The sequence below is a fragment of the Salmo salar genome, chromosome 01, assembly GCF_965601325.2.
Source record: "Salmo salar chromosome 01, fSalSal1, whole genome shotgun sequence".
NCBI classification, from domain to species: domain Eukaryota; kingdom Metazoa; phylum Chordata; class Actinopteri; order Salmoniformes; family Salmonidae; genus Salmo; species Salmo salar.
The window spans coordinates 87192022-87336200 of NC_138291.1; the positions used below are offsets into that span (position 1 = coordinate 87192022).

Sequence of the window (144179 nt, forward strand, 5' to 3'; positions counted from 1 at the left end):
GAATAGGGCATGACAATGCCTCTTCACCCTCGGAGGCTGAAAAGATTTGGCATGGGCCCTCAGATCCTGAAAAAGTTATACAGCTGCACCATTGAGAGCATCTTGACTGGCTGCATCACCACTTGGTATGGCAACTCCTCGGCATCTGACCGCAAGGCGCTAGAGGTTAGTGCGTACGGCCCAGTACATCACTGGGGCCAAGCTTCCTGCCATCCAGGACCTCTATACTAGGCAGTGTCAGAGGAAGGCCCTAAAAATTGTCTAAGACTCCAGCCACCTAAGTCATGGACTGTTCTCGCTGCTACCGTACGACAAGCGATACCGGAGTGCCAAGTCTGGGACCAAAAGGCTCCTGAACAGCTTCTACCCGAAAGTCATGACTGCTGAACAGATAATCAAATGGCTACCCGGGATTATTGACCACAGTTTTTTTTTTTTTTTTTAATTGCACTGACTCTCTTGCACTGGCTCTATGCACATTCACACCTACTACACTGACACTAACAGACACACACACACGCACGCACGCATATTGACGCCACATACACACAGCTGCTACTCTGTTTATTATACAGTACCGGTCAAAAGTTTGGACACACCTACTCATTCAAGGGTTTTTATTAATTTGTACTATTTTCTACATTGTAGAATAATAATAGTGAAGACATAAAAACTATGCAATAACACATATGGAATCATTGAGTAACCAAAAAACTGTTAAACAAATCAAAATATATTTTATATTTGAGTTTATTCAAAGTAGCCAACCTTTGCCTTGACAACAGCTTTGCAAACTCTTGGCATTCTCTCAACTAGCTTCATGAGGTAGTCACCTGGAATGCATTTCAATTAACAGGTGTGCCATGTTAAAAGTAAATCTGTGGAATTTTTTTCCTACTTAATGCATTTGAGCCAACCAGTTGTGTAAAGGTAGGGTTGGTATACAGAAGATAGCCCTATTTGGTAAAAGACCAAGTCCATATTATGGCAAGAACAGCTCAAATAAGTAAAGAAAACAACAGTCCATCATTACTTTAAGACATGAAGTTCAGTCAATTCGGAAAATGTCAAGAATTTTTTACGTTTCTTCAAGTGCAGTCGCAAAAACCATCAAGCGCTATGATGAAACTGGCTATCATGAGGACCGCCACAGGAAAGGAAGACCCAGAGTTACCTCTACTGCAGAGGATATGTTGATTATAGTTAATTGCACCTCAGATTGTTACTTGACGCATTTATTTGGGAAGCAGACACATCTCAACATCAACTGTTCAGAGGAGACTGTGTGAATTAGGCCTTCATGGTCGAATTGCTGCAAAGAAACCACTAATAAAGGACAACAATAAGAAGAGACTTGCTTGTGCCAAGAAACACGAGCAATGAACATTAGACCGGTGGAAATCTGTCCTTTGGTCTGATAAGTCCAAATATGAGATTTCTGGTTCCAACCGCTGTCTCTTTGTGAGACGCAGAGTAGGTGAACGGATGATCTCCGCATGTGTGGTTCCAAGCGTGAAGCATGGAGGAGGAGGTGTGATGGTGCTTTTCTGGTGACACTGTCTGTGATTCATTTAGAATTTAAGGCACACTTAACAAGCATGGCTACCACAGCATTCTGCAGCAATATACCATCCTATCTGGTTTGCACTTAGTGAGACATCATTTGTTTTTCAACAGGACAATGACCCAAAACACCTCCAGGCTGTGTAAGGGCTATTTGACCAAGGAGAGTGATGGAGTGCTACATCAGATGACCTGGCCTCCACAATCACCCGACCTCAACCCAATTGAGATGGTTTGGGATAAGTTGGACCGCAGAGTGAAGGAAAAGCAGCCAACAAGTGCTCAGCATATGTGGGAACTCCTTCAAGCCTGTTGGAAAAGAATTCCTTATGTAGCTGGTTGAGAGAATACCAAGAGTATGCAAAGCTGTCATCAAGGCAAAAGGTGAAGAATCACAAATATAAAAATATATATACAGTTGAAGTCGGAAGTTTACATACACCTTAGCCAAATACATTTAAACTCAGTTTTTCACAATTCCTGACATTTAATCCGAGTAAACATTCCCTGTCTTAGGTCAGTTAGGATCACCACTTTATTTTAAGAATGTGAAGTGTCAGAATAATAGTAGAGAGAATGATTTATTTCAGCTTTTATTTCTTTCATCACATTCCCAGTGGGTCAGAAGTTTACATACACTCAATTAGTATTTGGTGGCATTGCCTTTAAACTGTTTAACTTGGGTCAAATGTTTTGGGTAGCCTTCCACAAGCTTCCCACAATAAGTTGGGTGAATTTTGGCCCATTCCTCTATGGTAGAGCTGGTGTAACTGAGTCAGGTTTGTAGGCCTCCTTGCTCACACAAGCTTTTTCAGTTCTGCCCACAAATTTTCTACAGGATTGAGGTCAGGGCTTTGTGATGGCCACTCCAATACCTTGACATTGTTGTCCTTAAGACATTTTGCCACAACTTTGGAAGTATGCTTGGGGTCATTGTCCATTTGGAAGACCCATTTGCGACCAAGTTTTAACTTCCTGACTGATGTCTTGAGATGTTGCTTCAATATATCCACATAATTTCCCTCCCTCATGATGCCATCTATTTTGTGAAGTGCACCAGTCCCTCCTGCAGCAAAGCACCCCCACAACATGAAGCTGCCACCCCCGTGCTTCACGGTTGGGATGGTGTTCTTCGGCTTGCAAGCCTCACCCCTTTTTCCTCCAAACATAACAATGGTCATTATGGCCAAACAGTTCTATTTTTGTTTCACCAGACCAGAGGACATTTCTCCAAAAGGCACAGTCAACTTAGTGTATGTAAACTTCTGACCCACTGGAATTGTGATACAGTGAATTATAAGTGAAATAATCTGTCTGTAAACAATTGTTGGAAAAATTACTTGTGTCATGCACAAAGTAGATGTCCTAACCGACTTGCCAAAACTATAGTTTGTTAACAAGACATTTGTTGAGTGGTTGAAAAACAAGTTTTAATGACTCCAACCTAAGTGTATGTAAACTTCCAACTTCAACTGTAAATACCGTTTTTGTTACTATATGATTCCATGTGTTATTTCATAGTTTTGATGTCTTCACTATTATTGTACATTGTAGAAAAATAGTAAAAATAAAGAAAAACCCTGGAATGAGTAGGTGTGTCCAAACTTTTGACTGGTACTGTATATCCCCTGATTGCCTCATCACTTTTACCCCTACCTACATCTACATACTGTATTACATCGTACCCTTTCACATTGACTGTACTGATACCCCTTGTATTTTGCCTTGTTGTATTACCATTTCCTTTTATATTTAGAACGTATGTCTAACTTTGTAACTCTGTAATGTTGGGAATAGGCTTGTAATTCAGCACTTCATGGTAAAGTCTACATCGGTTGTATTATGCGACCAATAAAATGTTATTCTGAATTATAGGACTCCTTCAGCTATCATCTTTTTATTTTAAATGATTTGTTCAAATATTGAATTTGGCTTTTACTACAGCCCATAGAAACGCATTGAATAGCATTCTTAAATGGCAAAAAATACATTTAAAAAAAATACGCTTTTGAAGTGTCCCTCCTGTATTTAGGAGATATAAGAACGCTCGGGAAATATTGTAGTTTTTTTGGACACATTTAACCGCTTACATTTGTTAGCATAAAACTACCTCCATAGTTCAGTGACACTTCAGGAGGATGAAGAGCAAATAGGAGAATACTATTATGTCTGCGAGAGTTATCTTTCCATATAGTGGTCATATTACCATTCGGACACTATCAGACGTTTTCGTGAGAAGACCGATATTCAGGATGTCTCATGGTCTGACCAACACCGCTGTAGCTCGTCCACCTTCCACTGCAGGTGCAGAAAGCTGACATAGGCAGATGGGATGGATTGAGAGTTTAAATTTCCAGATTTTGATGGGGATATTTTTGTTACTTTGCACTGGTGCATCAATAGACTTAAGGACTGTAGCCCCTGACATTTTATTTAACTAGGCAAGTCAATGACGGCTTACCACAGCCAAACCCTCCCGATGCTGGGCCAATTGCGCCCTATGGGACTCCAGACCACAGCTGGTTGTGATACAGTTCGGGATCGAACCAGGTTCTGTAGTGACACCTCTTGCACTGAGATACAATGCCTTAGACTGCTGTGCCACTCAGGGGCCCAAAATGCGGCATTTTAGTCTGTGTAATAGGATTCTACCTTGTTCCTATATCGTCCTTGCTTGTTTGATGGCTCTGCAGAGGTTGTAGCGGGATTTATTCTACTTGTTTGTGTCCTCAGCTATAGCTTCGGGGTTGGCTGCGATACATAGCCCTGTGTGCAGTAGCCCTGTCCTTTATTTTAGCGCCAACCTCGGTGTTATTCCGGGGCTTTTGATCGAGGAAACAGCGAGCATTCACTTTGGCAACAACGTCGGTGATGCATTTCTTAATGAAGCCTGTGATGGAGGTTAGCTCGTCGATGCTATCGGCGGAGTCCTGGAACATATACCTGTCAGTGCTCGCAAATAAGTCCTGTAGCCTCTGATAGTGTGACCGTTATGTGGCAGTTTATCCAAATTAGGTGGATGTTTATCAATATTAGATGGCTAATGTAACAATCCTGCTTTCTGGAACAGCCACAAGGTTTCTTTCATCAATCCTTTGTTTAAATGTCAACAACAACAGGTTCAAGCAGGACTGAGTCACAACACATAGCTACATTGTAGTTTATTCTTTATCAAATTCATTCATGTGTGTTGGCAGCCAGCTACTGCACACACAGTACTGAAGGAGGCACTCACTGTATTGCATTCGCCCATCATCCATTGTGGGTACCATAAAATCTACCCGCCATTCAACCAACCTCTTAGAAAAGACACACACAAAAGGTGTGTCCGAAAGTGGCACCATATTTATTCCCTATATAGTTCACTTCTTTTGATCAAGGGCCCATTGCGTTTCGTCGAGGGCCCTGGTCAAAAGTAGTGGGCTATATAGGGAATAGGGTGCCATTTTGGATACAAAGTAATTGCACAGGTTGATGTACGCGTTAACGCACAATTGTTTTCCCTTTTAACACTGGACTCTGGTTTGGGGGGGGGGGGGGGGTCATTATGAATATAAGGCAGAGTAGGTAATAGGTTAACTCTGGTCCAGGGCGTTAATCGATAGCGATACAGGGCGTAGTGGAGGAACGTGCACGAATGCCCTGGACCAAAGCTAGTATTAGGTATAACTCCTGACATAGCCAGAATCGTAGATGGAATGGAGGTTTTTCTTCAACAAAGTTTTGTTTGCAGCATAGTCTTTTTTTCCTCATCACAGATCATACAATGAAATGGTCATAGCAATAGCTAAACATCTTGGTCCGATTTCACAGACACAGATTAAGCCTAGTCCTGGACTAAAAAGTTATTTTAAATGGAGATTCTCCATTGAGCATGCATCTGTGTCCGGGAAACTGGTCCTTTGATTCTTACAGGAGTTGCAGAAATCAACTACTACAGTACAAAGAAATAAGAATGGTTTTGGAATGCATAACTGTGGTAATAGTAATCATATGAAGGCCTTTTTGGAATGTTTTAATGTCTTGTCTTCAGTCTCTTAAACAGATGTTCCTTCCTTCAGCACTGTACTCTGAAAGTCAGACACAAAAATACACATTTACAACCACACGCAAACAATAAATACATGAATCAATCAAAACAATCATTGATGGACATTACAAAAAAATATAGAAAAGACATGACATAACCACACTCATGCAGCAGTTCAAAACAGTATTACTGTAGTCATTCAGGCTAAGTATACAATAATAAAAAAATATATATTTAACTCTGTATTCCACTAAGCAGATGCAGATATCCAAAACAACTGTCAGTACAGTGAGTGGATACATTTTTAGTTTGGGTATGTGATCCCTGTGGGAATTGAACCCACAACCTTAGCATAATAAATTAGTAATAGATTGTAATAGCCACCTTGGTCTCATCAGAGTGGTCCTGTAGTGTGCGGTGTTTGTTCCTCTCTTTGGCGAGCTGCTCCTGAGTGTACTTTAAGAGCTGCTGGAGTTTGGTGGCTGCTTGGCCAAGATCTTTGATTAGTTTTCTCTCTTTCTGTAGGCGCTCCTGAGGAGAAAAGAAGAGGGACAGACGATGATCCTTCGGACCTCACACAACCTCATCGGCTTCAGTACTGACCAGGGCGTGTATTCATAAAGTGTCTCAGAGTAGGAGTGCTGATCTGGGATCAGTTTTTCCTTTTAGACTATAGTGAATGGACAGGGGTGACCCATAGAGATGTATAACGATCACAACGTTGAATAGGCTACTGTACATCCCATTATAGCATTTGTGACAGCATGGGCAGCGCTATTCAGGCACCATTTTAAATTAGTCAATTTGTTCTTATACTACTTCTATGAGCTGGTAAACTAACTTTAAGGGTGCATACTGCCACTTGGAGTGTGTTGTTTGAACAGGTATAAAGCCAAGGTTGGTGATTTATTGCCACCTACAGTTATGGAATGTTAGCTCAAGAGTATGATTAATTGGCTGATTCCTCCTGATGACCTGGATGGAATCATGTGATCCTTCCTTGACCCATAATAAGTTGACTACTTTAAAATTGTAAAAGTCCTCAATGGCAGTGCCCATGCTAAAACAGGCATTTGGGCACTAGAGTCCTCACCCCAGATAGATGTATAAATCCTAGATCAGCACTCCTATTCAGAGACACTTGATGAATACTGGCCCTGGTCCACATTTAGTAGGCAAACGTTGTCCAATGTTGCAGGGTTAGGGTTAGAAATGTAATGAATAGAGCCTACATGATTACTATTTTTATTCTACATGTCAAAGAGACATGTTTGTTCTACATAACATATTTCTATCCGAAAGTTCCACAGCATTGTGTCCTGATGAACACAGCCAAGGGTCATGTTCAGTGCTATGTGGGTACCTTTAGTTGAGCTACGTCCTCTGTGTTGGCCTGTGGGGAGTCTCCTGCCTCTTTCAGCAGGTCCAGCTGAGCCTGGAGCTCTGCAACTGTCTTCTGAGCCTGGGGATCAAGACAAAACAGTCAGAGAAACAGTTGATCCGACAAATCACTGTGTCTAACTAAGCAGTTTTGTTGTTAGCCAATGTCAAACTTGCTAGCAAGAGCTACCCTCTTCCGATTGGTATGTAGTGAGGGGTGGGCGAGGGTAGTACCTGTTCAAACTCCTCTGTGGTCTGATTCAACTGGGACTGGACCTTGAGATGGACAAAATATAGTATAAGATGAATATCTGTACTAGAGGTCGACCGATTAATCGGAATGGACGATTAATTAGGGTCGATTTCAAGTTTTCATAACAATCGGTAATCGGCATTTTTGGATGCCGATTACATTGCGCTCCACGAGGAGACTGCGTGGCAGGCTGACCACCTGCTACACGAGTGCAGCAAGGAGCCAAGGTACATTTCTAGCTAGCATTAAACTTCTTATAAAAAACAAATCAATCTTAACATAATCACTAGTTAACTACACGTGGTTGATGATATTACTAGTTTATCTAGCTTGTCCTGCGTTGCATATAATCAATGCGGTGCCTGTTAATTTATCATCAAATCACAGCCTACTTCGCCAAACGGGTGATGATTTAACAAGCACATGCACGAAAAAAAGCACAATCGTTGCACCAATGTGTACCTAACCATAAACATCAATGCCTTTCTTTAAAAATCAATACACAAGTAAAACATTTTAAACCTGCATATTTAGTTAATATTGCCTGCTAACATGAATTTCTTTAAACTAGGGAAATTGTGTCACTTCTCTTGCGTTCTGTGCAAGCAGAGTCAGGGTATATGCAGCAGTTTGGGCAACCTGGCTCGTTGCGAACTGTGTGAAGACCATTTCTTCCTAACAAAGACTAATTAATTTGCCAGAATTTTACATAATTATAACATAACATTGCAGGTTGTGCAATGTAACAGCAATATTTAGACTTAGGGTTACCGCCTGTTCGATACAATATGGAACGGTTCCGTATTTCACTGAATGAATAAACGTTTTGTTTTTTCGAAATTATAGTTTCCGGATTTGACCATATTAATAACCTAAGGCTCGTATTTCTGTGTGTTATTATAATTAAGTCTATGATTTGATTGAGCAGTCTGACTGAGCGATGGTAGGCAGCAGCACGCTCGTAAGCATTCATTCAAACAGCACTTTCCTGCGTTTTCCAGCAGCTCTTCGCTGTGCTTCAAGCGTTGCGCTGTTTATGACTTCAAGCCTATCAACTCCCGAGATTAGGCTGGCAGTACTAAAGTGCCTATAAGAACATCCAATAGTCAAAGGTATATGAAATACAAATGGTATAGAGAGAAATAGTCCTATAATAACTACAAACTAAAACTTCTTAACTGGGAATATTGAAGACTCATGTTAAAAGGAACCACCAGCTTTCATATGTTCTGAGCAAGGAACTTAAACGTTAGCTTTTTTACATGGCACATATTGCACTTTTACTTTCTTCTCCAACACTTTGTTTTTGCATTATTTAAACCAAATTGAACATGTTTCATTATTTATTTGAGACTAAATTGATTTTATTTATGTATTATATTAAGTTAAAATAAGTGTTCATTGTTCATTCAGTATTGTTGTAAATTGTCTTCATTACAAATAAATAAATAAATAAATATAAATCGGCTGATTAATCGGTATCAGCATTTTTTGGTCCTCCAATAATCGGTATCGGTGTTGAAAAATCATAATCGGTCGACCTCTAATCTGTACGGACACTAGAGATGTTGTGTGTTCCTCCTTGCTACAGACAAAAATAGATAAAAGCATGTAAAAGCACTATAAAATGTTTTGATTTGCGCACCCACACCACCCTGTGTCATGTTAGTGCCCACTTCACTCCACACCAGGCAAGAAGCAGCGTCAAGACCAAAACAGTGTGGTTCTTCAGTGAAAAATCTAAAATCAGTGGGAAACTGAACCCAAGGAGTGAGTGATCATGCTAAGATGAGATTGATAGAAGCCGTGGTTAGAGTAGCTGCAGTTGGTAGTCAACACACACTGGCTGGTTAAACACACACCATGGTTAGAGTAGCTGCAGCTGGTAGTCAACACACACTGGCTGGTTAAACACACACCATGGTTAGAGTAGCTGCAGTTGGTAGTCAACACACACTGGCTGGTTAAACACACACCATGGTTAGAGTAGCTGCAGCTGGTAGTCAACACACACTGGCTGGTTAAACACACACCATGGTTAGAGTAGCTGCAGCTGGTAGTCAACACACACACTGGCTGGTTAAACACACACCATGGTTAGAGTAGCTGCAGCTGGTAGTCAACACACACTGGCTGGTTAAACACACACCATGGTTAGAGTAGCTGCAGCTGGTAGTCAACACACACTGGCTGGTTAAACACACACCATGGTTAGAGTAGCTGCAGCTGGTAGTCAACACACACTGGCTGGTTAAACACACACCATGGTTAGAGTAGCTGCAGCTGGTAGTCAACACACACACTGGCTGGTTAAACACACACCATGGTTAGAGTAGCTGTGAATGGAGAGGACTGGACAGACTAGACAAACAGTCGGGCTCAGAGGAAGCAACGTTCTGGAGCTAGTGACGACCCCCGTCTGAAGCACAGGCATACCAGATTGCCCTTCTGTTTCTTTTATTTCTGTAATGTTTTTATCAATCAAAATGTGTCAGTTAAAGAACACTTTTCTACTGCGATCAAATGGTTCCTAACTCCACAGATACATGGTTTAACAGCAGGAGAGATACTCATTTAGAATTTAGTCCATAGAAATAAAATCTAGTCATTTTATTTATGAGTTAGTCCCTATACATGACATGCCAAGATGGCTGCCATTACTAGAACATTTTAAAACCTCTGGCTGCTGTCTATGGTCATGACATCAGCCAGTAGTATTTGTATATCTCTCTATTCCCTGGTTGTGGTAACCATTGCTGTCCAGTGACCAGTTTCCAGAAAGTCTAGTACCCCCCATTAGAACAGACAAGCAGTGAAGGGTGCCCCATGACCTATAACCTCCGGTGCACTCTGACCTCAGGCTCTGATTGGCTGTTCTGTGCCCTGGTTTCAGGGACTGCCTCCTGGCTCTGAGCACACATCATCGCCTCGCTCAGCTGACCTCTGACCTGGAAAAGGAAGCTCCAAGGGTTAGGGACAAGAGGGGAGGGGAAGAATTGTGATACATACCAAGTAGACCTCAACAGGCAGCCCACTGCGTTTCCTGTCAGGACCACAGGAGACAGGGGCGTGCACACACAGTCTTGTTTAACTAACCTTGTGGGGATTGATTCCATTCCCTATTTTCCCTAGTCCCAAAACCTAACCTTAAACCCCTAACCTTTTTCCTTGTGGGGACTAACAAAATGTGGTCACATTTTTGTTTGTTTACTATTCTAGTGGGGACTTCTCTTTCTCCTACCGTAGCCAGCACTTCCTTGTGCGTCTGGGCTTCCGTCTGGGCTGACTCCAGCGGACTCTGAGACTCTGACAGTAGCTGCTTCAACTGGAGAAGACAGACCAGAACAATTTTACTTAACCTTTATTTGACAGGGAGTCATATTGAGACCAAGGTCTCTTTTGCAAATGAGCCCTGCAATTACAAAGATGCAAAAAAGGAATAGAAAACCCAATCATTCTTCAGTAAATATATCCTCAATCAGCAGTGTGAATTGCCCTAGAGGCACCAAACAAGAGTCTCAGCAATGTACTAGATTATTTGGTCAGCCATGTGATTTAGTGAGACAAGAGCACAAACCAGCTGGTGATATGGGATGATGTCTTTACTAGTCAGTGTATCGGTGTCATCAATCCCCTGTGTCTGGACGGTCTCTGACTGTTTCTACTACATGAATGCTGGTGTGTATAGCTAGTGTACCTATGGTGTACTGTATGGATGTAGATGTGTATAGCTAGTGTACTGTATGGATGTAGATGTGTATAGCTAGTGTACCTATGGTGTACTGTATGGATGTAGATGTGTATAGCTAGTGTACTGTATGGATGTAGATGTGTATAGCTAGTGTACTGTATGGATGTAGATGTGTATAGCTAGTGTACCTATGGTGTACTGTATGGATGTAGATGTGTGTAGCTAGTGTACCTATGGTGTACTGTATGGATGTAGATGTGTATAGCTAGTGTACCTATGGTGTACTGTATGGATGTAGATGTGTACCGGTGCCATTTCCTCCTCTGTCGGGGCGGTCTCGGACTGTTTCTCCAATTGGGCTTCCAACAACATCAACTGCTCCTTCAGCTGGAGGAAGAGGAGGTTAAGGAGTCCATTAGTGAAGTACAATTCAGTACAGACAGTACCAGTCCAGCACTACACACCTACTGGACCGTAGTTGAAATCAGCCTGATATTATGATAAACCCATTCAGGTGGAAATTAATGAACAGATTATTTTATAAAATGTCGATATATTTATTATACCTGTTCTATGCTTTGGTTCTCTGCCTTCAAGCTCTCTGCAGTCTCCTTCAGAGTGTGCACTTGTTCCAGGGCCTAGTGTGAGTAGAGAGGGTGTGCTTTAGAACATGGCAGTGTTTCCCCAATAATCATTGAACAGTGGCGGGGTGATTTTTAAAAATACATTTGTGGTAATTTTCGGGATGTAAATGTTTTCAGTGTAAACTTAAACGACTATGTAGAGAATATATTTCTACATACTTTATATCTGGTTTTGGTATATAGAGCTATATTTTTTTTTTAATAAGATCATCTTTGAGAAGTAACAATCACCAATAAAAACTAGACAGTCAGAGAATTTAAAATCACAGCACAAGAACACAGCATAAGCCATGGCAAAATGTGAAGAATTTCAGGAAATGTGCTTTAAAACAGCAAAATTTTGTCTCTGTGGCCAAGAAAAGGGCCTTTAAAATGTTGGGTCGGAGACGGCAACATTGGCCACGCCCACTAATACACTGCAGGGCCACACAGAGAGAGTACTGTATTACAGTTGGAGAGAAAACACTGCTTCTTCACCTTCTTCAACTGGTCCTCAGAGTCAGCAATCTTGGATTTCCACACCAGCTCCTCCTGCTCAACACTCTTCTGAAGGCACTTCAGCATTCCTTCCTGTGTAGAGACAGATACATGATTGTGTGAGTATTTCTTTATTTGAAATTTTGCAGGATGAAATCTTGTAGACCACAACTCGCTCTCTCGCCCACTCACACACACACACTTGTATTTTTAAGCAAGAAAACGTTTTGCTTGAGGTCAAATTTCACATCTTTATAGATGCAGGTTTTGGGTGATAAATTCGGTAGATCTATCCCCCATTTACACCCGTCTCTCACTCACACAAACATGTAATTGTCTTATGTTGTAGGCCCATTTTTAAGTTAATCTAGAGCAGGGGTATTCAAATCTTACACTACGAGGTCCAAAGTACTGCTGGTTTTCTGTTCTACCAGAATTAATTGCACCCACCTGGTGTCCCAGATCTAAATCAGTCCCTAATTAGAGGGAATAATGAAAAAAGCAGTGGAACTGGTTTCAAGATCCACATTTTAATTTGAGGGATCTAGATATGCCGATGTGTAAACGAACTGGGCGTGTTGTGTTGTTGTAGGTACTCACTGTTTCAGCGAGGACTGTTCTGTACTGGTCACACTCTGCCTGCAGTGTCCCGTGGCTGTCCTCTGCTTCCTTCAGTTTCTCCAACAGCTCCTGGAATCAAAACACCACAGTCAGTCAGAACAAATGAGAAAACATTAATGTCCATTACATTTTCTACAAATGTGATATTTTTCTGTGGTGCTCTGGCTTACAGGTAAAAGCAGATAAACGATATACAGTAGCAGTCAAAGTTTGGACACACCTACTCATTCCAGGTTTTTGCGTAATTTTTTACTATTCTCTACATTGTAGAATAATAGTGAAGATATCAAAACTATCAAATAACACATTTGGAATAATGTAGAAACCAAAAAGTGTTAAACAAATCAAAATATATTTTATATTGGAGATTCTTCAAAGTAGCCACCCGTTGCCTTGTTGACAGCTTTGCACACTCTTGGCATTCTCTCAACCAGCTTCATGAGGTAGTCACCTGGAATGCATTTCAATTAACAGGTGTGCCTTGTTAAAAGTGAATTTGTGTAATTTAATGCGTTTGTGCCAATCAGTTGTATTGTGACAAGGTAGGGGTGGTATACAGAAGATAGCTCTATTAGGTAAAAGACCAAGTCCATTTTATTGCAAGAACAGCTCAAATAAGCAAAGAGAAATGACAATCCAGCTTTACTTTAAGACATGAAGGTCAGTCAATGGGAAAAATGTCAAGAACTTTGAAAGTTTCTTCAAGTGCAGTCGCAAAAACCATCAAAGCACTATGATGAAACTTGCTCTCATGAGGACCGCCACAGTAAAGGAAGACCCCGAGTCAACTCTGCTGTAGAGGATAAGTTCATTAGAGTTACCAGCCTCAGAAATTGCAGCCCAAATAAAGGGGGGTTCAAGTAACAGAAACATCTCAACATCAACTATTCAGAGGAGACTGTGTGAATCAGGCCTTCATGGTCGAATTGCTGCAAAGAAACCACTACTAAAGGACACCAATAATAAGAAGAGACTTGCTTGGGCCAAGAAACACGAGCAATGGACATTAGACCGGTGACATTAGATCTGATGAGTCCAAATTTGCGATTTTTGGTTCCAACCGCCGTGTCTTTGTGAGATGCAGAGTAGGTGAACGGATGATCTCCACGTGTGGTTCCCACCGTGAAGAATAGAGGTGGCGGTGTGATGGTGCTTTGCTGGTGACACCATCTTTGATGCATTTAGAATTGAAGGCACACTTAACCAGCATTGCTACGACAGCATTCTGCACCGATACGCCATCCAATCTGGTTTGCGCTTAGTGGGACTATCATTTGTTTTTCAACAGGACAATGACCCAACACACCTCCAGGCTGTGTAAGGGCTATTTGACCAAGAAGGAGAGTGATGAGTGCTGCATCAGATGACCTGGCCTCCACAATCACCCAACCTCAACCCAATTGAGATGGTTTGGGATGAGTTGGACCGCAGAGTGAAGGAAAAGCAGCCAACAAGTGCTCAGCATATGTGGGAACTCCAAGACTGTTGGAAAAGCATATGTTCGGTAGCCAAAAGCATATGTTCGGTAGCCAATCTTTGTCGAACATTGCATATAGAACTGCCGTGAATAGAGCAGACGTGATTCCTTATTCTACATGTCAGAGAGGCACGTTTGTTCGACAAAACCTATTTCTATCTAAACGTTTCATAAACGGGCCACATGACTTCTGTCAGACCAGACCAAACCACTCAAGTTATGATCATGGCTCAGTCAGATTTGTACATCATGTCTTACCGGCAGCTCTGTGCTCAGCTCTGATTCCTGGCTCTGCTGGACCTGAGCGAGGGTCTCCTGTACCTTCCGCGATTGGTCCCTGGCTTCCCTTAGCTCCACCTGTAGTGATGCCATCATAGCGTCCCTCTCTGCCAGACTAATAAACAACCAGAGGGCCAGAAACACAGTTTACTTTAGTATCCTTTTTATATAGAAGCGCCAAAAGCAAATATTCCATATAGCTTTTAATCAACATTTGTATTGTTTTACTGTAAAATGTGTTGCGATTTTAAAGACACTTTAAATACAGTTTGATTTGATATTCCACAAGGGAAAAACCAAGTTAAAATCAATGGGTTTGGTGATGAACAAGGCTTTTTGTACCTGGTTTGTAGCGCCGCCAGTTCTGCGGTGTTGTCGGACTGCTGAAACATAAAGCAGGAATTCAGATAACTATATCCTACGGTAGTACAATTCAAGTTGATACACAAGAAGGGCAACTATAGCCTGGTCCCAAAGCTGTTTGTGCGGTCTTGCCAACTCCTACGGTTGTTGTCATACCAAACGACCGTAGGAGATTGGTAAAACAGCACAAATGGGCCTGGGACCAGACTAGGGTAACTGTAGGTGACTGTAGGAGAGGAATGGCACACTTACAGCAGGGCTGCTCTGGGCCTGCTCTGATGTTTCTTTGAGTTGCTTCACGTCTTCTGTTGATGCGTCTTGGCTCGTTCTCTCCTTCAGACTGGAATGAAGGACCACATGGTTAACCAGCATTAGGCAATGGTGTGTTGTAATGAAGTTGTATTGAAACATATATTTTTTTGTTTGTTGTTGATCCAAGTGAGCACAAGGCATAGAACTATAATTACTAGAACTAACAATCCCATTCAAGACAATGTTCTGTCCCTTCTAGTAAGTATATTCTTCTGAAACTAGGTTTCAGTAAAACCATAACTCACCTGTTGAGTAGCTGTTCCGTCTCTCCAGTGACATCAGCCTGACAAAAAAGCAGTCAACTATGAGAAAACATGTCAATATTCATAATGGAAAAGCTGTCGTGTAAATATAGAAATGTACCACTTTTAGCTCAAAGAAACTTACGGGAGAGTTTTTAAGTTGCTCCATCTCTTCTTTAAGCTGCTTCAGTTCTTCCTGAAGTGATGCCACCAGGCTTGCTTCCTCACTGAAATTAAGAGAGATTCATATGAGGATGTTCAGGTACATAATAGCAGAATTGAACAAAGTTGGTGACATAGTTTCAGCTTCAAATGGGTGATTTAAACTGAAATAGCAGTGGACTTGCTCCAGACATACCTTTTAGGTGCCCACTCTGTCTCGGCTGTAGCGACTGCCTGCCGGGACAGAGTAAGAAGATAATGAAAGATAAAAAGACAACATTATGGTTCTCAATACCCCCCTTTGGAAACCAAATGTCTCTTCCCAATGGATACAATTCTGCCTAGAAATGTCCAAATACATTCAGTTAGGAAATCAATAGAGAACTAACTGATTCAGTTAGGAAATCAATGAAATAAATGTATTTATAAAGCCCTGTACAGAAACCCAGCCTAAAACCCCAAACAGCAAGCAATGGAGGATGTAGAAGCACGGTGTCTAGGAAAAACTCCCTGGAAAGGCCAGAACCTAGGAAGAAACCTAGAGAGGAAATCAATAGAGAAATAACTGATTCAGTTAGTCAAAGTGCATGGCCATCCAATTAGCAAGCACAATGAATACAGAATAGACTACTTACAGAACTTACAGTAGCCTCCTGTTTCATTTCTTGGAGCTGCTTCAGCTCCTGTTGGAGTGATGCCAACTGACTGTCTCTGTCCTGAAGACTGGAAGATAAATGATTGGTGTTGTTGAGAAAAGACCAACTCCACATCTATAAAGAGAATTATGAGGGACAGATTATCAAAACCATACCTGCTCTTTAGCTGTTCCAACTCAGTGGAGTTACCCTGTAAAACATAAATAAACATGAATTTCAGAAGTGGACCCCAAAAAAACATTGATAGCATGGTTTTCACCACCACAACATCTCCGGACAAGCCATTGCTCATTAGCACCAGAGAGGTTTGAAACAGACACTCAATTTGTGATTACCTCCTGCAAATACTTTGAACAAATTTGCCATTGACAGTGCTCTGAAACTTCATCATTGGTATTTACAGAAAGTCATCGCATTTTGAGTCTCTCAGTTAACAACCTCTCTGGCACTAGTAAGCACTGGCTCACGCAGAGTGTGCAAGTGCTGGTTGGGAGCAGTCTAGGCGCTTACCCTAACCCTGATCTGATAACTCACCTCCGTGTCCTCGTCCACGTCTCTGTTGTGGCTGGCCTCCAGCAGCACGTTGATGGATTCTACCTGATCCTCCAGTTGTCCCTTCTCCAGCTTGGTCTGCTCCAGCTGGGCTGTTAGGGCCTCCACCTGGGCACTACGCTCTTTCAGATCAGCCTCTATCCTGCCCAGATGGACCTGGATGTCTGGAGGGATGGCAGACAACACTCACTACAAACTATATATTTATAGAGCACCAGCTGTTCTGGACGACTGTGATCACGCTCTCTGTAGCCGATGTGAGCAAGACCATTAAACAGGTCAACATTCAAAGTCGCGGGGCCAGACGGATTACCAGGACGTGTACTCAAAGCATGCGCGGACCAACTAGCAAGTGTCTTCACTGACATTTTCAACCTCTCCCTGACCGAGTCTGTAATACCTACATGTTTCAAGCAGACCACCATAGTCCCTGTGCCCAAGAAAGCGAAGGTAACCTGCCTAAATGATTACTGCCCCGTAGCACTCACGTCGGTAGCCATGAAAGGCTCACGTCAACACCATCATGCCGGGAAACACAAGATCCACTCCAATTTGCATACCGCCCCAACAGATCCACAGATGACGCAATCTCAATCGCACTCCACACTGCCCTTTCCCACCTGGACAAAAGGAACACCTACGTGAGAATGCTGTTCATTGACTACAGCTCAGCATTCAAACACCACAGTGCCCACAAAGCTCATCACTAAGCTAAGGACCATGGGACTAAACACCTCCCTCTGCAACTGGATCCTGCACTTCCTGACAGACAGACCCCAGGTGGTAAGGGTAGGCAACAATACATCTGCCACTCTGATCCTCAACACTGGGGCCTCTCAGGGGTGCGTGCTTAGTTCCCTCCTGTATTCCCTGTTCACCCACGACTGCATGGCCAAGCATGACTCCAACACCATCATTAAGTTTGCTGACAACAGTGGTAGGCCTGATCACCGACAACGATGAGACAGTCTATAGGGAGGAGGTCAGACACTTGGCAGCATGGTTGCCAGGACAACAACCTCTCCCTCAATGTGAGCAAGACAAAAGGAGCTGATCGTGGACTACAGGAAAAGGCGGGCCGAACAGGCCCCCATTAACATCGACGGGGTTGTAGTGGAGCGGGTCGAGAGTTTCAAGTTCCTTGGTGTCCACATCACCTACGAACGATCATGGTCCAAACACACCAAAACAGTCGTGAAGAGGGCATGACAACACCTTTTCCCCTCAGGAGAAAAGATTTGGCATGGGCCCCAGATCCTCAAAAACTTCTACAGCTGCACCATCGAGAGCATCCTGACCGGTTGCGTCACCGCCTGGTATGGCAACTGCTCTGCATCTGACCGTAAGGCGCTACAGAGGGTAGAGTGTACGGCCCAGTACATCACTGGGGCCAAGCTTCCTGACATCCAGGACCTATATGCACTAGGCAGTGTCAGAGGAAAGCCCCAAAAAATTGTCAAAGACTCCAGTCGCCCAAGTCATAGACTGTTCTCTCTGCTACCGCACGGCAAGCGGTACCAGAGCATCAAGTCTAGGACCAAAAGGCTCCTTAACAGCTTCTACCCCCAAGCCATAAGACTGCTGAACAATTAATCAAATGGCCACCCGGACTATTTACATTGACTGACGCCCCCCTTTGTTTTTACACTGCTGCTACATGCTGTTCATTATCTATGCAGTGTCGATTTACAAATGACCTATACTAACCTGTACCCCCGCACATTGACTATGTACCGGTACCCCCTGTATATAGCCTCGTTATTGTTATGCAATTTTCTTGTTTTACTTTAAGATTATATATATAAAAAAATATATAATAATCACTTTAGTTTATTTAGTAAATATTGTCTTAACTATTTCTTGAACTGCATTGTTGGTTAAGGGCTTGTAAGTAAGCATTTCACGGTAAGGTCTACACCTGTTGTATTCGGCGCATGTGACAAATAAAATTTGATTAACGCTGTTGAATCAATAGATCTTATTTAGTGCAATTTTGAAGAATAAAATACAATTGGTTAAGGTTGGCAGTCAAATAACGTGACTATAGCTAATCCGATTTCTTATTTTGGTCGGTTTATTAAATCTGACGGTTCAATTTAATGGTCAAATTTGAGGAAAGTTTGACATTGACTTCAATTGAGCATTTTCACTTCATACCCCGTTAGTGGAATTGGAATTCTGGAATTCGAACAAACATGGCCGAAACGTGAATAATGTCTTACCTGAGAGGGTGGTAGCGTCCTGCTGGGCTTTCTCCAGGGTGCTCTGTGAACTCCTCAACTCCTCACTAACCTCCTCCAGCCTCCTCCGCAGCACCTGCTCACTCTCTACACGGCTGGCCTGAGGTAGAGTTAGACATATTTTAATATTCTGTAATACTACAGTAAGCATTGTAACAGCATGCGCAGGGTAAGATATGACCACAACTAGAATGAGATTGTATTTCTATGATTATAACAGTATGACATTATTCCCAGGGTCTGGCCTGAGGATGAAGGGTGGGGGCGCATTGTATGTTACTAACCACCAGAGGGCAGCAGAGGCTAAATACAAAATATATCTACTACATTATTATCCAGCTACAGAGTTAGTAATAGGTATACAACTGGTGTGTGTGAGAGAGAGAGAGCGAAAGAGAGAGACTAGAATCTGGAGGGCTAAGGATAGTGACGTGTATATTCACTAATAGGCACGTAACATTCTGTTGATAAACCTCGGGACGGTCCAGGAGGACATGATAATTAAATGATTAAATAAAATGAACTCTTGACTGCCAGGAAGTAAAACATTGACTCACTCACTTCACACATCCCATAATAGTACACACACACACACACACACACACCATTCCATTAGGATTTACCGAATGGACTAAACACAGCTGGTGTGTAGTAGTGTTTTAAACTTTGCTTGGGCACATAGCACACATTCCATCTTGTGCCAGCCAGCCAGCCAATTAGTCAGCCCGTGAGCCAGCCAACCAGTCAGCAACCAACCAGCCAGCCAGCTAGTCATTCAGCCCCATTATTGTGTGGCTGCATTCCATATCAACACACAGCTCTATGATTTCAAGGCCATCAGAGACCCCAGCCGCATCACAGGCGCATTAGACGGGTGGGGTACCAGCCGGTAGCTAAGGCTTTAGAGGGGTAGGGGACCAGCCGAGGGTAAGGCTTTAGAGGGGAGGGGGACCAGCCGGAGGGTAAGGCTTTAGAGGGGTGGGGGACCAGCCGGTGGGTAAGGCTTTAGAGGGGTGGGGGACCAGCCGGTGGGTAAGGCGAAGGCTCACAGCAAACTGCCAGTTCTAGAACTAGGGTACAGCCTTGCAGTTCAACCTACCCTTGGATATATTGGAATTCCTAATTTTCCTTGATCACACAACAGACTAGCTAAATCTGGTGCGATACCACTTACAGTATGTAACATTTTCCTACATCACACAACAGACTAGCTAAATCTAGTGCAATACTATGTCATGACTGTCCTGTGAGCATCCAGATGGGTCAGATCAGCTTTGCAGCAGATGACTTCAGCCAGACTGGTGGTGGGTTGACAGTTCACACCCTGTTGTAAATCAGGGATTAGAACGTTCAGCTTTCTCCCTCTCCAAATTCACACAGGAATGTGCCTTTGTTTCATAGACGTTTCTCGCTGAAACTCTAACACGTTCTAAAGCGAATACTGGAACAATATTTCTAACATAGAACGTGTGGAATGGTCAGAAGTGATCTAAAGAAGAATGTCATTTTGGTTATTTTGTGATGTCATTAAAAATATGTTATAAAGGAAATACTGTAACTTGAAAAGTATATACACACTACATGTACGAAGTCTCCATCCTTTACGTTGTGTATGAAAAATGATGTGTTTTTGTTAACCTTTTCATACGTGAGTTCCAAATATCTCTAACGGTCGACCCCAGTGTGAGTTGTTTTATGCACATGTCAGAATGCACTCACTGTTCCAAAATGTGATTATTACGCAACAGGACAGTTAACACGCGCTGCCTGCTAATTATCTATAGGCTGGGTTTCAACTTGTCAAAATTATTTTCTAACAGTTAGAATTGAGGTGTGTTCCGCCTCTTCATTAATTTACATAGAAGTAGCCCTTTTCAGCGTTGTGGACAATTTATGTTCGAGGCTTTACTGAGCCAGACAAACTTCTCTTCGAGGAGAGCCCACGCATTTCACCAATGTTTGCGCAGATCAAGTATGTAGATATTTGCGCAATCTTGCACGAATTGAAACATTTTCTGGCTGGCAAATAATAACTTTGGACACGTGTGCGTTCCAATCAAAGTTGCTTATTTTCTGTATATCGTGTTGTTGTTTCTACTGTATGTATGTATGTATGTATGTATGTATGTATGTATGTATGTATGCATGCATGTACGTACGTATGTACGTACGTACAGTTGAAGTTTACATACACCTTAGCCAAATACATTTAAACTCAGTTTCACAATTCCTGATATTTAATCCTAGTAAAAATTCCCTGTCTTAGGTCAGTTAGGGTCACCACTTTATTTTAAGAATGTGAAATGTCAGAATAATAGTATAGAGAATTATTCATTTCAGCTTTTATTTCTTTCATCACATTCCTAGTGGGTCAGAAGTTTATACACTCAATTAGAATTTGGTAACATTGCCTAAATTGTTTAACTTGGGTCAAACGTTTTGTGTAGCCTTCCACAAGCTTCCCACAATAGGTTAGGTGAATTTTGGCCCATTCCTTCTGACAGAGCAGGTGTAACTGAGTCAGGTTTGTAGGCCTTCTTGCTCACACACGCTTTTTCCGTTCTGCCAACAAATTTTCAATTGGATTGAGGTCAGGGCTTTGTGCTGGCCACTCCAATACCTTGACATTGTTGTCCTTAAGCCATTTTGCCACAACTTTGGAAGTATGCTTGGGGTCATTGTCCATTTGGAAGACACATTTGCAACCAAGCTTTAAATTCCTGACTGATGTCTTGAGATGTTGCTTCAATATATCCACCTAATTTTCCTACCTCATGATGCCATCTATTTTGTGAAGTGCACCAGTCCCTCCTGCAGCAAAGCACCCCTACAACATGATGCTGCCACCCCCATGCTTCACGGTATTCTTCGGCACGCAAGCTTTCCCCATTTTTCTCAAAATAACAATGGTCATTATTCTTCTTAAAAAAAATGTTTTAACCTTTATTTAACTAGGCAAGTCAGTTAAGAACAAATTCTTATTTTCAATGACGGCCTAGGAACAGTGGGTTAACTGCCTTGTTCAGAGGCAGAACAACATATTTTTACCTTGTCAGCTCGGAGATTCGATCTTGCAAACTTTCGGTTACAAGTCCATCGCTCTAACCAGTAGGCTACCTGCCGCCCAATTATGGCCAAACAGTTCTATTTTTGTTTCATCAGACCAGAGGACATTTCTCCAAAAAGTACAATCTTTGACCCCATGTGCAGTTGCAAATCTGCTTTGAGAGGGACTGAAACGCCTTACAATGAAACTAACGGTGTCAGTCCCACCACTGACCCGGTGACTCCAACTGGTGAAACACTGTGCGATATCGCCGAAAGATATCCTCCTCTCAGTTTGCAGGTACTGGAACGGTTACCCACGACAGCCACTGAGCTTTTTGAAGCACAAACACCAGGAGATATGGTTGAAAGGTTACAGCCAATCTACTAACAACGTGACTACTGACAACTCGTACAAAGGGTCTGACATTTTCGTTCAAAAGGGTCGAGACTACGTGCAACACTGTACGAGGCCACCCGATCAGCCAACAAATCAAGTTGTAAACTTCCCCATGAGAACAGAGAGGAGCGGACAAGCCCCTCGACAGGGATAAACTCATAGAATACATCTGTGACATCACGGAGGTGTCACACTGGTAGTAAAAGAAGTCCAGTGGACTTTCTACCTCCAAAAACAAATGGCAACAATAATCATTTATTGCCATGTGTAGTCTCAACTACAATGCTACTAGTAAAATGCTCTAGTCATGTGTTCCGGTACGATAACATTTTGGGATAAATTGGTAGGGTAGCTGGTCCCCTTGGGTACCAATGTCAGCAACAGTCATTAAGAAGGTTAGAGACCTAACAATTCGAATTGCCATTGATAACAGCGGTAGTAGTCACTCAGATTGCAACACGTGTAAGGGAATCTCCAAAACACTCTTCTGATGGTTAACACAGATGCCACTAATAAATAGAACCCTTCATTCAGGAGGAAAGTTAGAAGTCATGAACCATGATCACACCGCATACAACTGGTTCAGTACTTATAGAGTACTTCCGTCATGAGGTTAGCTCCTCCATGGATAATATAGCTTTGAAATAGACTCCTTCATATCTATCGCGACTACAATGGTGTAAGACACTTAGTAAAACCACTAAAGGTCCCCTTGACATATGGCTTGAGGTTGGCACCGATTCTTACAAACACACGGTCATTGACATGGAAATTATCTGATGACGTCAGACTCATTCTACCCAGATTGCAGCCTACCAGGATACTTAGTTTTCTTGCCCTTGACATGTGCGCTTGTGCAAGCATAAACGCACATGCACCACAAAAGATTTTTATGTGGATTTATACTAGGATCACTTAAGGGTCCGAGCAAAATACCAGTCTTGGTAAAGTTGAAAATAGACCCTGAAGCCCTTTGACTCTAAAGCTACATTAATCACCAGTTTCTCCCCAGAGGTCCATAGGTCATCCCTGTAGACGGTCCAAATCTAGTGCCTTACAGATGTAGACTTATCATGTAGTTATCAACTTAGGATAGTGCACTAAGAAACACACCACTATGTAGGATCGCCCTCATTTAGCCAAGACCATGGACCAGTGGCTACACAGAGTGTTTTAGATGTAATTTGTGGTTTAGTACGGTACCATGCGTCACTGCTCCAGTCCAGCATCCAGGGACACAAAAGCTCTAACTGACAATGAATGGGCGACATAAACCAAATAGAAACTGATCATTTTGTTTCTACTCGTCAGTATTATTTACTAAAACTGTTGTTACACAAAGGTTTTTATTCTAAGAGAAACAAAATGCTCAATTATATTCCATGATATTCTTAAGATATATGTGTTGACTGAATATAAGCAAGTGATGTCTGCTAAATAATCAAGTTGATGGTGCAGTCATATAGCCTCGGCACCTACATAAAGCTGAGTGACTCACTCATTCATGGATTTGGATCAAAATAAATAAGTACCAACATTCTTTCTGATAGTCTTTAATAAAGAAATGTTTTTGTTTTCCTGACCTGGACACCATGTAAACTCAGCAAAAGAAGAAACGTCTTTCAAAGATAATTCATAAAAATCCAAATAACTTCACAGATCTTCATTGTAAAGGGTTTAAACACTGTTTCCCATGCTTGTTCAATGAACCATAAATAATTAATGAACATGTACCTGTGGAACGGTCGTTAAGACACTAGCAGCTTACAGACGGTAGGCAATTAAGGTCACAATTATGAAAACGTAGGACACCAGAGGCCTTTCTACTGACTCTGAAAAACACCAAAAGATGCCCAGGGTCCCTGCTCATTTGCGTGAATGTGCCTTAGGCATGCTGCAAGGAGGCATGAAGACTGCAGATGTGGCCAGGGCAATAAATTGCAATGTCCCTACTGTGAGACGCCTAAGACAGAGCTACAGGGAGACAGGACGGACAGCTGATCGTCCTCGCAGTGGCAGACCACATGTAACAACACCTGCACAGGATCAGTACATCTGAACATCACACCTGCGGGACAGGTATAGGATGGCAACAACAACTGCCCGAGTTACACCAGGAACGCACAATCCCTCCATCAGTGCTCAGACTGTCCGCAATAGGCTGAGAGAGGCTGGACTGAGGGCTTGTTGGCCTGTTGTAAGACAGGTCCTCACCCGGCAACAACGTCGCCTATGGGCACAAATCCACCGTCGCTGAACCAGACAGGACTGGCAAAAAGTGCTCTTCACTGACGAGTCACGGTTTTGTCTCACCAGGGGTGATGGTTGGATTCGCGTTTATCATTGAAGGAATGAGCGTTACACCGAGGCCTGTACTCTGGAGTGGGATCAATTTGGAGGTGGAGGGTCCGTCATGGTCTGGGGCGGTGTGTCACAGCATCATCGGACTGAGCTTGTTGGAGGTTACGACTGTTACGAATGATAATATGATACAAGGTTATGATTAATACATTGACTATTTTATGGATGTGATAGGTAAAGACCTTTAGAGTTTCATTCGGGACATGGTAACTCTTTAAACAACCGCTCTCGTGGTGCCCCAAATTCCTAATTAGTTAATTGTTACATGATTAACTTAAAAATCGGATAACAATTAAACAGTTAGTTGATTAGATAAATAACAGTCATCAGATTAATGAAAGTAAAGTCACGACAACTACTTACAGTATGTTACATTTTCCTGGGTCACAGAACAGACTAGCTAAATCTGGTGCGATACTACTTATAGCAGCAGGGCCAGTACCTCCAGCCCTCTCCAGATGTTGTCATTAGTCTGAACGTGTGTGTGTCCATGTGCGTCTGTGTCCGTCTGTGTGCGTCTGTGTTTTCCAGTCCTACCTGCAGTAGAGTAAGTTGTTTCTCTACAGAAGACACCTTAGTCTCCAGCCCTCTTTTGACCTTCTCATCAGCTTGAAGGCTCTCACTCCTCTCCCCCAGCTCCTTGGTCAGTCTGGCACAGTCCTGTCTCAGCTTGGCAAGCTCTGCATTCTGTCTGAGGAGAGAAGAGAGAGGGAGGCCAGGTCAGTCAGGAAAATACACTACATGGCTAAAAGTATGTGGACACCTGCTCGTCAAACAGCTCATTCCAAAATCATGGGTATTAATATGGAGTTGGTCCTGCCTTTGCTGTTATAACAGACTCCACTCTTCTGGGAAGGCTTTCCACTAGATGTTGGAACACTGCTGCGGGGACTTGCTCACATTCAGCCACAAGAGCATTAGTGAGGTCGGCCACTGTTGTTTGGCAATTAGACATGACTCGCAGTCGGTGTTCCAATTCATCCCAAAGGTGTTCGATGGGATTGAGGTCAGGGCTCTGTGCAGGCCAGTCAAGTTCTTCCACACCGATCTCGATAAACCTTTTCTGTATGGACTTTACTTTGTGCACAGGGGCATTGTCATGCTGAAACAAAGTTGAAAGCACAGAATAGTCTAGAATGTCATTGTATTCTGTAGCGTTAAGATCACCCTTTACTGGAACTATGAAAAACAGCCGCAGACCATTATTCCTCTTCCACCAAACTTAACAGTTGGCACTATGCACTTGGGCAGGTAGCGTTCTCCTGGCATCCGCCAAACGCAGATTCATCCGTTTGACTGAGAGTTGTTGAAGCGTGATTCATCACTCCAGAGAACGCGTTTACCCTGCTCCAGTCCAATGGCAGCAAGCTTTACACCACTCCAGCACAAGCTTGGCATTGCACATGGTGATCTTAGGCTTGTGTGAGGCTGCTCGGCCATGAAAACCCACTTCATGACTTTGCTTCCAGAAGCAGTTTGGAACTTGATAGTGAGTGTTGCAACTGAGGACAGACGATTTTTACTTGTTACTTGTTACGCTCACAGAACGGCAGTCCCGTTCTGTGAGCTTGTGTGGCCTACCACTTCGCAGCTGAGCCGTTGTCGCTCCTAGACATTTCCACTTCACAATAACAGCACTTACAGTTGACTGGGACAGCTCTAGCAGGACAGAAATTTGACAAACTGACTTGTTGGAAAGGTGCCCGCCTATGACGGTGCCACGTTGAAAGTCCCTGAGCTCTTCAGTAAGGCCATTCTACTGACAATGTTTATCTATGGGGATTGCATGGCCTCATGCTCGATTGTATACACCTGTCAGAAACGGGTGTGGCTGAAAAAGCAGAATCCACTAATTTGAAGGGGTGTCCACATACTTTTGGCCATGTAGTGTACCTCAGAGCAGGCTTCAGTCTCTTAGTCAGACACACTAATCCTAGACCTAGTAATCCTAATTTACTGTGTTCCATACAAATTTACATCTGCATTCTCAAAACAAAACGTATTCTTCGTAGTGGCAAATACTAAAACGTTTTGGGACAGGGGCCAGGAACAGACACCTACTTGCTCTCTGCCTGGCTGGTGGCCTGGTTCAGGGTTAGGGGTTTAGGTTAGGAACAGACACCTACTTGCTCTCTGCCTGGCTGGTGGCCTGGTTCAGGGTTAGGGGTTAGGTTAGGAACAGACACCTACTTGCTCTCTGCCTGGCTGGTGGCCTGGTTCAGGGTTAGGGGTTAGGTTAGGAACAGACACCTACTTGCTCTCTGCCTGGCTGGTGGCCTGGTTCAGGGTTAGGGTTTAGGTTAGGAACAGACACCTACTTGCTCTCTGCCTGGCTGGTGGCCTGGTTCAGGGTTAGGGGTTAGGTTAGGAACAGACACCTACTTGCTCTCTGCCTGGCTGGTGGCCTGGTTCAGGGTTAGGGGTTAGGTTAGGAACAGACACCTACTTGCTCTCTGCCTGGCTGGTGGCCTGGTTCAGGGTTAGGGGTTAGGTTAGGAACAGACACCTACTTGCTCTCTGCCTGGCTGGTGGCCTGGTTCAGGGTTAGGGTTTAGGTTAGGAACAGACACCTACTTGCTCTCTGCCTGGCTGGTGGCCTGGTTCAGGGTTAGGATTTAGGTTAGGAACAGACACCTACTTGCTCTCTGCCTGGCTGGTGGCCTGGTTCAGGGTTAGGGGTTAGGTTAGGAACAGACACCTACTTGCTCTCTGCCTGGCTGGTGGCCTGGTTCAGGGTTAGGGGTTAGGTTAGGAACAGACACCTACTTGCTCTCTGCCTGGCTGGTGGCCTGGTTCAGGGCATCTCTGAGGATGGAGTTCTCTTGCTGCAGACAAGCCAGCTGGGCAGTGGGACCTGACTCCAACTGCTCCTGAAGACTGATGACCTTAGAGTAGGGAGGGACATTTGACTTCAAGTTTTGGAATGCTTTGGAAATCTTTACATAACTAATTTAAATCCAATAAAGTATACTGAATTCTAATGAGAAAAAGACAGCAGCTGACAGACAGAGATAGACCTGCATTCTATTCTATATACACTACCTTGGCGGTGAGTTTCTGTGTCTGTGCTACGTGGTCCTGGTAGGAGGCCTGCATCCGAGCCTGCAGAGCGATCATCTCTTGCTCCCTGGACGAGAGCTGCGAACTCAGCCTGGTTTCCACACTGGCCACCTTGGACTTCTCAGCAAACAGCTCCTACAGAAGGAGGAGAGATACAGACTGTCAGACAGCTCCTAGAAGGACTGGGGTCAATTCAGGAAGTAATTCAATGATTTTTTTTTTTTTTTTTTTAAATGTCATATTAATTTTAAACATTTTCATTTATTTTTTTTAATATTTCATGTGAAATTCCAAATCCCTTCCTGAATTGACCCCAACCCTGGCTCCTACACACAGACAACAGTGGTAAACAATTGTTCAACTCGTCCATGGGAGGGGTTCTAGTTATGTGGTTATCTAGTTATAAGTCGTATTTTCAGAGATATTCTCAATGTGTGAGAATGTGTGTTTTACCCCGGTGAGTTCTCCGAGTCTGTTCTTGGTTGCGGTGACACACTCCTGCGCATTGTTTGTGTATGTGTGTGTGTGTGTTACCTTGGTGAGTTCCCTCAGTCTGTTCTTGGTTGCGGTGGCACACTCCTGCGCATTGTTTGTGTATGTGTGTGTGTGTGTGTTACCTTGGTGAGTTCCCTCAGTCTGTTCTTGGTTGCGGTGGCGTCCTCTTGCTGAGTTGCCAGCTGTTTCTGATTCTCCTCTAACTGTTTCTTCATCACAGCCACCGGGTCGCCCTTCTGAGTAGCCTGAGTAGCACGCGCACACACAGGAAGTTAGTCACAATCAATATCAAAATCAACAACTGTAGTGTATTTGTGAGTGTCTGACCAATCACCCATCCTCCTCATGCATGACGTGTGTCAGTGTCACCACCCCTCCCAGTGGTTTCTCCCGTCCCATGCAGTACCACCCCCCCACCACACACAAACACTCCCAGTCCAACCCCCTCAAATGACATTTCCCATCCAGTCCTGACCAGATTGTATTATATGCCCTGCCGGATTCCCTACCCTCCAACTCAAGCCTTACATTTGTCAACCCCCCTTCAACTCCACAATGGTATCTCCCATTCCGGGTCATACCACAATGTCATGCATGATGTCCTCCCCCAACCCCCAGAGTGATTTCATATCACCCCTCTCCACCCCCAGACTGACATATCTCCCATCCCACGCCACGGGTCGTACCATGTGCCAGGTGTCTTGTTTGATGCCAGCCTTGTCAGACAGGATCTCTATGAGGCGCTGGGCCTCTCCCTGACTGATCACCATACTGCTAACGGTAGAGGCCAGGGCCCTGTAGGGCAGGTACAGGGGGGAATCCAGACCAGAGTCCACTGCTACGGCTAAACAGAGAGCACAACAGGGAGAGAGATGTTATTACACATTATTACAAGCATCCAGAGAGTCAGCTGCTACAGGTAAGGAGAGGAAATCATAGATATTAATAAAACATCCTTCCCTACTGAGAAAAGCACTCATCAAAAGGACAGTTACTGTGCACAGGAATACAATGTTGGCAGAACTTGGGAAGTTAAGGGGTAAAAAGCCATGTGGAATATTCCTACTGTCTGGTACAGTATGCCTGCCATCGTAAGATTGTGGGTTCTCACACTGCCACCAGGCTAGGGCCTGGTCAGTAACAGGGGAGGGAACTGGGCACTGCGGGCAGCCTAGGGCCTGGTCAGTAACAGGGGAGGGAACTGGGCACTGCGGGCAGCCTAGGGCCTGGTCAGTAACAGGGGAGGGAACTGGGCACTGCGGGCAGCCTAGGGCCTGGTCAGTAACAGGGGAGGGAACTGGGCACTGCGGGCAGCCTAGGGCCTGGTCAGTAACAGGGGAGGGAACTGGGCACTACCACCAGCCTAGGGCCTGGTCAGTAACAGGGGAGGGAACTGGGCACTGCCACCAGCCTAGGGCCTGGTCAGTAACAGGGGAGGGAACTGGGTACCACCAGCCTAGGGCCTGGTCAGTAACAGGGGAGGGAACTGGGTACCACCAGCCTAGGGCCTGGTCAGTAACAGGGGAGGGAACTGGGCACTACCACCAGCCTAGGGCCTGGTCAGTAACAGGGGAGGGAACTGGGCACTACCACCAGCCTAGGGCCTGGTCAGTAACAGGGGAGGGAACTGGGCACTACCACCAGCCTAGGGCCTGGTCAGTAACAGGGGAGGGAACTGGGCACTACCACCAGCCTAGGGCCTGGTCAGTAACAGGGGAGGGAACTGGGCACTGCCACCAGCCTAGGGCCTGGTCAGTAACAGGGGAGGGAACTGGGCACTGCCACCAGGCTAGGGCCTGGTCAGTAACAGGGGAGGGAACTGGGCACTACCACCAGGCTAGGGCCTGGTCAGTAACAGGGGAGGGAACTGGGCACTGCCACCAGGCTAGGGCCTGGTCAGTAACAGGGGAGGGAACTGGGCACTACCACCAGCCTAGGGCCTGGTCAGTAACAGGGGAGGGAACTGGGCACTGCCACCAGCCTAGGGCCTGGTCAGTAACAGGGGAGGGAACTGGGCACTGCCACCAGGCTAGGGCCTGGTCAGTAACAGGGGAGGGAACTGGGCACTACCACCAGCCTAGGGCCTGGTCAGTAACAGGGGAGGGAACTGGGTACCACCAGCCTAGGGCCTGGTCAGTAACAGGGGAGGGAACTGGGTACCACCAGCCTAGGGCCTGGTCAGTAACAGGGGAGGGAACTGGGCACTACCACCAGCCTAGGGCATTCTATTCTATTAGGTTTGACTGATATTTGGCAGAAATCAGTTGTCTTCGTGGGGAGTTTGTGGGGTAAAAGGCAATAAATGAAGGCTAAATACAGTTGAAGTTGGAAGTTTACATACACCTTAGTCAAATACATTTAAACTCCGTTTTTAAACATTCCTGATATTATATCCTAGTAGAAAATCCGTCTTAGGTCAGTTAGGATTAACCACTTTATTTTAAGAATGTGAAATGTCAGAATAATAGTAGAGAGAATTATTTATTTCAGCTTTTCTTTATTTTATCACATTCTCAGTGGGTCAGAAGTTTACATACACTCAATTAGTATTTGGTAGCATTGCTTTTAAATTGTTTAACTTGGGTCAAAGGTTTCGGGTAGCCTTCCACAAGCTTCCCACAATAAGTTGGGTGAATTTTGGCCCATTCCTCCTGACAGAGCTGGTGTAACTGAGCCAGGTTTGTAGGCCTCCTTACTCACACACGCTTTTTCAGTTCTGCCCAAAGATTTTCTACAGGATTGAGGTCAGGGCTTTGTGATGGCCACTCCAATACCTTGACTTTGCTGTCCTTAAGCCATTATGCCACAACTTTGGAAGTGTGCTTGGGGTCATTGTCCATTTGGAAGACCCATTTGCGACCAAGTTTTAACTTCCTGACTTATGTCTTGAGATGTTGCTTCAATATATCCACATAAATTTCCTACCTCATGATGCCATCTATTTTGTGAAGTGCACCAGTCCCTCCTGCAGCAAAGCACCCCCACAACATGATGCTGCCACCCCCGTGCTTCACGGTTGGGATGGTGTTCTTCAGCATGCAAGCCTCCCCCCTTTTCTCTCCAAACATAACGATGGTCATTAAGGCCAACAGTTCTATTTTTGTTTCATCAGACCAGAGGACATTTCTCCAAAAAGTACCATCTTTGTCCCCATGTGCAGTTGCAAACCGTAGTCTGGCTTTTTTGGAGCAGTGGCTTCTTTCTTGCCGAGTGGCCTTTCAGGTTATGTCGATATAGGACTCGTTTTACTGTGGATATAGATACTTTTGTACCTGTTTCCTCCAGCATCTTCACAAGGTCCTTTTCTGTTGTTCTGGGATTGATTTGCACTTTTCGCAACAAAGTACGTTCATCTCTAGGAGACAGAACACGCCTCCTTCCTGAGTGGTATGACGGCTGCATGGTCCCATGGTGTTTATACTTGCGTACTATTGTTTGAACATGGTTCCTTCAGGCATTTAGAAATTGCTCCCAAGGATGAACCAGACTTGTGGAGGTCTACAATCTTTGGCTGATTTCTTTTGATTTACCCATGATGTCAAGCAAAGAGGCACAGAGTTGTTTGAAGGTAGGCCTTGAAATACATCCACAGGTACACCTCCAATTGACTCAAATTATGTCAATTAGCCTATCAGAAGCTTCTAAAGCCATGACATCCTTTTCGGGAATTTTTCAAGCTGTTTAAAAGGCACAGTCAACTTAGTGAATGTAAACTTCTGAACCACTGGAATTGTGATACAGTGAATTATAAATAATCTGTCTGTAAACAATTGTTGGAAAAATTACTTGTGTCATGCACAAAGTAGATGTCCTAACCGACTTGCCAAAACAATAGTTTGTTAACAAGAAATTTGTGGAGTGGTTGAAAAACGAGTTTTAATGACTCCAACCTAAGTGTATTTAAACTTCCGACATCAACTGTATGTCTATTATGCTTAATATGTCTGTCATCACAAGACTGAGTAAATTCCCATGGCTCAGGACAGAGTGGGTGGGAACTGGGCAGCTGAACCCCTGGCTGAGAGGGCAGAGTGGTACCAGGCAAACACAGCCCCTGTGGCACCAGAGAAACTCCCTATTGTCTGGGTTACTGAGAGGCTTTGTCAGCTAGCACAACAGGGCCAAAGCTGTGCACACATACACATGCACACACTGAGCAGGAGGGCGCCACTGCAGCCAAGAACAGACTGAGAATTGAACCGGGTACCACACACCCACACGTTGTCATTGTTGTAGTAAGAGTGTTACAGTAGTGCTTGTGTTTTGGCTAAAGTAGTTCCTGCGTAGACTACCATTTCCACTCATTAAAAACAGAAAGATATGTTTTTAACAGCCTACCTAGCAGTTACCTCACTTCCTGTGTTGGTCTGTCTGTCAGTCACAAAAACACAACCCATATAAGGAAGAATGACATCTACAGACAGACAACATACTTCCCTGGTTTTCCAGAAATCCTGGTTGGAGGATTCCAGATTTCCTGCTTATTCACTCCTGATAGCAGGATTCCTCCAACAGGGATTTCGGGAAAACCATGGAATGTATTGAAAGTTCCTGGAATTTTACAACCCTAGGATAAACTACTGTACTTGTGATCCTGTACTTGTGGTCCTGTTGTTCTTGTGCAGCTGGCACACAGAATGAGGGAAGCTTTTCTTTGAAGACCTACTCTGTTTGGTGGCGCGCACACACACACACACACACACACACACACACACACACACACACAGGCCTTGGCCATGTCCTGCATAATGTGTGCAGTAGTAGTCTTTCGACCAGACCACACCCAGTTAGACTGGCTGAGATCAGAGTCCACCACGGCAGCCTTCGTCAGATGCCGCCGAAACGCATCCGTTTTGCTCTGACCTATGCTGCTAAAAAAAAAAAGACATGAAAACTTAAAGAATATTTCAGTGAGTGCAGGTTTTTCTTTCTTCCATGTATACCTTTTGAACCCGGCACCCAAACACTGTTACGACAAACTTCTCAGCTGAGCACACCAATTCCTCATTCTAATCAGTCCACCACAGAGAAAACAGCTAAGCTTTGTTCTGCAGTGTAGGAGCACAAGTCTCTCTGTAGATATTATATAGTCCGGACTATTATATAATTAAGCAATAAGGCCCGAGGAGGTGTGGTATATTGGCCATATACCACAAACCCTTGACGTGCCTTATTGCTACTATAAACTGGTTAACAACGTAATTAGAACAGTAAACAAGTAATTTTGCGTCATACCCATGGTATATTGTCTGATATGAAACTGTGTGGTTCGAGCCCTGAATGCTGATTGGCTGAAAGCCAATACCACGGGTATGAGAAAACATTTATTTTTACTGCTCTAATTGCGTAGGTAACCAGTTTATATTAGCAGTAAGTCACCTCGGGGGTTTGTGATATATGGCTAATATACCACGGCTAAGGGCTGTGTCCAGGCACTGCGTGTTGCGTCAATCAGCATCCAGGAGCCGTTTCTCTAAATCAAATAGCCTACTAGTTAGAAATGGAACTGGAAGAGCTGCTGTTCATTGATATCTCTTAGACAATGTAAACTAAGCTTTGTCCCTATTATTGCTAAAACAATTTCTATTTTCTGCAAAATTGAAAAAATATGCAACTAGGAAACTAAAAGGCATGCCCACACGCCAATATTTATCAATAATGCCTTGCGATCAGGAGGACGGCCTTTCACATCGACCCAATGCAGTATCCGTACCCTTGGCGATATCATGGATAGTAATGATTTGAGGTCATTCCAAGATCTGAAGGAAGCATTTTTTTTATTTTTTTTACTTAAGTCAGCTATGCTGGCCTATGGAGTTCCATGGGAAACCCAGCTGTCGACCCATCCAATGATGGAATTTTTAAACAGACTATCTGGTCTCCCGAAAGGACTAATCTCTGTAACATATAAACTATTGGAAAGCCCATACTCTGAGCTAGCCATTAAAAAGTATGGCCCACAGATCTAAATGTAACTGAATCATCCTTTAACTGGACCAGAATACAGAAAAACATTACCCTGGAATCCTGACCATCAATTTATTCATTTCAACTTTGTTCACAGATTAACACCCAATAAATGTTTTATAATGAAATTGGCCTCAAATCTTTGTGTGCATTGCTCTGTTCTTTTTTATTTTGAGTGGCAGCCAACAGTTACTAGGAAATATCAAATGGAAATATGATAACTGAATATATGAATATGACTGAATGTTATACCTGTAACCCCCTTCTAATGTTATACCTGTAACCCCCTTCTAATGTTATACCTGTAACCGAAAAAATGACAAACTAAATAAAAAGTTGGTCATAAAAAATACATGCATATTATCAACAGTTGTGTTGCTCTCCAGTTATGTGAAATAATACATATGTAAAATGATTGAAATACAATGAAAATAGACAAAGCTTCCTTACCAGATTCTGCTTTTTTCTTGGAAGATGCCTTCTTCTTAGAAGGGTTCTGAGCCTTGGCTTCCTGAGCCTTGGCCTCCTGAGCCTTGGCCTCCTGAGCCTTGGCCTCCTGAGCCTTGGCCTCCTGAGCCTTGGCCTCCTGAGCCTTGGCCTCCTGAGCCTTGGCCTCCTGAGCCTTGGCCTCCTGAGCCTTGGCCTCCTGAGCCTTGGCTGCAGTCTGCTGGGAGCCAACTGGGGGCACTGCCATCACGGGGACCTCCTTGGTGACAGCCTCCAGGACTGGTGCAGGCTTGGAGGGGGCAACGGGTGTGGTGGTTGCCTGAGCTGGCTCTACCTTGGCCACCTTCTTCTCCTTCTTCTTCTTTGGTGCAGGGGCAGGTGGGGCCTCTACGGCAGTGGGAACTGGGTGAGTGGTTGGTTCAGGGGCAGGGGCAGGAGCAGTGACTCTTTCTGGGGCTGGGGTTGGTTCAGGTTCAGGCTCGGCCACTGGGACCTCCTCTGGTTCCGATTCTGGCAGCTTCCCATTGGGCTTGTCTTCCTTCTTCTTACCACGGTTCTTCTTCTCAGATGCCTTAATGATTAGAATAATACATTTCATTTAGAACACACTTTTACATTATATGACAATCAAAATGCGCTACAGTATGTGCATTAAAATGCAAGCAGACACACACAGCTAGAATAATTCTACAAAAAGGCATTTGAGTAGAGGTGTGTTTTGTCTCGTTTTACCTTGTCCTTCTTCTTGTCCTTCTTGGTCAGTTGGCTGGGAGGTGCCATTTTGCCCAGCTCTCTACGCTGCTGGGCCAGAGCCTCCTCATACGAGGTCTCCTTCATGGAGAAGAATGAGAAAACATAACAGTTAAATGTAATACATGCTCACCACGACGACAACAACTGTGTATCTCAGTAGGTAGAGCATGGTGCTTGCAATACCAGTGTTGTGGGTTTGAGTGCTGCTGGGGCTACCCATAAGAAAAATGCACGCATGCATGACTAAGTCGCTTTGGATCTGCTAAATGGTATACATTATGATTATTATATTAACAACAGTTAGGCTACCTTCATGGAGAAGGTGGAGACCAGGACGATGCCGAGGGCTGAGATGACCATGAAGCCTCCAAATACCATGATGCCTAGCGTCTGAGGGTCATACAGCTCCATGATGACCACTATGACGGGTTAGCTGTCCTGTTGGACGGGGAGAAAAAAAAACAGAAATTATTAGAATTGTATTTCACCTTTAAGGACCAATGGAATGGCCTAAAAAAGGTGCAGACTTAGCCCACCCGGGGCACCGGGCCATGCAAAACGAACTCGCCCAGTGAAAGAGATGGGGTGTGGGAGGGCGGGAGTGTGAAAGCCTGTGTAAAGTAATCAGTACAGATGGTTAGTGTTTTTAATAACAGTGTTCAAATCAAATTTTCACATGCGCCGAATACAACAGGTGTAAACCTTACAGTGAAATGCTTACAAGCCCTTAACCAACAAGAAAATCACCCCCCCCAAAAAAGATAAGAATAACAGATAATTAAAGAGCAGCAATAGCGGGGCTATATACAGGTGATACCAATACAGAGTCAATGTTGGGGGGGTGGGGGCAATGCAAATAGTCTGCATAGCCATTTGATTAGCCATTCAGGAGTCTTATGGCTTGGGGGTAGAAGCTATTTAGAAGCTTCTTGGACCTAGACTTGGCGCTCCGGTACTGCTTGACGTGCGGTAGCAGAGAGAACAGTCTATGAGTAGGCTGGCTGGAGTCTGACAATTTTTAGGGCCTTCCTCTGACACCGCCTGGTACAGAGGTCCTGGATGGCAGGAAACTTGGCCCCGGTGATGTACTGGGCCGTACGCACTACCCTCTGTAGTGCCTTGCGGTTGCCATACCAGGCAGTGATGCAACCAGTCAGGATGCTCTTGATGGTGCAGCTGTAAAATCTTTTGAGGATCTGAGAACCCATCCAAAATCTTTTCAGTCTCCTGAGGGGGAATAGGTTTTGTCGTGCCCTCTTCACAATTGTCGTGGTGTGCTTGGACCATGTTAGTTTGTTGGTGATGTGGACGCCAAGGAACTTGAAGCTCTCAACCTGCTCCACTACAACCCCATCGATGAGAATGGGGGTGTGCTCGGTCCTCCTTTTCCTGTAGTCCACAATCATCTCCATTGTCTTGATCACCTTGCGGGAGAGGTTGTTGTCCTTGCGCCACACGGTCAGGTCTTTGACCTCCTCCCTATAGGCTGTCTCATCGTTGTTGGTGATCAGATGTGTTGCTACCTACCCTCACCACCTGGGTGTGGCCTGTCAGGAAGTCCAGGATCCAGTTGCAGAGGGAGGTGTTTAGTCCCAGGATCCTTAGCTTAGTGATGAGCTTTGTCGGCACTATGGTGTTGAACGCTGAGCTGTAGTCAATGAACAGCATTCTCACATAGGTGTTCCTTTTGTACAGGTGGGAAAGGGCAGTGTGCAGTACAATAGAGATTACATCATCTGTGGATCTGTTGGTGTGGTATGCAAATTGGAGTGGGTCTAGGGTTTCTGGGATAATGGTGTTGATGTGAGCCATGACCAGCCTTTCAAAGCATTTCATGTCTACAGACGTGAGTGCTACGGGTTGGTAGTCACTTAGGCAGGTTACCGTAGTGTTCTTGGGCACAAGGACTATGGTGGTCTGCTTTAAACATGTTGGTATTAGACTCAGACAGGGAGAGGTTGAAAATGTCAGTGAAGACACTTGCCAGTTGGTCAGCGCATACTCGGAGTACACGTCCTGGTAATTGTTGGACAAGTTTAAAAGCTCTTTGTTCTATTGTATACATAGAGACAGTTTATTTTTCCTACAGTTACACACATTTAAAATGCTTCAAGCTTTAACAGTACTTATGGATGTGTGTCGCCATTAATAATATATGCCATTTAGCAGATGCTTTTATCCAAAAGCGACTTCTAGTCATGCGCATACATTTTACACATGGATGGTCCCGGGAATTTAACCCACTACCCTGGGGTTACAAACACCATGCTCTACCAACTGAGCTACAAGACCACAAAATACATTTACTCGATTCATTATTTTAATCGTTTGACAGCCCTAGAAATAAATAATCAGAAATTAAAATTGGCCCGTTGATGCAGCTGAATTTTAAATGACATTGGAGGCCCTTTGGCCTAGAGACATTTTCGCATTTAAGCCAATTTCCTGCAATTCTACAAATTTCTCCATGGAGCTGAGAAAATATTGCAGTTTTAAAGCCAATTTCCTGCAATTCTATGCATTTGCCATGGCTAATGCTGTGTTGAGTAAAACAAACATAATAATAATAATAATAATATCAATACTGCTAAATTCATTGTTTTGTGAATTTTCAATTCTCGACTGTCTAGCTGTCATTTTGGTGATTGAGAACTAACAAAGCTTATATTATTTTAAAATATATAGGTCCATTATCTTTTCTACATGCTTTATATCTGGTTTTAGTAATTTAAGCTTACACTGAAAGCATTTTTCCATCCAGAATTTGTATTTTATTTATTATACTGTTTGGACTTAGGCGACCCAGAAAGAAATGCTTAGGCGGCACACCCAAGCACTTCAATAGCAGAAAAATCCCTGTATATCAAAAGGGCACTTCATTTCATATCACAGGCTTTTAAAATCCAATATTGGAGCACAATTTCTACTTAAAATATCAAAGTGACGCAAAAGGGACTCGTTAAACACACAGGGAAATGGATAGTTAGGTCTAGCCTAATTAAAAGGGCATTTGGTCTAACTCCAAGTTGTCTTCAGCTCTCTCATCTAGATCTTAGACAACCTTTGCCTTCAAGATCAAAGTACAAAGTTTGCACCTCTAGCACAGTATCTGGGATTCCCTACATAAGAGGACCTACACCTCGCATTTTCTTTCAACTGCAATGGCAAATTGTGTTAGACTACAACATGTTTAATAAAAGGGTGAAACCATTTGAAAATCAATCACATTATGACAGCATCCCCTTTGATTTTCATTCATGTTTCCATTGGAAGAAGTGGTCAGAAAGTGATCTTTCGGACCTGAATGACAAAACTTTCAGGAGATAAAAGTTTACCCATTTTACATACCCCACCATACCATGAGACATTTAAAAGCTTACAAACAGGGTTGCGAAACTATTTTATAATTTTTGGATTGACGTTTAAAGAACTTTTCCCACCTACAAAACACACCCACAAGAGACACCCACATCAAACCATACCCCCAAAACCCAACTCAAGTTGGAATTCAGTCATGGTCGCTAGCATTTCTTAATGAACCAAATCTAAAAACGAGGCCAAATCAAGAAGTGCAGTCGCCCTTTAAGGTTAAAAATGACATTAAAAAACATTTTAAAATTGTTTGACAAGCTTTTAAATTACATCAAATCTCAACCGTTGATCTTTGCAGTGATGAAGCCATGGAATGCAAAATAGGTCAACTTTGAGCAGCCTTATCTCTTGAATGTTTTGGTATTCAGGTACAAAGTCACTTTCTGAGCACTTCTTCAATGGGCAAACCTGTAATCAGCCCAGGTGACAGACCCAGGTCTATAGTGGTCAAGGTCCTAAGGTTCAAGGACAAGATGGCTGTTCTGGAGAGAGCCAAGAACTTGAGAGGAATCAACATCTTCCTCAATGAGAACTTCTCTGAAGCTGTGCGTCAGAGGCAGATAGAACTTATCCCAGCTATGAAAGCTGCCACAGAGCGTGGGGACATTGCTTACATCTGCTACGACAAGCTCATTGTCCACCCTCCCAAAAGTCTGGGAGGAGTGAGAGCTTCAGGCCAACGTCACACACAAGTGCCTGATTGTTTGGCTAATATATTGTAGTCAATGTTTTTATTTTACAAAAACATTTCTCCATATGTCTATCGGTGATAGGCTACCCAGGAAAGGGCTAAGAATAGCCAATATTAATGAAGCCTTAGAAATAAAGTTAATGAAATCAATAACTTGCTATCATTCATACATTTATTTATATAACTAGGCAAGTCAGTTAAGAACAAATTCTTATTTACAATGACGACCTACCGAGGAACAGTGGATTAACTGCCTTGTTCAGGGGTAGAAGGACAGATTTTTACCTTGTCAGCTCAGGGATTCGATCCAGCAACCTTTCGGTTACTGGCCCAACGCTCTAACCACTAGGCTTCCTGCTGCACGCGCACACACCTTTGGGGTCACTTAGAAATGTCCCTGTTTTTTTTCAATTAAAGCACATCATTTTGTCCATTAAAATAGCATCAAATTGATCAGAAATGCAGTGTAGACCTTGTTCATGTTGTAAATGACTATTGTAGCTAGAAAGGGCAGATTTTTAATGGAATACCTACATAGGCGTACAGAGGCCCATTATCAGCAACCATCACCCCTGTGTTCCAATGGCACGTTGTTTTAGCTAATACAAGTTTATCATTTTAAAAGGCTAATTGATCAAAGGTCAAAAGACCTTTCTTCTGAAACTCGTCAGTCTATTCTTGTTCTGAGAAATGAAAGCTATTCCATGTGAGAAATTGGCAAGAAACTGAAGATCTTGAATAACACTGTGTACTACTCCCTTCACAGAACAGCGCAAATTGGCTCGAACCAGAATAGAAAGAGTGGGAGGCCCTGGTGCACAACTGAGCAAGAGGACAAGTACATTAGAGTGTCTAGTTTGAGAAACAGACGCCGCACAAGTCCTCAACTGGTAGCTTCATTAAATAGTACCCGCAAAACACCAGTCTCAGCGTCAACAGTGAAGAGGCGACTCCAGGATGCTGGCCTTCTAGGCAGAGTTGCAAAAAAAAAGCCATCTGGCCACCAGATTTTCTATGGGTTTTAAGGTCTGGAGACTGGCTAGGCCACTCCAGGACCTTAATGTGCTTCTTCTTGAGACACTTCTTTGTTGCCTTGGCCGTGTGTTTTGGGTCATTGTCATGCTGGAATACCCATCCACAACCCATTTTCAATGCCCTGGCTAAGGAAAGGAGGCTCTCACCCAAGACTTGACGGTACATGGCCCCGTCCATCGTCCCTTTGATGCGGTGAAGTTGTCCTGTCTCCTTAGCAGAAAAACACCCCCAAAACATAATGTTTCCACCTCCATGTTTGACGGTGGGGATGGTGTTCTTGGGGTCATAGGCAGCATTCCTCCTCCTCCAAACACGATGAGTTGAGTTGATGCCAAAGAGCTCCATTTTGGTCTCATCTGACCACAACACTTTCACCCAGTTGTCCTCTGAATCATTCAGATGTTCATTGGCAAACTTCAGACGGGCATGTATATGTGCTTTCTTGAGCAGGGGGACCTTGCAGGTGCTGCAGGATTTCAGTCCTTCACGGTGTAGTGTGTTACCAATTGTTTTCTTGGTGACTATGGTCCCAGCTGCCTTGAGATCATTGACAAGATCCTCCCGTGTAGTTCTGGGGTGATTCCTCACCGTTCTCATGATCATTGCAACTCCACGAGGTGAGATCTTGCATGGAGCACCAGGCCGAGGTAGATTGACAGTTCGTGTTTCTTCCATTTGCGAATAATCGCACCAACTGTTGTCACCTCACCAAGCTGCTTGGCGATGGTCTTGTAGCCCATTCCAGCCTTGTGTAGGTCTACAATCTTGTACCTGACATCCTTGGAGAGCTCTTTGTTCTTGGCCATGGTGGAGAGTTTGGAATCTGATTGATTGATTGCTTCTGTGGACAGGTGTCTTTTATACAGGTAACAAGCTGCAGTTAGGAGCACTCCCTTTAACCTCTTGGGGCTAGGTGGGACGCTAGCGTGCCACCCGTGGTGCACTCCATCAACAGCAGGTGCATTTCAAGAGCGGCAAATTTGAATCCAAATAAATGTCAAAATTCAAATTTTTCAAAAATACAACTATGTTACACCATTTGAAAGATAAACATCTCCTTAATCTAACCACGTTTTACGATTTCAAAAAGGTTTTACGGCGAAAGCATAAATTTAGAGTATGTTAGGACAGTACATTTACAAGAGTTGTGTGTAATGTTTTGTCAAGTCAAAGACAGGGTCACCAAAACCATAAAACCAGCTAAAATGATACACTAACCTTTTACAATCTCCATCAGATGACACTCCTAGGACATTATGTTAGACAATGCATGCATTTTTAGTTCTATCAAGTTGATATTTATATCCAAAAACAGCGTTTTACTATGGCATTGATGTTGAGGAAATCGTTTCCCTCCAATAACCGGCAGTCAAGTCAGCGTCACAAATTAAATAATTAAAATTAGAAAACATTGGTAAAATATTATATTGTCATTTAAAGAATTATAGATTTACATCTTTTGAACGCAATCAACTTGCCAGATTTAAAAATAACCTTACTGGGAAATCACACTTTGCAATAATCTGAGCACTGTGCCCAGAAAAATACGCGTTGCGATACAGACTAGACGTCATGTTGGGGAGATCTAAAATCGAAAATACTATGTAAATAATCCATTACCTTTGATTCTCTTCATCAGATGTCACTTCCAGGTATCACAGGTCCATAACGAATGTAGTTTTGTTCAAAAAAGCTCATCATTTATGTCCAAAAATCTCCGTCTCGTTAGCACATGATGTAAGCCAGCCGGACTTCTCGTCATGAACGAGGGGAAAAAATATATTTCCGTTCGTTCAAACATGTCAAACGTTGTATAGCATAAATCATTAGGGCCTTTTTTAACCAGAACATGAATAATATTCAAGGTGGACGAATGCATAGTCTTTTATAACATATTGGAACGAGGGTACCCAACATGAAGTAGCGCGCCAGGTGTCTAATGGGACATCACCGTTCCATGGCTCTTGTTCGGTCAGATCTCCCTCCAGAAGACTCAAAACACTTTGTAAAGGCTGGTGACATCTAGTGGAAGCAATAGGAAGTGCCAAAATATTCCTAAACCCCTGTGTTTTTCAATGGGATAGGTTTAAAGTCAATACAACACATCAGGTATCCACTTCCTGTCAGAAAATGTCTCAGGGTTTTGCCTGCCAAATGAGTTCTGTTATACTCACAGACACCATTCAAACAGTTTTGGAAACTTTAGAGTGTTTTCTATCCATATATAATAAGTATATGCATATTCTAGTTACTGGGTAGGATTAGTAACCAGATTAAATCGGGTACATTTTTTTTATCCAGACGTGCAAATGCTGCCCCCTAGACCCAACAGGTTAAGAGTGTGCTCCTAATCTCAGCTCGTTACCTGTATAAAAGACACCTGGGAGCCAGAAATCTTTCTGATTGAGAGGGGGTCAAATACTTATTTCCTTCATTAAAATGCAAATCTATTTATAACATTTTTGACATGCGTTTTTCTGGATTTTTTTGTTGTTATTCTGTCTCTCACTGTTCAAATAAACCTACCATTAAAATTATGGACGGATCATTTCTTTGTCAGTGGGCAAATGTACAAAATCAGCAGGTGATGAAATACTTTTTTCCCCTCACTGTATGTATATACACACATACACTGGCCATCTCTGAAACTCACTTAATTCCTTTGATGATACAGCAGCAGCAAGATAAGGATATAACATCTACAGAAAAGACAGGAAAGCATATGGGGAGGTGTTGCTGTACACTGAATGTACAAAAACATTAGGAACACCTTCCTAATATTGAGTTGCACCACCTTTTGCCCTCAGAACAGCCTCACTTCATCAGGGCACGGACCCGAAAGTTGTCGAAAGCGGATGCTGGCCCATGTTGACTTCAATGCTTCATACAAAATGTTTCTCAGGAATCCTTTGGTGAAGATGTATGTTGGTCTGATATGTATGAGGAAGTGAATCCAGATGCAGAACTGGAAGTATTTGTAAAATTATTCATGACAATTGTCGACAAGCATGCACCTGTTTTTTTATTTATTTAACCTCTTACATCTAGACGTTCCGCTAGCGGAACACCTGCTCCAATATCCAATGATAGGCGAGCGCGAAATCCGAAAACTTCAATTTTTCAAACATGACTATTTTACACCATTTTAAAAAGACTCTCCTTTATCTAACCACACTGTCCGATTTCAAAAAGGCTTTACAGCGAAAGCAAAACATTAGATTATGTCAGCAGAGTACCCAGCCAGAAATAATCAGACACCCATTTTTCAAGCTAGCATATGTCACAAAAAACAAAACCACAGCTAAATGCAGCACTAACCTTTGATGATCTTCATCAGATGACACTCCTAGGACATTATGTTATACAATACATGTATGTTTTGTTCAATCAAGTTCATATTTATATCAAAAACCAGCTTTTTACATTAGCATGTGACGTTCAGAACTAGCATTCCCACCGAAACCTTCCAGTGAATTTACTAAATTACTCACGATAAACGTTTACAAAAAACATAACAATTATTTTAAGAATTATAGATACAGAACTCCTTTATGCAATCGCGGTGTCCGATTTTAAAATAGCTTTTCGGTGAAAGCACATTTTGCAATATTCTGAGTAGATAGCCCGGCCATCACAGGCTAGCTATTTTGACACCCACCAAGTTTGGTACTCACCAAACTCAGATTTACTATAAGAAATATTGGATTACCTTTGCTGTTCTTCGTCAGAATGCACTCCCAGGACTTCTACTTCAATAACAAAATGTTGGTTTGGTTCCAAATAATCCATAGTTATATCCAAATAGCGGCGTTTTGTTGTGCGTTCAAGACACTATCCGAAGGGTAAAGAAGGGTGACGCGCCTGGCGCGTTTCGTGACAAAAAAAATTCAAAATATTCCATTACCGTGCATGTCAAACGAAGCATGTCAAACGCTGTTTAAAAATCAATTTTTATGCGATTTTTCTCGTAAAAAAGCGATAATATTCCGACCGGGAAACCCTGTTTTAGTTCAAAGACTGAAAATAAAAACATGGAGTCGTCTCGTGCACGCGCGCACCAGTCTCATTGTTCTCAGATCGACCACTTACCAAATGCTCTACTGTTTTTCAGCCATGGCCTGCAAAGTCATCATTCAACGTTCTGGTGCCTTCTGTGAGCCTATGGGAGCGTTAGAAAATGTCACGTTACAGCAGAGATCCCCTGTTTTGGATAGAGATGATCAAGAAGGCCAAGAAATGGTCAGAGAGGGCGCTTCCTGTTTGGAATCTTCTCAGGTTTTGGCCTGCCAAATGAGTTCTGTTATACTCACAGACACCATTCAAACAGTTTTAGAAACTTTGGAGTGTTTTCTATCCAAAGCTAATAATTATATGCATATTCTAGTTTCTGGGCAGGAGTAATAATCAGATTAAATCGGGTACGTTTTTTATCCGGCCGTGAAAATACTGCCCCCTATCCATAACAAGTTAACCTTTTTAACTAGGCAAGTCAGTCAAGAACAAATTCTTATTTACAATGACGGCCTATGAAAAGGCATCCTGAAGGGACGGGGGCTGGGATAAAAAAATATAGGACAAAAACGCACATCACGACGAGAGAACACTACATAAAGAGAGACCTAAGACAACAACACAGCAAGGCAGCAACACATGACAACACAGCATGGTAGCAACACAACAACATGGTACAAACATTATGGGGCACAGACAACAGCACAAAGGGCAAGAAGGTAGAGACAACAATACATCCCACAAAGCAGCCACAACTGTCAGTAAGAGTGTCCATGATTGAGTCTTTGAATGAAGAGATTTATATAAAACGATCCAGTTTGAGTGTTTGTTGCAGCTCGTTCCAGTCGCTAGCTGCAGCGAACTGAAAAGTGGAGCGACCCACGGATGTGTGTGCTTTGGGGACCTTTAACAGAATGTGACTGGCAGAACGGGTGTTGTATGTGGAGGATGAGGGCTGTAGTAGGTATCTCAGATAGGGGGGAGTGAGGCCTAAGAGAGATTTATAAATAAGCATCAACCAGTGGGTCTTGCGACAGGTATACAGAGATGACCAGTTTACAGAGGAGTATAGAGTGCAGCGATGTGTCCTATAAGGAGCATTGGTGGCAAATCTGATGACCGAATGGTAAAGAACATCCGTTACAAAAATAATTTTGAGCCCCCTGGCTGATGATGAAAAAGAAAAACTGTATGGTTCAAATAAATTATGCAAAAGTTGTGGCAAACAAGTCAGGCTGCTCAGCTGATTGTCTAAATTTACAGTATGTCAACCATTTTGTGACAACTTAAAAATAATAAATTATATTACCAAACCAAGATAAATGACAAAAAACACACAAAGGAAAAAGACTTGAGTACCGTAGCCCTTTACACTCGTACATGGATAGTAGCTGTACAGTAACATGCTATACATGATGGGTAGTAGCTGTACAGTAACATGCTATACATGACGTCAGAGCTTTGGCTAGGCGCTTCACAGCGCTGTATGGGTTTTGACTGACAGCGGTTCTGAACTTGAGCACTGCGCATGACAAGAAGTTGCCCCCATCCCTCCGGCTAATTGGGCAACTTTTGCTAATATTTTGTCTGAGTGACGGAAATGCTGTAAATTAAGATCATTCAATGTATTTTGAAAGATGAGACATTGAGGATTATAATAAATACCGTTTTGTTATCATACAAGCAAACCAAACACCTGTGAGTCCAAATGTGCACTTCACATTTCCAAATCATAAAACTCAAGTCATATACAGTGTCAACGTTTATGATCACTATGTTTGATGTACAAGATGACATGGCGATATATTCTGTTGAGAACAACCCAGGGTATGACCATTTTTCTTTATTGTGAGCCCCCGAATGCACTCATGACTCATTTCTATGAGCACCAAAATTACAATATGTTTCTCTGAATTGCCATGTGAAAACCTAACACTAAGATCATATTTTATAACTTAGCTAGTCACGTTGGCAATAGAACAAGCTTTCAAATTATGCCCACCTGACCCAGATTGCGATTTACAATGGACCGTTTTTGGATAGCGTAAACAGTAATTTTGTGATGGCGGAGATGCAGGGCTGTGTTCCAAATGAAACAACTACAAGTAAGCTTGCCCTAGTTCCTGAACAGCAAAGCTAGGGGAGAACAAAAAAAAAGTACCTTATAGTTGAAGACTCTTCAAGTCATAAAAGCGCATTAAAATTGCTTAGGAACTGTTCACACATTGGAGAGGTGTGTGACCACTTGGAGACACTGGATAGTCCTCTTACTCAAACACCTTGTACTTACCCCACATTTTCCACGAATAGTCTTATGATACTGAATATATCCAGAGTATTTTCAGATTTCATTATCAACAAATGATGCAAAAAGTAAAAAAAATAATAATAATAATAAAAAGTCACAAACCAACAGTGTAATGTCTGGATTCAGTCATGGGTCAGGTGAACTGTTGTGTATTCACCTTTATGATGTATTCACCTTTAACATCTCTAAAACTTTTCCCATTATATCAAAACTGTTCCCTTTCAATTGCTACCATGGTTATGCATATGCTTTTCATATTTCTTCTGTAAGAAAGATTTCAATTCAGCCCTATTCATACAAGCTAATTCCCACATGTAAAGGGTCAAGTTAGTATGGGAGAGGTGGAAAAACTATTGTTATCCATCAATAATAAGCCACCAGGTATTGACAACCTAGATGGGAAACTATTGGGAATGGTAGCAGACTGTATTGCCACCCCTATTTGCTAGATATTTAACCAAAGCCTGAAGGAGTGTGTCCACCAATGGCGTAAAGTATTTCAGTAAAAACACTTTAAAGAACTACTTAAGCATTTTTTCCCCCTGTACCTTACTATTTATATTTGACTACTTTTAAAGAAAAGAAAGAAGAATGTAGTTTTTACTCCATACATTTTCTCTGACACCCAAAAGTACTTGTTACATTTTGACAGGAAAATAGTCACCCCTAGTGCGTCTGAACCGGCGGACTCACTAAACACAAATGCTTCGTTTGTAAATTATGTCTAAGTATTGGAGTGTGCCCCTGGCTATCCATCAATAAAAATAACATTTAAGTGGTGCCGTCTGGTTTGCTTAATATAAGGAATTTTAAATGGTTTACAATTTTACTTTTGATACTTAAGTACATTTGAGCATGTCCATTTACTTTTGATACTTAAGTATATTTAAAACCAAATACTTTTAGACTTTTACTCAAGTAGTATTTTACTGAGTGACTTTCACTTGAGTCATTTTCTATTAAGGTATCTTAACTTTTACTCTAGTAGGACAATTGAGTACTTTTTCCACCACTGCTGTCCACAGGCGTGGGAGGAAGCTAAAGTAATTCCACTACCTAAAAATAGTAAAGCACCCTTTGCTGGCTTGAACAGCCACCCAAATCAATTTGCTGCCTGGTCTTAGTAGATTGGATGGCGAGAATTGTGTTTGACTACTGACTTTCAGCATTCCTATAGAGAAGGGCACTCAGCTTGTACTGCACTGACTCAGATGACTGATGATTGCCTAAAATAAATGGATAATAAGATGATAGTTGGAGCTGTATTGTTAGATTTCAGAGCAGCCTTTGATGTTATTAATCCTAAAGCTTCTCTAACATCAGATATGTACAGTGCGGTGTCCTTCAGGGCAGCTGCCTTGGGCCGTTACTGTTCTCTATTTTTACAAATGGTTTGCCACTAGTCTTACACAAAGCTACAATACTAGGTATGCAAATTACTTCACAGTCTACAGGTCAGCATCCAAAGCCAGTGAGCTCACTGAAATTCAAAATAAGGAGTTGCGGTCAGTATCAGAATGGGTGATTAATAATAAACTGGTCTTAAATACATATAAAACCAAAAAAATTGTATTTGGTTCAAAGCATTCTCTAAGACCTAAACCGCAACTGGAGTTGTGCATAGAGGGTCTTAACATTGAGCAAGTCAAGGAAACTAAACTCCTAGGGATATTGTCATTGCCAAGTCATATTGACAAATTTGTTGTGAAGATGGGGAGGGATGTGTCTGTTATAAAAAGATGATCTGCGTTTGACACAAAATCAACTGTACTAGTTGTTCAGGGTCTTGTCCCATGTGACCTAACCACCTCGATTCGGTCTTACGTAGCAAAATGTTAAATTGTTTTTTACATTAGATAAAAATTAGAGCTAGAAAATTGTATATCATACACTGCAGTTGAGGAACAACGGGAAAGTCATTCTGCTTTGAAAGTTGATAAACTTGTAGCCCCACTTTTGAGTAAATGGTCCTTGAATATTTTGATACACCTACTGGAGAGCCCTTCTTTGTCAGTCATTCAGCATCATTCACACCCTCTCTTAAGCCTTAGCCACACCCATCTCTTTAAGGATTCACATGTGAGGCCATGTGGTAAACACACGCTATATCAAATAAAATGTGTCTATTTGTCACATGCACAGGATACAGAATGTGTAAACTGTATAGGGACAGTACTTGCATACCAGCAATATCAAAAACTGAAAGTGTTCAAATAAAAATATTTTATCGTTATTAGATTACCCGACACACTTGTCTAAATGTATGGATCGTGTGAAGGAAATGCTATAACCAGCCTCCACCCACATCTAGCTAAGCAGATGGATCACTATTGTCTACACATGTTCATGAAATACAATCGATGGCCTTAATCACCTCCAGACACACCCAATTTGATAGGTTGTGTAATAATCTGGCCGAAGTGGAGTCTTTTGATTAGACATGTAGCTAGCTAGCTAAACAATGAACCTGCATAACCCAACTCATACTACTACCAATACAAACACTGTCATAGCTATAGTATGAATCTGCAGGTAAAGCTAACAAACTAGGTTCAATGTTAACTAGCAATGCAAATCGATTTCTGATTCAAATAATATTACTACACAGATCATAAATGTAAGGTTAGCTAGCGAGCCAGCAAGCTAACATTTGCTAACTAACAGTATGCTTTAACTTGCAATAAAAATAACTTTGACAAAATTATAAAGTGTATCTGGAAAATGTAGCTAGACTCCTGCCCGTATACATGGATGAATGCTTCATGGCAGACTGGAACCATTTAACTCTGTTTTGTTTGTAGCTACAGCTTGTTTGGCCAGCTTTGTGTCAAGTCACACCGGTTCACACTGACCGTGTGTGACGTGTGCAGAAAGTAGCCCATCACTTTTTCCTACCGATCTGCCGATAGCGTCTGCTAAATTCTGGGCATCAATGTTGTGGAGAAAAGTAGCAAACTTTTGTAGTTCGATGGTTAACGTTATATCTTTCAAAAACAGCACGGTAGAAAGGACTGTCAACACATACTGAACAGCTCACGTTAAAGACTGGTCTGCCATGTAGCACGCTTCTATCTAAACTCATTTCCCGGCATGTCCAGCCCATAGATTATCTCAGCCAATCATGGCTAGTGGGAAGGTTCCTGTGTTTTTCCATGGCTAAACCAACCAGGCTTGTAATTTAACAATTTTAATCGTATTTATGGATGGAATACAAGTTTGTTATTAAGGCACGTGAAAATTGACGTTCCAGAAGGCATTTCTGACAAAAAAACGCATTTTGATAAAAAATGTCATGTTTACGTTCAAATGCTGCTCCTGTGAAGTACAGTAGAGACGTTGACATATGCATAGTTTCCTGAAACGAGTCACATGTGGTCAAGTGCAGCAAAGCAAGACCTAGCAAAGCTGCAGCTGGCTCAAAACAGAGCAGCACACCTTGCCCTTAACTACACATACAAAACTAACATCAACAACATGCATGCCAGTCTTTCCTGGTTGACAATTGAGAGACTTACTGCTTCTCTTTTAGTTATGAGAAATGTTACTGTCATAAATTCCAGATTGTTTGCATAATCAAATAACATTCAACTCAGGCACCCATACATACCTCACAAGACATGCCACCAGGAGTTTCTTCAGTCCCCAGATCCAAAACGAATTCACGGCAACGCAAAGTATTATACAGAGCATTGATCGCATGGAACTAACATCTCTAATTACTCAAGCAAACAGCAAAACTACCTTTAAAATCAGATTAAGCAACATCTCACGGAACGGTGGGGACTGTGAGGGGACACACAGACAATCATTTTGTTGTATTGTTTGTATTATAATTTTTGCATATCGTTGTATTTAAAATTTGTGTGACTGTCCTTGTCTATCAGTGTTCTGTTACTTGTCATGTTTTGTGCTTTTTGTGGACCCCAGGAAGAATAGCCTAGCTGCTACTTCTGCAAAAGCTAATTGGGATCCCAATAAACAAATAATTATGGAAGGTTTCATTCAAATCAAAAGGGGTGCTGTCAAAAAGTGATTGAATTCAAATGGATTAACCCTAAACTAAACCCATTTTGGCAAATCAAAAGAAAGAAGTATGCTTGAATTGAAAGCTCTTTCTGCCACCCAAACGCAGCATAGCCTACCTGCTCAGTGTTTTTATAGGCCTAATTATGGCTTGGTGGAATTAACCATTCGGCAAATTATGCAAAGGGAGGAGGAAATATAAGCAGTGAGTCATGCCAAGAGCTCAGCCTCTCCATTTGGTTAGGAAGTAAGGTCAAGCTAGACAGAGCAAACAGAGTGTGCCTGCCTCTAACTTGCACACCAAGCTTAAAAAACATATGTGTAGAAAGAAAAGGCAACACAAAGCTAGCCATATGCCACCTACTGTACCTCTGAAGAAATGTCCCTTTCATGCAGAGAGAAATGCAAATCTCAGTCATTTAGGAAAATCATATAGCCTATTAGGCAACATCATTTTCCATCCTTCCCATTCTCTCTAATATCAGTATACTCCATCAGAAGCTCTCCATGACAGTCAATAGAATTTAGCCTATTAGGGTTGCCACATGTCCCGGATTGTATAGGACAGTACCACATTTTGGCACTTTGTCACGCATCCCACACCCAAACAATCACGTCCTGCATTTTATCAACAAATTAAAACCAGTCATTTACAAAAAAAAGGTTGATTTGTCCTATATTTCAGTCAGGTGAGAACTGACAGTCCAACCTGTCTCTATTGCAGTCACGTTGCACTTATGACAAGATATTATATGATAAAGATGTGCTGCTGGTAATGTTATACACTTCTCCAATCGTTGTTGAGATCTGATAATCACGGTACTCCATCTTGTTTATTTTTTTGTTTATCTGTCAGCCCTAGCCCCAAACTCAGGCCCTGTGTGTAGTTAACTGACCCTCTCTGCCCATTCATCACCATTTTACCTGTTGTTGTTGTTGTCTTAGCTGATTAGCTGTTGTTGTCTTACCCGTTGTTGTCTTAGCTAGCTCTCCCAATCAATACCTGTGATTGCTTTATGCCTCGCTTTGTCTCTCTCTCATGTCAATATGCCTTGTATACTGTTGTTTAGGATAGTTATCATTGTTTTAATTTACTGCGGAGCCCCTAGTCCCACTCAACATGCCTCAGATACCTCCTTTGTCCCACCTCCCACGCATGCGGTGACGTCACCCAGCATAACTAGTATGTCCAGAGATGCAACCTCTCTTATCGTCACAAAATGCCTGGGTTTACCTCCACTGTACCCGAGCCCCACCATACCCGTCTGTACATTGTGCCCTGAATCTATCCTACCACGCCCAGAAATCTGCTCCTTTTATTCTCTGTCCCCAACGCACTAGACGACCAGTTTTGATAGCCTTTAGCCGTACCCTCAGCCTACTCCTCCTCTGTTCCTCGGGTGATGTGGAGGTTAACTCAGGCTCTGCGTGTCCCCAGGCACTCTCATTTGTTGACTTCTGCAACCAAAAAAGCATTGGTTTCATGCATGTTAACATCAGAAGCCTCCTCCCTAAGTTTGTTTTACTCACTGCTTTAGCACACTCCGCCAACCCTGATGTCCTTGACGTGTCTGAATACTGGCTTAGGAAGGCCACCAAATATTCGGAGGTTTCCATCCCCAACTACAACATTTTCCGTCAAGATAGAACTGCCAAAGTGGGATGAGTTGCAATCTACTGCAGAGATAGCCTGCAAAGTTCTGTCATACTTTTCAAGTCTATGCCCAAACAGTTCTAGCTCCTAATTTTAAAAATTGATCTCCCCAGAAACAAATCTCTCACTGTTGCCGCCTGTTTTAGACCCCCCTCAGCTCCCAGCTGTGCTCTGGACACCATATGTGAATTGATTGCCCCTCATCTATCATCAGAGTTCGTTCTGTAAGGTGACCTAAAGTGGGATATGCTTAACACCCCGGCAGTCCTATAATCTAAACTAGATGCCCTGTATCTCACACAAATTATCAAGAAACCCACAAGGTACAATCCAAAAACCGTAAACATGGGCACCCTCATAGATATCATCCTGACCAACTTGCCCTCCAAATACACCTCTGCTGTTTTCAATCAGGATCTCAGCGATCACTGCCTCATTGCCTGCGTCCGCTATGGGTCCAAGGTCAAACGACCACCCCTCATCACTGTCAAACACTCCCTAAAACACTTCTGCAAGCAGGCCTTTCTAATCGACCTGGCCCGGGTATCCTGGAAGGATATTGACCTCATCCCGTCAGTAGAGGATGCCTGGTTACACTTTAAAAAGTACTTTCCTCACCATCTTAAATAAGCATGCCCCGTAAAAAAAAAATTGAACTAGGAATAGATATAGCACTTGGTTCACTCCAGACCTGACTGCCCTCAACCAGCACAAAAACATCCTGTGGCGGACTGCAATAACATTGAATAGTCCCTGTGATATGCAACTGTTCAGGGAAGTCAGGAACCAATACACACAGTCAGTCAGGAAAGCTAAGGCTAGCTTATCCAAACAGAAATTGACATCCTGTTGCTCTAACTCCAAAATGTTCTGGGACACTGTAAAGTCCATGGAGAACAAGAGCACCTCCTCACAGCTGCCCACTGCACTGAGGCTAGGTAACAGTGTCACCACCGATAAATCCACGATAATCGAGAATTTCAATAAGCATTTCTATACAGCTGCTTTCCTCCTGGCTACCCCAACCCCGGCCAACAGCTCCACAACCCCCGCAGCTACTTGCCCAAGCCTCCCCAGCTTCTCCTTCACCCAAATCCAGATAACAGATGTTCTGAAAGAGCTGCAAAACCTGGACCCGTACAAATCAGCTGGGCTAGACAATCTGGACCCTCTCTTTCTAAAACTATCCGCCGCCATTGCTGCAACCACTATTACCAGTCTGTTCACCTCTCTTTCATATCGTCCGAGATCCCTAAAGATTGGAAAGCTGCCGCGGTCATCCCCCTCTTCAAAGGGGGTGACACTCTAGACCCAAACTGTTATAGACCTATATCCATCCTGCCCTGCCTTTCTAAAGTCTTCGAAAGCCAAGTTAATAAACAGATCACTGACCATTTCGAATCCCACCGTACCGTCTCCGTTGTGCAATCCAGTTTCTGAGCTGGTCACGGGTGCATCTCAGCCACGCTCAAGGTACTAAACGATATCATAACCGCCATCTATAAAAGATTGTACTGTGCAGCCGTCTTCATCGACCTGGACAAGGCTTTCGACTTTGTCAATCACCACATTCTTATCGGCAGACTCAATAGCCTTGGTTTCTCAAACGACTGCCTCGCCTGACTCACCAACTACTTCTCAGACAGAGTTCAATGTGTCAAATTGGAGGGCCTGTTGTCTGGACCGCTGGCAGTCTGGATGGGGAAACCACAGGGTTCAATTCTCGGGCCGACTCTTTTCTCTGTATATATCAATGATGTCGCTCTTGCTGCGGGTGATTCCCTGATCCACCTCTACGCAGACGACACCATTCTATATTCATCTGGCCCTTCCTTGGACACTGTGTTAACAAACCTCCAAACGAGCTTCAATGCCATACAACACTCCTTCCGTGGCCTCCAACTGCTATTAAACGCTAGTAAAACTAAATGCATGCTTTTCAACCGTTCGCTGCCTGCACCCGCCGAGCATCACTACTCTGGACGGTTCTAACTTAGGTATTTGTAGTTGCCCACATATTCTAGGTGTCTGGCTAGACTGTAAACTCTCCTTCCAGACTCATATTAAACATCTCCTATCCAAAATTAAATCTAGAATCGTCTTTCTATTCCGCAACAAAGCCTCCTTCACTCATGCAACCAAACACACCATCATAAAACTGACTATCCTACCGATCCTCGACTTCGGCGATGTCATTTACAAAATAGCCTCCAACACTCTACTCAGCAAACTGGATGCAGTCTATCACAGTGCCATCCGTTTTGTCACTAAAGCCCCATATACCACCCACCACTGCGCCCAGTATGCTCTCGTCGGCTGGCCCTCGCTACACATTCGTCGCCAGACCCACTGGCTCCAGGTCATCTATAAGTCTTTGCTAGGTAAAGCGCCGCCTTATCTCAGCTCACTGATAACAATAACAACACCCACCCGTAGCACGCGCTCCAGCAGTATATCTCACTGGTCATCCCCAAAGCCAACACCTCCTTTGGCCGCCTTTCCTTCCAGTTCTCTGCTGCCAATGACTGGAACGAATTGCAAAAAAAATAAAAAATAAAAATAAATAAATAAAATTAAAATCGCTGAAGCTGGAGACTTATATCTCCCTCACTAACTTTAAACATCAGCTTTCCGAGCAGCTAACCGAACGCTGCAGCTGTACATAGCCCATCCAATCTACCTACCTCATCCCCATATTGTTTTTATTTACTTTTCTGCTCTTTTGCACTCCAGTATTTCTACTAGCACATCATCATCTGCACATCTATCACTCCAGTGTTCATTTTGCTAAATTGTAATTACTTGCTACTATGGCCTATTTATTGCCTTACCTCCTCATGCCATTTTCACACACTGTATATAGACTTTTTTTATTAAATGTATTGTGTTATTGACCGTACGTTTGTTTATTCCATGTATAACTGTGTTGTTGTTTGTGTCGCACTGCTTTGCTTTATCTTGGCCAGGTTGCAGTTGTAAATGAGAACTTGTTCTCAACTAGCCTACCTGGTTAAATAAAGGTGAAATTAAAAAATAAATTATAATAATTCTGCGCAGTCCAAGAAGAGGCGTTGGCCAATTTCATATCGTCAACCAAATACATTTGTCAACTCCTTTCGGGCTACATTCCAGCTAAACTAGGAGTGGACAGTTAACTACCGGTACTTACAAAAAGCGTGCATCTAACAAAGAGTTACGAAAGTAAATAGCCATATTAGACTTCAAGACATAAGGTAATTTTGTCAAACTCTCAATGCCCATTCAACATATTTGCTGCTACTTTATTCAATCCTGTTTTAAAAGTCTCCCTAACAGTTTAGATTCCCTGACACAAACCAGAAATGTTTCCTTGGCCAAATATTCCCAGAATTTCATAAAACAGACACATAAATGTTCTCGTTTTTCTGGATCACCAAAAGAGTCGGCTACGTACACTTCAATTAGCTCACTCAGTGCAGTTGGGGTAGATGTGTGTGTGCTTGGCATTATAGTGCCAAGCATGATATGTATCATTATAACAAGTGCTTGGCATAATGCCAACAGCCCAATGCTCCGTCCAAGTTTGTCTGGACATTCCAAAGGGATTATTTTACTCCCCGGCCAGAGAAGTAACTTCCCCCCGCCCCGCCTCTGACTCCCATCCAAATCAAATCCAATTTTATTGGTCAAAAACACATGTTTAGCAGATGTTATTGCGGGTGTAGCGAAATGCTTGTGTTTTTATACATACATATATATTTTTTATCCTTATGATACATGATGCTGTATTCGTCCAGGGGCCCCCGACCTCCCAGATAGCATATGAATACCCCATAAGCGCCAGCAAGAAATTTGCTTTAAAACCGCTAAATGTACCACATCTGGCAAAATGTGAAGAATAGCATGAGATTAGCTATAAAATAGCACATTTTATCTCTGTCCCATGACAAAGTGTTGAAATGCAGGAAGTTCGTTTTTTGGGGGGAAAAACTGCTAAAACAAATTCATACTGCCCCCCCCCCCAAAAAAAAAAGTGGCGGTAGGTGCCCTGGTGCCCCAAATGCGGTGGTCTGTCAGGCCCTGTATTCAGCATGTTTATCATAAAAACGCTGTCATGTAATTTCGAAATATTTTATCATGGCATGAAATGGAAATTAAGTTGTGTCATTACTAACTGGCATCTTGTGGGAAACTGTCGTAACTTGCAAAGCTAACGCGTTAGCAAGAAAGTCGAGATAACCAGCTGAGAATTCGCAACTCCACAAATCTATGTAACTACCGTTACACAGAGTTTATCTTGCTATGTAGCGACATCACATCTCGAGTTGAGAATGATCAGCTAGGAGCTGGCTAGCTAACGTTAGCTAGGATAGTAGGCTACTACACGTTAGCTAGCTGGCTTTTTAGCCATTTAACTTAGTTTCATTGCTAGTTTATTATTATAAAATTGCGAAGTTGTCAGCTTCTGCCTAGTAAGAATCACATGGTAAATAGTTACAGTCATCATTAGCCAACCAGCGTAGTTAGTTAGTTAGTCTGACTTCCATCCATATGAAATATGGAATAAGGTTCTGATTTTTCAGAATAGTATTCTAGAGCTCTTCAGAATTCATACCTTATTTTTTATATATATCTGCTGATGTAGCTACTGTAGACCGCTTCTGGAGGCGGTTGAAGAAGCACGGATTTTGTCGTTGAATTCCTTTCAATCTGAAGTCAAATATGCAACTATTTTCACAAATTATCTCTCTCAGGCAGTCCGTCTGGGAATCCTCTTCCTTTAAATGGAGTCGTGGCACTTTGAGCTGGCTCACACCGGGCCAGTGAGGGGGTTCGATTAATCTCGCCCGGGCGCCCATGTACAACATTCAAACATTTATTTTATGTTGACAAAATGACTGAGCCGCGCACAGATTAGAGAATGGTGCTCCTCCCTCCCCGCTTTCGCACGATGTTTGACGGCATTTGCTTAAACACCGACTCCGATCTTGTGCCCTGGGCTCATGTCCCTGTTGGATATTGGGCGGATTCGATTCCATGGCCCGTGACGTGACAGGCAAAAGCGGTGAGGGAGGAGCGCCTTTCTCAAATCGGACAGTAATCTGCGCAGTTCAGTTATGTTGTCATCAAGGCAGCATGGTGCATCGTCCACAAACAAATAACATATATTTTCCATAAAATATATTTTTCATTGAGAAGAAAGATAAAGCGTTTTCATCAAAATCCTTAATTACTTCTCGTGCTTAATTACGTCACTGTTGTTTTGAGCCGATTTCGCCGTGGACTTTGAATGGGGCACCTGGCTCACATCCCGGAGGCAGCCCGGTCCCAAAACTAATGCAATCAAATTGTGCTAAACACGGCCACACCGCCACTAGTAAACATGAATCCCCTCATTAATCCACAAGATTCCTAATTGGCTAAATCTACTCACAATGGAAAGTGTTTCTGGGAGTTGTTGTTTAAATACTCGTTGGAATTACTTGGCTTGAACGGTGAAAGCTCGTTAAAACTACAACAGATGAGGAGAGGGACACACTGGCAAGAACGTGAGCATCACATATTATTTTCATGCTCCCTTTGTGGACACGATTTTATTCGAGAATATTCAAGGTAGCTATGCACATCTGTTTCTGGCACACGAGGTTGGTGGCACCTTCATTGGGAAGGATGGGCTCTTGGTAATGGCCAAGATAAAGCATAGCAATTCGATACATACAACAACACAGAGTTACACATGGAATAAACAAAACATTCAGTCAATAATACAGTAGAAAAAAAGAAAAAATTCTATATACAGTGAGTGCAAATGAGGTAAGATAAGGGAGTTAAGGCAATAAATAGGCCATTGTGGCGAAGTAATTACAAATAAGCAATTAAACACTGGAATGGTAGATGTGCAGGAGATGAATGTGCAAGTAGAGATACTGGGGTGCAAAGGAGCAAGATAAATAAATAAATACAGTATGGGGATGAGGTAGATAGATGGGCTGTTTACAGATAGGCTATGTACAGGTGCAGTGATCTGTTAGCTGCTCTGACAGCTGGTGCTTAAAGCTAGTGAGGGAGATATGAGTCTCCAGCTTCAGAGATTTTTGCAGTTCGTTCCAGTCATTGGCAGCAGAGAACTGGAAGGAAAGGCGACCAAAGGACAAATTGGCTTTGGGGGTGACCAGTGAGATATACCTGCTGGATCACGTGCTACGAGTGGGTGCTGCTATGGTGACCAGTGAGCTGAGATAAGGTGGGGCTTTACCTAGCAGGGACTTGTAGATGACCTGGAGCCAGTGGGTTTGGCGACGAGTATGAAGCGAGGGCCAACCAACGAGAGCATACAGGTCTTTGGTGACAAAATGGATGGCACTGTGATAGACTGCATCCAATTTGTTGAGTAAAGTGTTGGAGGCTACTTTATAGATGACATCGCCGAAGTCGAGGATCGGGAGGATGGTCAGTTTTACAAGGGTATGTTTGGCAGCATGAGTGAAGGATGCTTTGTTGCGATATAGGAAGCCGATTCTAGATTTAATTTTGGATTGGAGATGCTTAATGTGAGTCTGGAAGGAGAGTTTACAGTCTAACCAGACACCTAGGTATTTGTTGAACCCTGTGGCATCCCCATAGAGACTGCCAGAGGTCCGGACAACAGGCCCTCTGATTTGACACACTTAACTCTATCAGAGAAGTAGTTGGTGAACCAGGCGAGGCAATCATTTGAGAAACCAAAGCTGTCGAGTCTGCCAATAAGAATGTGGTGATTGACAGAGTCGAAAGCCTTGGCCAGGTCGATGAATACGGCTGCAAAGTAATGTCTCTTATCGATGGCGGTTATGATGTCGTTTAGGACCTTGAGCGTGGCTGAGGTGCACCCATGACCAGCTCTGAAACCAGATTGCATAGCGGAGAAGGTATGGTGGGATTCGAAATGGTCGGTAATCTGTTTGTTAACTTGGCTTTCGAAGACCTTAGAAAGACAGGGTAGGATAGGTCTGTAGCAGTTTGGGTCGAGTGTGTCCCCCTTTGAAGAGGGGGATGACCGCTGCAGCTTTCCAATCTTTGGGAATCTCAGACGATACAAAAGAGAGGTTGAACAGGCTAGTGATAGGGGTTGCAACAATTTTGGCAGATAATTTTAGAAAGAAAGGGTCCAGATTGTCTAGCCCGGCTGATTTGTAGGGGTCCAGATTTTGCAGCTCTTTCAGAACATCAGCTATCTGGATGTGGGTGAAGGAGAAATGGTGGGGGCTTTGGCGGGTTGCTGTGGAGGGTGCCGGGCAGTTGACCGGGGTAGGGGTAGCCAGGTGGAAAGCATGGCCAGCCGTAGAGAAATGCTTATTGATATTCTCAATTATAGTGGATTTATCGGTGGTAAGTGTTTCCTAGCCTCAGAGCAGTGGGCAGCTGGGAAGAGGTGCTCTTATTCTCCATGGACTTTACAGGGTCCCAGAACTTTTTTGAGTTTGTACTACAGGATGCAAATTTCTGTTTGAAAAAACTAGCCTTAGCTTTCCTAACTACCTGTGTATATTTGTTCCTAACTTCCTTCAAAAGTTGCATATCACGGGGGCGATTCGATGCTAATGTAGAATGCCACAGGATGTTTTTGTGCTGGTCAAGGGCAGACAGGTCTGGAGTGAACCAAGGACTATATCTATTCCTAGCTCTACATTTTTTGAATGGGGCATGCTTATTTAAGATTGTGAGGAAGGCACTTTTAAAGAATAACCAGGCATCATCTACTGACGGGATGAGGTCAATGTCATTCCAGGATACCCCTGCCAGGTAGATTAGAAAGGCCTGCTCGCAGAAGTGTTTTAGGGAGCGTTCGACAGTGATGAGGGGTGGTCGTTTGGTTGCAAACCCATTACGGATGCAGGCAATGAGCCAGTGATCGCTGAGATCTTGGTTGAAAACAGCAGAGGTGTATTCGGAGGATGAGTTAGTTAGGATGATATCTATGAGGGTGCCGTGTTTACGGATTTGGGGTTGTACCTGGTAGGTTCATTGATTATTTGTGTGAGATTGAGGGCATCAAGCTTAGATTGTAGGATGGCCAGGGTGTTAAGCATGTCCCAGTTTAGGTCACCTAGTAGCACTAGCTCAGAAGATAGATGGGGGCAATCAATTCACATATGGTGTCGAGGGCACAGCTAGAGGCAGAGGGTGGTCTATAGCAAGCGGCAACAGTGGGAGACTTGTTTCTGGAAAGGTGAATTTTTAGAAGTAGAAGCTCGAATTGTTTGGGTACAGACTTGGATAGTAATACACAACTCTGCAGGCTATCTTTGCAGTAGATTGCAACACCGCCCCATTTGGTAGTTCTATCTTGGTGGAAAATGTTATAGTTAGGGATGGAGATTTGAGGGTTTTTGATGGTTTTCCTAAACCAGGATTCAGACACGGCTAAGACATCCGGGTTGGCAGAGTGTGCTAAAGCAGTGAGTAAAACAAACTTAGGCAGTAGGCTTCTAATGTTGACATGCATGAAACTAAGGCTTTTATGGTTACAGAAGTCAACAAATGAGAGAACCTGGGGAGTGGGAGTGGAGCTAGGCACGGCAGGACATGGATTAACCTCTACATCACCAGAGGAACAGAGGAGAAGTAGGATAAGGGTACGGCTAAAGGCTATACGAACTGGCCGTCTAGCACGTTCGGAACAGAGAGTAAAAGGAGCAGGTTTCTGGGCACGATAGCATAGATTCAAGGCATAGTGTACAGACAAAGATAAGGTAGGATGTGAGTACATTGGAGGTAAACCTAGGCATTGAGTAATGATGAGATAGATATAGTCTTTAGAGATGTTTAAACCAGGTGATGTCATCGCATATGTAGGAGGTGGAACAACATGGTTGGTTAAGGCATATTGAGCAGGGCTAGAGGCTCTTCAGTGAAATAAGACAGTAATCACTAACCAGGACAGTAATGGACGAGGCATATTGATATTAGAGAGAGGCATGCATAGCCAAGTGAACATATGCGTCCAGTGAGTGGTTGGGCTGGCTGGGGACACAGCGATTCAGACAGTTAGCAGGCCGGTGCTAACAAGCTAACAGTTAGTAGGCCGGGGCTAAACAAACTAGCAGTTAGCAGGCCGGGGCTAAACAAGCTAGCAGTTAGTAGGCCGGGGCTAAACAAACTAGCAGTTAGCAGGCCGGGGCTAAACAAGCTAGCAGTTAGCAGACTGGGGCTAGCAAGCAAGCAGTTAGCAGACCGGGTTAGCAAGCATGCAGTTAGCAGACCAGGGCAAGCAAGCAGTTAGCAGACCGGGGCAAGCAAGCTAGCAGTTAGCGGACCGGGGCAAGCAATAGAGAAGGATAGAGAATTCCAAGATCAGATATTGAATTCCATAGAGAATAGGAATATGAGACAGTCCTCTGTCTCTTTGAGTAGCCTATATCTAATCAGATTAGGTCATTTTGGAGTTTGTGGTGAGTACGATAGAATAGAACTGATTAGAATAACTTTGTTTTCAGAGTGAATTGCCCATGATGGTCGCCATCCCTTTTCCCAGGCAACCATGTGAAGAAAAACCGAGATCACGCAGACAGTCATCCAGACTTACACAAGAAGTGACCATCAATCAATGAAATTTATTTATAAAGCCCTTTTTACATTAGCAGATGTCACAAAGTGCTATACAGAAACCCAGCCTAAAACCCCAAACAGCAAGCAATGCAGATGTAGAAGCACGGTGTCTAGGAAAAACTCCCTAGAAAGGCCAGAACCTAGGAAGAAACCTAGAGAGGAACCAGGCTCAGAGGGGGTGGCCTGCCCTCTTCTGCCTGTACTGAGTAGATAACGGGTGGGGTGGTGGGGCTCTATCAGCCGGGGTCCGGGAGAAGGTAGCACGCCCTGTGAAGTCAGGTTAGGTCAAGGGTCTACAGCTGCAGTCATAACAGCAACATGACAAGGTGGATTGGGGACAGGAACAGCCGGGAGTTCTGGAAAAATTACACATACCGGTATTCAAGGAGGAGTCTGTCATTTGTTTTCTAATGATCTTTTCGTTAAAGAAAGTTCAATGTGACAATTTGATCCAAACTTTAGGTCACATAAAGATAAGATAGAAACAGATCCCTATGCTGTCAAATATGTCACTTCAGCACCACAGCCTCTGTTCAGCCATCACCTTATAATGCCATCACAACCACACCTATCACACAAAGAAAATGGATGGAAATAGATCTCTGTGCTGTGAAGTGATGGCAGCAACCTGTGCATTCAACAGAGCTCTTCCATTCCCTTTAGGGAATACAGTGTCCTCTACCTTCACCACTGACAGTGCTGTTCCAAACCATCCACTCCAGGGCCATCACAACTGCACCTGTTGGATGTGCTGAAAAGTCACTGGTCACTGTAGACTACACACACACACTTCCTGACGTGTGCCAAAAGGTAATTTTCTTACACTGCTAGCTGCAGGCACCAGGATAACACTGTAGGCTACACACACTTCCTGACGTGAGCCAAAATGTAATTTTTTCACACTGCTAGCTGCAGGCAGGCACCAGGATAACACTGTCAGAAACACTGTTAGCACCGCAGTGACGTCTTTGTTTTTCGTACGTCTGCTGCTGTTAGTGAGTGTGTGTTACCTTGTCAGCCTTATCTGTTGGCGAAAGACACGCACACCTGTTAAGATGCAATAATTGATTAACCTAATAACCAACGTTTCGACAGACAAGTTGTCTTCATCAGGGTATAATAACCTTGTCAGCCTTGCTTGTACTCAAAAGCTGACAGAGTAAAAGCTTCACACCTCACCTTCTCTTTCTCCTTTCCGTCCTTTCTACTGAACACAAAAGACTGCTTCTCTCGGGCGTCTATGACATATCAGCTCCTATGAATGAAAGGTCATATTTTGGTTATGCTGTAGCCATATTCAACTCCATGTATTGCAATGCTGTTGAAGCTTACGTACAGGGCCGGTCCTGGACGTTCTACCGCCCTAGGCAAGGCAAAAATCAAGACAATAAAATGTATAACCAATAGAAGTCCTTCCCTAAAAGCTGCCTGGGTTTAAACAAACATATTCTCGTTTCAAAAAGAGAAAAGCTCAATTAATAGGAACAGAATAGCAAAGTCATTTTTTTTGTATCCCCTCGAATATTATAGGCTGCAGTTTAGCTTCAGATTGTCATAGAGAGGAATCAATATATTCCCATATGGATCAGAGTCATGTCTTTGCCGGCATTTTAGAGCTTGTCTCTACCATAAGGCGCCAGAGTTAAGCATTGTTATAGAACGCTTGATATAATCTGGATACATTTTATGTATTTATTTCAAAATATAAATCAAACAATAGATATCCTTTTTCCCTTTTCTTTAACAAAGGGTATATGATACCCTCACTCAATTCGAGACCTGGTTTTAGTCAAACACACCAAGCCCTTCCCAGACACGGAGGTATTTAATCAGTGCATGCGACAGTATTGGAGTATTTGGCTATACCAACATCTATGGATAGGATAATTGTGTCTGTCAAACAGGTAGGCTTACCACTTCTTTTTTGGAAGATAAAGAAATAAACTCCAATTATCTATGCCCATAAACATGTTTGGTGGACGCGTGCACATATAGGAGGTCCCTTACCAGGCAGAGGGGAATTTTACTATAACCCCTGCATCGGGGAGGTACATTGTTGCGATCACTATGCAACCTACTACCTATAGTAGGAAAACAAGTTTCTTATTAATAATATCCCACCTGTTATCACACATGGCACGACCCCATAATTGTTACAATTACAATAAAAATAACACTTTTATTTAACATATTTAACATATATTTTAATATTCCTGTAGAACTGTAAAACAGAGTAAGATCATTTGAACTTTGGAAACAAGTGCTTTTATAAATGCATGACGGGTCTCGTTTCGCTGGAGCAGTGTAAAATAAGCTTTATGTCAATGACCCAGCCTTAACGAATTTCGTTGATTTACATATTGAATTGATTGTCCAACATTAGCATTAATTTATTTCGTCTCCACCTAGAGCGGCCTCTTTCCTCTGCTGTGGCGCTGCATTGCAGTCAGCGATGTTTTCTCTCGGTAGCTGTCCATGGTCATGAAATCAAATCGTCTGAGTTTGATTGGACACCAGCCTGATCTCCAGCTCCTTCCACCTCTGGAAACCATCTAGGTGGTCATGTGACTTCTCATGCGAGCTGAGGAGGTGGCACTGATTCTTCCAGTCACTGGTTTCATCCCTGACCAGGGCAGATTTGCACTCGCACTTCGCCATCCTCCTATTGTAGTGGGCCACCGAAAACGTTCGCTGCCCCTCATCACTTGGTAAATTCCCCTCCTTATCCTGATGTGGCCCAGCCTGCACTAACATCCCGTAAAGATCAATTTATATATCTTGGCCACTCACCGGATCTTTTATGTTTTTTGTCTGGGAGTCGGATTTAGCAGCAGCACCACCACTGTCATCTGGGACGGGGAGCGACAAATCTGGGTTCAAGATAGTAGGGTCTTCGCCGGCATTGTTTGTAGGTGTGGCTAGACCTGGTGCGACCACCTGTTCTTGTCCAGCCAGAGAGCTGTCATCATTGGTGGAAGTGCATGGCTCGGACTTCTTCGGTTTGCCCTCTTCGCTGCTGGAATCAGCGAACCGGGGCTCGTCGTTCTCGGCGAATGAATGGCCTGTCCTCGTAGGCTTGTCATTCTCCACACCGGCTGATGGACATTGCTGCACACTGATACATTTCACCAGCGAATTTCTTTGGTTTAGAGATTGTGCCTCTTTTCTCATTGTTTGGCATTAACATGGTAACAAATTGTTTCAAATCTCTATAGATTAGTTTTAGCTAAAAGTATATCCACTATTAGTAGCTAGCTAAAGTCACTAATCGTCTTCGTCACACACACTTTTTTTTTTAATGCAATCATTTATTTGAAATATTCATTTTTATTAATGTTTCACAATTGGATAATCCCATATAAACACACACATCACCATAGCACCACTAGGATAGTGGGAGTGAACTTCGGGAGAAGCGGGAATGGGGTGGGGGCGGGAACTGCAGCAACGCTATGAGCTGGTGGTTGGGGTGCCGCGGGCGGTGTAAATCAGGGGCGACGGAGGGCGGCAGCCAATTGTCAAAATACAGCCTCAAATTCAAGTGCCGCCATAGGCGATGGCCTAATCTTTCCTAATGGGAGGGCCGGCCCTGCTTACATACACAGCCGGGGGAAGGTGTTGGCGGGGGTTGTGGTGCTGGGATGCATTGTTGCTATATACACAAAGTCATAAAGCAAAGAACGGAATCCGGTCAATCCTCCAATGGTGACAAATGAATTGTTCTTGTGCACACAAAAATATTTGTTTTCCAATGACACAGTAAAAACTATAACTGCATACATAACCTAAAAAAAGGAAACGCTGAATTAATGAAAGGAAATGCTAAAAGTACTGCTTAGAATGTATTAATTTGATCCATGATTAGTGAACATACTCAACATACTGTGCCCTGTGTAAACATGTTTACACAGGGCCAGCAGTAAAAGAGATCCAGGTCTCAGTCTGTTTTCCCTGTTAAAATAAAGATTAAAAAAATAAATAAAAAATACTGTATAATGATGTTGAACATTTTGATGCATGTTGGGCCCAACACCAGCCTAATACAGCATTTACAATACAGCCTACCACAGTATGTTGCTATGCAATCTGGTTTCCGAGCAAGTTATGGGTGCACCTCAAGGTCCTAAATGATATCATAACCGCCATTGATAAAAGACAATACTGTGCAGCTGTATTCATCGACCTGGCCAAGGCTTTCGACTCTGTCAATCACCGCATTCTTATCGGCAGACTCAATAGCCTTGGTTTCTAAAATGACTGCCTCGTCTGGTTCACCAACTACTACTCAGATAGAGTTCAGTGTGTCAAATCGGAGGGCCTGTTGTCCGGACCTCTGGCAGTCTCTATGGGGGTGCCACAGGGTTCAATTCTCAGGCCAACTCTTTTCTCTGTATACATCAATGATGTCGCTTTTGCTGCTGGTGATTCTCTGATCCACCTCTACGCAGACGACACAATTCTGTATACTTCTGGCCCTTCTTTGGACACTGTGTTAACAAACCTCCAGACGAGCTTCAATGCCATACAACTCTCCTTCCGTGGCCCCCAACTGCTCTTAAATGCAAGTAAAACTAAATGCATGCTCTTCAACCGATCGTTGCCCACACCTGCCCGCCCGTCACGCATCACTACTCTGGACGGTTCTGACTTAGAATATGTGGACAACTACAAATACCTAGGTGCCTGGTTAGACTGTAAACTCTCCTTCCAGACTCACATTAAGCATCTCCAATCCAAAATTAAATCTAGAATCGGCTTCCTATTTCGCAACAAAGCATACTTCACTCATGCTGCCAAACATACCATCGTAAAACTGACTATCCTACCGATCCTCGACTTCGGCGATGTCATTTACAAAATAGCCTCCAACACTCTACTCAGCAAATTGGATGCAGTCTATCACAGTGCCATCCGTTTTATCACCAAAGCCCCATATACTACCTGTATGCGACCTGTATGCTCTCGTTGGCTGGCCCCCACTTCATATTCGTCGCCAAACCCACTGGCTCCAGGTCATCTATAAGTCTTTGCTAGGTAAAAATAAATAAAAAAATATATAATAGCTATAATATATGGGTCAATCTATTTTAATTCAATAACTTCTTGACAGCATCCATTTGGATTTAAACAACTTTCCATACATGTATGCCCATGGAAGAAGTGGTCGGAAAGTGACTTTTTGGACCTGAATCCCAAAACATTCATGAGATAAAGGTGCTCAAAGTTGGTCCATTTTGAATACCCCACCATACCATGAGACATCGATGTCTTCGTCACTGGGAAAGATAAAAGGTTGAGTTTGATATAATTTAAAAGCTTACAAACACTCTTCTCAAACTATTTTATTATTTCTTGAAATAAATATTTTAAATTAACATTGTAATTTAAAAAAAAAACTTTAATGTCAATTATCTATCCGCATAGGTTGTAATGTAGCTTAGACCCTATTTCACATCGTCTGAGGATTTCGTGTTGTGCCCACATCGGTTGAGACACAACATGCTCTTGAATAAAGCGGGGGATTTCAATCATAGAAATAACATTTATAGAATGGACCTATCCCTTCAGACCACAGACCATTAGCTGGCACACCATTGAAATTTAAATTGAATTGACATTTTTACTACTAATTACTACCACAAAGATGACTGCCAGCCCACCCACCGTTGAATGTTATGTCTTGTTGTATTATCTATATTTATTTGATTTCAATAGGTTTCCTATGGAGGATTGACAGTATAATTTAAAACAACAGATATTACCATTCAAGTCAACATTCTCTCGTGTGAACCTCCAACCATCTTTGTGGTACCATTTGAAAGATGAAATTTCAATTCTATTCATATGTTAGTATATTTATTAGCCAAAACATGTCTCAACTGATTGCGGGCACAACACAAACACCTTAGATTATGTAAAATAGGGTCTCAGGTACAACATACTGTATGCGAATATGAAAACAACGTGTAAGATAATTGACATTAAAAGGTCAAAAAAATGACAGAATTTGTACAATTAAAAAAAAAATAAAATTGTATGACAACCCTGTTTGTAAGCTTTTAAATTATATAAATCTTAACCTTTTGTCTTTTCCAGTGATGAAGACATGGATGTCTAATAGTACGGTGGGGAATCTAAAATGGGTCAATTTTGAGCACCTTTATCTCTTGAATGTTTTGGGATTCAGGTCCAAAAAGTCACTTTCTAAGCACTTGTACAAATGGGCAAATATGTATGGAAAGTTTAATTCAAATCAAAAAGGGGTGCTGTCAAAAAGTGATTGAATTCAAATAGATTTACCCAAATAGATTTATTAGACCATTGAAGCTTTGACCTCAGCCTTGACCTCAGCTCCATGGATAGTCACAACTGTTACTGATCCCCCTTCAGAGTAAACAAGTATTGTGGAGTAACTACAATGTTGTTGATCCAGCCTCAGTTTTCTCCTATCACAGCAATTAAACTCTGTAACTGTTTTGAAGTCCCCATTGGACCCATGGTGAAATCCCTGTGCGGTTTCCTTCCTCTCCGGCAACTGAGTTAGGAATGATGACTGTATCTTTGTAGTGACTGGGTGTATTGATACACCATCCATAACTTCACTATGCTCAAAGGGATATTCAGTATCTGCTTTTTTACATTTCTACCCATCTACCAATATGTGCCCTCCTTTGCGAGGCATTGGAAAACCTTCCTGGTCGTTGTGGTTGAATTTGTGTTTAAAATTCACTGCTCGACTGAGGGACCTTACAGACGATTGTATGTGTGGGGTACAGAGATTAGGTAGTCATTCAAAAATCATGTTAAACATTATTATTGCACACAGAGTGAGTCCATGCAACTTATTATGTGACTTGTTAAGCACATTTTTAGTACTGAACTTATTTAGGCTTACCATAACAAAAGGGGTTGAATACTTATTGACTGACTTTTTATTTGTAATTAATTTGTAAACATTTCTCAAAACATAAATCCACTTTGACATTATGGGGTAAGTGTGTAGATCAGTGACAAAATCTAAATTGAATCCATTTTAATTCCGGCTGTAACACAACAAAATTTGGAAAAAGTCAAGGGGTGTAAATACTTTGTGAAGGCACTCTACCCTTGACACAGACTACACTCTAGTGCTCTGTGGTGTGTGAGCCTCATGTGAAGTACTTTCAGATGCACAACGCTTAACTGCCAACCAACTGACTAAGGGGAACTCAGTTCAAGTCATGCGTGTGTCCCTCTGATGCACTACTGGAACCCAAGACTCCAATTTTCATCTTTAAGTTCAACCCAGCATGAAGGAGAGCCTGAAGCACTTAATTTCTCTCCTGGGCTTGTACTGATACTAAGAGTATGACCACGGGCCCTGAAGCCTATGTTATTGTGCTGCCCTGCCCTCTGGCTCTGTTTCCTCATTTTTGGCAATACCATGTGACTCATATCCAGCTCCTAAAAGTAAAACATTGTGTGCGTCCCAAAAGGCAGCCCACGCCCTATAAAGTTCACCACTGATGACCAGGGCCCATATGGTTCGGGTCAAAAATAGCACACTATAATATAGGGAATAGAGTGCCATTTGGGATGCAATCATTGACTTCAGTTCAGTCAGTTCATAGTAGCCTTTTCTCCGCCTTGCCCTTTTAAAATGCTGCTGTTTCTCTGTTTGCAGCTCATGGCACATACTAGCATTATGTCCGATACCGAATAATATATTGACATGAAAACCATAACACAATTGACATGAAGTACAGTATTTATGCCCCAGACAACGAGAGAGATTTGATATGGACAATCTAAATAATGATTTCTATCCTAAATGTTTCTAATCAGCGTTTCTGTGGTGTCTTCGTGAGTATAATTTGACTCTTGATCATTTTGTTGTGAGCAAACAGTATTATCAATGACACAAGACACTGCCGAGGTAGGGCACTGCAGGGCAGGGGAAACTAACCTGTCTATTTGCAGTAGTGAAATACTGACTCAAACACACAGTACAGGCAAATCCTAATTTAGTCTGCTGCTGAAGATTTGATCCCAGAAAAACTACCCACCGTCTTTATAGCGTGTTATGTACATTTGAAGTCGGAAGTTTACATACACCTTAGCCAAATACATTTAAACTCCGTTTTTCACAATTCCTGACCTTTAATCCTAGTAAAAATTCCCTGTCTTAGGTCAGTTAGGATCACCACTTTATTTTAAGAATGTGAAATGTCAGAATATTAGTAGAGAGAATGATTTATTTCAGCTTTTATTTCATCACATTCCCAATGGGTCAGAAGTTTACATACACTCAATTAGTATTTGATAACATTGCCTTTAAATTGTTCAACTTGGGTCAAACGTTTCGGGTAGCTTTCCACAAGCTTCCCACAATAAGTTGGGTGAATTTTGGCCCATTCCTCCTGACAAAGCTGGTGTAACTGAGTCATGCTTGTAGGCCTCCTTGCTCGCACACGCTTTTTCAGTTCTGCCCACAAATTTTCTACAGGATTGAGGTCATGGCTTTGTGATGGCCACTCCAATACCTTGACTTTGCTGTCCTTAAGCCATTATGCCACAACTTTGGAAGTATGCTTGGGGTCATTGTCCATTTGGAAGACCCATTTGCGACCAAGCTTTAACTTCCTGACTGATGTCTTGAGATGTTGCTTCAATATATCCACATATTTTCCTGCCTCATGACGCCAAGTATTTTGTGAAGTACACCAGTCCCTCCTGCAGCAAAGCACCCCCACAACATGATGCTGCCACCCCCATGCTTCATGGTTGGGATGGTGTTCTTTGGCTTGCAAGCCTCCCCCTTTTTCCTCCAAACATAACGATGGTCATTATGGCCAAACAGTTCTATTTTTGTTTCATCAGACCAGAGGACATTTCTCCAAAAAGTACGATCTTTGTCCCCATGTGCAGTTGTAAAACGTAGTCTGGCTTTTTTTTAATGGCGGTTTTGGAGCAGGGCTTCTTCCTTGCTGAGCGGCCTTTCAGGTTATGTCGATATACTGTGGATGCAGATATTTTTGTACCTGTTTCCTCCAGCATCTTCACAAGGTCCTTTGCTGTTGTTCTGGGATTGATTTTCACTTTTTGCATGAAAGTACGTTCATCTCTAGAAGACAGAACACGTCTCCTTCCTGAGTGGTATGATGGCTGCGTGGTCCCATGGTGTTTATACTTGCGTACTATTGTTTGTACAGATGAACGTGATACCTTCAGGCGTTTGGAAATTGCTCGCAAGGATGAACCAGACTTGTGGAGGTCTACCATTTTTTTCTGAGGTCTTGGCTGATTTCTTTTGATTTTCCCATGATGTCAAGCAAAGAGGCACTGAGTTTGAAGGTAGGCCTTGAAATACATCCACAGGTACAACTCCAATTGACTCAAATTATGTCAGTTAGCCTATCAGAAGCTTCTGAAGCCATGACATAATTTTCTGGAATTTTCCAAGCTGTTTAAAGGCACAGTCAACTTCGTGTATGTAAACTTCTGACCCACTGGAATTGTGATACAGTGAATTATAAGTGAAATAATTTGTCTGTAAACAATTGTTGGAAAAATGACTTGTGTCATGCACTAACATTTACATTTAAGTCATTTAGCAGACGCTCTTATCCAGAGCGACTTACAAATTGGTGGATTCACCTTATGATATCCAGTGGAACAACCACTTTACAATAGTGCATCTAAATCTTTTAAGGGGGGGGGGGGGGTTAGAAGGATTACTTTATCCTATCCCAGGTATTCCTTAAAGAGGTGGGGTTTCAGGTGTCTCCGGAAGGTGGTGATTGACTCCGCTGTCCTGGCGTCGTGAGGGAGCTTGTTCCACCATTGGGGTGCCAGAGCAGCGAACAGTTTTGACTGGGCTGAGCGGGAACTGTGCTTCCTCAGAGGTAGGGAGGCGAGCAGGCCAGAGGTGGATGAACGCAGTGCCCTTGTTTGGGTGTAGGGCCTGATCAGAGCCTGAAGGTACGGAGGTGCCGTTCCCCTCACAGCTCCGTAGGCAAGCACCATGGTCTTGTAGCGGATGCGAGCTTCAACAGGAAGCCAGTGGAGAGAGCGGAGGAGCGGGGTGACGTGAGAGAACTTGGGAAGGTTGAACACCAGACGGGCTGCGGCGTTCTGGATGAGTTGTAGGGGTTTAATGGCACAGGCAGGGAGCCCAGCCAACAGCGAGTTGCAGTAATCCAGACGGGAGATGACATGTGCCTGGATTAGGACATGCGCCGCTTCCTGTGTGAGGCAGGGTCGTACTCTGCGAATGTTGTAGAGCATGAACCTACAGGATCGGGTCACCGCCTTGATGTTAGTAGAGAACGACAGGGTGTTGTCCAGGGTCACGCCAAGGTTCTTAGCACTCTGGGAGGAGGACACAATGGAGTTGTCAACTGTGATGGCGAGATCATGGAACGGGCAGTCCTTCCCCGGGAGGAAGAGCAGCTCCGTCTTGCCGAGGTTCAGCTTGAGGTGGTGATCCGTCATCCACACTAATATGTCTGCCAGACATGCAGAGATGCGATTCGCCACCTGGTTATCAGAAGGGGGAAAGGAGAAGATTAATTGTGTGTTGTCTGCATAGCAATGATAGGAGAGACCATGTGAGGATATGACAGAGCCAAGTGACTTGGTGTATAGCGAGAATAGGAGAGGGCCTAGAACAGAGCCCTGTGGGACACCAGTGGTGAGAGCACGTGGTGCGGAGACAGATTCTCGCCACGCCACCTGGTAGGAGCGACCTGTCAGGTAGGACGCAATCCAAGCCTGGGCCGCGCCGGAGATGCCCAACTCGGAGAGGGTGGAGAGGAGGATCTGATGGTTCACCGTATCAAAGGCAGCAGATAGGTCTAGGAGGATGAGAGCAGAGGAGAGAGAGTTAGCTTTAGCAGTGCGGAGAGCCTCCGTGACACAGAGAAGAGCAGTCTCAGTTGAATGACCAGTCTTGAAACCTGACTGATTTGGATCAAGAAGGTCATTCTGAGAGAGATAGCAGGAGAGCTGGCCAAGGACGGCACGTTCAAGAGTTTTGGAGAGAAAAGAAAGAAGGGATACTGGTCTGTAGTTGTTGACTTCGGAGGGATCGAGTGTAGGTTTTTTCAGAAGGGGTGCAACTCTCGCTCTCTTGAAGACGGAAGGGACGTAGCCAGCGGTCAAGGATGAGTTGATGAGCGAGGTGAGGTAAGGGAGAAGGTCTCCGGAAATGGTCTGGAGAAGAGAGGAGGGGATAGGGTCAAGCGGGCAGGTTGTTGGGCGGCCGGCCGTCACAAGACGCGAGACGCAAGACGCAGCCTTCCCTGTAGCTCAGTTGGTAGAGCATGGTGTTTGCAATGCCAGGGTTGTGGGTTCGATTCCCACGGGGGGCCAGCACAGAATTTTTTTTTTTTTTAAATGTATGAAATGTATGCATTCACTACTGTAAGTCGCTCTGGATAAGAGCATCTGCTAAATGACTAAAAATGACAAAAAATTTCATCTGGAGAGAGAGGGGAGAAAGAGGTCAAAGAACAGGGTAGGGCAGTGTGAGCAGGACCAGCGGTGTCGTTTGACTTAGCAAACGAGGATCGGATGTCGTCGACCTTCTTTTCAAAATGGTTGACGAAGTCATCCGTAGAGAGGGAGGAGGGGGGGGAGGGGGAGGAGGATTCAGGAGGGAGGAGAAGGTGGCAAAGACCTTCCTAGGGTTAGAGGCAGATGCTTGGAATTTAGAGTGGTAGAAAGTGGCTTTCGCAGCAGCGACAGAAGAGGAAAATGTAGAGAGGAGGGAGTGAAAGGATGCCAGGTCCGCAGGGAGGCGAGTTTTCCTCCATTTCCGCTCGGCTGCCCGGAGCCCTGTTCTGTGAGCTCGCAATGAGTCGTCGAGCCACGGAGCAGGAGGGGAGGACCGAGCCGGCCTGGAGGATAGGGGACATAGAAAATCAAAGGATGCAGAAAGGGAGGAGAGGAGGGTTGAGGAGGCAGAATCAGGAGATAGGTTGGAGAAGGTTTGAGCAGAGGGAAGAGATGATAAGATGGAAGAGGAGAGAGTAGCGGGAGAGAGAGAGCGAAGGTTGGGATGGCGCAATACCATCCGAGTAGGGGCAGAGTGAGAAGTGTTGGAGGAGAGCGAGAGGGAAAAGGATACAAGGTAGTGGTCGGAGACTTGGAGGGGAGTTGCAATGAGATTAGTGGACGAACAGCATCTAGTAAAGATGAGGTCAAGCGTATTGCCTGCCTTGTGAGTAGGGGGGGAAGGTGAGAGGGTGAGGTCAAAAGAGGAGAGGAGTGGAAAGAAGGAGGCAGAGAGGAATGAGTCAAAGGTAGACGTGGGAAGGTTAAAGTCACCCAGAACTGTGAGAGGTGAGCCATCCTCAGGAAAGGAACTTATCAAGACGTCAAGCTCATTGATGAACTCTCCAAGGGAACCTGGAGGGCGATAAATGATAAGGATGTTAAGCTTGAAAGGGCTGGTAACTGTGACAGCATGGAATTCAAATGAGGAGATAGACAGATGGGTCAGGGGAGAAAGAGAGAATGTCCACTTGGGAGAGATGAGGATTCCAGTGCCACCACCCCGCTGGCCAGATGCTCTCTGGGTATGCGAGAACACGTGGGCAGACGAGGAGAGAGCAGTAGGAGTAGCAGTGTTATCTGTGATAATCCATGTTTCCGTCAGTGCCAAGAAGTCGAGGTGCTGGAGGGTAGCATAGGCTGAGATGAACTCAGCCTTGTTGGCCGCAGACCGGCAGTTCCAGAGGCTGCCGGAGACCTGGAACTCCATGTGGGTCGTGCGCGCTGTGACCACCAGGTTAGAGTGGCAGCGGCCACGCGGTGTGAAGCGTTTGTGTGGCCTGTGCAGAGGGGAGAGAACAGGGATAGACAGACACATAGTTGACAGGCTACAGAAGAGGCTACGCTAATGCAAAGGAGATTGGAATGACAAGTGGACTACACTTCTCGAATGTTCAGAAAGTTAAGCTTATGTTGCAAAAATTTTATTGACTAAAATGACGAAGATGATACAGTACTGCTGGCTGGTGAAGTAGGCTAGCTAGCAGTGGCTGCGTTGTTGACTTTGTTTGAACGTGTAGCTGGCTAGGTAACCTCGATAGTTTCAGTACTACACCTTATCATGATACAAAAGCAACTATGTAGCTAGCTAACATAGCACTAATCAAGACGTTCCTTTGTAATGTATTTAGTTTCTACAATGCTGCTCGTCGGTAATAGTTGGCTAGGTTTGGAAAAATGGCGACGCGGGGGACGAAAATAGCTGGCTAGCTAACCTCGATAATTACTCTAAACTACACAATTATCTTAGATACAAAGACAGCAAAGACAGCTATGTAGCTAGCTAGCACTACACTAATCAAGTCGTTCCGTTGTAATGTAATAGTTTCTACAGTGCTGCTAGTCGGTAGAAGTTGGCTAGTTGGCTAGCTAGCAGTGTTGACTGAGTTAGGAGGACGAAAACAGCTGGCTGGCTAGCTAACCTCGATAATTACTCACAAAGTAGATGTCCTAACCGTCTTGCCAAAACTATAGTTTGTTAACAAGAAATTTGTGGAGTGGTTGAAAAACGAGTTTTAATGGCTCCAACCTAAGTGTATGTAAACTTCCGACTTCAACTGTATGCTATCATTCTGTTATGTTGTCATTTTTTTCTTGTTTCCATTTTCTTCTAGTCCATTACACATCTAGAAATACATATTGGACTGAAAGGCCTCTTGTTAAATTCACTGTTAGTCCAATGTAGAGCCTCTCACAATGGCTGGCAGAACCCCTGGAGGCGTGCCAGGGAAACCCCCTGCTGGTCCTGCATCAATGATAACTGTGTGTGAAATGGCACTATATAGTGAATAGAGAGCCATTTGACCATTGACAGACAACTCTCTGATAAAGCAGCCATTCTGGAACGGGGGCTTTTTGGCATCTGCAAGATGTCAATATAGTGGCATATCCAATCAGATTGCATTGCTGGATTCCGAAATGCCCGTAGCCACAGATCTAGGATCAGCTTACCATACCTAAATCCTAACCTTAACCATTAAGAGGAGAAACACAAAACTGACGTTAGATCAGTGTCAAGAAGAAACTATATCCTACTCCTCTGTCTCATATAAAGGACTCTGGTTACCTTCTACCTTTAACAACTGATTTAAGATCAGCTTTCTTAACATCAACAAGAAATGCATTAGAAGTCATGACGTCTGCAATATGGCGAAAGCTGGTGTGGCTGACTTGAGAGCCGGTTGTGTGTGTTGTGTGTGTGTGTAATTGGCCTTAACCATTATGTCACCAGTCACCTTACCCAAAGAGCCAGGGAGGGGCATTCGTACTTAAAGACATTTAAACTGCAATTACCAGAAAACAAGTTTGACATGTTTCATGACATGAGAGACAAAAAGGTAACACTTCACTATTCTTAGAAGGATTTATTAAATGTTTATAAGCGGTTCAGCCATATCTCTTATAATCCCAGAGTACTCACCAAGGCTCTATGACAGCCTTGGCAACATACTGTAGCGTATATTCCCTCCATGGAATTGACTTTGGACGAGTTCATTGAACAGGAAGGCACAGGTCTTTATCGAATATTTTTGAAATTCGAACAACTCTTCTAATTTACTCAAACATCAACATGGCCTATTAGACCACTTTCCATTGGTGCTGATAGATGTAAGTCTGCATCCAAAATCATACCCTATATAGTGCACTTCTTTTGACCAGAGAGGTATGGCCCTGCTCAAAAGTAGTGCACTACATGGGGAATAGGGTGCCATTTGGGACACAACCATTGTGAACACTATTTGTCATTCTGCAGTTGAATAGTGAGTGTTATTTGCCAGTTTGCCAGTGTTACTGCTGTGTGGGAAATGGCTGTTTGCTCTGTACACGTTACAACAATGTTTGCTTAGGAAGTCTAGGGCTCCCGAGTGGCGCAGTGGTCTAAGACACTGCATTTCAGTGCAAGAGGCGTCACTGCAGTACCTGGTTTGAATCCAGGCTGGATCACATCTGGCCATTATTGGGAGTCCAATAGGGCAGCGCACTATTGGCCCAGCGTCGTCCGGGTTTGGCCGGGTTAAGCCATCATTGTAAATAAGAATTTGTTCTTAAATGACTTGTCTAGTTAAAATTTTTTTTTTTTACCTTTTATTTAAGAAAGTCTCAGCACAGCTCTCACATTGGAGAGACACGCACACACACACAAATTCCACAACCTCGAAGCACATTTCCTCCAGAGCTTATGGTTCTGTGAAGAGGAAGGTAAAATGAGCTGCAAGGTGCAAGAATCTACACTGAACAAAAATATAAAACGCAACAAGTAAAAGTGTTGGTCCCAAGCATCATGAGATGAAATAAAAGATCCCAGAAATTGTCCATACAAAATGCCTATTCAAATCAAATTTAATTTGTCACATGCGCCGAATACACCTTACCGTGAAATGCAGTTCAAGAAAGAGTTAAGAAAATATTTACTAAATAAACTAAAGTAAAAAAAAATATCATAAATGTAACAAAATAACAATAACGAGGCTATATTACAACGGAACGATTTGACTAGTGCAGTGTTAGCTAGCTAGCTACTTAGTTGTCTTTGTCATAGCTTGATAATTGTGTAGTTTAGTAATTATCGAGGTTAGCTAGCCAGCCATCGAGGTTAGCTAGCCAGCTATTAACGTCCCCCGCGACGCCATTTTTCCTAACCCAGCCAACTATTACCTACGAGCAGCATTGTAGAAACTAAATACACTACAAGGAACGTCTTGATTAGTGTTATGTTAGCTAGCTAGCTACAAAGTTGCTTTGTATCATGACAAGGTGTAGTACTGAAACTATCAAGGTTACCTAGCCAGCTACACGTTCAAAGTCAACAACGCAGCCACTGCTAGCTAGCCTACTCCACCAGCCAGCAGTACTGTATCATTTTCGTCATTTTAGTCAATAAGATTTTTGCAACGTAAGCTTAACTTTCTGAACATTCGAGACGTGTAGTCCACTTGTCATTCCAATCTCCTTTGCATTAGCGTAGCCACTTCTGTAGCTTGTCTACTATGTGTCTGTCTATCCCTGTTCTCTCCCCTCTGCACAGGCCATACAAACGCTCCACACCGCGTGGCCGCTGCCACTCTAACCTGGTGGTCCCAGCGCGCACGACCAACGTGGAGTTCCAGGTCTCCGGCAGCCTCTGGAACTGCCGGTCTGCGGCCAACAAGGCTGAGTTCATCTCAGCCTATGCTACCCTCCAGTCCCTAGACTTCCTGGCGCTGACGGAAACATGGATTACCACAGAAAACACTGCTACTCCTACTGCTCTCTCCTCGTCTGCCCACGTGTTCTCGCATACCCCTAGAGCATCGAGCCAGCGGGGTGGTGGCACTGGAATCCTCATCTCTCCCAAGTGGACATTCTCTCTTTCTCCCCTGACCCATCTGTCTATCTCCTCATTTGAAATCCATGCTGTCACAGTTACCAGCCCTTTCAAGCTTAACATCCTTATCATTTATCGCCCTCCAGGTTCCCTTGGAGAGTTCATCGATGAGCTTGACGTCTTGATAAGTTCCTTTCCTGAGGATGGCTCACCTCTCACAGTTCTGGGTGACTTTAACCTCCCCACGTCTACCTTTGACTCATTCCTCTCTGCCTCCTTCTTTCCACTCCTCTCCTCTTTTGACCTCACCCTCTCACCTTCCCCCCCTACTCACAAGGCAGGCAATACGCTCGACCTCATCTTTACTAGATGCTGTTCTTCCACTAATCTCATTGCAACTCCCCTCCAAGTCTCCGACCACTACCTTGTATCCTTTTCCCTCTCGCTCTCCTCCAACACTTCTCACTCTGCCCCTACTCGGATGGTATTGCGCCATCCCAACCTTCGCTCTCTCTCTCCCGCTACTCTCTCCTCTTCCATCTTATCATCTCTTCCCTCTGCTCAAACCTTCTCCAACCTATCTCCTGATTCTGCCTCCTCAACCCTCCTCTCCTCCCTTTCTGCATCCTTTGATTTTCTATGTCCCCTATCCTCCAGGCCGGCTCGGTCCTCCCCTCCTGCTCCGTGGCTCGACGACTCATTGCGAGCTCACAGAACAGGGCTCCGGGCAGCCGAGCGGAAATGGAGGAAAACTCGCCTCACTGCGGACCTGGCATCCTTTCACTCCCTCCTCTCTACATTTTCCTCTTCTGTCTCTGCTGCTAAAGCCACTTTCTACCACTCTAAAGTCCAAGCATCTGCCTCTAACCCTAGAAAGCTCTTTGCTACCTTCTCCTCCCTCCTGAATCCTCCCCCCCCCCCCCCTCCTCACTCTCTGCGGATGACTTCGTCAACCATTTTGAAAAGAAGGTTGACGACATCCGATCCTCGTTTGCTAAGTCAAACGACACCGCTGGTCCTGCTCACACTGCCCTACCCTGTGCTTTGACCTCTTTCTCCCCTCTCTCCAGATGAAATCTCGCGTCTTGTGACGGCTGGCCGCCCAACAACCTGCCCACTTGAACCTATCCCCTCCTCTCTTCTCCAGACCATTTCCGGAGACCTTCTCCCCTACCTCACCTCGCTCATCAACTCATCCTTGACCGCTGGCTACGTCCCTTCCGTCTTCAAGAGAGCGAGAGTTGCACCCCTTCTGAAAAAACCTACACTCGATCCCTCCAATGTCAACAACTACAGACCAGTATCCCTTCTTTCTTTTCTCTCCAAAACTCTTGAACGTGCCGTCCTTGGCCAGCTCTCTTGCTATCTCTCTCAGAATTACCTTCTTGATCCTAATCAGTCAGGTTTCAAGACTGAGCATTCAACTGAGACTGCTCTTCTCTGTGTCACGGAGGCTCTCCGCACTGCTAAAGCTAACTCTCTCTCCTCTGCTCTCATTCTTCTAGACCTATCTGCTGCCTTTGATACTGTGAACCATCAGATCCTCCTCTCCACCCTCTCCGAGCTGGGCATCTCCGGCGCGGCCCACGCTTGGATTGCGTCCTACCTGACAGGTCGCTCCTACCAGGTGGCGTGGCGAGAATCTGTCTCCGCACCACGTGCTCTCACCACTGGTGTCCCCCAGGGCTCTGTTCTAGGCCCTCTCCTATTCTCGCTATACACCAAGTCACTTGGCTCTGTCATATCCTCACATGGTCTCTCATATCATTGCTATGCAGATGACACACAATTAATCTTCTCCTTTCCCCCTTCTGACAACCAGGTGGCGAATCGCATCTCTGCATGTCTGGCAGACATATCAGTGTGGATGACGGATCACCACCTCAAGCTGAACCTCGGCAAGACGGAGCTGCTCTTCCTCCCGGGGAAGGACTGCCCGTTCCATGATCTCGCCATCACGGTTGACAACTCCCTTGTGTCCTCCTCCCAGAGTGCTAAGAGCCTCGGCGTGACCCTGGACAACACCCTGTCGTTCTCCACTAACATCAAGGCGGTGACCCGATCCTGTAGGTTCATGCTCTACAACATTCGCAGAGTACGACCCTGCCTCACACAGGAAGCGGCGCAGGTCCTAATCCAGGCACTTGTCATCTCCCGTCTGGATTACTGCAACTCGTTGTTGGCTGGGCTCCCTGCCTGTGCCATTAAACCCCTACAACTCATCCAGAACGCCGCAGCCCGTCTGGTGTTCAACCTTCCCAAGTTCTCTCATGTCACCCCGCTCCTCCGCTCTCTCCACTGGCTTCCAGTCGAAGCTCGCATCCGCTACAAGACCATGGTGCTTGCCTACGGAGCTGTGAGGGGAACGGCACCTCCGTACCTTCAGGCTCTGATCAGGCCCTACACCCAAACAAGGGCACTGCGTTCATCCACCTCTGGCCTGCTCGCCTCCCTACCTCTGAGGAAGCACAGTTCCCGCTCAGCCCAGTCAAAACTGTTCGCTGCTCTGGCACCCCAATGGTGGAACAAGCTCCCTCACGACGCCAGGACAGCGTAGTCAATCACCACCTTCCGGAGACACCTGAAACCCCACCTCTTTAAGGAATACCTGGGATAGGATAAAGTAATCCTTCTAACCCCCCCCTTAAAAGATTTAGATGCACTATTGTAAAGTGGTTGTTCCACTGGATATTATAAGGTGAATGCACCAATTTGTAAGTCGCTCTGGATAGGAGCGTCTGCTAAATGACTTAAATGTAAATGTATATACAGGGGGTACCGTACCGAGTCAATGTGCGGGGGTAAAAGGTTAGTCAAGGTAATTTGTACCTGTAGGTAGGGGTAAAGTGACAACAGATAATAAACAGCGAGTAGCAGCAATGTAAAAACGGGGGGTGGGGGGGGGGTCAACGTAGACAGTCCGGGTGGCCATTTGATTAATTGTCCAGTAGTCTTATGGCTTGGGGGTAGAAGCTGTTAAGCAGCCTTTTGGTCCTAGACTTGGTGCTCCAGTACCGCTTGCCGTGAGGTAACAGAGAGAACAGTCTATGACTTGGGTGACTGGAGTCTTTGCCAATTTTTTTGGACCTTCCTCTGACACCACCTGGTATATACAGCACCAGTCAAAAGTTTGGACACACCTACTCATTCAAGGGTTCTTCTAGACTTCAAAACTATGAAAGGACACATACGGAATCATGTAGCAACTAAAAAAAGTGTTAGGAGTTCCCACATATGCTGAGCACTTGTTTGCCGCTTTTCCTTCACTCCACGGTCTAACTCATCCCAAACCATCTCAATTGGGTTGAGATGCAGCACTCCATCACTCTCCTTCTTGGTCAAATAGCCCTTACACAGCCTGAAGGTGTGTTGGGTCATTGTCCTGTTGAAAAACAAAAGATAGTCCCACTAAGCTCAAATCAGATGGAATGGCATATTGCTGCAGAATGATGTGGTAGCCATGCTGGTTAAGTGTGCCTAGAATTATAAATAAGCACCCCCACACCATCACACCTCCTCCTCCTCCATGCTTCACGGTGGGAACCACACATGTGGAGATCCTCCGTTCATCTACTCTGCATCTCACAAAGACACGGCGGTTGGAACCAAAAATCCCAAAATTTGGACTCATTAGCCCAAAGGACTGATTTCCACGAGTCTAATGTCCATTTATTGGCACAAGCAAGTCTCATTATTATTGGTGTCCTTAAGTAGTGGTTTCTTTGCAGTAATTCAACCATGAAGGCATGATTCACACTCTCCTCTGAACAGTTGATGTTGAGATGTGTCTGTTATTTGACGCATTTATTTGGGATGCAATCTGAGGTGCAATTAACTCTAACTTATAATTCGCAGCAGACATAACTGTGGGTCTTCCTTTCCTGTGGCGGTCCTCATGAAAGCCAGTTTCATCATAGCACTTGACGGTTTTTGTGACTGCACTTGAAGAAACCTTAGCAGTTCTTGACATTTTCCAGATTGACTGACCGTCAGGTCTTAAAGTTATGATGGACTGTCGTTTCTTTTAGCTTATTTGAGCCGTTCTTACCATAACATGGACTTGGTCTTTTATCAATTAGGGCTATCTTCTGTATACATACCATACCTTGTCCAAAACACAACTGATTGGCTCAAAAGCATTAAGGAAGAAAGAATTCCAAAAATATACTTTTAACAAGGCACACCTGTTAATTGAAATGCATTCCAGGTGACTACCTCATGAAGCTGGTTGAGAGAATGCCAAGGCTTTGCAAAGCTGTCATTAAGGCAAAGGGTGGCACTTTGAAGAATCTCAAATATAAAATATAGTTTGATTTGTTTAACACTTTTGGTTACTACATGTGTTATTTCATCATTTTGATCTCTACACTATTATTCTACAATGTATAAAATTGTGAAAAAATAAAGAAAAACCCTTGAATGAGTAGGTGTGTCTGAACTTTTGATGGGTACTGTAGGTCCTGGATGGCAGGAAGCTGGGCCCCAGTGATGTCCTGGGCCATACACACTACCCTCTGTAGCGTCTTATGGTCAGATGCCGAACAGTTGCCATACCAGGCAGTGATGCAACAGGTCAGGATGCTCTCTATGATGCAGCTTTAGAACTTTTTGAGGATCTGGGGACCCATGCCAAATCTTTGCAGTCTCCTGAGGGGAAAAAGGTGTTGTCACGACTGTCTTGGTGTGTTTGGATCATGATAGTTCGTTGGTGATGGGACACCAAGGAACTTGAACCTCTTGACCTGCTCCACTACAGCCTCGTCGGAGTTAATGGGGGCCTGTTCAGCCTGCCTTTTCCTGTAGTCCACGATCAGCTCATTTGTCTTGCTCACATTGAGGGAGAGGTTGTTGTCCTGGCACCACTCTTCCAGGTCTCTGACCTCCTTCCTATAGGCTGTCTCATCATTGTCGGTAATCAGGCCTACCACTGTTGTGTCGTCAGCAAACTTAATGATGGTGTGGAGTCGTGCTTGGCCACGCAGTCGTGGGTGAACAGGGAGAACAGGAGGGGACTAAGCACGCACCCCTGAGGGGCCCCAGTGTTGAGGATCAGCGTGGCAGATGTGTTGTTGCCTACCCTTACCACCTTGGGGCAGCCCGTCAGGAATTTCAGGATCCAGTTTCAGAGGAAGGTGTTTAGTCCCAGTGTCGTTAGCTTAGTGATGAGCTTTGTGGGCACTATGGTGTTGAATGCTAAGCTGTAGTCAATGAACAGCATTCTCACATAGGTGTTCCTTTTGTCCAGGTGGGAAAGGGCAGTGTGGAGTGCGATTGAGATTGCGTCATCTGTGGATCTGTTAGGGCAGTATGCGAATTGGAGCAGGTCTAGGGATTCCGGGATGATGTGAGCCATGACAAGCCTTTCAAAGCACTTCATGGCTACCGACGTGAGTGCTACGGGGCGGTAATCATTTAGGCAGGTTACCTTTGCTTTATTTGGCACAGGGACTATGGTGGTCTGCTTGAAACATGTAGGTATTACAGACTCGTTCAGGGAGAAGTTGAAAATGTCAGTGAATACACTTGCCAGTTGGTCCGCACCTGCTTTGAATACTCGTTCTGGTCATCCGTCTGGCCTCGCAGCTTTGTGAATGTTGACCTGTTTAATAAAGGTCTTGCTCACAATCAGCTACGGAGAGCGTGATCACACAGTCGTCTGGAACAGCTGGTGCTCTCATGCACGCTTCAGTGTTGCTTGCCTCAATGCGAGCATAAAAGGCATTTAGCTCGTCTGGTAGGCTCGCGTCACTGGGCAGCTCGTGGCTGGGTTTCCCTTTGTAGTCCGTAATAGTTTGCAAGCCCTGCCACAGCCGACGAGCGTCAGACCCTGTGTAGTAGGATTCAATCATAGTCCTGTGTTGACGCTTTTCCTGTTTGATGGTTTGTCTATGGGTGTAGCGGGATTTCTTATAAGCATCAGTATTAGTGTCCCTCTCCTTGAAAGTGGCAGCTCTAGCCTTTAGCTCGGTGCAGGTGTTGCCTGTAATCCATGGCTTCTGGTTGGGATATGTACGTACGGTCATTGTTGGGACGACGTCATCGATGAAGCCAATGACAGATGTGGTGTACTCCTCAATGTCATTGGATGAATCCTGGAACATATTCCAGTTGTTGCTAGCAAAACAGTCCTGTAGATTAGAACTTGCGTCATCTGACCACTTCCGTATTGAGCGAATCACTGGTAATTCCTGCTTTAGTTTTTGCTTGTAACCAGGAATCAGGAGGATAGAATTCTGGTCAGATTTGCTAAATGGAGGGCGAGGGAGAGATTTGTATGCGTCTCTGTGTGTGGAGTAAAGGTGGTCTAGAGCTTTTTCCTCTGGTTGCAGGTGACATGCTGGTAGACATTAGGTAAAACGAATGCATCGCTTTGTGGTGGTAAATAGACGGCTACGAATAATATAGATGAGTACTCTCTTGGTAGATAGTGTGGTCTACAGCTTATCATGAGGTACTCTACCTCGGGCGAGCAATAACTCGAAACTTCTGTAATATTAGACATTGCGCAATAGCTGTTATTGACAAATGGACACACACCACCGCCCCTCGTCTTATCAAACGTAGCTGCTCTGTCCTGCCGATGCATGGAAAACCCAGCCAGCTCTATATTATAACTTAAGATATTACAGTTTTTAAATGTCCAGTTGGTAGGATAATCTTAATTGTAGATAGTACAGTTTATTTTCCAATGGTTGTATGTTGGCCAATAGTACGGATGGTAGTGGAGGTTTACTCACTTGCCTACGAATTCTCACGAGGCACCACGACCTCCTCCCCTTTTTTCTCCGTCTTTTCTTCACACGAATGACAGGGACCTGGTCTCGAGAAAGCAGTATATCCTTCGCATTGGACTCATTAAAGAAAAATATCTTTGTCCAGTTCGAGGTGAGTTAATCGCTGTTCTGATGTCCAGAAGCTCTTTGTCATAAGAGACAGTAGCAGCAACATTATGTACAAAATTAATTACAAACAATGTGAAAAAACAAAGATGCGGGGCTGGTTTTGTGGCTGTTGGACTTCTTGAGCCAACGCTCACAGCGAGTCAAAATAGGTCCCTACGTGTCGGATATACGCAATACCAACACAGGCTCTCCTCAGGGATGTTTTGTCCCCACTCCTGTACACTAATATCTGTACTAGTTCCCATACTGACAGACACCTCGTTACGTTCGCTGTTGACATTGCCTTGGTCAGCCTGTTGCATGATGACGAGGAACATCATGGCCCGGTCCTAGATGACTTTGTAGAGTGGTGTGAGGAACCACACTTGGTCCTCAATACCAACAAGACCAAAGAGATGTGCATAGACTTCAGGAGGCGTACAACACCTACCTCTGCAACATCTATCAGAGGTCAGAATATAGAAATTGTAGAGGAATACAAATATCTGGGTGTCCTTTTGGACAATAAGCTTCAGTGGAGTAAATGTACAGACCTGATCTACAAAAAGAGCCAACAGAGACTGTACTTTCTCAAAAAGCTGGGATCGTTTAATGTAGACTGTACTATATTGACTCTGTTTTACAAATCTTCTATTGAGAGTATTTTAACTTTTTGTATTGTTTGTTGGTTTGGCAATGCCACTGACAGCCAGAGAAATATGTTGAGAAGGATTATTACCACAGCAAGCAGGGTACTTGGAGTCAAACTGTCAGGCCTGGATGATATCTAAGGTCAGGGCCCTCCGTAAGGCTCACAAAATAATTTTACCCAAGCCACCCTCTGTACCTGGACTTTGAACTACTCCCCTCTGGGCGCAGGTATAGGGCACCCATCCGCAGGTAAAACAGAACTAGACAATCATTTGTGCCAGGTGTGATATCCCTCCTAAATAGCTCAGGCTAATGTTCCTATTTACTCCATAAGGCCAGCAGGCTAGACTTTCTTTTTTTTTTATGTTTTATTTCTTTACATTTTTATTTATTGGTATGTAACTGTTGTATTGTCAATTTTGTTTGGTATTTAAACGCCACTTTAAATGTGTACATGACACTGCAAAACATTTCCCCATGGGGACAATAAAGTAAGTAAGTAAGAATGCAGTGATTGACAGAGTCGAAAGCCTTGGCCAGGTCGATGAAGACGGCTGCACAGTACTGTCTTTTATCGATGGCGGTTATGATATCGGTTTAGGACCTTGAGCATGGCTGAGGTGCACCCATGACACGCTCGGAATCCAGATTGCATAGCGGAGAAGGTACGGTGGGATTCGAAATGGTCGGTGATCTGTTTGTTAACTTGGCTTTCGAAGACTTTAGAATGGCAGGGTAGGATAGATATAGGTCTGTAACAGTTTGGGTCTAGAGTGTCTCCCCCTTTGAAGAGGAGGATGACCGCGGCAGCTTTCCAAACTTTAGGGATCTCAGACGATACGAAAGAGAGGTTGAACAGGCTAATAATAGGGGTTGCAACAATTGCAGCGGATAGTTTTAGAAAGAGAGGGTTCAGATTGTCTAGCCCAGCTGATTTGTAGGGATCCAGATTTTGCAGCTCTTTCAGAACATCAGCTATCTGGATTTGGGTGAAGGAGAAATGGGGGAGTCTTGGGCAAGTTTCTGTGGGGGGGTGCGGAGCTGTTGACCGGGGTAGGGGTAGCCAGGTGGAAAGCATGGCCAGCTGTAGGAAAATGCTTATTGAAATTCTAGATTATCGTAGATTTATCGGTGGTGATAGTGTTTCCTAGCCTCAGTGCAGTGGGCAGCTGTGAGGAGGTGTTCTTATTCTCCATGGACTTTACAGGGTCCCAGAACTTTTTGGAGTTTCTGCTACAGGATGCAAATTTCTGTTTGAAAAAGCTAGCCTTTGCTTTCCTAACTGCTTGTGTATATTGGTTCCTAACTTCCCTGAAAAGTTGCATATCGCCGGGGCTATTCGATGCTAATGCAGTACGCCACAGGATGTTTTTGTGCTGGTCAAGGGCAGTCAAGTCTGGAATGAACCAAGGGCTATATCTGTTCTTAGTTCTACATTTTTTGAATGGGGCATGCTTATTTAAGATGGTGAGGAAAGTACTTTTTAAAGCGTAACCAGGCATCCTCTACTGACAGAATGAGGTCAATATCCTTCCAGGATACCCGGGCCAGGTAGATTAGAAGGCCTGCTCGCTGAAGTGTTTTAGGGAGCGTTTGACAGAGATGAGGGGTGGTCGTTTGACCGCGGACCCATTAGACGCAGGGGGGGTCTATAACATGTAGCAACAGTGAGAGGCTTATTTCTGGAAAGGTGGATTTTTAAAAGCAAAAGCTTGAACTGTTTGGGCACAGACCAGAATAGCACGACAGAACTCTGCAAGCTAACTCCAGTCCCTTTGGCAGTTCCATCTTGGCGGAAAATGCTGTAGTTGGTGATGGAAATTTCAGAATTTTTGGTGGCCTTCCTAAGCCCGGATTCAGACACGGCTAGGACATCAGGGTTGGCGGAGTGTGCTAAAGCAGTGAATAAAACAAACTTAGGGAGGAGGCTTCTGATGTTAACATGCATGAAACCAAGGCTTTTACAGTTACAAAAGTCAACTAATGATAGCGCCTGGGGAATAGGAGTGAAACTGGGGGCTACAGGGCCTGGGTTAACCTCTACATCACCAGAGGAACAGAGGAGGAGTAGGGTAAGGTTAAGGCTAAAGGCTATTAGAACTGGTCGTCTAGTGCGTTGGGGACAGAGAATAAAAGGAGGATATTTCTGGGCGTGGTAGAATAGATTCAGGGCATAATGTACAGACAATGGTATGGTAGGATGAGAGTACAGTGGAGGTAAACCTAGGCGTTGAGTGACGATGAGAGGTTTAGTCTCTGGAGGCACCAGTTAAGCTAGGTGAGGTCTCCGCATGTGTGTGGGGTGGGACGAAAGAGCTGTCTAAGGCATTTTAAGCAGGACTGAGGGCTATACAGTGAAATAAAACAATAACTAGCCAAGACCGCAGTAGACAAGGCATATTGACATTCGAGAGAGGCATAAAGCAATCACAGGTGTTGATCAGGAGCGCTAAGACAACAATGGGGAAATGGCGATGAATGGGCAGAGTGGGTCAGTAAGGTAGTACATACAGGACCTGAGTTCGAGGCTGGGGCCGACAGGTAAACAAAATGAGGTACCGTGTTATTGAAACAGTCCAGGGGGCATCAGCTGTGTAGCCGAGTGATCATAGGGTCAAAGGAGCAGCAATAGGTGAGTCAGGGTGCCGTTCGGTAGTCACTACAACGCTAGGCGAGCAGGGGACACAGCGTTCAAAAAAGCTAGCGGGCCATGGCCAGTGATGGTTTTTCGGCGATATGGTAACAGAATAGCCTATTGAGACCACATCGGGCGATCACGTCGGCAGTCCAGTCGTGATGGCCAATTGGAAAAGGTATTGTAGACCTAGAATTAGCTTGTATATGGGCCTAGCTCGAGGCTAGCTGGTGCTTGCTTCGTGACAGAGGCGTTAGCTGACAGCCACTCGTTTGCAGCTAGCTAGCTGTGATGATCCGGTGTAATGATCCAGAGCTGCAGGAATCCGGTGTTTGGTAGAGAGAAGCAGTCCAATAAGCTCTGGGTTGATATCGCGCTGTGCAGACTGGCAGGTGTTGTCCGAGCTAAGGCTGGCGACCGAGAAAAAGGTGACGACGGCTAGCCGTGGCTAACAAAGACTAGTAGCTAGTTAGCTGGCTAGCTCCTGATGGAAGTTCCAGTTATATGGAATAAAAACAGCAGATCCGTACCACATTTGGTGAGGCGGGTTGCAGGAAAGTATATTTAGTTCGTAAATAGAAAGTGAGATTAAGATATATACGACACGGGATAAGAAAGACAAATACACACGTCCTACTGCTACGCCATCTTGGATTGCCATTGACATGCATGACTCAGGCCCATACTCTACACAGACCAGTGCGCCATAACCAATCAGAGCTGCAGTAGGCCTATAAGCAAATAGACCATTGCCATATATGGATCTCTGCCATTCACTTTGAACTGGACTTTTCACTGTATGGGCAGTTATAGATCATTTGTAGTCAGCAATGGGGAGTGATTGCTTCCTACAAGAGCACAAAACATGTGAATTTCTAGACAAGTCAAGTAAAGGGCTTTTTTTTGTCTTAAAAGGGCAGTGTTGTATTTTGAGACAGGTTTGAATAAGCTTAATAGCCAATAGGCAGAGGGTAGCATAATTTGTATGAGTCTCTGTAATAATGGTATGGGAATAATGATGCATTTCATTTTGTAAAGTGGTTTCTTGCATCAAAACAACATTTTCAGTCACCTCCTTGTCTGACGGACAAGTGGATAAACATGTTGTTAAGCCCGGCATGTTTTTTTCCCCCAGAAGTCTCATGGAATGTAGGCCTACTTTGAACGCCACACATTGGCTGCTACTGTAGGCTGAATGATAGAACAGCTATTTCCATGTTAAAATGTTATGGGATGCATTTTTATGTTCAACTAGCCACAGTAGCCTACTTGAACACTATTAAAACTAACTTAAAGCGGCTACCGCCTGTGTTCACAGTAAACGCACGCCGGAAGTTGCACCAAAATTTCACAACTTTTAAGTTTGCGCTCAGCAGACCTGAAATCTGTGACATTTTTGTTGTTGAGGGAACGTTGATTTCCAATCATGTGAAATCCATAGATTAGGGCCTAATTTATTTAAATTGACTGATATCCTTATATGAACTGTAACTCAGTAAAATCTTAATTGTTGCATTTATATTTTTGTTCAGTGTAAATCTGATTGTTGTAGCTAAAAGGCTTGTCAGTTAACACTTGGTTTGTACCTATGGAATTATCTTTCATCTTTAACAAACATTCAGAAAAATACAAGGTAGTGTATACATGTACAGTTCTGTAGATTGTAGACAGCATCAGGCCATAGGAAAGCTTTTACCAATCATATTCTCACTAAACCCAAACAAGTAGAAGCGTGTAAAGAGCTCGGCCAGTGTATTTCAGAGGCCCTAGTGCAGGGCTGTAAAGAGCTCAGCCAGTGCATTTCAGGCTGTAGGCCCGCTGGTTTGTTTAGTAGCGGTTGCTAAGAAGCACTCGCCAAGCTAGATATGTAGTCACAGCGTGCTTTGGTAGTGACAAGTCCCTGAGGCACACTGTCAATTCCTCTCCACTCACCTACAGTACACTACAGCAGACTGTCTGTCCCAGTCTTACCTCAGGACACAGGATGAGTGACCAATCTTTTTAACAGACACACGGAAGGACACATACACAGAGTTTACTGTTCTAAGATATGGAAGTTCCTCTTACAGTTGAGTAAAGTTAGTCAAGATAAGTTCCCCTTACAGTCCAAGGGGAAACTGCACCTGGCATTGCAACTGGCAGCCTTTTCCAGCCTAAATATACACTACCTTCCCATGACACTCCAAAATATGTTGTCATCAAATCAGCATTGCCAATGATAGTCCTACTGTGGACCTTACTGTGAGCAGGGGAACTCAGAACAGACACATACTGTATGTTCAACAGTATAGTGGCAACGCTCTGAGAGAAAGTACATCATTACAAAGTAGTGTTGAGGTGATTATGGGGTCTATTCATGCATTTTCAACATTGTGCATAAAAATACCTTAAACTCCCTATACCAACTGACATGGCCTATTGTGAGATGAGAAAAGGCAAACCAGTGCGTAAAAAAAAAATAACACTTCCAGATATTAGTAGTTTAGGTTTTTGGTGGGCTACTCTCTCCTATCCTCTTCAGCATGCAGACTGCACCACCTGCTGGTGTGAAGATGCCATGGTCCTGGTGACAGTTGATGTTCACTTCAATAGTAATATGCTACTTTCAAATTTGCATACATTGTTTTTGTGTAGAGCTTATCATTGGTTGATTCTGATACTTGCTAAGTCAGAAATGTCCAAATTCTGAGTTGTCTTGAACGAGTCCATCTTATCAGAGTGATGATATCACACGCTGTTCTATTACCTTAATAAGATACTAACACAGTAAGTATTTTGGGAAAGAACTTATTTAATGTCATTATTGCATTTTTTTTTTTATGTAGACGCTCCGTAAGAAAAAGAACTAGGTAAAGAAGTATTTCACACAGTTGTAATCCATTAGAAATACATTCAATTAGCAAAAAAAACATTTTAGATTTCTTTATAAACACAGCTCTCTCTGGGCTTGGAAATGATTGCTAAGTATTTACCATCTTCATAGTGCATTATTTTGTACATTTTATCTCATTCTTTTCTTAAACAATTCAAAGAATTCAATCGTTTTTGTTTCAATATGAACCCTTTCATTTCACAGGTTAATGAGTGTTGGCATAGCCTGGTCCCTGATCTGTTAGTGCTCTTGCCAACGCCACTGCTGTCATAGTCAAGCCAGACCAGGCATGACAAATCCATAAGGAGTAGGCAAGACTGCAGAAACAGACTGGTACCCAGGCTAGTTTAGCACTGGCAAAGGTTCTGTCAGTAACAAAAAGCAATAGGAGAAATATAGGCTACGCCAAACTTAATTGCTTAAAAACAAATACTGCATCAGCAGTAAGAAGCAAGGGGATTGGTGGGTTGGTTAGGTTAGTGTTGCTCTGTAAGCAGGTGTAGTAGGCCACTGGTAAACAACAGGAAATCAATGAAGTGCACAGTCATGTAGCCTACTCTCTGCATCCCAATTATATTGGTAGTGTACACTCGTCCTCATCACACAATTGAAAACATTGGATTGGTATAAGCATGTCAGAGCCTTTCAAATTCATGAAGGGAAGTGAACACTTAGGGCAGAACATTCTAGAATTGAAACATAGACAACAGCTTCAAGCAGATGCTGAAGGACATGAGTCAGTCAAACTCCTCTGAATAAGTGCTAGGACCAGAGTTACTCTCCAATAGCCAATATAAGTCTAGTGCTTGATGCTTGCTTAATGTTAACTATATAAAACATGAAGCTTCCCAACTGACCAGGCTACATATGCAATGTAATGATTGTGCCGACTTGACAGAGCACAATCCTACAGTAACTTTAAAATGTATGTCAAGCAAAATCCAATAATTTCAAGGTTTAACAAACCATACAACTATGCACAACTACTTTAAACATTTGAGAGAAATAAATAAAACGACTGGATAAACTGGGCAGATGCAAAGTTCAGTAACAGATTTACAGTAAAATCTGTTTTTTTCTGTTACCAAACGTATCTACACAGTTCTTCCTGTAAAATATGCTTTTGTAAACTTTTCAGTGGAAATTAATGTTTAACCTAACTTTTTGTTTGGTATACATTTTAAAGTGAAACATCTGAGTATAATTCCGTTACCATGGAAATTCCCTAGAGCAACTGGCTGAAGGGTGAGTGGACTTGGACCTGCTGCTGGCCTCAAACTTCCTGCTGTGTGTGTGTCACGTGATTCATAGGTATACAGTACAGTCAGCTACTACGGGTGGACTTCACTGACTGATTCAAACTAGTCCACTGACCATTCACTCAATGAGTACAGAAACCAGTGTTTCCTGGCACTCACGAGTCTAGACATGGCAGATTGAAAAGGGGGGGGGGAATACATTTGTAAAAAAAGAAAATCAACAACAAAAAAATCTCACATATCACGTGTTTGTTTGGCAGTCAACTTTGATAAAAGGGACAACTACCAGTCCTGACACTCACAAGGGCTGTGGTGAAAATAATCTATTGGTCCATATTATGTGTAAGTAAACTTGTCAAAAGCAATGTGAATCTTAAGAATTTAGCTCCAGTTACTGGCAGTAATGGAGACGAACGTGAGAAGAGCCATGTAGCCATTCCTGAGGTACGGCCAAAGCATTTCTGTGTAGTACCACACAGTATGGATACACAACCACACACACACACTAGTGTGTACTCAGCATTCTTAACCATGAAAAAGAGCACTTCACTTCACTGGCGGTTTGAGAGAGTTCGGCCCAGACTAATCTGAGTATGTAGTCTAAGTCCCAATTCTCCACCCTTCTCCCACTTCCTGTCATGGATTTAACAATGGTGGAAACTCCCATCAGCCAATGTTTACATCAACCCAATGTATTTAAATCCAGGACGGGAGTGTGCAAGTGCACACTTTGGTAGAAAGGTGGACAACCGGGACGCAGTCATAAGGACCTTTATTTAGGCACTAAGTTAGTCTCTCTCCCTTTTCCATCCACTTTATATGTTCTTTATGAACAGTTGCTCCATCTGGGTCGTATTCACTAGGCACAAAACCGAAGGAAAAAACAAACAGGGAGGGGCTCTGAACTTGTCCAATAAGAAATTGTTTTCGTTTTCTATTGCAAAATGTTTTGCTACACCGTGGCCTAATGAATACGACCTTTTAAACTGTTCCATTACAAACCAGAGAAGCGGCAGCTGAGCTCAGCTGTCAGTTATTTACTATGTGATTCCTCCGAGTATTTCTGGTTTAAAGTGGCGTTGCAGTAAGAAAACAGACAGCTATACCCGCACCATAAAAACCTCAGGTTATTCCAAAACAACTCTGCCTAGTTAAACTCTTAAGCTAGATTCACATTCAGTAGGTCCAAATTCCACCTAAATTAAATACTTATTGTGTTCTGTTGCAAAACGGTTTGCTACGGAGTTCCCTAATGAACACGACCCAGATGTATGCACTTACATATATAAAAGTGCGGGACCTAACGGGGTTCGTTAAGAGTTTGCTGTGAAAGGCAAGCAAAACATCACAATGAGGCTATTATTCCACAATCAACATCGTTAAAAATGGAAGATACAAGAATAAAGAGTAATCCATCCAGAATAGAAAAATGTATCACAATCTATGATTCGTAAATTCACTCTGGAGTGCCAAAGGGCGCTCGTAAATTCAGAGCGTTGTCAGATTGTCCGTTTGTGAATTTAGAGCCACACTGGACGCCCTGGCCGAGGAGTAGGGTTGATCTGAGCGTTCGGGCCTCACAACGGCAGTCAAACATCCAAGCTAACTGGCTAAAGTAAGTTAGCTTGCTAGGTACTTCCAGACATAAACGAGGGAACACCTCACTCTGCTAGGGCAAGTAAAATGGTCAGAGGTCGTTAGGCTGTTTATCGTTATCCAGAGCGTTGGTGACAGCTGGCAACAATTTAATTATGTTTACTGACACCGGCCATATTCAACAGGTGTTGAGCGTTCGTTCATCAGTTATTCTGCGTTCTGGCACACTGAGACGAGAGCGCTCTGAAATCGGAGCAGATAACCAGAGTGAATTTACGAAGGCGCCCAGATGAAAGAGGAATATCAGAAGACAATGCAAGCGGCTACATTCTCCCTGTTCCGGAATGCTGGCATCACAAAAGGTGAGTGTTACATGAGGCGGAGTAGAAAGAGATGGGTTGCCAGGTGGGCAGGGACTATGCAAACCTTGAGACAGAAACTGCAAACAGACGGCTGCAGGTTCTTGTGCAGGTTTCTGAAATGGCATCATTTGGGGGTGGAGGTACCCAGGATCGTGTTTAATAGGCATAGAATGCTCTGAAACCGAGTGAAACGGTGAGGGACTATCTAATTCTGTGTAATAAGAAAGGCTCCTTTCCTTTTGCAAATGGATGTTTTTCTACCATGTCCCCTAATGAACACGACCCAAGGTCCCCTGGGGGTAGAGGGTGGTGGGAAGGGGTGTCCAGGTTCTCTTCTCAAAGGCTGGGTCAGTAGCCTGGTTCCAGATCCGTTTGTGCTTTTGCCTACGCCATTGGCACTGTTCTGCATGACAGTTCCATACGGAGTTGGCAAGACAGCAAAAAACAGACTGGCACCCAGGCTAGCTGGTCGGTGGGTGGTGGTCTGGCGGTCTGGGAGGATTGGTAGGAGACAGGTGGTTCAGTTGCTCTTGAGAAGCTCAATGCAGCCCTGCAGCAGAGCCATGTTGTTCTGTAGTTACAAAGAGAACAGGGATATCAGTATCATATCCATTCAACAACAGACATTTCACAAGGATAAGGGCACAATATACCACATAACATGAACCACATTTTGCTCATAGTTGCTACATATTCCATATTCACTGAAAGCTCCTGAACAGTCCAGTCTATCAGAGAAAAGTACCAACAATGTAGTGTTGTGTCTGCGGTTGGTCTAGTGGGGAACACCTCCTGCAGCACATAACAGTTTAGTGATATTGTGGGATTGAATCCCACGGCTTCTGATTGTCATTCGATCTCTCTCCTCCGCCTATATTTCATTACTGCATATCCCCCCCAAAAATCTCAAACACGGGAAGGAAAAACAACTCTGTGTACCCTGACTCACCTTGGCGTGTTTGATCTCCAGTTCAGCCATCTCTATTAGGTTCTTACGGAAAGCCACCACTCTCCTGCCCTTAAAACTGGTCAGCTCTGGGAGGAGAAGACCATACTGTCAGTTTACTCACTGTACTGTATTATAGAAGAAAATGTTAGCCCAAACACACACCGTCTTACACAAACCTCTTTTTCCAGACTCGGAGAGCTTGTCAAACTTCTGCAGACACTGTTGTTGGTGCTCCTCAGCCTGGGTGATGTCTTTACTCTTCAGCCGGGCCTTGTCCAGGGCCTTGTTACTGTTCTCATAGTCAGCCAGGGCCCGGGCCCGCCTGTACAACAGGTCCTAACACACACACACACACGTAGTGGTTAACACAAACAGCATTTCTCAGAGAACGTATGTAATATGCATGCCTACCGTGTTTCCACATGCATTGAAGAAAAAACAAATGATTCAAGAAGAAGTTGCTGAGGGTTTTTGAGAGAGAAACAGACTAGACGTGGCTCACCTTGGCTGCCTGGATGTCCAGCATGTAGTAACGGAGCAGCTCTGTGAGCTTCAGCTCCTCATCTGACGCCACTCTGCCCTCCACTTTCTACAGGCAGGACCAGATAGACAACATCGATGCTACCGCCATGCTCAAAGAACATAAGATACACATTTAAAAATATATATAAATGACACTCGCACATTTCCAACTAGCACTGACTTTGCTGATTGCTACTTTAGAGGAAAATTGTACTTACTATGACTGAGATATGTGGTTGTCTCACCTAGCTATCTTAAGATGAACTGCATGTCGCGCTGGATAAGAGTGTCTGCTAAATGACTAACTTGTAAAAAATGTAGACATTTGCACAGCTCACAAAAGCAAAATGCACACACACGTGTTTAAAATGTATTGCTGACCTCACAAAATTTGAATTTGCATGGAAATGGACAATAGGGATTATATAAAAACATATACAATGAATAGAAAAACAATCCAGGTTGAGAAGTGCAGAAGACCAGCACTGTGGTTCTTACCCTTAGTTTTTCAAACAGGTCTGCAAACTTCTCAAGGTGCCTGAAGGGAATAGACAAACCATGAGAACTTGAGTAAAGTCACAATTTGTTGTTGCTGATATTGGGTGAGATGTAAAGCATTCATTTAGCAACCCATAAACTCTTGTAGCTAGACTACATAAACATACATGGTACCCTAGATCGATGATTATACTATGGGCACCGATAGCTAACAAGCAGCAATAGTTCCAGTGCTTGGGTTCTCAATCACTGATTATTTGGACAAATCATGATTTTGCAGGTGTTCGCATCTTTCTGAATTTCAGAACGGGGGGGGCATTTTTCCCATATAATAATTGCCCGTAATTTGCAAAGAGGTTGGAGCTCCTTGTTCTGGTTCCGCTCCTCATTCTAGCGTCTCTTCATCTTCTCTTAAGACGTATTGTCCCATAACTTAATCAAGCTTCTGACTAATTACGTAAGACTTTAGTTCTGGGTTAACCGAGATTAAGCCACCCGTAGTTGGCTTGAGGAAACAACGGCACCATTCGTATACCTCGAACTAGAGCGTATTTATATTGTTACTCACTTTTTAAGTGCGGTGTTGTCGTCGACAGAGAGACTGTTCAAAGTGGCAGAGATGTGGATGTAATCATCAGCAACATCTGAGACAAAATACAACATGTTAAAATCTAAATTCTTGGCCCACTTTAAATCTGAACTCAGCCCGAGTGACTTCAAGAGGTTAGGGGTCACCATATTGCAAAACCTGGTATCCTAGGTGGTCTCCCTGAGGCCAAGGGTCAACGGCTGTAAATTCCAAGCAATCAATAAAACTCAGTATGGGTAACCTACTGTGAGAAGTTGCACCACTTTGGTGACGCCACACAATGCTACTACACATCCTGCTTTTCATCTAAAAACATCTGAACGTCTTAAACCGATCTGGCCTTAATGGCTACATGTACTCTTAAATCTCCACCCGGCACAGCCAGAAGAGGCCTGGCCACCCCTCGGCGCCTGGTTCCCCTCCACCCGGCACAGCCAGAAGAGGACTGGCCACCCCTCGGAGCCTGGTTCCCCTCCACCCGGCACAGCCAGAAGAGGACTGGCCACCCCTCGGAGCCTGGTTCCCCTCTACCCGGCACAGCCAGAAGAGGACTGGCCACCACTCGGCGCCTGGTTCCTCTCTACCCGGCACAGCCAGAAGTGGACTGGCCACCCCTCGGAGCCTGGTTCCCCTCTACCCGGCACAGCCAGAAGTGGACTGGCCACCCCTCGGAGCCTGGTTCCCCGCTACCCGGCACAGCCAGAAGAGGACTGGCCACCCCTCGGCGCCTGGTTCCTCTCTACCCGGCACAGCCAGAAGTGGACTGGCCACCCCTCGGAGCCTGGTTCCCCTCCACACGGCACAGCCAGAAGTGGACTGGCCACCCCTCGGAGCCTGGTTCCCCTCTACACGGCACAGCCAGAAGAGGACTGGCCACCCCTCGGCGCCTGGTTCCTCTCTACCCGGCACAGCCAGAAGTGGACTGGCCACCCCTCGGAGCCTGGTTCCCCTCCACACGGCACAGCCAGAAGTGGACTGGCCACCCCTCGGAGCCTGGTTCCCCTCTACACGGCACAGCCAGAAGAGGACTGGCCACCCCTCGGAGCCTGGTTCCCCTCCACCCGGCACAGCCAGAAGTGGACTGGCCACCCCTCGGAGCCTGGTTCCCCTCTACCCGGCACAGCCAGAAGTGGACTGGCCACCCCTCGGAGCCTGGTTCCCCTCCACCCGGCACAGCCAGAAGTGGACTGGCCACCCCTCGGAGCCTGGTTCCCCTCTACACGGCACAGCCAGAAGAGGACTGGCCACCCCTCGGAGCCTGGTTCCCCTCCACACGGCCAGAAGTGGACTGGCCACCCCTCGGAGCCTGGTTCCCCTCTACACGGCACAGCCAGAAGTGGACTGGCCACCCCTCGGCGCCTGGTTCCTCTCTACCCGGCACAGCCAGAAGAGGACTGGCCACCCCTCGGAGCCTGGTTCCCCTCTACACGGCACAGCCAGAAGTGGACTGGCCACCCCTCGGAGCCTGGTTCCCCTCTACACGGCACAGCCAGAAGAGGACTGGCCACCCCTCGGAGCCTGGTTCCCCTAGGTTTCTTCCTACATTCCTGCCTTCTGAGTTTTTCCTAGCCACTGTGCTTCTGCATCCCCATTGCTTGCTCTTTGGGGTTTTAGGGTAGGCAGTGTTTGACTTTGGCAGGAGCTGAGTACTTGCACCTCAAATGTTCTGTTCCTCTCATAGAGTATTAGCAAAAAATTATTGTGGAGCTTCTGCACCTAACTATAAAACAGTACCGGCAGCCAAAATGAGTACCGGCACCCATTTTAGTCCGAAGTCCAGCATTGAGGCTAGGTATCGCCAAAGCAATATGACAACTGCTGATGTTAAAAAGGGCTTTATAAATGACATGTGATTGATTGAGCCAGATATGAAGGGGAAAAAAACACTGTTCTTATCAATAACTCAAAAAGCAAAAAGTTGGTTGTTGTTGATATCATAGTCATACTTTTGTGAGAGCGGGTCATCTTCTCTGCCCTGGCAGTAGAGTCTTTGATCTTGGACGAATAATCAAGCAGGAAGGTCTTCTCCTGCTCAAAGAAATCATCTACTTCCTGCAAGAACAAAAAATATATTAAAAAAAAAAGACATAAACCTTCTGCCTAAGACACAAAAAACACAAAGCCAGATCTTCATCCTGGATACGAAGGTCCCTGCTCAGCTTGTAAACCGTTACGATCTGTAGCTGCATTTGTTTCTCTTTGTTTAAGTCTGCTACTGTAATGCATTGACTTTCTGCATCTGGTTTGTAATGCACTGCTGACCTCACAAAATGACATTTCATGGAAATGGACAAATGGGCTTGTTTGACAATGCAGGCGACTGCTGACTGATCTTGAAATCACCTTGCATAAATTAATGTTTGTAGGTCAGTCAATCACAATTTACCCACAATGCCTCACAGATGTGATGCTCTCGAATGTGGCTGGTATTGTATGATATGGGCTGAGGCCACACCTACCTTTATCCCAGAGATGATGACCTCGTCAGCACTCTTGACCATGTTCTTAAAGAAACTCCCAAACGTCTCCTTGGCGTTCTTCCTTCGTACGCTCAGCTACGTGGACCAATCACAGGGAGGGAAATTATTTATTTAGCCAATGAGACCACAGTACAAGTTCGCAATGTAAAATTGATTACGTAAGCTACAATACCTGTGGCACTGTCTTGTGGAAGCCTTTTGTTCCACATAGGAATGAAGAAAGTGAGTAAGAACTACAATAAGTGTTCCGGTTTTTCCTGATAATTTTATAAAATGTCTGTATAACATTTCCCAAAAGGACAAACAAAACCATCTCGGCAGACCCTGGCTGACTCACAGCTCCACTGACCGAGTGGTTTAGAAATAGAGCTGAACTCAGCAGCAGGATGTGTGTCCTAGGTCTGCTTGCCTGTCTTCCTCTATCCCCCTCCCTCCTCTATCCCCCTCCCTCCATCCAGCCATCGTGTTCACTAGGCACAAAACGGAAGAAAATGACTGGAAATTGAGAGGTACTAACTGAACTGCATTGGGAAATGTTTTTCAACGGTGTGCTCTAGTGAACACGACTCAGCAGTTAACTAGGAAGTCAGTACTGCTGGAAAGTACGCAGTCTGTTTTCTTCGTTTCCTTTTCCAAGTGTCAAACTCACATCCTGGTCATACTCCAGGAATATCTGGAAGTTTCTGTCCTTGCTCAGGATCGGGTGAGAAGATAGTCGCTGCAGGAATACCTCGTGGACTTGTACAGTCTTCTTAAATACAGCCAGGTACTCACTGGGAGACAGAGAGCCAGAAGATGGCAAATTACCAACTGATAGTGCGCACATACAGATACACAAGCTTGAGATCACCAGAATCATTCCCACAGGTATCGTAATACAACATTTAAAAATGCAGAACTGTGCCAATTAAGCTTGGACACAGTGACAAGGGGTAAAGGAGGAAAGGTCAGAACTCACGCCTCTAACTCCTGCTTCATCTTGGTGTATTCCTCCTTGGTCATGGTGGCTTCTCCCTCGCCCAGTTTATGCATCTTCTCCCTTGGGCTCTCGAAGTCTGGCTTCGGGGGGGCTGGGGGGATCTGGACAGACAGGGAGAGGAAAAGAGCAGAGGGGGAGTAATGGAGGAAGGGGAGAGGTAGAGAGGAAATGGGGAGAGGAGCAAGGGCAGAGGAAGAGAGGAAGGGGAAGTTGAGGAGAGGCGAAGGTAGGGGAGAGGAGAGGGAGCTTCTAGTAAGATTTCCTACACAGGCATGTCCCTGCATGCAGAGCTGCAATAAAACTGCTGATATAAAAAACATTTGAGCAGAAACCAGAGTGCTTTGCATCTTCCCCTTCATCAAATAACACTCACATGTCCTGACAGTGAACTTGCAAAATTACATTCACAGTGGCAGCATTGGCTGTGAGTGTGAACTATACTGTAATTAAGTGGTGTGTGTGTGCGCGTGCATATTCCGTAGACTACTCCATAGAGCTGGGACGATAAACTGAAAATGATCAATACTGACCACTTATCACAGGCATTTTGCTGATATCGTTCATTACGATAAGTAGCCGATACTAGATAAGTTTAAAATGAAATACGTTTGCTAATCTGGATCACTGTTAATGGAACAACTGATGGCTACAACCATCAAACCAGTATTAGTAGTTAAGGATAGAAATAAACATCTGTGGTGTACATTAAATGTTATAAACTACCGTAATTGCCGGACTATTAAGCGCACCTGAATATAAGCCGCACCCACTGAATTTAAAAATATATATTATTCGGAACATAAATAAGCCGCAGGTGCCTACCGGTACATTGAAACAAATCAACTTTACACAGGCTTTAACGAAACACGGCTTGTAACAAACAAAAAAATTTGCAGTAAGCTTTAGTTGTCTTTTTGCACTGAGTCAATTCCTCACGCTGCTGTTTCCAACGTCTTATCATCGACTCATTAAGACCAAGCTCCCGTGCAGCAGCTCTATTTCCTTTTCCAACAGCCAGATCAATCGCCTTCAACTTGAAAGCTGCATCATATGCATTTCTACGTGTCTTTGCCATGATGAGGCTGACAAAATGACTACCGTAATCAGAATGATGGGAAGTTTGAGAGCGCTCGATTTAATCTAAACAGTAAACAAAAAAGTTGTTTGACCTTAACCCGTTCGGCAATTTCATTGGTCTAATGAAAGCTTCATGCCGCCAAAAAACTGAGCACGTCACAGAATGTTTTTTTTTGTAGAAAAAAAAAATTGAAAGCGGGAAAAATCCATATATTAGCTGCGTCATTGTTTAAGCCGTGAGGTTCAAAGCTGGGAAAAAAGTTGCGGCTTATAGTCCGGAATTTACGGTACTCATTATCGCATCAATCCAGGAAATTTATCGCGATGTGGACTTTTTGTCCATATCGCCCAGCTCTACTGCTCAAGTCACTCAATGAGCCCAGCGTAGTCCCAAACCAGTGTGCGTGTGTGTGATGGACTTAACAGGTCACTCACGATGAGCCCAGCGTAGTCCTCAGTCTCAACCAGCGTGTCATGGAGCCAGATAAAGTCCTCATGTTGCCTAGGAACAGAGAAGTCTGGCTTCTGGAAGGAGCTCAGGGTGGTCTGACAGAAAAGACAATTCAAGCTCCATTTAAAGTGCATTACCACAAGGTTGTAATATACTTTAAAAGTAAAACATCTGACAGTTACTGTTATTTATTTTTCGCTGACACTGATCCAGAGCGACTTACAGTGCAGCATTCAACTAAGGTAAGTAAGACAACCACATTTGACATAGAAACAACATAAGCCGTAGTTCAAGCCTGCTGTACACGAAGAGCATTATATATTATTTGAATAACTGACAGGGAAGTGAGGGAACTAGCGGTGACCCTTAGCTTAGGAACTGAAACTGTGGAGTTGCTGTTTTTACCTTGGTGTGGACAGTGAACTTGACTTTGTCACGTTCACAGAGTGCATCAGGAATGTCGATGAGTAGAGAGGCGTCGTTGTTTAGGTCCACAGACACAGAGCGTGCCTAAGACAAGGGAGAAGAGGGTAAAGGACAAGGTTATTTCAGCTTTTATTTCTTTCAGCACATTCCCAGTGGGTCAGAAGTTTACATACACTCAATTAGCATTTGGTAGCATTGCCTTTAAATTGTTCAACTTGGGTCAAACGTTTCGGGTAGCTTTCCACAAGCTTCCCACAATAAGTTGGGTGAATTTTGGTCCATTCCTCGTGACAGAACTTGTGTAATTGAGCCAGGTTTGTAGGCCTCCTTGCTCACACACACTTTTTCAGTTCTGCCCACACATTTTCTATAGGACTGAGGTCAGGGCTTTGTGATAGCCACTTGAATACCTTGACTTTGTTGTCCTTAAGCCATTTTGCCACAACTTTGGAAGTATGCTTGGGGTCATTGTCCATTTGGAAGACCCATTTGCGACCAAGCTTTAACTTCCTGACTGATGTCTTGAGATGTTGCTTCAATATATCCACCCTCATGATGCCATCTATTTTGTGAAGTGCACCAGTCCCTCCTGCAGCAAAGCACCCCCACAACATGATGCTGCCACCCCCATGCTTCACGGTTGGGATGGTGTTCTTCAGCATGCAAGCCTCCCCCTTTTTCCTCCAAACACAACGATGGCCATTATGGCCAAACAGTTCTATTCTTGTTTCATCAGACCAGAGGACATTTCTTCAAAAAGTACAATCTCTGTCCCCATGTGCAGTTGCAAACCGTAGTCTGGATTTTTTATGGTGGTTTTGGAGCAGGGCTTCTTCCTCGCTGAGCGGCCTTTCAGGTTATGTCGATATAGGACTCGTTTTACTGGGGATATAGATACTTTCGTACTTGTTTCCTCCAGCACCTTCACAAGGTCCTTTGCTGTTGTTCTGGGATTGATTTGCACTTTTCGCACCAAAGTACGTTCATCTCTAGGAGACAGAACGCGTCTCCTTCCTGAGCGGTATGACTGCTGCATGGTCCCATGGTGTTTATACTTGCGTACTATTGTTTGTACAGATGAACATGGTAACTTCAGGCATTTGGAAATTGCTCCCAAGGATGAACCAGACTTGTGGCGGTCCACACATTTTTTCCTGAGGTCTTGGCTGATTTCTTTGGATTTTCCCATGATCTGAAGCAAAGAGGCACTGAGTTTGAAGGCAGGCCTTGAAATACACCCACAGGTACACCTCCAATTGACTCAAATGATGTCAATTAGCCTATCAGAAGCTTCTAAAGCCATGACCTCATTTTCTGGACTTTTCCAAGCTGTTTAAAAGCACAGTCAACTTAGTGTATGCAAACTTCTGACCCACTGGAATTGTGATACAGTGAATTATAAGTGAAATAATCTGTCTGTAAACAATTGTTGGGAAAATTACTTATTTCATGCACAAAGTAGATGTCTTAACAGACTTGCCAAAACTATAGTTTAACAAGAAATTTGTGGAGTGGCTGAAAAACGAGTTTCAATGACTTCAACCTAAGTGTATGTAAACTTCCGACTTCAACTGTATATATCCTTGGGATTGAATTACACACTCACCGCACTTGAAGCAATAACTCCAGCTGATTTCCCAAAAGGGTCAGTCAGTGTTCCCAAGAGTCTGCTAGCTAGTGCACATTTCTCCTAGCATGGTCCCAGATCTGTTTGTGCCATCCTACCACTCCCTATGGTCATTATTGTCAAGGCTACGTTTCTCCCATCTTAACAACTGTTTCTGTTTGAGTAGGAGAAACCTTGATCGTATGGGTGGCCCCAGTGGGAACTGACCCATGATCCTGGCGTTGCAAGCACCATTCTCTATCAATTTAGCCAGTACTTCCTGTGTGAATAACCCACAGCCTCAGTGTTTCACCATACTACTACCGAACTCTGCTACTCAGCTTGACAGAGTCAACCGAAATAAAGCAGAGTAAGTCTCCTCTGGAAAGTCTCAGAGGAAAAGGAGAAAACAAATTGCAGAAAATAAAATAACCACAGGCCTGTCCAATTCCACACCATATGTAAGCGATCTGAGTTATTCTGTCATTGGCCAGGACAATACTAGCCTCTTACTGCCACGTTGCAAGTCCCCAAAGGCAATGCTTAGATCAGTGGTCTGTGGTCCAAATTCTAAACTCAATAGCCCTCTAGCCAGATATAATTCAAAATAGTAATGGGGGTAACAGGAAGAGCAGAAATTAAACCAGCGAGCCTGGCCTGACGTTATTGGGGTTAGTGCTGTGCCATGCAAGCCCAACTCTCTTGTCAGAGGCAGTGGAACACAGAGGCTTCGACATCAAGTACTTACGGCAAACTAAAAGTAGCCTGGGGTGGTGACAATACAATAATGGATAAGACATTTTGTGACAACATTCATCTGTGAAGTAGTTAGCTAGGCCAATGCCAAAGATCGTGGTAGAATGTTTTCTATACCGCCTCCAATACTAGTTGACGTTATAAGTTACACTGTTGCTTTCAACAGACTGTAGCTGTTGATTCCTCTATTTAGCTAGCCAGGCAACCTTATTTTCAGTTTATTAGCTAGCCAGCGAAATTTATCATAGATACCTGACTGTTTCAATAGCGTTACCTAAATACTGCACAGTTGTGTTTTAAGCAAGTGAGCATCTCATGAACTTCCTCGCTAGCTAGCTAAAATATAGGCTACAGTTAGCTGGCTATTTAACATTAAGCGAAGAGCAAGGTAGTTGGCTAACAAAGACGATAGTACATCGTTCATAACGTACCTTTTCTTTTTCGCTATCATCAAGAGTAGATGTCATGATTATAAAAGTACAACAACGTTGCAGATCGTCGTATTGTGCTGCAAGTCTAGCTATCTTCTGGAAACAACCCCCGTTTCGCTCTTCCTGTCTCATGACAGATAAATCCCGCCCAATAACTCACCCTGATGTTTTTGATTGGACAAGGTTTCTGAACGTCAATCAAAATAGTTCGTTGCTTTTTTTTGTCCAACCCAAGTCGCATTTCGAACATACGTTACCGGTACAACAATTAAACATAATAAATAATTACATTTGTAATAATGTACTGTATATGGCCACAGCGTATGTGGACTTTTCGAAGTAAACTTTGGTTCCATGTCAGGAAAACACGGACCAGTTTCAAAGACCCACCTTCAAGGGATTACTGGACTAGTTTTGTCTATCATGTCCCATCAAGGATTTACTTGAGAAAAAAACGACATGCCTTGCAGCCTGTCCCTCATCGGTCAAAATGTTGTAACAAAACAAAAATCGCGCGACGTTTGGGAGGTAACGACTGTCCACTACATGTATTCATTGTTTTCCATATATTCAGTAATCATTTCATGTAACCAAAGCATAGGCTAAGGTACTCCCTGTTCACCAATGACTGCATGGCCAAGCACGACTCCAACACCATCATTAAGTTTCCTGAGGACACAACAGTGGTAGGCCTGATCACCAACAACGATGAGACAGCCTATAGGGAGGAGGTCAGAGACCTGGCAGTGTGGTGCCAGGATAACAACCTCTCCCTCAACGTGATCAAGACAAAGGAGATGATTGTGGACTACAGAAAAAGGAGGACCAAGCATGCCCCCATTTTCATCGACGGGGCTGTAGTGGAGCAGGTTGAGAGCTTCAAGTTCCTTGGTGTCCACATCACCAACAAACTATCATGGTCCAAACACACCAAGACAGTCCTGAAGAGGGCACAACAATGTCTATTCCCCCACAAGAGACTGAAAAGATTTGGCATGGGTCATCAGATCCTCCAAAAGTTCTACAGCTGCAACATCGAGAGCATCCTGACTGGTTGCATCACTGCCTGGTACGGCAACTGCTTGGCCTCCGACAGCAAGGCACTACAGAGGGTAGTGCGTACGGCCCAGTACATCACTGGGGCCAAGCTTCCAGGTGTAACAGTGTAGGTTCTGTCCCTCTCTTCGCCCCAACCAGGGACCCTTGCACACATCAACAACTGACACCCACGAAGCATCGTTACCCATCGCGCCACAAAAGCCGCGGCCCTTGCAACGCAAGGGGAATAACCACTTCATGTCTCAGAGCGAGTGACGTCACTGATTGAAACGCTATTAGGGCACACCACCGCTAACTAACTAGCCATTTCACATCCGTTACACAGGCGGTGTCAGAGCATGGCCCCAAAAAATTCCAAGGACTCCAGCCACCCCAGTCATAGACTGTTCTCTCTGCTACCGCACGGCAAGCGGTACCCATGCGCCAAGTCTAGGTCAAAAAGGCTTCTTAACTGCTTCTAACCCCTATAGGACTCTTGAACAATAAATCAAATGGCTACCCGGACTATTTGCATTGTCCCCACCCCACCCCCCATTTTTACGCTGCTGCTACATTCTCTTTATTATCTATGCATAGTCACTTTACCTCTACCTACATGTATATATTACCTCGACTAACCGCTGCCCCCGCACATTGACTCTGTGCTGGAACCCTCTGTACCGGAACCCCCTGTATTTAGCCTCGCTACTGTTATTTTATTGTTACTCCGTAATTATTTGTTCTATTTATTTATTTATTTTTCTAAAACTGCATTGTTGGTTAAGGGCTTGTAAGTAAGCATTTCACTGTAAGGTCTACACCTGTTGTATTCAGTGCATGTGACAAATACAATTTTATTTGTTGTATTGAGTCACTCTAAATACAAAGCCGCAAACGCAAAGATGGAGAAAGAACGTATATCAAATCAAATTGATTTATATAGCCCTTCTTAGATCAGCTGATATCTTAAAGTGCTGTACAGAAACCCAGCCTAAAACCCCAAACAGCAAGCAATGCAGGTGTAGAAGCACAGTGGCTAGGAAAAACTCCCTAGAAAGGCCAAACCCTAGGAAGAAACCTAGAGAGGAACCAGGCTATGAGGGGTGGCCAGTCCTCTTCTGGCTGTGCCGGGTGGAGATTATAGCAGAACATGGCCAAGATGTTCAAATGTTCATAAATGACCAGCATGGTCAAATAATAATAATCACAGTAGTTGTCGAGGGTGCAGCAGGTCAGCACCTCTACCGCTCCTGCTGTCTCTAGAGTTGAAAACAGCATGTCTGGGACAGGTATCACGTCCGGTGAACAGGTCAGGGTTCCATAGCTGCAGGCAGAACAGTTAAAACTGGAGCAGCAGCACAGCCAGGTGGACTGGGGACAGCAAGGAGTCATCATGCCAGGTAGTCCTGAGGCATGGTCCTAGGGCTCAGATCCTCTGAGAGAGCATACTTAAATTCACACAGGACACCAGATAAGACAGGAGAAATACTTCAGATAACAGACTGACCCTAGCTCCCTGACACATAAACTACTGCAGCATAAATACTGGAGGCTGAGACAGGAGGGGTCAGGAGACAGTGTGGCCCCATCCGATGATACCCCCGGACAGGGCCAAACAGGCAGGATATAACCCCACCCACTTTGCCAAAGCACAGCCCCCCACACCACTAGAGGGATATCTTCAACCACCAACTTACCATCCTGAGACAAGGCCGAGTATAGCCCACAAAGATCTCCACCACGGCACAACCCAAGGGTGGGGGGTGCTAACCCAGACAGGAAGACCACATCAGTGACTCAACCCACTCAAGTGACGCACCCCTCCTGGGGATGGCATGGAAGAGCACCAGATAGCCAGTGACTCAGCCCCTGTAAAAGGGTTAGAGGCAGAGAATCCCAGTGGAGAGAGGGGAACCGGCCAGGCAGAGACAGCTAGGGCGGTTCGTTTCTCCAGTGCCTTTCCATTCACCTTCACACTCCTAGGCCAGACTACACTCAATCATAGGACCTACTGAAGAGATGAGTCTTCAATAAAGACTTAAAGGTTGAGACCGAGTCTGCGTCTCTCACATGGGTAGGCAGACCATTCCATAAAAATTGAGCTCTATAGGAGAAAGCCCTGCCTCCAGCTGTTTGCTTAGAAATTCTAGGGACAATTAGGAGGCCTGCGTCTTGTGACCGTAGCGTACGTGTAGGTATGTACGGCAGGACCAAATCGGAAAGATGGGTAGGAGCAAGCCCATGTAATGCTTTGTAGGTTAGCAGTAGAACCTTGAAATCAGCCCTTGCCTTAACAGGAAGCCAGTGTAGGGAGGCTAGCACTGGAGTAATATGATCACATTTTTTGGTTCTAGTCAGGATTCTAGCAGCCGTATTTAGCACTAACTGAAGTTTATTTAGTGCTTTATCCGGGTAGCCGGAAAGTAGAGCATTGCAGTAGTCTGACCTAGAAGTAACAAAAGCAAAAGCAAGTTTTCTGCATCATTTTTGGACAGAAAATGTCAGATTTTTGCAATGTTACGTAGATGGAAAAAAGCTGTCCTTGAAACAGTCTTGATATGTTCGTCAAAAGAGAGATCAGGGTTCAGAGTAACGCTGAGGTCCTTCACAGTTTTATTTGAGACGACTGTACAACCATCAAGAGTAATTGTCAGATTCAACAGAAGATTTCTTTGTTTCTTGGGACCTAGAACAAGCATCTCTGTTTTGTCCGAGTTTAAAAGTAGAAAGTTTGCAGCCATCCACTTCCTTATGTCTGAAACACAGGCTTCCAGCGAGGTCAATTTTGGGGCTTCACCATGTTTCATTGAAATGTACAGCTGTAGCAGTGAAAGTTAACATTATGTTTTCAAATGACATCCCCAAGAGTTAAAATATATAATGAAAACAATAGTGTTCCTAAAACGGAACCTTGAGGAACACTGAAATTTACATCCACAGAGACAAACTGATATCGTTCCGACAGATAAGATCTAAACCAGGCCAGAACTTGTCCGTGTAGACCAATTTGGGTTTCCAATCTCTCCAAAAGAATGTGGTGATCGATGGTATCAAAAGCAGCACTAAGGTCTAGGAGCACGAGGACAGATGCAGAGCCTCGGTCTGACGCCATTAAAAGGTAATTTACCACCTTCACAAGTGCAGTCTCAGTGCTATGATGGGGCCTAAAACCAGACTGAAGCATTTCGTATACATTGTTTGTCTTCAGGAAGGCAGTGAGTTGCTGCGCAACAGCTTTTTCCAACAAATTTTGAGAGGAATGGGAGATTCGATATAGGCCAATAGTTTTTTTATATTTTCTGGGTCAAGGTTTGGCTTTTTCAAGAGAGACTTTATTACTGCCACTTTTAGTGAGTTTGGTACACATCCGGTGGATAGAGAGACGCTTATTATGTTCAACATAGGAGGGCCAAGCACAGGAAGCAGCTCTTTCAGTAGTTTAGATGGAATAGGGTCCAGTATGCAGCTTGAAGGTTTAGAGGCCATGATTATTTTCATTGTGTCAAGAGATATAGTACTAAAACACTTTAATGTCTCCCTTGATCCTAGGTCCTGGCAGAGTTGTGCAGACTCAGGACAACTGAGCTTTGGAGGAATACGCAGATTTAAAGAGGAGTCCGTAATTTGCTTTCTAATGATCATGATCTTCTCCTCAAAGAAGTTCATGAATTTATTACTGCTGAAGTGAAAGCCATCCTCTCTTGGGGAATGCTGCTTTTTATTTAGCTTTGCGACAGTATCAAAAATACATTTTGGATTCTTCTTATTTTCCTCAATTAAGTTGGAAAAATAGGATGATCGAGCAGCAGTGAGGGCTCTTCGATACTGCACGGTACTGTCTTTCCAAGCTAGTCGGAAGACTTCCAGTTTGGTGTGGCGCCATTTCCGTTCCAATTTTCTGGAAGCTTGCTTCAGAGCTCGGGTATTGTCTGTATACCAGGGAGCTAGTTTATGTTGACAAATGTTTTTAGTTTTTAGGGGTGCGACTGCATCTAGGGTATTGCGCAAGGTTAAATTGAGTTCCTCAGTTAGGTGGTTAACTGATTTTTGTCCTCTGTCATCCTTGGGTATATGTCCTACAACTTTCACTGTGTACTATTGTATGTGGCAAGCTAAGTTAACTAACTATGCATTTCTATCAGCTGTTTAGATGTGCCCATCGTGTGTGGGAGCCAGCTAGGGTTGTGACTGGACTCTTCTCCCATTGTACCCCGACTTCCGTGAATACTTTCTCCACTTCCAATGTATCTCCAGCTTGTAAGAAAAGCAGTCCATACAGTTCCATGGACAGCAGACGTTACTCTACACTTGTTAAGTCAGTTGTGTCCCACTGAGTCAGTGCTCAAACTACCAAGATCCTAGAGGAGCCAGATGCTCAAATCTACGGACCTGTGAGAAAATCCCAAACACCCTCTTAACGACTGCCACCCAAAGTGCTTAAAATCCTTCACCCGTTGCTTAACCGCAACAGGGCATTTGAATCTGGCGAAACTGAGCTTGGGTGTGTGATCCATATCCTTCAGCAGACACTATCCCCGGAACAAAAGTTTTACCTGGAGAGGTGTAAGAGGAAGATGATCACTCAACTGGTAGAGGACAGCTTTAAGGAATACAATATGAGTAAGCAGGTGTAAGCAGAACCCTCTGATTGTAAAAGTTTATTTAATTCTCAAAAATATGAATTTGCCATATATGAGGACATACACACAAACAAACATGTCAGATCTAGTCAGGGAAGGGAAGCTATTCCACGTGACTGTAGGGAGTGTTTGCCCATTGACAACAGAGGAGGCCCCAGGGGAAGACACAGCAGATCCTGAGAAGGCACCAGAGGTTCCAGCAGAGGTAGAGGGGTACATGGAGAGTATACACCATATGCAGGAGGACGTTAGGGGAGTGAGAGCCATCGAGAGCCGTGTGCAGCATGACAAACTAGGCTATCTTTGATTTGTGGCCTGCGTTGCTTTCTACAGGTGAGGATGGCCACGTTCCAGGCTAACTACATTGCAGACGACTACCAGATCTCTCAACGACTGGATAGATGTTCAACATATCAGCTAACCACATAATTTGATGTAATGCAACGTCTGCAATGTTGTCAGCCTGGAACGCGACCAACATCTTATCAAAGAAACGACTAGAGGCTCTACCTGACCTGTACGTTTATTTGGCCAACTCAGACTTTTATTCATTCTCTCCAGACACAGATAAAGCCTAGCCCTGGACTAAAAAAACATGTATGCTCAATGGAGAATCTCAATTGAAAGTGCTTTTAACGGAAACATAAGAGGTTGAAACCTTTCCTCATCAACATGTACGACAATCCTCTACAGGTGGCAGACTACTTTGGGGCCTTAAACAACGACGTGAACTACAACTACCATACTCTCATCCTAATTCACTTCCTACAGCTCCTCCTTAGCACTAATCCTTCAATGTTAGCAGTTTTGAAGGTTCTGGATAGGAATAAGCAGTGTAGTGATGGAGCTTCCAGTATTGCTGCCACCATACAGAAATGCAAACATCGACGAGTTAGGGCCAAGGGGGAAGAGCAGGGAGTGAAATGAGTCTCTCTCTCAAATGTCTTTCTCACTTAATACACAATGTGCTTCATTTCCTCCATGGGTTCTTGCTCTCCCTGCAGGTTGAGAATAGACAGATAGTAGTGGCCTATAAAGATGGTTCCCTGGCCCATCTACTGAAAAAGGGACGTTTCTATTTTTTGTTGAGTTTAATTATATTTATTTTTCTATTTTTTGTTTTGTTTTTGTAAACATTCCCTCATTTGAGGTTTTAAATTAACATTTGGAATCAGAAATCTAAACAACACGAATGAAGTGTTATTGCTCAGAATACAATTAGCATATCTTATGTGTCATTCTAATTACACCACACTGAAAATAAGCCTGGAGAAACAAACATAATGGGGTCCCGTGTGGCTCAGTTGGTAGAGCATGGCGCTCTATGCAAGACCTTAGTCACAAACTGTTAAAGTCAAACCATGCAGCCCTGTATTGAGGGTCCTCAGTAAAGCCCAGGTTGGTGTAGAGGCTGTAGGACAGTGTATTCTCCTCCTCAACGAAGCAGTACACTGGGAAGCCCTGAGAATAGAGTCTCCTGGACATGCTGCTGACCAGGGCTTTGGCCAGGCCCTGTCCTCTGTGCTCCTGCAGGGTGTACAACATACCTGTGATGGGGTAGGAACCATTGTTTTGGTAATTGTTTCCCAGTGCGCCCAAAATAAGGAGGGACATGTAAAATGTATAAAAGCATTCCTTAGTCCTGTTCAAGTGAGAGCTGTGTACAGTGCCTTCAGAAAGTATTCACACCCTTTAGCTTTTTCCATATTTTGTTGTGTTACAGCCTGAATTTCAAATTTATTAAATCGAGGTTTTGTGTCACTGTCATACACATAATACCCCACAATGTCAAAGTGGACTAGTGTTTTTTTTAAATGTTTACAAATTAATAAAAAATGAAAGGCTGAAATGGCCAGCAGCATACCACCCTGCATCCCACTGCTGGCTTGCTTCTGAAGCTAAGCAGGGTTGGTCCTGGTCAGTCCCTGGAAGTGGTGTTGGAGTGCTAGTAGGAGTGACCCTTTCCTCTGGTCTAAAAAAAATATCCCAATGCCCCCGGGCAGTGATTGGGGACATTGCCCTGTGTAGGGTGCTGTCTTTCGGATGGGAAGTCAAATGGGTGTCCTGACTCTCTGTGGTCACTAAAGATCCCATGGCACTTATCGTGAGAGTAAGGGGTGTCAACCGCGGTGTCCTGGCTAAATTCCCAATCTGGCCTTCATACCATCTTGGCCACCTAATCATCCCCAGCTTACGATTGGCTCATTGATCCCCCCTCCTCTCCCCTGTAACTATTCCCAGGTCGTTGCTGTAAATGAGAACGTGTTCTCAGTCAGCTTACCTGGTAAAATAAGGGATAAATAAATTAAAATAAATGTATTGAGTCAATAAATATTCAACTCCTTTGTTAAAGAAAGCCTAAATTAGTTCAGGAGCAAAAATTACAAGTCACATAAATTGTATGAACTCACTCTGTGTGCAATAATAATGTTCAACATGATTTTTTAATGACTACCTCATCTCTGTACCCCACAGAGAATTATCTGAAGGTTCCTCAGTCGAGCAGTGAATTTCAAACACAGATTCAACCATAGTGGTGGCTGCATCATGCTATGGGTATGCTTGTAATCATTAAGGAGAGGGGAGTTTTTCAGGATACAAATGAAACGGATGGAGCTAAGCACAGCCAAAATCCTAGAGGAAAACCTGGTTCAGTCTGCTGTCCACCAGACACTGGGAGATTAATTCACCTTTCAGCAAGACAATAACCTAAAACACAACGCCAAATCTACACTAGAGTTGCTTACCAAGAAGACATTGAGTGGCCGAGTTACAGTTTTGACTTAAATCTACTAGAAAATCTATTACAAGACCTGAAAAAATAAAATAATTGAAAAATTGAAAACCAATTTGACAGAGGTATTCCACATACCCATGGCACAGGAGGAATAGGTCAGAATCCAGGCTATGGGCTGTTGGCTCTCTGCATCCAGCACACAGCAAGACGGGTAGTGCCGGATCATGTTCCGGATCATCTGGAAACTGTCCTCCGTGTTCCCGAACTTCCAGGTTTTGTTGACTAGATCAGTGTGGGATTCGTCCAGTGAGGATATCATTGATTCAATTGCACTGTGGATTTGAGAAGGAAAGAAAGAAGAGAGGTGTGAGATAGATAGCACATCGTAAAGCGGCTGCTCGGGGTAACTCCGTCGGGATCTCAAATTACCGTTGAGCGTTAGAAAAGTAGAATACACAAGGTTCACTTAAGAGTATTAAGGACCTAAGCCACCCGAGCCATGGTCCGTTCACTCTGCTACCATCTAGCAGGTGCATCAGAGCTGGGACTGAGAGACTGAAATACTGCTTCTATCTCAAATCAAATTTTATTTGTCACATACACATAGCAGATGTTAATGCGAGTGTAACGAAATGCTTGTGCTTCTAGTTCCGACCATGCAGTAATATCTAACAAGTAATCTAACCTAACAATTTCACAACAACTACCTTATACACACAAGTGTAAAGGAATGAATAAGAATATGTACATAAAAATATATGAATGAGTGATGGCCGAATGGCATAGGCAAGATGCAGTAGATGGTATAGAGTACAGTATATTTATCTCCAGGCCATCAGACTGTTGAACAGCCATCACTAGCTGGATACCTGCCCGGTACTCTGCCCTGCACCTTGAGACTAATGCCCCATGTATATAGAGACATTTAACAGTGGTCACTTCATTTACTTTTTATATACTGTTGTTTACTCACTGTGTATGTATACTGTATTCTCCACATAGCTCATCCTAATATACCTACTATTGTACCTACCATTTTCTTTTCCAAATGATATACTGTCTAATGTCTATACACATCATGTATTTATATTCTGGATTTTTACATCGCTCACTCTAATATAGTATCTACTTTGGATTCTTAATTGTACTTGTTCTCATTTCTTGTTTAGATTGTTTTATTATTTGTGTATTGAATTTGCTAGACATTCTACTGCACTGTTGGAGCTGGTAACGTAAGCATTTCACTGCACCTGCTATAACAACTGCAAATCTCTGTACGCGACCAATAAAATGTTATTTTAAATTTGGTATAGTGAATCCTCAGTTTTCCTCTTGTTATGTCAGTCACTGACAGTCACTCAAGTAGCCCATGTCAGCAATGGTACTGCCCATGCATGCAGTGCACTTGCCATTGATTTTGTTTGAATGTGACACTCAGATATCATAAGAACATTGCACAAGTCATGGCAAAATTTGTAGAATTGCAGGAAATTAGCTTTAAAATTGCAAAAATGTCTCTACCCCATGGTAAAAGGAAAAGAGCTGAGCCCATCATACCTTTCTACAGGTGGAAGGCGGGATGGATCCTGGAGCACCATCATGTGACTAACAGACACTTTATTCACGGGTACCTTTCTCTCAGAAGCCATCGCCATCACCATCTCCTCATAGCAAAGACTGGTGCCTAAAATAGCAGACGGCTGTAATGTTGGCAAACAACTTCTATGAAATTGAACTTTGTGCTATATGGTGTGTGACTAATGAAACCACCCCAGATCCCAGCAGCCTAGAGACAACCGGAGACACCAGGGGCCGTATCTATCAAGCGTCTCAGAATAGGAGTGCTGATCTAGGATCAGTTCCTCCTTCTTCATAAATATGAAAAACTGATCCACTATGTTAGTAGAGGAAGGTGCAATAATGACCTGAACCAGAGCTCAGTTTGGGGGAGCTTGAGAGAGAGCTAAAGAGGGCGTTACACTCTGAATGGGGAATTCTCAACATGGTACATGCATTTTAAGGTCCATGGGTGATGGTTTTAGGAGAGAGAGAAACTTACTTTAGTTTCAGGAAAGAGAAACAACAAGAGAGACAGAGGGGGGTGGGGCGAGCAGGCAAAGTGCAAGTGGCAGGTACTGTAATTACAGTGTAATTACCTAAACAGAGGAACTTTGTCCAGTCAATTATGTTGTTCTCTTCAAGGATATTCCTAAAAGAAGCTTCATCTTTAGTAAAAACACATGTGTCTTTAAAAAGGTCCCCCTCCTGCAAAATGGGCAAATGCAGAGTTGAGACATCAAAATACACATTATTTCTATTAAGATTGGGACAGGTGTATCTTTATGAACTTATCTAATGTTACCTTCTCATATGGTGGTTTGCAGAGAATGACATTGAATTCTGGCCAGCGGTCCACAAAAACCTGAATCGGGTCAGCCATAACTCTGTTCATCAGGAAAATGTAACCATAAACCTTGACAAGACAAGGCAAAAATAACCCTTAGACACTACAGATAAAATTGGACATGTACCTGACAGTTCCTTAGATGCCTCCTTTATAGTCAATATATTTTGTCTAGCATTTGTATCTGTTATGTTTCAAGTCCAGTGTGGCTCAGTTGGTAGAGCATGGTGCTTGCAACGCCAGGGATGTAGGTTTGATTCCCACGGAGGTGCAGTACAGGGGGAAAAAAATACAAAAAAATGTATCCACTCACTACTGTAAGTTTCGCTGGATGAGAGCCAAATTACTAAAAATGTAAATGTTGCTGTTTTACACCGAGTATACAAAACATTAGGAACACCTTCCTAATATTGAGCTGCCCTCAGAACAACAACAATAGCGTTACACAGTTGTGTCAAGTTGGCTGAATGTCCTTTGGGTGGTGAACCATTCTTGATACACATGAGAAACTGTTGAGTGTGAAAAACCCAGCAGCGTTGCAGTTCTTGACACACTCAAACCGGTGCGCCTGGAACCTACTGCCATACCCTGTTCAAAGGCACATAAATCTTTTGTGTTTCCCACTCACCCTCTGAATGGCACACATGCACAATCCATGTCTCAATTATGTCAAGGCTTAAAAATACTTAATGTGTCTCCTCCCCTTCATCTACACTGATTGAAGTGGATTTAACAAGCGACATCAATAAGGCATCATAGCTTTCACCTGGTCAGTCGATGTCAAGCAAAGAGCAGGTGTTCCTGATGTTTTGTACACTCAGTGTATGTTTTAATATATCTTTTTATTTATTTATTCATTTTATTTCACCTTTATTTAACCAGGTAGGCTAGTTGAGAACAAGTTCTCATTTGCAACTGCGACCTGGCCAAGATAAAGCAAAGCAGTTCGACACATACAACAACACAGAGTTACAGATGGAATAAACAAACATACAATCAATAATACAGTAGAAAAATCTATATACAGCATGTGCAAATGAGGTAGGATAAGAGAGGTAACACAATAAATAGGCTATGGTGGCAAATTAATTACAATATAGCAATTAAACACTGGAATGGTAGATGTGCAGAAGATGAATGTGGAAGTTGAGATACTGAGGTGCAAGGGAGCAAGATAAATAAATACAGTATGGGGATGAGGTAGATTGGATGGGCTATTTACAGATGAGCTATGTACAGGTGCAGTGATCTGTGAGCTGCTCTGACAGCTGGTGCTTAAAGCTAGTGAGGGAGGTAAGAGTCTCCAGCTTCAGAGATCTTTTCAGTTCGTTCCAGTCATTGGCAGCAGAGAACTGGAAGGAGAGGCGGCCAAAGGAAAAATTGGCTTTGGGGGTGACCAGTGAGATATACCTGCTGGAGCGCGTGCTACGAGTGGGTGCTGCTATGGTGACCAGTGAGCTGAGATAAGGCGGGGCTTTACCTAGCAGAAACTTGTAGATGACCTGGAGCCAGTGGGTTTGATGACGAGTATGAAGCGAGGGCCAGCCAACGAGAGCATGCAAGTCGCAGTGGTTTTGGTGACAAAACGGATGGCACTGTGATAGACTGCATCCAATTTGCTGAGTAGAGTGTTGGAGGCTATTTTGTAAATGACATCGCCAAAGTCGAGGATCGGTAGGATGGTCAGTTTTACGAGGGTATGTTTGGCAGCATGAGTGAAGGATGCTTTGTTGCGAAATAGGAAACTGATTCTAGATTGAATTTTGGATTGGAGATGTTTAATGTGAGTCTGGAAGGAGAGTTTACAGTCTAACCAGACACCTAGGTATTTGTAGTTGTCCACATATTCTAAGTCAGAACCGTCCAGAGTAGTGATGCTGGACGGGCGGGCAGGTGCGGGCAGAGATCGGTTGAAGAGCATGCATTTAGTTTTACTTGCATTTAAGAGCAGTTGGAGGCCACGGAAGGAGAGTTGTATGGCATTGAAACTCATCTGGAGGTTTGTTAACACAGTGTCCAACGAAGGGCTAGAGGTATACAGAATGGTGTCGTCTGCATAGAGTTGGATCAAAGAAACACCAGCAGCGAAAGCGACATCATTGATGTATACAGAGAAGAGTCGGCCCGGAAATTGAGCCCTGTGGCACCCCCATAGAGACTGCCAGAGGTCCGGGCAACAGGCCCTCCGATTTGACATACTGAACTCTATCGGAGAAGTAGTTGGTGAACCAAGCGAGGCAATCATTTGAGAAACCAAGGCTGTTGAGTCTGCCAATAAGAATGTGATTGACAGAGTCGAAAGCCTGGCTGAGCGTGGCTGAGGTGCACCCATGACCAGCTCTGAAACCAGATTGCATAGCGGAGAAGGTACGGTGAGATTCTAAATGGTCGGTAATCTGTTTGTTAACTTGGCTTTCGAAGACTTTAGAAAGGCAGGGTAGAATAGATATAGGTCTGTAACAGTTTGGGTCTAGAGTGTCTCCCCCTTTGAAGTGGGGGATGACCGCGGCAGCTTTCCAATCTATGGGAATCTCAGACGATATGAAAGAGAGGTTGAACAGGCTAGTAATAGGGGTTGCAACAATTTCAGCGGATAATTTTAGAAAGAGAGGGTCCAGATTGTCTAGCCCGGCTGATTTATAGGGGTTCAGATTTTGCAGCTCTTTCAGAACATCAGCTATCTGGATTTGGGTGAAGGAGAAGTGGGGGAGGTTTGAGCGAGTTGCTGTGGGGAGCGCAGGGCTGTTGACCGGGGTAGGGGTAGCCAGGTGGAAAGCATAGCCAGCCGTAGAAAAATGCTTATTGAAATTCTCAATTATTGTGGATTTATCGGTAGTGACAGTGTTTGCTAGCCTCAGTGCAGTTTGCAGCTGGGAGGGGGTGCTCTTATTCTCCATGGACTTTACAGTGTCCCAGAACATTTTTGAGTTTGTACTACAGGATGCAAATTTCTGTTTGAAAAAGCTAGCCTTAGCTTTCCTAACTGCCTGTGTATATTTGTTCCTAACTTCCCTGAAAAGTTGCATATCACGGGGGCTATTCGAAGCTAATGCAGAACGCCACAGGATGTTTTTGTGCTGGTCAAGGGCAGACAGGTCTGGAGTGAACCAAGGGTTATATCTATTCCTAGTTCTACATTTTTTGAATGGAGCATGCTTATTTAACATGGTGAGGAAGGCACTTTTAAAGAATAACCAGGCATCATCTACTGACGGGATGAGGTCAATGTCATTCCAGGATACCCCGGCCAGGTCGATTAGAAAGGCCTGTTCGCTGAAGTGTTTTAGGGAGCGTTTGACAGTGATGAGGGGTGGTCGTTTGGTTGCAGACCCATTACGGATGCAGGCAATGAGGCAGTGATCGCTGAGATCTTGGTTGAAAACAGCAGAGGTGTATTTGGAGGGCAAGTTAGTTAGGATGATATCTATGAGGGTGCTCGTGTTTACGGATTTGGGGTTGTACCTGGTAGGTTCATTGATAATTTGTGTGAAATTGAGGGCATCAAACTTAGATTGTAGGATGGCCGGGGTGTTAAGCATGTACCAGTTTAGGTCACCTAGCAGCACGAGCTCAGAAGATAGATGGGGGCAATCAATTCACATATGGTGTCCAGGGCACAGCTGGGGGCAGAGGGTGAGACACTTGTTTCTGGAAAGGTGAATTTTTAAAAGTAGAAGCTCAAATTGTTTTGACACAGACCTGGATAGTAAGACAGAAGTCTGCAGGCTATCTCTGCAGTAGATTGCAACACCGCCCCCTTTGGCAGTTCTATCTTGGCGGAAAATGTTATAGTTAGGGATGGAAATTTCAGGGTTTTTGGTGGTTTTCCTAAGCCAGGATTCAGACACGGCTAAGACATACGGGTTGGCAGAATGTGCTAAAGCACTGAATAAAGCAAACTTAGGGAGTAGGCTTCTAATGTCAACATGCATGAAACCAAGGCTTTTACAGTTACAGAAGTCAACAAATGAAAGCACCTGGGGAGTAGGAGTGGAGCTAGGCACTGCAGCTCCTGGATTAACCTCTACATCACCAGAGGAACAGAGGAGAAGTAGGATAAAGGTACGGCTAAAAGCTATAAGAACTGGCCGTCTAGCACATTCAGAACAGAGAGTAAAGGGAGCAGGTTTCTGGGCACGATAGCATAGATTCAAGGCATAGCCCCCAGACGTTCTCTCGTGGTAACCTGAATTTTAGAAAACCTTGTCTGAAGAAATAGCACCATTTTTACTTGAAATCTTTAAGGAGGCTTTAAATAAGAGAGAACTGCCTGCCTCTCTGAAGCAAGGGGTTATTACTCTTATACCTAAACCACACAAGGATCTCTTAAATATTGATAATTGGCGTCCAATCACACTCCTAAATAACGACTACAAAATTATAGCCTTAATCTTTGCAAAAAGGTTAAAGTCTTGCTTGAATTATCTGATTGATGAATGTCAATAAGGGTTTATGAAAGGGTGCCATATATCTAATAATCTGAGGCTGGTGTTAGACTTGTTGAGTATTGTGATCTGTTGGATGACTTCCCTGTTAATCTATTTTTGGATTTTCAGAAAGCATTTGATACAGTAAGTCACAATTTTATCTTTGATTGTCTTAAGCATATGAAGTTTGGTCTTTTTTTATGCTATTAGAACTCTGTATAATGGTGGCAATAGCTGTATCAAACTCTGTCATGGAACTTCTTCAAGGTTTAACATTTACAAAGGAATACGACAAGGTTGTCCAATTTCACCTTTTTTTTTTTTTTAGTATCTCAAATGTTATGCTCATTAGTTCATAAAAGTACATTTGAAGGCATTACATTCTAGGCCAGAGAGATCAAGATATCCCTACTGGCGGATGACACCTCACTTTTTTTGAAAAATGTGTCACAAGCTAGATTAGCATTGGATACCGTGAAGCAGTTCTCCAAAATCTCAGGTTTGGTATTAAATCTTTCCAAATGTGAGAAGTTTGTTCTGAAAGGAGCTGTCAATCCAGCAGATTGTAACATCTCTGAAAAAGATACTGTAACCTACCTCGGTGTAAAGATCACCAAAAATCTTAAGGCTGTGAATGATCTTAATTTGAACCCTGTAACTGAATCTGTCAACAACAAAAAAAATCCTCATGGTCAGGGAGAGATTTAAGTCTTCAAGGAAGGGTGCTTTTATCCAAAGCTGAGGGGCTGTGTTTTTTCATCTATTGACATTCCCAAATCCACTTGCTGTGCCTTAGATAGGCTATTGTACAACTTCATATGGAAAAACAAGCCACATAAGATAAAAAGAGATGTTATCACCAACAGGGTTTGTGATGGCGGTCTAAATGTCTTAGACTTCACTCTCTTTAATCAGATATCAAAAATCAACTGGGTTAAAAGGTACAGAAAAAATCATCATAGTTTCTGGAATATTATACCTCATTTTGTTTTCAGAAGGGCTTCATTTTTTACTACAATGTCCATATATTGTGGGTAAATTTCCTGTGAAACTGGCGGCTTTTCACAAGCAGGCTTTAACTTCTTATGGATGGGTGGCAGTATTGAGTAGCTTGGATGACTGACGTGCCCAGAGTAAACTGCCTGCTACTCACGCCCAGAAGCTAATATATGCATATTATTAGTAGATTTGGATAGAAAACACTCTGAAGTTTCTAAAACTGTCTGAATGATGTCTGTGAGTATAACAGAACTCATATGGCAGGCAAAAACCTGATATAAAATCCAACCAGGAAGTGGTTTGTAGTTTTTCAAGTGATTGCCTATCCAAACTACAGTGTCTGTGGGGTAATTTTGCACTTCCTAAGGCTTCCACTAGATGTCAACAGTCTTTAGAACCTTGTTTGAGGCTTCTACTGTGAACTGGGGGAGAATAAGAGCTCATTGAGTGAGAGGACTGCCAGCAGGGCATGAGCCTCAGCCATGCGCGCTCACGTGAGAGGTAGCTCAGTTCCATTGCATTTCTGTCGAACTGCTTTGCTTTATCTTGGCCAGGTCGCAATTGTAAATGAGATCTTGTTCTCAACTTGCCTACCTGGTTAAATAAAGGTGAAATAAATAAATAAAACATTGGGTGAGGCGGGTTGCAGGAGAGTATTTTGAAGTTGAGGTTTAGGAAAAATATTAAAAAGAATGCGAAGAAAAATATATAAAAAGATATATACCATGGGACGAGACAAAACAAAGACAAAGACGTCTGACTGCTACGCCATCTTTGAACTCTTTAGGCTATGTAGTAGAGTTAAAATGGTTATTCCAGCAAACTTCAAATTATTAGAATAGTACACAACGCAGAACAGAACAATCAGGTTGAGGGTCAGTGGCCAAAGCCCGCGAACAGGAATATTCCAAGTTCAGACAGAAGGGGGGAGTCAGATCGCCAGGAACTTTACTTTTGGTTTCTAATTTTAATTGTTGCTCTACTGGTGATGCCTGTTGATGTTAGGTAGGCAGCTACAGTAGCTGAATGATGTTAACATCTTCAGGTTTTGTTTCATTAAATGTATTTTATTTTATCTGGGTGCTTACGTCACCTACTAACACCCTGGTACTACCCATAGATCCCGCTCTCCTCAGTCTGAGAAAACACTGAGAGAGAAAGGTACGGGTTGCAGATTACTCCTTTGTAGAAGTCCGTAACGTGAAATAAATAAACGTCCCAAGGTTAATGCTGTAGATATTGTTATAAGGGGATGTGAGACTATCGAAACACGTAACTTTCAGAGTTTTATTGTTGTTATTAATATAGTTACAGAGTGCTAAAAGTGTTGCTAGCTAGTATGACTTTCTTTCTGTGATGCAGACGGCTAGCTGAGCTGCCGACTAGTGATGGTGTTGCATTATGGGGGATGTAGTTTTTGCCCTCTAAGGCGATTTTACGTTGTAACTTGTTTGTGTTGCAGTGGTTTTGTACATGAGTTGTTGTATTTTGCTACTATCAACACTGAAAGCACCTAGCAATGTATTGGGGATGTGAGACAGGATATGTGTTTTACCTTTCTTCATGCTCCTGTGTAGAACAACTTGTCAGGTGGTACATTGGAGACTGATGTGTTCCTGTCCTGTCTTTTCATAATACTATTGCAGGTATGGTTCTATTGTCTAAGAATTAAGATTATACATTCTTTGTATTAAGGACTGGTTATTATTTTATACTATACATTATGGCTTTATGTATGAGTGTGATTGTGAGAGTCTGAGAAAACACTGAGAGAGAAAGAACAACTTGTCAGGTGGTGCATTGGAGACTGATGTGTTCCTGTCCTGTCTTTTCATAATACTATTGCAGATCAACATAAAAGCCTAAAAGACAGCCGTGGTGTCGCTCTTCATTTCTTGGTTCTCCTGTGGTGCATAAGAAACCCGCTACAGCTACATCTTATCCGACTTGCCACAACTAAAGGAAAAATAGTTATTCTGTTATAATATATAATAATGTAATCTATTCCAAAAAGCATAATCTTTGCATTATCAAATCAAATTACAATTTATTTAAAGTGCATTTAAGCCTTAATAAACTTCACAAAAAAAAGTATAATTTAATAATAAAAATGAATATAAATCACACTATACTACCTTAATACCCACCTGCTGCGACTGAGGAAATAGCTCTTTCAGTTGGGTCTCAACAGTCTTCAGCTGCATTTCATTCAGTTGCTCCATGGTTGTTCCTCGTTCTGACACTTGCATGACTTGACACTAAACAAACGACTGTACAATAGGCTAAATAGCCTAAGGCTGGCAAATCATTACATTACTTCCAGAATTTATCACGCAATAGTGAACAATTTTACTTCAACATGTTTTTACAATCTTCTGTAGTTTACTTTCGGAGTTACGAGGGAGGTGAAATGACTCCCACATCGTGAAAATGACAAACTGACCCGTTCTTATTTTGGTCAAAAACAACTTTAAATCGAAAAAGTGTCTGTGCACATGCGCAGTTCGGCGCAAGACGACCGTTCGACCCGATGATGTATTTGTACGCTTACATTTAGCTAGCCAACGTCGCCATGACATCTCCTACCAGCGTGATTGGGGATTTATATTGGAGAAACAGTTTTAGCCTGTCTTCATGTAACAGTGTAGGTTCCGTCCCTCTCTTCGCCCCAACCCGGGCTCGAACCAGGGACCCTTGCACACATCAACAACTGACACCCCACGAAGCATCGTTACCCATCGCGCCACAAAAGCCGCGGCCCTTGCAACGCAAGGGGCAACCCTACTTCAAGTCTCAGAGCGAGTGACGTCACCGATTAAAACGCTATTAGCGCGCACCACCGCTAACTAACTAGCCATTTCACATCGGTTACACTCACCCCCCCTTTGACCTCCTCCTTTTCCGCAGCAACCAACGATCCGGGTCACGGCACCAATGTAACAGTGTAGGTTCCGTCCCTCTCTTCGCCCCAACCTGGGCTCGAACCAGGGACCCTTGCACACATCAACAACTGACACCCCACGAAGCATCGTTACCCATCGCGCCACAAAAGCCGCGGCCCTTGCAACGCAAGGGGCAACCCTACTTCAAGTCTCAGAGCGAGTGACGTCACCGATTGAAACGCTATTAGCGCGCACCACCGCTAACTAACTAGCCATTTCACATCGGTTACATTCATACTGTTGTAGTCCAAAAAAACAGAAAGTATTTACCTCTGGTTCTTTCAGCCATTCCTATGGGGAAAATGAGTCGGGAAAGAATTGGGTTTTGGGATAAACCCCTGCAAACAAGGTCTGTTAACACAGGCTTAGGATATTTTATACGTTTTGTTCTATGAGATAATATCAGTCAGTTAACATGACCTTTATGTTTTCTGAAGCTTTTAATGTGCTTTTTTAAATGATTACATAAATGCTTCAAAATTCACAAAAAGTGACATAAACTGATTAAGATTATCTCAGAACAAAACGTTTAAGATCTGCTAAGCCTGTGTTTACCACAGACCTTATTTTCGGCGTTTATCCAAACGCCTACAAAAACTCCATTCATATTCCCATAGGCTTTGTCCAATGAACCATGGCAGAGTTAGTGCCAACAAAAAGACACCATTACTTTCTCTCTATAAGAGTCCTGTCCTGTATATTTTGTAAATGAATAATTAGGGTGAAAATGTGCACAATTATTGATATATGTATACTAGTTATCCTACAAAGAATAATCAAAACTATTTCTATAAGTTATATTGTGATTTATATGTTTATGTTTTATTTTTTAAAGCCTAAATGGTCAATATGTTTTTTGTGTGTGTACTCCTATCATTAATTGGACTGTATATACAGTGAGCTCCAAAAGTATTGGGACAGTGACAAATGTTTTGTTGTTTTGGCTCTGTATGCCAGCACTTTGGATTTGCAATTGCACAATAACATTAAATAGTACCCGCAAAACACCAGTCTCAACGTCAACAGTGAAGAGGCGACTCCGGGATGCTGGCCTTCTAGGCAGAGTTGCAAAGAAAAAACATATCTCAGACTGGCAAATAAAAAGAAAAGATTAAGATGGGCAAAAGAACACAGACACTGGACAGAAGAACTCTGCCTAGATGGCCAGCATCCCGGAGTTGCCTCTTCACTGTTGACGTTGAGACTGGTGTTTTGCAGGTACTATTTAATGAAGCTGCCAGTTGAGGACTTGTGAGGCGTCTGTTTCTCAAACTAGACACTCTAATGTACTTGTCCTCTTTCTCAGTTGTGCACCGGGGCCTCCCACTCCTCTTTCTATTCTGGTTAGAGCCAGTTTGCGCTGTTCTGCGAAGGGAGTAGTACACAGCATTGTATGAGATCTTCAGTTTCTTGGCAATTTCTCACATGGAATGGCCTTCATTTCTCAGAACAAGTATATGTAACCGATGTGAAATGGCTAGTTAGTTAGCGGTGGTGCGCACTAATAGCGTTTCAATCAGTGACGTCACTCGCTCTGAGACTTGAAGTAGGGTTTCCCCTTGCGTTGCAAGGGCCGCGGCTTTTGTGGCGCGATGGGTAACGATGCTTCGTGGGGTGTCAGTTGTTGATGTGTGCAAGGGTCCCTGGTTCGAGCCCAGGTTGGGGCGAAGAGAGGGAGGGAACCTACACTGTTACATATAGACTGACGAGTTGCAGAAGAAAGTACTTTGTTTCTGGCCATTTTGAGCCTGTAATCGAACCCACAAATGCTGATGCTCCAGATACTCAACTAGTCTAAAGAAGGCCAGGTTTATTGCTTCTTTAATTGGCACAAGTTTTCAGCTGTGCTAACATAATTGCAAAAGGGTTTTCGAATGATCAATTAGCCTTTTAAAATTATAAACTTGGATTAGCTAACACAACATGCCATTGGAACACAGGAGTGATGGTTGCTGATAATGGATCTCTGTACACCTATGTAGATATTAAATAAAAAAAACTGCCATTTCCAGCTACAATAGTCATGTACAACATTAACAATGTCTACACTGTATTTCTGATCAATTTGATGTTATTTTAATGGACCAAAAATTAGTTTTTCTTTCAAAAACAAGGACATTTCTACGTGACCCCAAACTTTTGAACGGTAGTTAATATATATATATACATATAGTATCTATATCTTTTTTTACAGGACAAATCTGAGGGCGCACGTGCCCCTGTGCCCCCTGCATGATGCCATAATAACTACCTATTGTGGTCATAGTTATTTTTTATGCTGTTAACAATATTGTCAATGCTATAATGTTATTTATCCTACTAAAGCTATCACTTCTTTATGTTAGCAGACTTTTTTTAAAGTCTGCTAACGTTTACTTATAGTATTTTACAAAATTCGACCATTTGTATTACTTTTACTATCTGTATTTCGGGACTTTTATTTTGAAGGGAAATTGCCGAGGTCACGTCCTTAGGTCTTGCTTATTTTTGCTGGCTTCTCAGAGGTACAAAGTATAAACAAAGATTTTTATTACTAAACCACAGCCTGTGGTTTAGCATTGTACAAGTTTTCATAAGCATTCGACTCCCATCACATAATGACAAAATAACAGACAGGCCTATTGTCAGTGTTGAAAAATTACAGCACAAGTAGACTAACAGATAGCACTCAGTCAGTCCATCAAGACATTATAAATATGTTAGAAGGCATTATATCTATTGTATACCACATTTATAAATTGATAAAAAGTCAGACAAGTGACTACAATAGGCTATATGTCAAAGGTATGCAGTTTGCTGCATAATGGACTGACTGAGTGCTATCTGTGGTCGTCTCCACAGAAAGAAGTGGGAAACTGGCTTTTGTATTTAGATTCAATGGAATGTTATCGAAATACCTATTATATGTTAGCCTACTTGTGCTATAATTTTTCAACACTGACAATAAGCCTGTCTGTTATTTTGTCATTATGTGATGGGAGTCGAATGTTTATGAAAACTTATACAGTGGAATATTCCCAAAAGTGCAGACTCCGCCCACCAGCTCTGCGGGCGAGCTAAAACAAACACACTTATTTAGATTCATGCTGCGAACTGCATACCTTTGACATATAGCCTATTGTAGCCCACCGGTGCTGCGGGCGAGTTAAAACAAACACCTATATACTTACTTGTAACACATCCAATCATAGCTCCGAAGTTTACTCAAAATTAAACATTAACGAAGTGTATACCATTTGGGGACAGTCGAAAGCATAAGTAATCAAGTGATTTGGTTACTTTGTAGGCCTATTACTCCATTGTGCAATAGCCAGCAGGGTATAATTTCAGCCTGTTTGTGGGTTCCTTTTGTGTGGGTAGTTGGTTTTAGTTCTGCTGACTGTTGTTTTGTTCAAGGATGAAGATTCTGAACTTGAATGAACTGCTGGTTGCTGAAATAATTCTTCGATCACATTTATTTAAAATAAAATAAAATTACATTTGTCACACGCGCCAAATACAACAGGTGAAATGCTTACTTACAAAACCTTAACCAACAATGCAGTTTTAAGAAAAATAAGTGTTAAGTAAAAAATAGATAGGTAAAAAATTAAATAAATAAAAGTAACAAATAATTAAAGAGTAGCAGTAAAATAACTGTTGCGAGGCTATATACAGGGGGTACCGGTACAGAGTAAATGAGCGGGGGCGCCGGTTAGTGAAGGTAATTGAGGTAATATGTACAGTGAGGGAAAAAAGTATTTGATCCCCTGCTGATTTTGTACGTTTGCCCACTGACAAAAAAATGATCAGTCTATAATTTTAATGGTAGGTTTATTTGAACAGTGAGAGAAAGAATAACAACAACAAAAAATCCAGAAAAACGCATGTCAAAAAATTTTGAAATTGATTTGCATTTTAATGAGGGAAATAAGTATTTGACCCCTCTGCAAAACATGACTTAGTACTTGGTGGCAAAACCTTTGTTGGCAATCACAGAGGTCAGACGTTTCTTGTAGTTGGCCACCAGGTTTGCACACATCTCAGGAGGGATTTTGTCCCACTCCTCTTTGCAGATCTTCTCCAAGTCATTAAGGTTTTGAGGCTGACGTTTGGCAACTCGAACCTTCAGCTCCCTCCACAGATTTCCTATGGGATTAAGGTCTGGAGACTAGCTAGGCCACTCCAGGACCTTAATGTGCTTCTTCTTGAGCCACTCCTTTGTTGCCTTGGCCGTGTATTTTGGGTCATTGTCATGCTGGAATACCCATCCATGACCCATTTTCAGAGGTTCTCACCCAAGATTTGACGGTACATGGCCCCGTCCATCGTACCTTTGATGCGGTGAAGTTGTCCTGTCCCCTGAGCAGAAAAACACCCCCAAAGCATAATGTTTCGACCTCCATGTTTGACGGTGGGGATGGTGTTCTTGGGGTCATAGGCAGCATTCCTCCTCCTCCAAACACGGCGAGTTGAGTTGATGCCAAAGAGCTCCATTTTGGTCTCATCTGACCACAACACTTTCACCCAGTTTTCCTCTGAATCATTCAGATGTTCATTGGCAAACTTCAGACGGGCTTGTATATGTGCTTTCTTGAGCAGGGGGACCTTGCGGGCGCTGCAGGATTTCAGTCCTTCACGGCGTAGTGTGTTACCAATTGGTTTCTTGGTGACTATGGTCCCAGCTGCCTTGAGATCATTGACAAGATCCTCCCGTGTAGTTCTGGGGTGATTCCTCACCGTTCTCATGATCATTGCAACTCCACGAGGTGAGATCTTGCATGGAGCCCCAGGCCGAGGGAGATTGACAGTTCTTTTGTGTTTCTTCCATTTGCGAATAATCGCACCAACTGTTGTCACCTTCTCACCAAGCTGCTTGGCGATGGTCTTGTAGCCCATTCCAGCCTTGTGTAGGTCTACAATCTTGTCCCTGACATCCTTGGAGAGCTCTTTGGTCTTGGCCATGGTGGAGAGTTTGGAATCTGATTGATTGATTGCTTCTGTGGACAGGTGTCTTTTATACAGGTAACAAACTGAGATTAGGAGCACTCCCTTTATGAGTGTGCTCCTAATCTCAGCTCGTTACCTGTATAAAAGACACCTGGGAGCCAGAAATCTTTCTGATTGAGAGGGGGTCAAATACTTATTTCCCTCATTAAAATGCAAATCAATTCATAACATTTTTGACAAGCGTTTTTCTGGATTTTTTTGTTGTTATTCTGTCTCTCACTGTTCAAATAAACCTACCATTAAAATTATAGACTGATCATTTCTTTGTCAGTGGGCAAACGTACAATATCAGCAGGGGATCAAATACTTTTTTCCCTCACTGTACATGTAGGCAGTTTTTTAGGGCCTTCCTCTGACACTGCCTGGTAAAGAGGTCCTGGGTGGCAGGAAGCTTGGCCCCAGTGATGTACTGGGCCGTACGCACTACCCTCTGTAGTGCCATGCATTCGGAGGCGAAGCAGTTACCATACCAGGCAGTGATGCAATCAGTCATGATGCTCTCGATGGCGCAGCTGTAGAACTTTTTGAGGATCTGAGGACCCATACCAAATCTTTTAAGTTTCCTGAGGAGGAATAAGCTTTGTCGTGCCCTCTTCACAACTGTCTTGGACCATGATAGTTTGTTGATGATTTGGACACCAAAGGAAGCTCTCAACCTGTTCCACTACAGCCCTGTCGATGAGAATGGGGGCGTGCTCGGTCCTCCTTTTCCTGTAGTCCACAATCAAATCCTTTTTCTTGGTCATGTTGAGGGAGAGGTTGTTATCCTGGCACCATATGGCTAGGTATCTGACCTCCTCCTTGTAGGCTGTCTCATCGTTGTCGGTGATCAGGCCTACCACTGTTTTGTCATCGGCAAATTTGATAATGGTGTTGGAGTTGTGCCTGGCTATGCGGTCATGAGTGAACAGGGAGTACTGGAGGGGACTGAGCACGCACCCCTGAGGGGCCCCCGTGTTGAGGATCAGCATGGTGGATATGTTGTTACCTACCCTCACTACCTGGGGGCGGCGCGTCAGGAAGTCCAGGATCCAGTTGCAGGTGTTTAGTCCCAGAGTTGTTAGCTTAGTGATTTAAAGGCACTATAGTGATGAACACTGAGCTGTAGTCAATGAATAGCATTCTCACATAGGTATTCCTTTTGTCCAGGTGGGAAAGGGCAGTGTGGCGTGTAATAGAGATTGCATCATCTGTGGATCTGTTGGGGCGGTATGCAAATTGTAGTGGGTCTAGGGTTTCTGGGATAATGGTGTTGGTGTGAGCCATGACCAGTCTTTCAAAGCACTTCATGGCAACAGATGTGAGTGCTACGGGTCTGTAGCCATTTAGGCAGTTTACCTTAGTGTTCCAGGGCACAGGGACTATGGTGGTCTGCTTGAAACATGTTGGTATTATAGACTTAGTCAGGGACAGGTTGACAGTGTCAGTGAAGGCACTTGTCAGTTGGTCAGCACATGCTCGGAGTACACGTCCTGGTAATCCATCTGGCCTTGCGGCCTTGAGAATGTTGGCCTGTTTAAAGGTCTTACTCACATCGGCTACGGAGTGTGTGATTACACAGTCGTCCGGAACAGCTGATGCTCTCATGCATATTTCAGTGTTACTTGCCTTGAAGCTAGTATAGAAGTAATTTTGCTCATCTGGTAGGCTCGTGTCACTTGGCAGCTCGCAGCTGTGCTTCCCTTTGTAGTCTGTAATAGTTTGCAAGCCCTGCCACATCCGATGAGCGTCGGAGCCGGTGTAGTATTTGGCTGTCCCCATTGGAGAACCCTTTTTGGTTCCAGGTAGAACCCTTTTGATTTTAGGTGGAACCTAAACTCAGCAAAAATAGAAACGTCCTCTCACTGTCAACTGCGTTTATTTTCAGCAAACTTAACATGTATTAAATATTTGTATGAACATAACAAGATTCAACAACTGCCCCAGACCATGACGGACCCTCCACCTCCAAATCGATCCCGCTTCAGAGTACAGGCCTCGGTGTAACGCTCATTCCTTCGACGATAAACTCGGTTCCGACCATCACCCCTGGTGAGACAAAACTGTGACTCGTCAGTGAAGAGCACTTTTTGCCAGTCCTGTCTGGTCCAGCGACGGTGGGTTTGTGCCCATAGGCGACGTTGTTGCCGGTGAAGACTGGTGAGGACCGGCCTTACAACATGTCACGCCTTGACCATAGAGAGCCCTTGGTTCTCTATGGTGTTGTAGGTCAGGGCGTGACTAGGAGGTGTTCTAGTCTTTTCATTTCTATTTTGGTGCTCTTGGTATGGTTCCCAATTAGAGGCAGCTGATGTTCATTGTCTCTAATTGGGGATCATACTTAAGGTGTCCCTGTTCCCACCTGCTTTGTGGGATATTGTTTGTGTTAGTGTGTTTAGCACTACGGCTTTCACGTTCGTTTTATGTTTGTTTATTGTTTTGGTAGTTTCACTATATAATAAAGTATGTGGAACTCAACTCACGCTGCGCCTTGGTCCGCTCCTTTAAACGATCGTGACAGAATATCCCACCAAACAAGGACCAAGCAGCGTGCAACGGAGGGAAAAGTGAGTTGGACCTGGGAAGAGATCATGGGAGGATGCGAGACCCTTCCTTGGTGGGAGTCGCCAGGAAATCAGGAAGGACAGCGACGACGCGGCCACAGAAACCCCAAGATTACCCAGAGCCCGAATGGGAGTCGATGGAGGAGTGCAATGAGGGATACCGGAGAGAAGAGTTAGCGAGGAGTAGGCTACAGCGCAGGCGTGCTGAAGAGCGTGTCATCAGTCCGGTGCCATCTGTGCCGGCTCCATGCACCAGGCCACCAGTGCGCCTCCCCAGCCTGGTATGTCCTGTGCCGGTTCCTCGCACTCGCCATGAGGAGCGTGTCTTCAGTCCGCTGCCACAGAAACCCCAAGATTCTTTGGGGGGAGGCACATGGAGCTGGCGGCTGAGCAGAGGGAAGCGCCAGAGACCGTCAGGGAGGCGATGGAGAAGTTGGGGGAGAGAGAGAGGAGAGAGATGTTGGTCAAGTGTGTTCTGCTCAACATTCGACCTGAAGAGCCTGTCAGCAGTCTGGTAAAGTCTGTGCCGGTTTCACGCATCTGGCCTCCAGTGCGCCTCCCCAGTCCAGTACGTCCTGTGCCAGCTCCCCGCACTCGCCCTGAAGTGTGTGTCATCAGTCCGGTGAAAGCTGTACCGGCTCCACGCACCAGGCCTCCAGTGCGCCTCCCCAGTCCGGTACGTCCTGTGCCAGCTCCCCGCACTCGCCCTGATGTGCGTGTCACCAGTCAGGTGCCACCTGTGCCGGCTCCACGCACCAGGCCTCCAGTGCGCCTCCCCAGTCCGGTACGTCCTGTGCCAGCTCCTCGCACTCGCCCTGAAGTGCGTGTCACCAGTCCGGTGCCACCTGTGCCGGCTCCACGCAACAGGCCTCCAGTGCGCCTCCCCAGTCCGGGACGTCCTGTGCCAGCTCCCCGCATTCACCCTGAAGTGCATGTCAACAGTCCGGTGCCACCTGTACCGGCTCCATGCACTAGGCCTCCAGTGCACCTCTCCAGCCCGGAGCGTCCTGTGCCGGCTCCACGGACTCGACCTGAGGAGCGTGTCATCAGTCCGGTGCAACCTGCACTGATGCCCAGTCCAGGCACGGTGTCCAGTCCCGCTCCCTGGCAGGAGCCTCCCTCTGCACCGGTGCCCAGTCCAGGCACGGCGTCCAGTCCCGCTCCAAAGCCGGAGCCTTCCTCTGCGCCGGTGCCCAGTCCAGGCACGGCGTCCAGTCCCGCTCCATGGCAGGAGCCTTCCTCTGCGCCGGTGCCCAGTCCAGGCACGGCGTCCAGTCCCGCTCCATGGCAGGAGCCTTCCTCTGCGCCGGTGCCCAGTCAAGGCACGGCGTCCAGTCCCGCTCCAAGGCCGGAGCCCTCCTCTGTGCCGGTGCCCAGTCCAGGCATCCAGTACCGCTCCAAGGCCGGAGCCTTCCTCTGCGCCAATGCCCAGTCCAGGCACGGCGTTCAGCCTGGCGCCATAGCCAGATCCGGGGTCTGGGCGGGGACGGCGACCCGCACCGGAGCCGCCGCCGACACTAGTCACCCCCCTACCCTCCCCATTTGGTTTCAGGTTTTGCGGCCGGAGTCCACACCTTTGAGGGGGGGTACTGTCATGCCCTGACTATAGAGAGCCCTTGGTTCTCTATGGTGTTGTAGGTCAGGGCGTGACTAGAGGGTGTTCTAGTCTTTTCATTTCTATGTTGGTGCTCTTGGTCCGCTCCTTTAAACGATCGTGACACAACAGGCCTACAAGCCCTCAGTCCAGCCTCTCTCAGCCTATTGCGGACAGTCTGAGCACTGATGGAGGGATTGTGCATTCCTGATGTAACTTGTAACCCTGTACCCATCCCGCAGGTGTGATGTTCAGATGTACCGATCCTCTGCAGGTGTTGTTACACGTGGTCTGCCACTGCGAGGACGATCAGCTATCTGTCCTGTCTCCCTGTAGCGCTGTCTTAGGCGTCTCACAGTAGGGACATTGCAATTTATTGTCTTGGCCACATCTGCAGTCCTCATGCCTCCTTGCAGCATATCTAAGGCACGTTCACGCAGATGAGCAGGGCTGTCATGTGCCTTTTATTGAGGATCGGCTTCCGTCTGGCCACTCTACCATAAAGGCCTGATTTGTGGAGGGCCGGAGAGATGGTTGTGCTCGTGGAAGGTTCTTCCATCTTCACAGAGGAGCACTGGAGCGCTTTAATAGTGACCATCGGGATCTTGGTCACCTCCTCCGATTGCTCAGTTTGGCTGGGCGGCCAGCTCTAGGAAGAGTTTTGGTGGTTCCAAACTTCTTCCATTTAAGAATGATGGAGGCCACTGTGTTCTTGGGGACCTTCAACACTGCAGAAATGTTTTTGTACTCTTCCCCAGAGCTGTGCCGCAAGACAATCCTTTCTCAGAGCGCTACGGACAATTCCTTCAACCTCATGGCTTGGTTTTTACTCTGACATGCACTGTTAACTGTTGGACCTTACATAGACAGGTGTGTACCTTTCCAAATCATGACCAATTCAATTTACCACAGGTGGACTCCAATCAAGTTGTAGAAAGGATGATCAATGGAAAAAGGATGCACCTGAGCTCAATTTCGAGTCTCATAGCAAAGGGTCTGAATACCTGTAAATAATGTAAAAAAGTTATGTTTTTTATACATTTGCCAACATTTCTAAAAACCTGTTTTCACTTTGTCATTATGGGGTTTTGTGTACAGATTGTCATTTTTGTATTAAATCCATTTTACATTACATTTTAGTAATTTAGCAGACGCTCTTATCCAGAGCGACTTACAGTAGTGAATGCATACATTTCACTTCATGCATTTAAAAAAAAAAAATTGTACTGGTCCCCCGTGGAAATCCATTTGAGAAAAAGGCTGTAACGTAACAAAATGTGGAAAAACTCAAGGGGTTTAAATACTTTCCGAATGCAATATACCACAAACCCCAAAGGCGTCTTATTGCTATTATAAACTGGTTACCAACGTAATTAGGGCAGTAAAATAAATGTTTTGTCATACCCGTGGTATACGATCTGATATACCACGACTTTTAGCCAATTCAGGGCTTGAACAACCCAGTTTATAATAATGTATAAATAGCCAATAGTCCCTTATGATGCACCTTGTTTTTAGTAGTCCCTTGTCTCTGACCCATTATCAATTATTTTAAAAATGCTGTGATATTCAATAGGTATGCTGTGTCATGGGGCGGACTGGGACCAGAAATCAGCCCTGGCATTTCAAACACACAGCCCCCGGCCCATTTTTCACAACATAAAAAAAAAAAGTTGACAGGCCCACTGGGCTAAAAACAGACAAGCCCATCTGTCTTATTACATTTATCTGTCACATCCTGTTTTCTGTGGGTTCTGTGACTCATTGGGCGTGTGACTAGCGGTTGTATTTCTCAACTTTGGACACAGTCATGCATATCTAGAACTTACTTTGTAAAGGAGAGGTTTGGGCATATGGCAACAAAATGTAGCAAATAACCACATGTAAATGTTCCAAAACATCTCTTTATTTAGTTAACTGTTGCATCATTTTAATACTACATTCTCAAGACAACAATGTTTGCATTAAGTGCTTATATTAGTGTGGGGATGCAATAAGTTTGAAAATCTGTTATTAGTGGGATTCTCTGAATACATCCTAGACAAGGAGGTTGAACTGCATTGGTAAGACTAACAAATAACACTAGATAATACTAGTTATTGTGTAGACTAGACATTCATTGAAGTCTTCTCTTCATTGTGTCTTTACTGCTTGCACTGGTTCTTGACCATCTGGATATCGCTCAGCCAGGGGCGGCTCCACACCTCGAAGGTGCACTTGTAGGGCTGAGGAGACAGAAAGCAACATGAGTTGGCATAGTAACACAACCTTTCAGCAAGCAGAACACTTGACAATGGACTTGTTCGACATTGCAGCCGACTGCCTGATCTACAAATCAACTTGCGTCATAAATAACTACTCATTATTTGTAGATCAGTCACAATATATCAGTTTTTATGCTCTTGAACATGGCCAAAGGCTGCACACAGCCTCAATTTGTTAGGGCATGGACAGAATGAAGTGGATTTAACAAGTGACATCAGTTAGGGAACATAGCTTTCACCTGGTCAGTCTGTCATGGAAAGAGCAGGTGTTCTTAATGTTTTGAATACTCAGTGTATAGCAATAACTGAACATTTATAAGTAGTTTATCAACGGTAGTCTAAATTCTTAGTTACCAATGTGCTTTGACTGTTTGCAACATGTTACAAACAATCTATGGACCAGTTATAAGCCGGACATATAGGAAGCTCCGATAACCGACTGGCACTTAGGCTGAGGACAAACCGATCTGGGAACAGGCTAGTCTAGGCCCTAGTGGTCCTTACCGCAGCCATCTGTGTGTCCTTGTGCACGGAGCAGACCTTCTCAACACCTCCCTTCCTGCATGGGGTCCTGGCCATCTGCACTGTGAAGATGTACTTCATCCCAGATACCAACTGTAGGCAAGCAGGTGGGTTACACAAACAATATTTTTTAATCATGGCCATCATTTTATGGGATCATATCATTCACATATACAGAAATCACATCTGCTTTCAAAGTAATTTTGAAAGTTTTATTGATTGTCCATGTCATGTTAGATTAGGCCAGGGTGGCATTCTGTTTCTGCTCTTTTGCCAAATCCTGGCAGAACTGCCATGCAAAACACAGTACATTAAAGCAAAAACAGATTGGCACTCTTGACTATCTTAGGCTATGAGATCAACTAACTGAGCTGATGAACAGCATTTTGGCCTAATCCTAGATTGGTTCTTCTCCCTATCATGCACGGATGATAAATAATTGAACAGGAAAAAAAACGGAATCCAATCCATGATCCACCCCTTCCGCATTCTATGCTGTGTTCTCAAATCAGCCCACCTGGTTTAGAAATGAATAGTCCTCTGCATAATGGCGAATGTGCACTGATCCAGAGGGGTTGGGAAATTGGCATATAAACAGACAATCATTGAGCTTTCAATGTGGTGGTACTCTTGTGTTAATCTGATGAACTCCCTGGCAAGAAGACCCATTCCCATTTTCAGTCATTTAGCAGATGCTCTTATCCAGAGCGACTTAGTTCATGTTTCATTCCTCACTTGAGGAATGAAACATGAGAAAACAGAATAAGCATGGACAGGCGCCAGAGGTCTTTTGGGCATCTATGTTTGGTCCTGCCTAGACTTGTCCCAATCATAGACATCTATGTTTCACAGCACAGTACAGAAGAGCGCAGCACAGTAGAGAAAATTAGGTATAGTTGAGTACAGTAGAATGTACCATATTGTACTCTACTGAATTAAACTATATTGTACTGTACTCTGAATAAAACTCTACTGTGCCATACTATACTGTTCAAACTTGTGAAACAGCCTTGACGTCTATGATTCTTTCAGATTTGGTCTGGGCTGACCAAATTGGTACTTGTTTATTGGCGACTTTTATTCGAATAATACCCAGCATGCCTCGTTCGTTTTTTTTAACATTTAGGTCGTTCAGCTTATCCAGAACGACTTAAATATGTCAGTCATAACAAGAAACAGTTATTTCTATAACCGTCACTAAGAATGTTATTGTAGTTGGTTAATTCATTTTGAACATCGCTGCCATCTTTAAAGCTTTTAAAAAAAGCTAACAAATGCATGTGACAGATTGGCATATTTTTTATAATAATAAATTCCTCCCATACTGCAACCATCCATAAAAGACGCATTTTGAACATACGTATTTTCTAATTTATGTATTTTCTAAGTAATTTTGCTCACTGGGTAAACTACACAAACAAAATTATCTTGTCGTGAACTAATAAAGGGAAAAGGATCAGACCTGTTTCTGTGCCTTGACAACCTTGGCCACCTGCCTGACAAAAATGTCGTTTGATTTCTTGTTGTGTTCGACCACCGCGAACTGCAGGGCGTCTCTCGTTCCTTGGTCGTTCATATTTGCGTCCATGGGGCCTCCGATCAAACCGGCGCTCGCCACGGTAAAGGCCACGGCGAGCAAAGGAACGACGATCTTCCATTCCATGATCATTTTCCCGTTTGATACCTTTTTTTTATCGTAACTCCAATAGTATTAAACAAACAAATTCTTGCCTCAGACGACTGTTATATAAACACGGTGACGTCACTGCCTGCTTGCTGAGAATGGGGCTTGATCTTGATTCCACCAATCACTTCAACCCAAAACCTAAAGAGGAGGACCTAAAAGTATACACGCATTAAGTGCGTTTGTTTTGCAGAACGGCTCTTTTTTTTTTTTTTAAACCAGGCAAGTCAGTTAAGAACAAATTCTTATTTACAATGACGGCCTAGGAACAGTGCCCCAGAACTGCCTTGTTCTGGGGCAGAACGACACATTTTTACCTTGTCTGCTCGGGGATTCGATCCTTTCGGTTACTGGCTCAACACTCACCTGCCGACTGGCTTACCCAGTCTTGTTTGCCTGGTTGTACAGCTAAATACATAATTGAAAAACACTTATGAAACGTCACGAGACCCTGCTCACCAATGGATTTGTAAAAAAAACAAAAAAACATTTCATATGGCCCTGAAGCAAAATTTGATTTGCAAATTCTTGGTTCCATTTGAAAGGAAACACTGACGTTTGTGGAAATGTGAAAGGAATGTAACCTCAAACTCATATTGTACAGATGAAGAATTCTGCAAAGAAAGATGCCCAGGGTCCCTGGGCATCCAACCATCACCCCGGTGAGACAAAACCGCAAAGTCCGGACAAAAGTTAGACATTTTTAAATATTTTTTTAGATACAGTATGTCACCCATTATTATGTATATTGTTGCAAACACTAACACAATTATGCCATGGGTGTTCATTTATATTTTTAGGAGAAATTTCAACATTTTACAAACAACTTTGTCATTAGAATTTACACTGATGTACATTGACACTTTCCAGCTCAATAACTCCCTTAATTTAATAGTTTGCAACACAAATATTCAAAAGAAGGGTAAGTGATAACATATTTATACACTTATCTTTTTATGTTAAATGAATGGCCTCGTGACACCAAATTTACACACACACACATATATATATATATATATATATATATATGTATATAAATAAATGATAAACTAAATAGGCCTACGACTAGGATTCATCAGCCATTAATGAATGCCTTTAGGGATTATTGGCAATTTATACATTCTAGTACAGGGGTATTCAACTCTTACCCTATGACAGGGATCATCAAATAGAGTCAGCCGCGGGCTGACTTTCTTGAGCGGATGGTCAGGGGGCCAAGACATAATTACAAATAATTTGTAGACTGCAAATTGACTGCAAGAAGCCTAAACAGATATAATAGTTGGCTAAAACATAATCAATTCAAACTTTGCTTACATTTGTATATGATCACATACATCTCTGTATTATGCGTGGGAATAATTTGGAACAGATTTACTCAATTAAAATCACTTTGAGATGCTTTGCAGGTGTTTTTACAGTCTTTTCTGTCCCAAAAATAATAACCTTACCCATGATCCTCCAGTTGGGGAACCCTGCCCTACAAGGTATGGAGCCTGCTGGTTTTAACCTGATAATTAATTGCAATCACCTGTGTCTCAGGTCTAAATCAGTCCCTGATTAGAGGGAACAATGAAAAAATGCACAAGGCAGTAGAACTGGCATCGAGGTCCGGAATTGAGTTTGAGGGAATAACATTAAGACAGTGCTGGCTAATGCAACCCTGTTCCTGGTGACCTACCTTTCTGTAGGTTTTCTCTCCAACCCCAGTTGCAACTAACCTGATTAATTTAATCAACAACCAGTTTATTCTAATCAGGTGTGCTAGATTAGGGATGCAGTGAAAACCTACAGGATGATAGCTCTCCAGGAACAGGGTTGGAGAGCCCTGCCTAGACTAGATTTGTGAATTGGCTTCTGTGCTTGTTATATAGCCTACAGAAACCTCATCATGACAACAATACACACAGGCTGGAGGAGTTGTAGAAAATCAAATCAAATTTTGTTCGCAAAAACTTATTTAGTAGATGTTATTGCAGGTGTCGCGAAATGCTTGTGTTCCTAATTCCAACAGTGAAGTAATATTTAAGAGATAGTGGCTGAGAAGCTGGTGTTAGGAGGGTATAGAGTCCCAGTGGAGGTGTCATAATACCCATAAAACCTAGCGGTCAAACAGGGAAATGGTTCCAATCATTTTTCCACCGTTCCTTTTTCCCCGTAGAGGATTTTAGAAACACTTAAAATAAGGGCTGTGTTTTGTGTAGCATTATCCTGGCATGACGTTTTGATAACCATGTAAATCTCTAGGAAAAGGTGACTTTTATCAATATATTCGGCTCTATTTACTCTCAGATTCGAAAATGCTAATTCACATAAAAGTAGGCGTCATGCAAAACTACAAATCCCTGCAAGCTCCTGCATGTCCTCTCTAGCTGACATCTTTGCTAACAGGTATTGTGTCAATTTAAAACTTGCACAAGACAATTCACATCATTGTCCATTTAAAGAAATGTAGCCAATTTATTCATTACTAAATTTAACGTTAGTTAATCCAGATATTATTACCTTTGCCTCAATTCATCAGTTTCGTCCAGAGGACCATAGCATTGGTTGTTCTTTAGCCACATTAGCAGCTAATTAGAATTTCATTTTGGGGAGGGTAAATACAGGCAACTATTTTGATAGAAGTCACCTTGTCCTAGAGAGATTTACACATTTATCAAAACATCACGCCAGGGTAAGCCTACACAAAAAACAGCCCTTATTTTAATTGTTTCTAAAATCCCATATGGGAAAAATTTATTGTGGAAAAACGATTGGAACCATTTCCCTGTTTGACCGCTAGGTATTATGACTCATACTGTCACAGATAGAACAATGAGACAGATATTTCACTGGATGTATAAATATGGCGTTTCCACTTATTACCAAATATGGTTGTGAGAGGAAGCCCACTGGGGGGCAGATGGGGAAGTCGGAACGAGATGGATCTTGGCCTACATTCTGCAAATGTTCTTATCGATGAAAACTCGAATCTGTTATGAACAGAGTGGACTAAGTTTTGTAGACTTTAGCCTTTGCCAAAGTTTTTAAAAATCGTGTTGTTTAGAAGGAGTGCAAAGTCCAACTGAGTTAGTGCACACGTGAATTTCACAGAGTAAGCGTTCCCTAATGGAAATATGCAGATGTATGCAAGAACAGGCCAATAAGATCTCGCAAGCTCGTGCTTGGCTCTGCCCACCTACCTATGTGTAGAAAATAGTAAAAATCAAGAAAAACACTTGAATGAGTAGGTGTGTCCAAACTTTTGACTGGTATAGTACATTGACAGCAGACTATGGTGCAGGGTTGAGTAACCGGGTGGTAGCCGGCTAGTGACAGTGACTAAGGTTCAGGGCAGGGTATTGGGCGGAGGCCGGCTGGTGGTGACTATTTAACAGTCTGATGGCCTAGAGATAGAAGCTGTTTCTCGGTCCCAGCTTTGATGCAACTGTACTGACATGACGTAAGATGGGGCCGAAGAGGATGGCTGACGTTTTACATGCTCCTAACCAACTGTGCTATTTTGTTAGTTTTTTGCGTTGTTTGTAACTTATTTTTTTAAACTTATTTTGAACATAGTGTTGCTGCTTATGTCTCTTATGACCGGAAATAACTTCTGGACATCAGAACAGCGATTGCTCACCTTGAACTGGAAGAAGATTTTTCCTTTAACAAGTCCAACAAACAGGCTCAAATCCCCCCCATGAAAATGGGGAGCAGGTCGGGCTGCCTTCGGAGAATCCGTAGACGAGTGCGTAAACTACCAATGTCATCAGTTCTACTAGCTAACATGCAATCATTGGAAGAAAAATGATGACCTACGATTACGATTATCCTACCAACGGGACATTAAAAACTGTAATATCTTATGTTTCACCGAGTTGTGGCTGAACGACGACATGGATAATATAGAGCTGGCGGGATTTTCCATGCACCGGCAGAACAGAGAAGCTACGTCTGTTAAGACGAGTGGTGGGGGTGTGTGTCTATTTGTCAATAACAGCTGGTGCGCGATGTCTAATATTAAAGAAGTCTCAAGGTATTGCTCGCCTGAGGTAGAGTACCAAGAGAGTTGTCATCTATATTATTCTTAGCCGTCTATTTACCCCCACAGACTGATGCTGGCACTAAGACTGCACTCAACCAACTCCATAAGGCCATAAGCAAACAAGAAAATGCTCATCCAGAAGTGGCGCTCCAAGTGGACTTTAATGCAGGCAAACTTAAATCAATTTTACCACATTACCAGCATGTCACATGTGCAACTAGAGGAGAAAAAAACTCTACACACAGAGATGCTTACAAAGCTCTCCCCCGCCCCCCATTTGGCAAATCTCACCATAGTTCTATCCTCCTGATTCCTGCTTACAAGCAAAAACTAAAGCAGGAAGTACCAGTGACTCGCTCAATACGGAAGTGGTCAGATGAGGCAGATGCTACGCTACAGGATTGTTTTGCTAGCACAGACTGGAATATGTTCCGGGATTCATCCAATGGCATTGAGGAGTATACCACCTCAGTCATTGGCTTCATCAATAAGTGCATCGACGACATCATCCAGAGAGTGACCGTACATACATATCCCAACCAGAAGCCATGGATTACAGGCAACATCCGCATCGAGCTAAAGGCTAGAGCTGCCGCTTTCAAGGAGCAGGACACTAATCCAGACGCTTATAAGAAATCCCGCTATGCGCTCAGACAAACCATCAAACAAGCAAAGCATCAATACAGGATTAAGATTGAATCCTACTACACCGGCTCTGACACTCGTCGGATGTGGCAGGGCTTGAAAACTATTACGGACCACAAAGGGAAACCCAACCGCGAGCATACCGGATGAGCAAAATGCCTTTTACGCTCGTTTCGAGGCAAGCAACACTGAAGCATGCATGAGAGCACCGGCTGTTCTGGTCGACTGTGTTATAATGCTCTCGGTAGTCAACGTGAGCAAGACCTTTAAACAGGTCAACATTCACAAAGCCGCGGGGACAGATGGATTACCAGGACGTGTACTCAAAGCATGCACAGACCAACTGGCAAGTGTCTTCACAGACATTTTCAACCTTTCCCTGACCGAGACTGTAATACCTACATGTTTCAAGCAGACTACCATAGTCCCTGTGCCCAAGGAAGCGAAGGTAAGCTGCCTAAATGATTACTGCCCTGTAGCACTCATGTCGGTAGCCAGGAAGTGCTTTGAAAGGCTGGTCATGGCTCACATCAACAGCATCCTCCCAGATACCCTAGACCCACTCCAATTCGCATACCGCCCCAACAGATGCACAGAAGATGTAATCTCAATCATACTCCACACTGCCCTTTCCCACCTTGACAAAAGGAACACCTATGTGAGAATGCTGTTCATTGACTACAGCTCAGCGTTCAACACCATAGTGCCCACAAAGCTCATCATAAAGCTAAGAACCCTGGGACTAAACACCTCCCTCTGCAAATGGATCCTGGACTTCCTGACGGGCCACACTGGGTAGGCAACAACACGTCTGCCACGCTGATCCTCAACACTGGGGCCCCTCAGGGGTGTGTACTTAGTCCCCTCCTGTACCCCCTGTTCACCCATGACTGCGTGGCCAAACACGACTCCAACACCATCATCAAGTTTGCTAACGACACAACAGTGGTAGGCCTGATCACCGACAATGATGAGACAGCCTATAGGAAGGAGGTCAGAAAACTGGCAGTGTGGTGCCAGGACAATAACCTCTCCCTCAATGTGAGCAAAACAAAGTAGCTGATTGTGTACTACAGGAAAAGGCGAGCCGAACAGGCCCCCGTTCTCATCGATGGGTCTGTAGTGGAGCAGGTTGAGAGTTTCAAGTTCCTTGGTGTCCACATCACCAACAAACTATCATAGTCCAAACACACCAAGACAGTCGTGAAGAGGGCACAACAAAACATTTTCC

At 43.8% G+C, this 144179-nt stretch overlaps 4 protein-coding genes across 13 annotated transcripts; all 4 read right to left on the minus strand.

The window, feature by feature from the left end:
* Positions 1-4707: 4707 nt before the first annotated feature.
* On the minus strand, positions 4708-57570 carry rrbp1a (ribosome binding protein 1a). Of its 10 annotated transcripts, none has more exons than XM_082977687.1 (29): positions 57159-57567; positions 35780-35908; positions 35450-35548; positions 34721-35288; positions 28990-29147; positions 28426-28548; positions 27791-27943; positions 27515-27633; positions 25286-25439; positions 18925-19042; positions 16685-16866; positions 16306-16340; positions 16139-16217; positions 15691-15728; positions 15478-15559; positions 15336-15373; positions 15031-15118; positions 14756-14798; positions 14395-14540; positions 12639-12728; positions 12039-12131; positions 11484-11555; positions 11224-11304; positions 10468-10551; positions 10082-10174; positions 7208-7249; positions 6957-7055; positions 5978-6124; positions 4708-5633 (listed from the first exon to the last, which is right to left on the minus strand). In XM_082977687.1, the coding sequence occupies exons 2-29, from the start codon at positions 35879-35881 to the stop codon at positions 5601-5603; spliced, it is 3159 nt and encodes a 1052-aa protein (XP_082833813.1). In that variant the 5' UTR covers positions 35882-35908; positions 57159-57567; the 3' UTR covers positions 4708-5600. The 10 variants fall into 10 exon arrangements, 9 of the variants coding, with proteins under 9 accessions (XP_082833813.1, XP_082833800.1, XP_082833805.1 ...); XM_082977674.1 differs by having other exon boundaries at positions 16130-16217; XM_082977679.1 differs by lacking the exon at positions 16306-16340 and having other exon boundaries at positions 14756-14795; positions 16139-16264; positions 57159-57568.
* Positions 57571-94973: 37403 nt separating this feature from the next.
* On the minus strand, positions 94974-105626 carry LOC106611592 (sorting nexin-5). The gene is made up of 13 exons (XM_014211977.3): positions 105491-105626; positions 102677-102781; positions 102256-102366; positions 100723-100844; positions 100414-100537; positions 99744-99839; positions 99231-99336; positions 97264-97339; positions 96696-96735; positions 96178-96264; positions 95852-96011; positions 95676-95761; positions 94974-95297 (listed from the first exon to the last, which is right to left on the minus strand). The coding sequence occupies exons 1-13, from the start codon at positions 105620-105622 to the stop codon at positions 95247-95249; spliced, it is 1296 nt and encodes a 431-aa protein (XP_014067452.1). The 5' UTR covers positions 105623-105626; the 3' UTR covers positions 94974-95246.
* A 6671-nt stretch (positions 105627-112297) lies between these two features.
* Positions 112298-124087, minus strand: si:dkey-76k16.6 (glycine N-acyltransferase). Its single transcript, XM_014215748.3, has 6 exons — positions 123883-124087; positions 116268-116378; positions 116051-116170; positions 115463-115647; positions 114041-114237; positions 112298-112715 (listed from the first exon to the last, which is right to left on the minus strand). Exons 1-6 carry the CDS (start codon positions 123982-123984, stop codon positions 112507-112509), a joined length of 924 nt encoding a protein of 307 aa, XP_014071223.3. The 5' UTR covers positions 123985-124087; the 3' UTR covers positions 112298-112506.
* Positions 124088-135687: 11600 nt separating this feature from the next.
* Positions 135688-138428, minus strand: LOC106611588 (cystatin). The gene is made up of 3 exons (XM_014211963.2): positions 138052-138428; positions 136572-136682; positions 135688-136028 (listed from the first exon to the last, which is right to left on the minus strand). Exons 1-3 carry the CDS (start codon positions 138256-138258, stop codon positions 135948-135950), a joined length of 399 nt encoding a protein of 132 aa, XP_014067438.1. The 5' UTR covers positions 138259-138428; the 3' UTR covers positions 135688-135947.
* Between the last annotated feature and the right edge of the window lie 5751 nt (positions 138429-144179).

What these genes read in the sequence shown, in the direction of transcription:
- rrbp1a (XM_082977659.1), bottom strand. Translation starts at nt 35,881, where the DNA reads ATGGAGCTGTATGACCCTCAGACGCTAGGCATCATGGTATTTGGAGGC. An exon ending in AGCAACTTAAAAACTCTCCC is followed by an intron (nt 15,374 to 15,477) that starts GTAAGTTTCTTT and finishes CTTTTTTGTCAG; the next exon opens with GCTGATGTCACTGGAGAGAC. An exon ending in AGGACGTAGCTCAACTAAAG is followed by an intron (nt 6,125 to 6,956) that starts GTACCCACATAG and finishes TTTTCTCCTCAG; the next exon opens with GAGCGCCTACAGAAAGAGAG.
- LOC106611592 (XM_014211977.3), bottom strand. Translation starts at nt 105,622, where the DNA reads ATGAGACAGGAAGAGCGAAACGGGGGTTGTTTCCAGAAGATAGCTAGA. An exon ending in AGTTCACTGTCCACACCAAG is followed by an intron (nt 102,367 to 102,676) that starts GTAAAAACAGCA and finishes CTTTTCTGTCAG; the next exon opens with ACCACCCTGAGCTCCTTCCA. An exon ending in ACCTGTTTGAAAAACTAAGG is followed by an intron (nt 96,265 to 96,695) that starts GTAAGAACCACA and finishes TCCTGCCTGTAG; the next exon opens with AAAGTGGAGGGCAGAGTGGC.
- si:dkey-76k16.6 (XM_014215748.3), bottom strand. Translation starts at nt 123,984, where the DNA reads ATGCAAGTGTCAGAACGAGGAACAACCATGGAGCAACTGAATGAAATG. An exon ending in TATTTCCTCAGTCGCAGCAG is followed by an intron (nt 116,379 to 123,882) that starts GTGGGTATTAAG and finishes TGTCTTGTCAAG; the next exon opens with GTTTATGGTTACATTTTCCT. An exon ending in GCAAACCACCATATGAGAAG is followed by an intron (nt 116,171 to 116,267) that starts GTAACATTAGAT and finishes CCCATTTTGCAG; the next exon opens with GAGGGGGACCTTTTTAAAGA.
- LOC106611588 (XM_014211963.2), bottom strand. Translation starts at nt 138,258, where the DNA reads ATGATCATGGAATGGAAGATCGTCGTTCCTTTGCTCGCCGTGGCCTTT. An exon ending in TTGTCAAGGCACAGAAACAG is followed by an intron (nt 136,683 to 138,051) that starts GTCTGATCCTTT and finishes GCTTGCCTACAG; the next exon opens with TTGGTATCTGGGATGAAGTA. An exon ending in AGGACACACAGATGGCTGCG is followed by an intron (nt 136,029 to 136,571) that starts GTAAGGACCACT and finishes CTGTCTCCTCAG; the next exon opens with CCCTACAAGTGCACCTTCGA.